The 144,179-nt window shown below is 40.0% G+C and overlaps 4 protein-coding genes across 28 annotated transcripts; 2 read left to right on the forward strand and 2 right to left on the reverse strand.

Annotated features, from left to right (window-relative positions):
* The first annotated feature begins 682 nt into the window (after window positions 1-682).
* Window positions 683-43,788, forward strand: LOC102050984 (neurabin-1-like). Of its 8 annotated transcripts, none has more exons than XM_055719138.1 (19): window positions 683-776; window positions 1,685-3,540; window positions 15,410-15,542; window positions 16,026-16,146; window positions 16,638-16,742; window positions 16,921-17,041; window positions 17,523-17,666; window positions 19,512-19,565; window positions 21,374-21,603; window positions 23,119-23,215; window positions 23,297-23,486; window positions 24,238-24,389; window positions 25,200-25,527; window positions 28,195-28,282; window positions 29,379-29,450; window positions 29,988-30,183; window positions 35,669-35,785; window positions 40,841-41,029; window positions 42,372-43,788. In XM_055719138.1, exons 2-19 carry the CDS (start codon window positions 1,939-1,941, stop codon window positions 42,537-42,539), a joined length of 4,107 nt encoding a protein of 1,368 aa, XP_055575113.1. In that variant the 5' UTR covers window positions 683-776; window positions 1,685-1,938; the 3' UTR covers window positions 42,540-43,788. The 8 variants fall into 8 exon arrangements, with proteins under 8 accessions (XP_055575113.1, XP_055575114.1, XP_055575112.1 ...); XM_055719139.1 differs by having other exon boundaries at window positions 28,198-28,282; XM_055719137.1 differs by lacking the exon at window positions 683-776 and adding an exon at window positions 823-959.
* A 702-nt stretch (window positions 43,789-44,490) lies between these two features.
* PDK1 (pyruvate dehydrogenase kinase 1) lies at window positions 44,491-59,341 on the reverse strand. Its single transcript, XM_055719147.1, has 11 exons — window positions 59,223-59,341; window positions 55,839-55,980; window positions 54,298-54,369; window positions 53,489-53,673; window positions 53,119-53,208; window positions 52,748-52,825; window positions 50,657-50,733; window positions 49,860-49,958; window positions 48,834-48,944; window positions 47,581-47,694; window positions 44,491-47,461 (listed from the first exon to the last, which is right to left on the reverse strand). Exons 1-11 carry the CDS (start codon window positions 59,338-59,340, stop codon window positions 47,321-47,323), a joined length of 1,227 nt encoding a protein of 408 aa, XP_055575122.1. The 5' UTR covers window position 59,341; the 3' UTR covers window positions 44,491-47,320.
* On the forward strand, window positions 58,825-90,538 carry LOC106631417 (translation initiation factor IF-2-like). Of its 13 annotated transcripts, none has more exons than XR_008733629.1 (6): window positions 59,518-59,640; window positions 62,672-62,773; window positions 63,770-63,927; window positions 65,922-65,978; window positions 67,137-67,346; window positions 73,557-74,168. XR_008733629.1 is itself a non-coding variant. In XM_055719149.1 (2 exons), exons 1-2 carry the CDS (start codon window positions 59,339-59,341, stop codon window positions 65,980-65,982), a joined length of 363 nt encoding a protein of 120 aa, XP_055575124.1. In that variant the 3' UTR covers window positions 65,983-66,060. The 13 variants fall into 13 exon arrangements, 1 of the variants encoding a protein (XP_055575124.1); XR_008733637.1 differs by lacking the exons at window positions 62,672-62,773; window positions 63,770-63,927; window positions 73,557-74,168 and adding exons at window positions 78,547-79,016; window positions 88,579-88,648; window positions 90,222-90,538 and having other exon boundaries at window positions 59,527-59,640; XR_008733636.1 differs by lacking the exons at window positions 62,672-62,773; window positions 63,770-63,927; window positions 73,557-74,168 and adding exons at window positions 78,547-78,748; window positions 78,867-79,016; window positions 88,579-89,619 and having other exon boundaries at window positions 59,527-59,640.
* ITGA6 (integrin subunit alpha 6) lies at window positions 65,163-112,527 on the reverse strand. 6 transcript variants are annotated; one of them, XM_055719146.1, is made up of 26 exons: window positions 110,577-110,805; window positions 90,545-90,672; window positions 90,078-90,157; window positions 88,010-88,265; window positions 86,351-86,482; window positions 85,021-85,137; window positions 83,813-84,023; window positions 83,158-83,351; window positions 82,932-83,020; window positions 82,079-82,206; window positions 80,241-80,336; window positions 79,664-79,725; window positions 78,217-78,374; window positions 77,006-77,161; window positions 76,167-76,282; window positions 75,064-75,253; window positions 74,896-74,979; window positions 74,619-74,698; window positions 74,392-74,469; window positions 74,183-74,285; window positions 72,903-73,076; window positions 71,586-71,684; window positions 71,123-71,233; window positions 70,941-71,039; window positions 70,478-70,603; window positions 65,163-67,241 (listed from the first exon to the last, which is right to left on the reverse strand). In XM_055719146.1, the coding sequence occupies exons 1-26, from the start codon at window positions 110,735-110,737 to the stop codon at window positions 67,083-67,085; spliced, it is 3,387 nt and encodes a 1,128-aa protein (XP_055575121.1). In that variant the 5' UTR covers window positions 110,738-110,805; the 3' UTR covers window positions 65,163-67,082. The 6 variants fall into 6 exon arrangements, with proteins under 6 accessions (XP_055575121.1, XP_055575118.1, XP_055575116.1 ...); XM_055719142.1 differs by lacking the exon at window positions 85,021-85,137 and adding an exon at window positions 68,882-69,011 and having other exon boundaries at window positions 67,103-67,241; window positions 110,577-110,804; XM_055719143.1 differs by lacking the exons at window positions 85,021-85,137; window positions 110,577-110,805 and adding an exon at window positions 112,509-112,527.
* Window positions 112,528-144,179: the final 31,652 nt, after the last annotated feature.

The raw sequence follows: 144,179 nt of genomic DNA on the forward strand, positions 1-144,179 counted from the left end.
GGATGTCTCAGAGAATGCGTAAATATCACCATTGATTTGAGTAATAAACCAGTGAAACAATTATTTTCAAAGAGTTAAGTATTTAGACTTCTGAATAATTGTTACACAACCTGGTAATAACAGTTGCCTAATAACTGGTAACTACCAGTGCTCTTTAGCGCTCTCCTAATTATTTTGTGTGGTTTTCACATACGCTCTGTGGGAATAGCTACACTGGAAGCCAGACGGTCACGCCAACCCTGCCTTGAACCGATCGATAGGCTGAAGCCAGCTCGTTATTTGGAGCGGCGAAGCAGACGCGCGCAGCCCTGCTTGTGGAGCCGCAGCTCCTGCTGCCCGAGGCTACCGACCGCGGGTGCGCGGTCAGCCGGCAGCGGCCCGGGCCGCGTGCCCGTGCTTGGGGTCGATGCCGGCCGGCGCCGGGGGCGTAGGAACGACGTGATTTTTCAAAGGAAGAGGAGGCGAAAGGCGCGCTCGGCGCTGATATGGCTCCCGCCTGTCAGAGCCTCGGCCGCGGCAGCCGCCGCTTTCCCTCCACGCGGGAGCCACGGCTGAGCCGGGGCTTTGAAAATGGCGCGCAGCTCCCCAACGCCGGCAGCTCGGTGCCCGCCGCCACCCCTCGGCGCCCAACATCCCCCGGCGGCGGGGCCGCTGAGCGGCGCCGCCCCGCCCCGCGCTGACGGCCGCCAGGGGGGCCCGGGCAGCCGCGGGCGGCCCCGCGCCCGCTCGCCTCCCCGACATGGTATCACCCGAAACCCGCATCCCGCCGCGGCGTGGTACGTCCCGGCGCGGGAGGCGCTTCCCCGGGGCCGGGCGCGCCCGCCGCCCCCCCCCCGGCCCCGCGCTTCCCTCACGCGGCGAGGGACAAGGGCGCGCCCGCCGCTCCCTCCCTTTGTGTGCGAGCGAGGGAGCGCGCGCGGGCGGGCCCGGCACACAGCGCGCGGAGGGCGCCGAGCGGTGTGAGAGCCCCGGGCGGGCGGCGGCGGGAGCGCCGGGGGCGGGGGGGGTGGAGGTGGAGTGAGGAGCGCGGGGCGGCGGCGGCGGGGCGGGAGTGGGAGGGAGAGGGAGGGAAGGAAGGAGGGCGGCTGGCGGCGGCGGGTAACGATGGCGTGGTGTGCGCGGCCGCTGGGCGGCCGGGAGCGCTGAGGGGAAGGAGCCGGCGGGACCCCCGCCCCCAGGTAGGCTGGCTCGGAAAGTTTGGGGCGAGGTGCCGGGGCGGCTCCGCTGCGCGCCCCTCGGGGCCCGCCGCGCAGGGGGCGCCGCCGCGGGGAAACCCCAACTTGCGGCCGAAACTTGCGGCTCCCCCCTTCCGGGCAGCGGGGCCGCGCCCGGGCGCCTCCGTCCCGCCGAGCCGCGGCGCGGTCCGGCCCGGGCCCAGCCTCCCGCGGGCGGCAGGAAGGGCCGGGCGCTGCCCCCTCCCCCGCCGCCCGGCCCGGCCCGGGACGGCCGTTGGCGGGAGGGAGGGAGGGAGGGAGGGAGGGAGCGGCGGGGGGGGGGCTGTCCGCCGCCGCCGCATCCCCGCTGCAGCCGCCAGGTCGGTGCCGGGCGGGAGCAGCCGGGTCCCGGCGGACACAATGGGCTGTATCCCGCGGGGCGGCGGCGGGCGGCGTCTCCCTCCCCGAGTTTCGGATTCGTGTCACAGCCGGCTAGGCCCCGAGTGAACGCGGGCTGTGTCTCTCCGCAGATGGCTTCCCGCACGCCGCGGGCCGCGCTGGGATAACGCCCGATGCGGCCGCTGTCGCGCCGTGATTCCCCCCGCTCCCCGCGCACTGCCCTGCGCTCCGTTCCGGCGCCAGCGCGGCGGCTGGCCGAGTGAGAGCCTGCGCCTGGGATCCTCGGCGGGATCTGCTCTGCCTGCTGCTGGAGGGTGGAGGCTTTGTGCCTCGCCGTCGTCCTTCCCATTCTTCTTCAGGAGTCGAGGGGGCTTTCTCTCCGACGATGATGAAAACCGAAGGCAAAGGGGAAAGGACTTTAAGAAGTGCTTCTCCACACCGAAATGCCTACAAATCCGATTTCCATGCCATCAAATGCTCTTTCGATGGCGTAAACAATCCTGAATACACTTCCAACAAAACGGGCTTGCATCAGAAGCTGAGCACCTCTTCCAATGGAGGGGGAAACGACCCCCACAGTCGAGGCAGAGCTGCCACTTATGGCAATAGAGTACACAAGATCAAAAATATGTTTCTGCAAATGGGAGGCTCTTCTTCCACAGCATCTTGTGAAAGCAGCCCACCTGCTGAGACCAAATTAATCAGCCGGACCACAGCAGCAGAGTACGGACCTTCTCCAGGTAGCCCATCTTTCCTCATTGTCCAGAAAAACAATCTTCTCAATACCAGCACCAGCCCCTGCAGCAGTCCTGCAGATTCATTGTCAGTGCCTTCTGCTGCCGACAAGGTCATCCGTAGCAGTGATGAGGCAGACTTGGACAAAGTTGCCCTGGCGGAAAAGTTTTCGGAGACCAGGAAGCTATTTGAGCGAAATATAAAACAACGCAGCTCAGTAGACAGATACTCCCCCAGCAAATGTGAAAGAAGTGACGATAAGAGGAGACGCAGTTCAGCTTCTGATTGCAGCAGTGTGGTGGACCACTGCAGTTTTAATACAGAAGCGAGTCTTCCAATTGCGCTGGAGAAGGTTGAAAATCAAGGTGAGGAGTTAAAGCAGCAACATCCCAACAGTGGTTCCAAATCCTCCTTCCTGAATGCAGGGCCCATTTCTAGAAGGCTGGAAAGCTTTCTGGGTGACAGTGATACTGAAGAATCCAAAGAAATGTCCAAAAATTATAGTCCTCTGAATCAGGACCCTTTGAGAGGCCACCACAGTTTGGGTTCATCTGCTGTTGCTGAAGGATGTCCAGAGAAGGCTGCATCCACCAAAGTGCCTATGATTCTCAGAGACGAGATGAGCGAGGTGCTTGGGAAAGACAGAAGCGAGCAACTGGTACTTGAGAGAAGCCTGTGGGGTATGGGCACAGCAGAGGCTCAGCAGAGATCAGACAGTGTTCTCTCCCAGGTTTCCCCCACAGAGAGGAGCTGTGCAGAGCTGGTTGCACAAGATGAAACCTCAGGGCATGAAAAAGGTTTGGAGAAAGTTCGTGTTGGTCAAAAGGATCAGCCACTCAGATGTCAAGTACAGGAAGAGAAGAGGAGCGACTACTCTTTGGAAGTGGTAGAAGAGTTTACGGAAGGCGGTGAGACCAGTTGGGAGGAAGAAGGAGATGGGATGTCTGTGGAAGATGGTCCAGTTACACGAGCTTATGATGTAGAGCAAGAAGGGGATACTGAAGAGGAGCAAGTGGTGGAAAAGCGAAGCGGGAACTTCAGTGCTTTTGGAATAGAGAATGTAGCTTTTGATGATGGCAAGGATACAGAGCCAGAAAACCAAGGGCCTGAAGGCAAAGAAATTTTGGAGGGAGAGGAGGATGAGGATGATGAATATATGTATGACAGTGAATATGAGGAGTTTCCTGGACTTTCTGAAGAGGAAGATCCTGAGCCAGACCGAAAAGTTAAGTTCTCAACAGCCCCTATCAAGGTAAGTACATTTGAATTTTCTTTATTTTGTTGTTTTGCTGTGAAAAATACCCAGGAAATATATTCCTGTGGTGTTTTTTTTCAAAGCTTTAAAAACCATTAAAGTGTATGTTTATGGCTTATTTTCAAAACTGAGTAGAGATAAAATTTCTCTCTTGTTCAGAACATTTATAAATTACAAGTGATTTCTGAACCACAGCAGCTTCATAAGATAGCATAGTGAAACACGTGAGATTTTATTTTACTTACTGGACATTTTCAGGAGCAATAAGCTTTTAGTAATAGATATAAACGCATGACCTTTAATACTTGCCTTCATTTCTTTAAAATTGAGGCATTGCATTAGGAAGGATTTTTTCAGTTTTACTTTTTGTACAAAAGTTTTAAAAAAACCCAAATGAAACAAAACTGCCAGTAACAAACCTTCAAATTCAACTCCAGATTTGTTTTCAGAATTGATTGAGAGAAAATACTAAATGACTGGTTGCTGTTGTTTGAGATTTTTTTTAATTCTGTCTAATGAATAACCATATACATGTTGTCAGGAGGGTTTTTATCTACTGGCTTGGTGAATGAGCTGTAGGAGCATTAACATGAGCGTTTTGGAGTTATGAAGTTGCAAAAGTAGAAGTTACAGGGCAGACTGGATAATGAGGAGTACTGTCAGTTACAGCACTAACAAACTAAAAAGGTTTAGGTGTCTGAATTTCCCTTGCCAAAGATACAAAGTCAGTCATTCCACAACTCGGACTGTGTTTCCTGTAGTCTCATTGCAGACTTAAGTGATTCTAGTCGCTCTTAAAGTTTGGGAGGAGAAGTGGGAGATGCAGACCAGGACGGAATGGGAAACTGTCCAGGATTTCTCAAGCATACTTCTGTTCTTTTACTATTACATGAATGAAAAACATAATCTTCAATAAAGAGTTTTTATACTTTGATCATACAGAGTCAGGACTCACTTTTACAGATCAGAGGGATGTAAAAAAAATATGTTGACTCCTGTGCTTCCTGCAGCAGAGAGCTGCAAGTTCCCAGTTTGCTAAATGCACACCAGTGCTGTACCCCAAAAATATTTTGGGTGTGGCAAAATACACGTTTTGTTGCATATGGGGGTTTTGTAGTCTCTCCTGACTTTATATGGCTTTCTTGTAGTTGATGCTGCTTTAGTGGTGTCCTGGAGCACTGAAAGCAAGAGTGCCACTGTTGGAAATTGCGTAATGAGCCTTGTGAGGCTGAGAGAGGGCCCGAGGGGCATCTGTCCATTTCCCCTTTCATTTGTGCACTGGGTATCTGAGGAAAGTGCCCTGTAGTGTCTCCTGTAAATGTGTGTTTGATTGAGTGATTGCTGGTTTCCTGCTGTAGGTAGGGTTTTACTGATCATTGCTGAAATCCTACTGAAGCAGTGGCCATAACAGACTTTTCCTGCCTTGTCTGTTACATCTATGCCAGACTTAGTTGAAATAATGAGTAGAAATCTGTGCCGCCTGCGATGGAAGCTCTTGCTAGACGAAACTCACGTTTTGGTAACTAGCACTGTTTAGTTACAGCTGCTTCTCTGAAAGCCATGGAAACCAACCTGTACCAGATTATCAATTACACAATCAAGAGATGGACCATTAGTAGCAACTGTTAGCGGTTTTCCATTAGAAATAACATAGCTCTTGCCATAATGCTTCACTTGGATTGGCAGAATAAACTGTACTTCACAGTAGTATGGTCAGTGAACTTTCTTTTTAAGCCCCTAAAATTAAAGCTTGTGATACTTCCCTTTCTTTATCCCTTTTCAGTGAAACTTAGGACTTATCTTTCCTATAATGGGTATAGGATCTCTTTCTGTATGTCATTTTCAATAGCTTTTCCCCCTCTGTTCCTCGTGCATAAGCAATGATTTCTTTCTGCTTGTTTGCCTTTTTGTTTCATATTTTCTATGGTACTTAGTGGGAATTAGTCCTGGTAGATGGGTTTCAGCTTTTGTGCTCTGTACAATAAAGAATTCAAACATTTTTTGCACTTCCCCAATATCTTTTTTTAGTAATGTACCTTTAATATCTCATTAACTTTTTAGAAAGTCTCACTTTCACCTCACAGGAGGAAATACCCCTTTTGATTTCATGTGTAGATTTTAGTACATCTTAAATTGGAAAAGAAAAATCCTTAGTGGCAGCAAAAGAATATTCTTGGTCCTTACCGCATTTTAGAGCGGTGCCATAGTAGTGAGAAATGTATCCTAGTAGCTTGTTTTTTCAGCTTTATTTAGACTAGTAAGTTGGGCTGAAATGTGAGTGCCATTCCAGGCATCCACAGCCACTAGAGGAGATCTGTGTTTCTCCTCCTCTTAGATGCTCCAGAGAGAGGCCAGGCTGACCTTGGCATTCTTGCTGTTTTCCTGCTGCACCTCTCTAGGGATTATGAAGAAACCATCTCTGTCTTTTGCAGCTGCTGTTTAGCGGGTGTCTGGTAAGACTGGAAGAACTCAAAACATTCGGAAGGTGTTCTCAGGGTTCTGCAGTGATGGAACTCTGACCATTGTACTTGATATACCCAAAAGGGAAGTTGGATATATGAGTAGGTGATGGATATAACGTACACATGGGCACCCTAAAAAGTGTATTTGCGCTGTAGCTGCAAGGAGAACTTCAAAGTTTCTAGTCAGCTGTAAAATTGCCAAGGCTTTTGAGTAAAAGGAGGCTGTGGAGCTTCCAGGGATGTATAAGGTAGCTGACACTGTTAGTACCCCATCTGACCTGTGCTAGAGATCTGTAATTAATGGCTGACATCTGTAGCAGGGTTTAGGAACATAATTTCATCTGATAATCTCAAGAAAGATGGAACATAATTATGCAGATACTCCATTATTTTTTGTTGCCCTGTGCCTGTGAAAATAAGCTTTGATGAGACTTTTTAAAATAAATATTTCAATTCTGTAGAATCTGGTGATAAATGATGTGTGGGAAGATTTCTTACTTGCTGTGGGTGACCTGACTCTGTAAGTCCTGCTGCTGCTAGATCTCTGCAGACCTTAAGGAACATTGTGTTTCAGTTGCTTGTTTTCCCTACAGTAGTGAAGAGTGGTACTGTAGAGTTATTAGCAGAACTTCGTAGACTGGGTTTGTGTTATGTTACATGAGCTATTTTTAGTCTCTTGTTGCCATATATGAAGCCTGTAAGGAATGTAAAGCACACTCAGCTGTCCAAGGTATTTGCAAGGGAACTGAATTAGTCTGTCTTGAAGTTTTCTCAATAAACTGTGTAAACAATCAATATTACAGACAGTACAGATAACATCAGGTAACTGTGCTGTCATCCCTTTATATTTCACTTTGCTTTTGTAACCTAAAGATTGAACTCGCTTTCAATTATGTGATTACCTTGAAAGGCTTTAATTAACATAAATGTAATGACTGAGTACTGTTTGACATCTGTGATTTTGAAACTTTCCATTGGGAAAACAAATGCCTGTTTCCAAATTGACTTCTTGAGATGCTTTTACCTCAGACTGTGTCAAACTTTGTCTTCAAAACCTTTAATAGCATTGTGACTAACTTCTGCAATGATTTATGATCCTTAGAAATTCTGCAGCTCAGGTAAACTGAAAAGATAGTGCAGCTATTTGCTCCTCTAAGTCTGTTTAATTAGTAGTTACCAAGTTTATGTTGCGTGGGAGTGTCTGTTCCCAGCTTTTTGTGAATAATACTTCTTTTAAGATGATTAAGTCAAGAACACAGGTAAAAAAAAAAAAAAAACAAAACAAACCCAAACCCAAACCTTCATAAAGGCTTTACTTTTATATTTGTCACAGTCAAGCAGAAGTTTTAACTTATTCTTAAATAAGGAAACTGAAAGCAGTTTCACGGCTTGTGTGTTGTCCTAACCAGCCAAGTATCAGCTGCTTCTGTCTTGCACAGCAGAATAGAGCTCTTTTATGTATAGCTGGGGCACTGTTCAGGCTGGCATACTCTTCAATCTTTTTAGTACAGAACTGCTTACTGTGGAAGTTAATGAAGCAGTAAATGAAGATATACTTGAATTGATCTCCTGTATAACAGCGTATCTGTAAATGCTGACCACTTCTAGGAGATGCACAATTTTTCTAGGTCAATGTGTAGTCTCCTGAACACTGTTTTAACAAAATGTTGCAGAGTAGTGCTTCAGCTTCATACATCTTCTCATTTTTGAACTGTAACTTGTAGACTTAGAATGTCAGACATGGAAAGAGATAGAAGATACACTAACTGATGGAAGATACCCAAACCCTGGAGTTTCTTCAGTAATTAAGGGAATTGATGACTGCATAAACGGACAATTGTTTTTCAGCCATTGGTCAAGCACTTCAGTAAAATACTGTTGTAGCATTAAGAAAGAAGTACATGACACGGATGCAGGTTGATCTGGGAAAACAAGAGATCTATGTGAGAGTAGATTTAAGCAGAATTGACTTGTATGTGAGAAGTCATCTGCCTTTGTTTTTCTTGACCCAAATAATGTAAGTGTATTTCCATCCTGCTTTGTTTGGTATCTTTTGCGATGGCAATTTATTTGTTTATAACGCATAGATTTTAATTGTTTTGAAGCTCTGTTTATCACTTGCATCAACATTAAAACATTCTTATCTCAAATTTTCCACGGTACTTTTACTGAGTTTTCACAAAAAGTAACCCTGTTGTGTTCTGTCCGCATCTGAGAGTATGGCATTTCCAGCTGGTTAATTTCACAGTATGAGATGTTACATTAACTGAAGGAAGAAGGTACATATTTTCACACATGCTTTGTTATTTGTGGTTGGTTGGGGTTTTTTTGAGGAAATGCAATCTTTAAACTCTTACTAAAATTTCTTTCAGTATTCAGAATATGAATATTTTCAGTAATTGATATTATTCAGACAATTCTCAAAACAATATTCAGACATGCCTTTCTGGTTTTTGTTATATTTTGATTCCGTGACCTTTGTTCCATCCAGAAAGAAGCACTTTCAGCTCTAGATTTTTTGGCTTTTTTTTATCGTACATCTTCTGTTGTGATTCTTAGGAAATATTTGGTATGTGAGTTTTACAATGGTAGATTGTTTTGGTGCTTCAAGAGTCTTTGGATGAGAGTCCAGTGCCAGGATATGGGGCTTTAGAGCAGAAAGCTAAACCAGATCAGAAAAAGCAAATAATTTCTTTTTATATCCTGGCTCACTGCTGGAGCAGCTTGACTCTTTACATTAAGATATTAACGTATTTCTTACGGAATTATTCCCTGGATGCAGTTATGTAACACAGTGGTTGCCCTGTTTGATGTACTTGATGATGCTGTCAAACTATAGATAAATAAGAGAACATGGAGGTTATGGATGTCAGGTGAGGTGACAGTGAGGATGACAGGCTATCACCTATCCATCCTCACTCCTTTTTCAGCCCCTCCAATTTCTAACTTCCTATCAGTTTCACCCAGATTTGACAGGAAGGGAGATAGATACTTTTCTAAAGGTATTTTCAGAATACTATTGGGCTTGGAAAAAAAATAGCACTTCTATCAGAGTTGCAGATTCATGCCCTTGTTAGTGGCAGGGCTGCAGCTTTAACTTAAGTTACTTCTTCTTTTTGACTTAATGTTAGCTGGTCTCTATGCATGTCCAAACTGTGCTGTATTGCTCTGAGAATAGCTATGGGGAACAGGAGGGAGGAAAGGGGCTGAATAGGAGGCACTTGAGGGTTTCATGGGAGATGTAGTCAGAACGAACACTGAGGAAGTGGCAAGGGTCAGCAAAGATAAGCAAGTTTGTAGGAGAGTTCATTAACTCAACAGTTAAACTGCTGAAAGATTCAGCATCTTTGTGATGATGATTCCTGTTATGAGCACTTGGGAATACTTAACCTAGGTTGATAAAGAATGAACAGGCAGTAGCTGAAACTTGTTTGTAGTTTACTTTTTGAGAAATGGAATAAATAAATTTTCCCTTTTCATAGAATTATAACATAGAAGGTGAACACTCAGAAGGACATCAGTAAAAAGGAGTGTGCATCTGTTCTACTTAGTTTGCAGTCTTGAGATCATGAAGGTGCAGTGTAGCAGAGGTTTTTTACAGGGTTCTTAGATCTTTATTGAGTAGTAAAGTATTATTCCAAAAGGCAACATGCAAATCCTTTAGGTTTATTTCTCAATCCCTTTTGCTCCATCACCCTCTGATGTGTCTTGATATAGTGAGATGATCCTCCTTTTCAGACCTGGGGTATTGATCATTGCTAGTGGCAGTATTACTGCAGGTTAGTTAATTGAGTTAGTCTGGTATGGCAAGGTTATTTTCTTGTTTCTTCTTACGGCCTTTAGAAAACAGCCAGGTGGGCTATTTTTGTGTTCGTTGTTACTCTTTTGAAGTTACTCATACCAGTTTGCTTGCTATTTAGATATGGTCAGGTCAAGATTTTTGTTTTGGTGAATACTAAAGAACTACGCCTATCTAATTCTTCTGGGTTGCCAGGCTTAAATTGGTGGTACCAAGACACTGTGAAGCTTATGTATGTTCATAATTGAATTTCTTTATATACAGTGTCTTTCAGGAGCCAAGATTTTTGCAGGTCCCCCTCTTAAGTGGTTTTGTGAGTAGTTTTTGCCTCTTCTATTTGGGATCCCTTTGTCAGTCAGAGAGCAGTGCCACTTCAGCTGAGAATGGTGGTGGAGTACAACCAGGTCACAGTGGAGCTCCAGTTCCATGGAGTGGATCAGCTGTCAACTTCTGCTCTGAAAGTTTGATATTTAATAAGATCAGTGTACCGAATCTGAATAGGTGCTTTTCTCTGTCTTCAGTATTTCTTTCACTGGTATTTAAAAGTAAAATACCTGATAGTGAAAGAGTGTTTCGTCTTCTGGAGCAGGTAGCTTAACCTGACTGAATCAGGTACCATGTTGTCTTGGCTTTCTAGCTAGCTCCAGTGCCTTTGCTGCTGCAGTGAAATACAGAACCAGAGAAAAAAATTATTGGTTTTATTGAGAATGAAGTAGAGAGTAGTGAGACTGGTAAAAGACCTGGTTGATGTGTGATGGAATTACCTGTATAAAGTTTTCTGTACTGTAGATACAAAGCAAGGTTGCACTGCCTTTGTGAACTGACTTGGTTGGGCGTTTTGATAAGCCATGCAAAGCTACAGGATGAAGTCCGTAAGTGTGCACAGCCTGCCTGTCCACCTGTTTGCTAACCAAAACGGCTCTATTGAGTGTAATGGCTTGTAATATTAACCTGTTTAACAGTTACTAACATTCTGTTATGGAATGTTAGTTATAAAGGATACTTTTCGAAGAAGACTGAAAGTGTAAGTGTTTAAAAAAAAAAAAAAACCCACCAAAACAACAACAAAACCCCCCTAAAACAACAACAACCAATGACGACGACAACAAAAAACCACACCAAAAAGCAAGGTATTTCTGTTCGCTGATTAGAGGATTTTATAACATGAATTGACTTAAATCAGGTATAGTCACTTTTCACTTAAAATATAATAAGTAGTGGTAATAAAATAGTAACCATGTAGATCTCGGAAACAGAGGGAAGAGTGAGTAATGGTAACAAGATACCTACTTTAACTGGAGAGTACTATGAAGTGTACATTATACTTCAGTCCTACTGTGTGAAATGATTATTCATGTTTGCTTAGGCATTTCACAATTTGCCAGGCATTGCAAAGGCGATCAATTTGAAAAGCAGAAACTTTTCACTACTAGATAATTTCCCCTGAGCTGTAACCTGTGTTCTGAATATTTGGCGTGTTCAAAGTAAGAATTGTTTCAGAAGAAACGTGAACCAGCTGGTATAGTCCTTGCTGGGTGTCAGTAACACTGCAGTCCCTCTCTCAAGCTGCAAGGTGTTACTTCAGCTGCCTGTGCGAAGGGTTGTGAGGCTTTCCAGCCAAAACTGTGGTATTACATGAGAATTTTAAAGGGATGTTGATATTGCTTCCGTTCCAATTAGTTGGGAGCCTTTCTGGGCAGTTATTGATTCCTTAATCTTACTGTTTAATGACTTCTGTAATGTTCTGCTCTCGATCAGAGACAAACAAATCTGTCTACTAGAAATGAGTATGGGAGTGGAGGTCTTTGTGTCTTATGACTGTAGCAGTTTTATGTAAACACGTGGTAAATTAGTTGTTACCCTCTAACAAAATTAACATTCTGCTAAAACTAGCATAGTTCTTAAGTAGACCTTTTTATGTACTGCTAAGAGTTTGGATTAAGCAAGGTCATTGGTTTTCTGTGATAATGCTGTGTTCTGTGATAGCACTAAGTTGATACAATGGAGATATTTAATTCTGTATGGTAACAGGAACTAAGCGGTGGGATCTTTTAGACAGTAGGCTTTGTTGGTTTTTTTGGAGTGCTGATTCTGATAATGTTGATATTAGCATCTTCATAGAAGGAGGCAAACTGACTTTTGCATTCAAAAAGTGATTAATTTTCATGGTGCAGAGAGTGCTGTGTTTTTCTGTCTCCAAATAAATACATTTGCTGTCCAAGGACTGAGAATATATTTGAAAATTAACAGTTTAATGAAAATAATCCTTAAAAATTCAGCACTCTCTTATAACTTTTTTTGGATTCAAGTTATTTTTATTCATTCTGAAGAAAAGAGATCTTGAGCATAAAAATAAATTAGTTTTTCATAGCTTGACAGGGTCCAGAAGTTATTAATGCTAGATTAACCACCTAGATACATAGCAAGCTGTGGTAAAAAGCTTGTAAAACTCACATGGTTTCCACAGCAGAATTAATCTTGTTTCTCCTATGTTGAGACAATTAATTTGTGTTTGCTAAAGCATATCTTTCGAAAATATCACTTGCACACTAATAATTTTATGACCTCTGGCTAGCAGTGGCCTCGAAATAGTAAGATTAGAATTTCTTTTGTCCCTAGTGTGATTCAATGACTAAACCCCAGCAGACACAGCACAGGGATGAACTGTTTAGCTTTCTCATCAATCTTCTAAACTGTGTAACTTGTAACTTACATTATTTATTATCCACATTTTAACTGTGTTTAATGTTACTTTTGCTACTTGGCAAGAACAACTTGCTGAGCAGTTCTGTGTTTTCTGTATTAGTAGCAACAATTTTACTGTTTCAGTCTCAAAAAATGAATAGCACGTTAGGATTCCTGTACACATTGTGTACATGTACACAATGAAAATTTCTGTCTTTTGCCCTTGACTCTTTGGCCGTATTTTTTTTAGTGTGCTCTTGCTTTTCTTTTTGTTATAGCAGTGTTTGGCTTCTGGTTATATATCAGTTTTGCTTTTCCTCTTTTCTTTGTAAATATGTGTTTTTCCTCAAAATTAGTTTTTTTTTTGGGGGGGGGGGGTGGGCGGAGGAGTGGTCTTACTATTTCAAAGTGGATCTGTCTTGTCTTAATTGTGAGGTTATGGTTTTTAGAATATTACCTGAATGTTCTCACACACTTGCCATCTGTCACTTTAAGAGAAAAGTATGTATTTATTCCCTTAGTGGATTAGTCAGAATTGATTTCAGGTAGGTTTTTCTTAAAAAGTTAGTGTGCACAAATATTAGCAGTCTTCATTTGCATAGATATGTTTATGCTGTTGTTTTATGAATAACAATTATAAACATCACTGGAATCTAAGCCACCACTAGTTTTAAATTCTGTGATCCACTCCCAGCAGATGATCAATTCCTGTGATCAGTTTTGTGTCAAAATGGGCAAATTCCACGAGACTCTCAAGTACAATGCTATTACTTCCAAGCTGGAAAACTATTGAATAATTTTTAGACATTCCAGAAGTATTATATTGCTGGCAGCCTAAGATTTGAAGTATATGTAACGATGGTATGATGGTGCAACTTTGCTTCCCCAAAATTTCCAGCACTTTATAAACGGTTGTATAAGGAACTGGTCATCCCTTTGCTGATGTAATTCTTCAGTAGATAGTGACTATTTGCATAATCTTCTGCTTGGTGAGTTAGACCACTGAGTTAAGAATCAGGAAAATACAGTTGTTGGTGTCTCCAAAATGAACTGCTACCATCTTCCACATTTTGTTCATTCAGCTGTTAGATAGTTAGTGATCTTTAACATTTTAGTTGTATTATTAACACTAGATCATATGCACACTTATAAATAAGCAAACTTCTTTTTTTTCATGCCAGTATTTTATTTGTTCTCCAGAACTCAAATAGTCTCATTAACAAGTTATCATTTGTCCGTTCGTGAACTTCCTTTTTATTATTACTATTAAATTATACTTATTATAACTTGACTATATTTTTAGAGAGATTGATTTTTTTGTTGGGATGGAAAGGAACCGAACTAGACTGGTCTTGTTCCAAAGGGAGAATAGTGCTTCATTAAATGCTTCGGCTTCATATCCTATTTACTGTTTTGGCCGGGTAGGGACGGAGATTAATTTGAAGAACTTGGCCACCTTTTTTCTGATATTGATAAAGTAAGGGTACTTGAGACCATTTGGTTAGCTTTTTTTGTCTATATTTTTCTGTAAAGTTTATGGAAGGCAGATACTGTAAGTGCAGCCCTTGTTGTCTTTGTGTCCATTTGTTGCCTACTGGTATCTGCATGATAGTCCAAAGGAGTTTATTTACCTTTATGCAAGACATAGGAAGAGAAAATTTTCAGAAAGGTTCTTTTATTGGGAGAAATATAAGACTTCTGAGAGTGGGTTTCTTCCTTCCCTTTCAGCCCAGTGGATCTAATCTTCTTTACTTACTAGACTGCTGTATGGCCATGCCATGTTTCTGGAGTAGTTGTTTTGCAAGATTTGGCAAAGAGTTTGTGAAACTGTTCTTCAGCTATAGCCTGGAGGTGAAGCAGTAAGCTCCCCATGGGAAATACTGAGTTATATTAATTGCTTTTTGGTAATCTGTGTCAATAACCATTTTCCTGTGTCTGAGGCTACTGCCATGCAGAGCTAACACCATATACTAGTGGATGTAAATTCACTGGGAAATTTTTTATTACATCTGGTTACAGTTCTGTCTTACTTAAATGATTGCAGTTACCTGTCTAGGATGTCTTAGTGGGAAAATGCAAAAGTTGCAAAAATTTAGTAGGCCAGTGTAAGTTAACTTTGTGTTCTTGATAAGGGAGACGGCTGCTGCAGCTGCAGTCCATAACTGTTTTCTCTCTTACAGCGATGTTGAGTAAAACACTCAGTGCCTGCAAAAACTAAAGCAGATAAACCTTGTTTTTCAGATAAATGGGGATGTGTGTGTATATTATTCTTTCTTTTTTTTTCTAACTTATGAATTTAAGTACCATTAATGAACATGATGATAAGGGAAATTACTGTTATATGTAGCACATTCTTTCTTTCTAGATTTCTGTCTTAATTCATGTTGTTTGTTTACCTTTTATTTTTAACAATTCAGAAAATCAGCTGGAGTGATTACTAAAAATAGTAATGTATGTAACAAGGCATTTCCTTTTCCTGGGAAACTGTCTGATTCCCTTGCAAAATCAGAAAACTACATCTGTTTGAAGCACTGGGATTGGCAGATGGTGTGGGGGGAGGGAAGAAGAGAGGAGGAAGGATTTGGGGGAATGTAGTCCTTAAAAAAAAAAAAAAAAAAAAAAAAAAAAAAGTCACTATATCAAAGAGATGATGAGTGATTTCCTTGACTGATTTTTTTAACTATTTGGTGCATTTACAACACAAAAAATCTTGAAGGAATTGTTTTGAAGCTTTTACAACAGTACTTCTGTGCAAGTTGGAAACTGTCTTACAGCAGCAGTATTTATTAAATTGATGGTTGTTCATAAACAGGATCTCTAAAAATACCACTTCAATTTCCGTACTGATTTTCTTTCAATTATATCGTGTTTGGAAGGGGGTGGGAAAGCACTAAAAAAAGTCTTCTGTTACCTTTCTTAGGTCTTCAGTACTTACTCAAATGAAGACTATGATAGACGTAATGAAGAAGTTGACCCTGTGGCAGCCTCAGCTGAGTATGAACTTGAGAAAAGGGTGGAAAAAATGGAAGTGTTTCCTGTGGAAATTGAAAAAGGTGCAAATCAAACCTTGAACATTTGCAAGAGATACTATGCAGAGAAAAGATAAAACAATTTTAAACTGTGATTTCCCTGAACTTAGGTCTTAAATTTTTGAATGTGTGTTCAGGCTTCCATTTGTGGCTAGTTCTGTTGAATTCAGTGAACGTTAACTGGATAGGACTCTACCAAGTGCAAATTGTCATACTTAATTGAAGTTAGGAAGACTGCAATACTGAGTGACAGTCTGCACGAAAATATATGCAATGCATGCATCATACTGACTCCTCCAGATAGCATGAAGCTTTGAATCTAATGGGCAGTCATAACTACAGAACAAAAAGGCTTTAAGTAGTATCTAGAGAACATGTTGTCATCTTTTTTTTTTAAAGTGAATTTTCCCATCTTTTGTGTGGAAGGACTTGGAATGCTTTGAAACTGCTCACTAAAGTGTTACGTCTTGTGTTATACAGCTAATGTTAGATTTTTGAATCCCTTAGGTGACAGTGGTCTGGGCATCAGTATTATTGGAATGGGAGTTGGTGCTGATCAGGGACTGGAAAAACTAGGTATTTTTGTAAAAACAATAACAGATGGTGGAGCTGCTCAGAGAGATGGACGGTGAGTTTTTCATTGAATTGAATTTGCTTTTCACAAATTTCTAACTGAGCCAAATTGTTTTCATTGAATATGCTAAATAAAAAGTACAAAAGCTGAATGCAGTGAATAAATATTACATTACTGCTTTATGTTAATTTTTCATGAAACAGGATTTTATTTAATATAGGACATTTTTTCAAAATAAGCATACAGCATATATGAGAAAAGCTTAGAATGTGCCCATGTGTAAAAGTGCCACAAAATCATGTTGACACCCCAGGACGCGAATCACTGCAAATAGTATGCAAAATACTAAGGCAAATACTGTGTAAATTTTATTTGGTGATCTGTGTAGTAACAGAGCAAGAGATTGTTTCTAAGCAATTATTTCTTGGGACTCGGAATTTCTCTTTATAAATTGTAGTGAGTTTTAAGTGATACTTCCTGTGTCAAAAATCTGTCAAGCCAAAGTGTCTGTTGACCAGATAGTTAAGCATTTATTTGTTTTGCAGAATTCAAGTAAATGATCAGATTGTTGAGGTTGATGGCATAAGTCTAGTGGGAGTTACTCAGTTCTTTGCAGCCACTGTATTAAAAAACACCAAAGGAACAGTGAGGTATGTATGTCCTCTACAAAATAATACTTTATTTTTGTCTTTTTTCATTAATGGAGAATACAAAACCATAATATGGAAGTTTCACAAAGATGTTGTTAAAGGCAACAGGATGGTAAACTTAATTTCTTAAGAATATCTTGAGCTTTTTGCTGCAGGGTAATTTCTTTTTCTTCTGTAGGTTTCTAATTGGGAGAGAGAAGCCAGGGACTCAGAGTGAAGTAGCCCGCCTCATTAGTGAGACTTTAGAGCAAGAGAGATGTCTGTATGAGCAGCACTATGGTCATGATGATACAGAGCAGGTAAAACGTCATACATACTTAAATATTTTTAAAATAATGTGATTACCATTACATGTAATAACTTCTGCAAATGGAATAAATGTGTTTTGAATCAAATGGAAGCAAAAAAAGGGTAAAAAGGGCAGCTTGCTAAAAAGAGAAAATGAAAACTTCATACACTACTGTACTCTTATCAAGGCATATGATTATCACTACTACTATACTTCCAATTTATCAATAATCCAAAAGACGTTTTAAAGTATCGGCTGTGCATGATTGTTTTGTATATGGCTTACTTGGCTCTCTTTTGTGTAACTTTGATGACAGTGTTTGCAAGTCATCTTTGAAACTTAGTGTAGGTATGAGAAACTAAAAAGGAGTAGTAAGTGGTGGACAAGTTTTGCAACAGTTTGGATTCCTTGATTATGTGCTTTTGTTATTACTGCTACCATAATGCAAAGTATGTGTGTTACAGAAAGTCATTATTTTCCCATCTTGTCAGGATGATGACTATGATGATGATGATGATACATATGAGTCGCATTTACATGGAAAATCTGTAGAAGTTTTTGATCTTCCTGAAAATGAAGATATTGGTTTACCATTGGATATGGATTCAGCACAATCTCTTCTTAAATTTAAAGAGGTATGATAGCAGTTTCTTAAATATTTTTTGTGGTGCACTAGGGAGCATCTGAACCTTATAAGATTGAAATATAATCTCCTTCATGTCCCCCTCACTGTGGTTTTGGGTTTGTTTTCCCAGCATCGCCAATAAATATATCTGGTAAATGTCCCTTGAATTGTAGGTCGTCTTTAATTTTCTGATCCCAGCCTCCCTGTGCATATTTATAATATCTGGCCCTTTGATTTAAATTAAATTAAAAAAAAAGCCCTTGATATTAGAACCCAACACCACCTCCCTCCTTGTGATGTCTGAACATTGCATTAAATAGATGTGATGCTTCTCTTCATTGTCTTTGGCCCATTGGACTTTGCATTTATTTGTTGCATAGTAGAATGGCTTTAGCTGGGAGGGGGAGCATGGGAGAACAGGTATGCCCATTCTGAATGGTCTTGAGTGTTGTGGTTAGATCTTCTTCAGGAAGACAAGAAAAACACATCTAATCTTCTACTCTGTTTCTTGCCCTGAGGTCTTCTGGAAAATGTCTGTGTATATAAAAGCACTTGATCTGTAGATAGGCAAGTTTTTGGCTTGGAGGTTTTTTTTCAGGTGGTCCCTTCTGGAGTTTGTTATGGTGTACTTCTTGGAAGTAATGAATTCGTAAACCCAATAGGCCGTTCCAGACTGTGAATCCCAAATTAATATAATTGGAAAATCTGGTTCCCTTTCCCCAAGGTTTTTTATGAAGTAATAGTTTGCGTTATACAGGTCTGTGGAATTTAGTCAGGGATTTAAGTGGTGCAGTCTTTGGCCTTTAGGGGTCTGGGCAGCTTTGGTAGATTTAAGTCCCTGTTAGTTTCACTCTGGAGGAGAGAAATACACTGCAAAGAAACTGTTTCATCAGATGCCATTTGTGCATACATCAGCTTATTTTTGTAAAGGATCAGTATTCTGTGGACCTCCTTAAGTTTGCTCTCTTGATAACACTGATGATGTCCTTGAGAAAGTTGAAATTTCAGGCTGTTGATCACTAGAGAACATTTATGGTTTCTCTAGGTTAGGAAGCATAGCAGCAGGCTACAGCATCTCGTAAGTGCTGTGTTTACTTGGGATACAATTAAATTCTCAGCTAGAATCATTACTATACTGTTACTAACATAATCTAAACAAAGGATAGTAATGAATTCATTTGTTTTAATGTGTTTGGTGCACTATGCCTTGCCAAAAAAAAAAAAATAATCCCCCTAGGGTTGCAGATGGAAAGTGAGATACAAGAAATAACTATAGTTGTCAAAAATTGTGCTTTTGCACTCATGTTCTGTTTTCTTAATATATGTTAACGATTATCTTTGCATTTGACTAGGATATAGCTTTTATGCATTTCTAATAATCCTCTGAAAATATATGGTGTAAACTACAAGGCTTAATTTTAAAACAAAGCCAGTACATTTATTTGTAAGTTCCAATAAGTAAAAATATTTAGCACTGTTAAATTTTTACTTGATTCTGTGTACCAGTTGTCATCGTAAGTGCATTGCTGTCTTTTCATGTTCGTGACATGTTGAAACATTTGTTTTAACCTACTCACTTTTCTGAATGCATAGACAACAATGGGGGATTTTTAACTATAGGTGGTTGTGTACTGATTTTTGTAACAAATAGAATACTGTGGAACTTCTGGGGGGGTTAATTTGAATTCAGCTTTTTTTTAAAAAAAAAGCTCATGATCAGTTCTTCTGTAATTGACAAATAAGTTGACTATGCTACTGTAAAAATGGTTTGAGGAAGAAGGGAATCGTGGACAAATAATTCAAACTACTGTTTCAAGTGACATTTTGTGTATGCTCATACAATTTTTTGTTGCAGCTGCAATTAAAGCATGCAGTAACAATAGCTGAAGTGAATCAACTGAAGGAGAAAGTAAGTTTTCAAAGAATCTTATAATTTGGTGATGTGGGGTTTGTTTGGGGTTTTTCGTTATTTTTTTTATTTCTAACTGAATTTTACCAAGAATAGGCAGAATGCAGAAGGCATCAATCTGATTTAGGCCTCAGGCTCTATGTACTCTGTGCTATGCTAGACAGGCATCTCTGAACTGAAGAGCTGTGCTCAAATTAAACAAACAAACAAAAAACCCCACCACAGAACAAATAAAGCCCCAACCCCAAAATCCCCCCTGTGCCATTATAAAATGAATGCTTCAATATTACTGCTTAGAGTAGAAGTGAATATAGCGGAGTATTGTATGAAACAAGCTCCTGAACAAATAAGAGAACGTTTTCAGCAGACAGAACTTGTCTTACTTGAATGTAGATTTAGCCCTTACAGACAGTGGTTAGTGGTTGACTTTCTGTTAGCAGAAAGTTATTTCTGTTACCTTGTTTCCCCTCTTTCTCTCCTCAAATTTCTGACCTGCTTTGGGGAGAGCATGATTTCCAGTTGGGGGTTTTGGTTTTTTGTCTTGTTTTTTTTTTTGTTGGCTTTTTTTTTTTAATTGTTCAACACTTCTATTTTCTCTGAGAAAGGATTTCTTGTTCTTTTTGCTGCTTTTTTCCACTGATGGAGATCTGTGCATGGCCTTTTTCTGGAAATATTTGTTGTAGGTGAGCAGCTTCTTCTATTCCATTGCCCTTCTGTGTTGCCTTGCTGAGAAATGCGTACCCTAGGCCATGTTGCAGCGGATTGCTGGAGGCAGGTAGCAAGTGGTGAGGAGATAGTGCTTCAGACTGCAGTAATCTTGAATAACAGTATCTGTTGGGGTTTATTCTTGCACTCTGCAAATGTTCAGAGCCTCAGGTGTAGAGAGGCAAGGCAGCCAACATGATCTTATGATAGCTTTGCTTTTGGTCTCTGACAGTGCCCCTCCTCCTTGCAGTATTCTTGAAATTTGGCCCAACTGGATTGCTAAAAAAAATGATGTTCAAAATGTTGGTGTCCCATCTTGGTGCCCCATTTACAATTCAAGAAATTCTTGGTCCTTTCAACGTCTCTGTTCCATCAGCAGATGATGTTAACTGGCTTCAAAAGCAGTGATTTCCTCAGTGTAAATGGTGTCCCCAAAGAAGGAGACGTGGACAAACTAAGTGGTATTCTGCCTTCTTGCTCCTCCAAGGCCTGGAGAACTTCATATGTTAACATTCCCTTTTATAATGTGGCTGCTGTCAAACTGAAGGGGCCCCATCCCTTTCTTCTGTTGAGGGAATGTTTGGCATTTTTTATACATTAGCCCCAGAAGAGCAAACCATAGGTACGTCATAATTTATTGGAAAGACCAGTGCCTTATAAAGTAGCAGGGGAAGATCAACTCATTAGCTTTATTCAAAAAGCTATTGGTAACATAGTGGTAGGACAGTGAGCTTGTCTTATACAGGTTAAGATTCTGTATCTCTGGTTGCTTTTGAAGGTAAACAAAATAGGTCCCTCCAGAGGTATTAAGATCTTGAACAAGTCAACATAAGCTAACAATAAAGGTCTTATTCATTTTATCTCTTTAAAAAGAAGTAGTACAAATGAGGAAGTAGTAAAAGACTCTTAGGTTTGAGTTCTAAACCTGCTTGGACTAGCAAGGGTTCAAAGAGTTGATAAGATTTCTTTAAAAGTTTGGTGTCTTGTTTTAATATTACTGATAAGTATTTAATTGTTATGAGCTATTCTTTACTTAAAACCCAGCTGTTTATACATGTTTATTTCATCTTTTATTTTAATTGCTTAAGTATTAATCTTTTCAGTTAAAAATCGTTGAAGCAGAAAAAAATGAATGGAAACTGAGTCGAGCCCAACTTCAGCAAAACTTAGATGAAAGCAAAGAGAAAATTAAAAAGTTAGAGATGTACTGGTTAGAGGCACAGAGTTTATGCAAAACAGTAAACGAGCGTCTTAAAGAAACTCAAGAACAATGTGATGCCCTTGAAAAGAAATACAACAAGGCCAAGAAATTGCTTAAAGATTACCAACAAAAGTAAGTACCCCAAAGTACCAGGTCTGTATTTCTTGCTTGTATGTTTTGTACATTATGGGGAAAACTGACAACAGTACCTAGGGTTAGGATTTGCTTAACACCCTTTTTTCGTTTGTCAGAGCTTAGGGAAGCAGTGGGCTATACATGCTGAATTCTTCCATACCGTAAGTGACCAGCTTCTGGAAAGGTTCTTCAAAAATTTTGCTGCTGCTTTTGTTTCTAAGCTTAGGAAAAATATCTAATATTTCAATAACAAATTTTAAAAATAACTCAGTTAAGAAACTGTAATGCATCTATACTTTCAGAATGTCTGCTTGCAGTTTGGCAATGTTGCTGTTTGTGAAAAACCCACTTAACAGGCTTAAATGTTCCAGATAGGGTAGGCATCAAAGGATATATAATGAGCCAGATACACTGAGTTAGGAGTTATATCTTTTAGGGGGAGTAAAAGGAATTCTGAGAAAAATTGGAGTTTGGGATATGTATCTAGCCCATCAAAATGTCAGCACAAAACCAGTATCTTCAATCTGTTAACAGGTTTGGGTTTTTGGTAGGGGTAATGCTGCTTATTAGATATACTTGTGTAAGCCTTGCACACTGGTGTCATGCGATTGTGTCTGTTTGTCCTGCCTTCTTTCTTCTTGGCTAAACAAGAGCTAATTGCTAAATACTTGTATAAGTGTCTTGATATTGCGAACCCAACGGTTACTTTTGATAGTTACTGTAAGTGTATACATTTCTTGTCCCCTATTTCTATTTATGCTACTTACTGTTAGACAGTTAGCGTGATTTTTTGCTTTGTAGTCCACATCCAGAAATATTACTATTCACAAGGCAATTTTGTGCTGTTTGGTGAGCTTTGTAAAGGTCTTGTTTTCCCTCTCCTCCCAAGCTTATCTGCATGGAAGTCCACTGCATGGAAGATGACTGCTAACACTAGTTTCCATTTCCTCACTGTTTAGCAAGTTCTCATTACTCCTTTGACTGTCCCTGAAGATTTTGCGTTTTGTGTAGATGTACACATTTCTGGTCCCGTATCTGACTTGCAGGAAAAGCAGCTTCTGTTTTTGTTTCCTCCTTGTAAGTGTTTCTTGTAAAACCCAACCATTGCAGTTTCTGTGGGATGAACCAAGCAGAAACTTGAAATGCAATTTACTTTCCTACAAAGTGTTTTACCGTAGCTTTTGGAAGGAGAATACTGTTCGTGCACGTATCTTTGTGGAAGAGAGTAAGATGTAATGACTGGTGTTGTGTGTATGTCTCATGCTTTTCAGCTCAGAGTAAAATATAGTATCATATGTATTTCTTTTTGAGGACCATAGAAGCATAAAAAATACATAGGTTGTTTTGTGATGTTACAAGATTAATGAATCAATTATACCTTACAGACTGATATTTTTTGATGTTTACTAACAGAATGCTTTTTAGTAAATGTAACTGTGCATATTTCTATTCTATGTGATTTTCTACATTTCTATATATTACTGTTTCATATATACAAATATATTTCACCAGAGAAATAGAATTCATGAAAAAAGAGGAGAATCATTCGAGGCTGCTTGAAGAGAGAGACCAGGAATATGCAGGACAGCTGAAAATACATCAGGAAAAAGTAAAGTAGTGTTATATTTTTGAAATAAACTCCTGCATTCTTGGAGAGTTGTATCTCAATTCTGAATTTTAATTCTTGCAGATTTCAGAGCTTGAAAGTAAATTAAAAGTATATGAGAGAATGCCATATATGTTTGGAGGTGGCAGTTTATTGGAAGATGGTTATCAAAGTCCAGGCCAATATAATGAACAGTCAAAGATAAGAGAAGAAAATGAGAAAGAAACTGAATCAACAGAAGAAAGACTAAATTCTTCAGATATGTTGATTTCTGGTAAGTAGGTTGTAGGATTTTTGATTTGCATTTAACAAAAATTAGGAGTAGTTATGTGTAGTGGCTTTTTCACTGTTAGAAGTAGTTAAGTGTTTGCTGTTTCCTGCTGACTGGGTAAATGTTTGACCTGAGCCAGTGTGGATTTTGTTGTTCAGGTCCCTGCATGTTTTCAGTATTGTAATAGTGTATTTCTGAAGTGCTGTAGGGAAGAAGTAGTAAATGGAGAGACATCCATCTTCACTGTTCCTCAGATTATTTAATAATGAAAACGATAATGTTAGTGGGACCAAAACACTGAGATACGTCAGACTTACACCAGAGCTTGCTATGATTTTTTTTATTTGTCTTGTGATTTTATGCCCAGATACAAAATATCAGATGGTGTTTCAGTTAAGAAGCATACTCTAAAAAGTTTTGGTAGATGTTTATGTACTTCGTAAAAAGTTTCTATCTTAAAGAACAAATACAGGAACAAATATAGGGCACAAATTCTTATCTATTTGAGAATAAAACTCAGTTTTCAAGCCATAATACAACTATATCCTGATGGATTATTTTTTTTTAATTGAATAAATCAGGTAGAAATTAGAAATTGCTGTCACAGTATGTTAAAATATTGTTGTATTATATAAACCTGTATTTTTCATATAGTAATGATTAACAGGTAGAATAATTCTGATTTAACTTCTGAATATTCTTCTAGACCTTGCATATCAAGCTTTTTTTGTTTAAAAGTACATACTTGTTGCAGATTTTGATGCTTTTGTTGGGGATACTCCCAGATTAGACACCAGTGCCCACAAAGCAAAAGCTCAGCTTGCTTTGAAAGTAAAACGCCAGCCACCTTCTCGATCGAAGCTGAAAGAATCTCTTGGAGCTGGACAACAGACTGCAAATCTACAGGTACTGATATTGGTAGATAATTACACATTCAGGAGCCTGAATGTATGTTCGGTTTTATCTGTGTTTGCAATTGCAATTGTTGTCCATGCTTCGTTCAGACTGTGCCAAAGCATCATATTTTTATGCTGTATCAAGTGAAAAAAAAGTGTTCGGGTTCATACCACATATGTGACCTCTGACATGTTCTTTGTGGCACAGTTTATCTGAAGTTAGCAAAATAGTATGCAAGCTTGTTGTATTCTACTTGCTGAAAGATTTTGATATGGTGACAGTGGTATGTTGTAAAATGTGCTTACCTATCTTAGAATTCCTTAATCTGAAACAAGTTACCATATTTCTTCAAAGACTAAACGCTTCTGAAATGCTTCATTATTCCATAAATAATCATTTAAGTCCACGAAAAGTATACCAGTATAATGTTCTAGCATATTTCTGGAAAACAGTTGAAGAATTGAGGTGTATGTAGTTTGGTATGTGGGAGAACCTGTCATAGAGGGAGAAGATTGAACTACTTCAGTCAGACTGAATTGCATTGAATTGGAATGGCTAAGATGTACCAGAAGATTTCTGACTTGGCTAGAGAAAGATGATTTGGGATGTGCAGAAAGATCTGTATAGGGGTGGATAAAGGAAAGCCTGTAAAATCAGCTTCATGTGATTTAGGTGGTGTCTACACGTGGTTAAGTTAAAATTTTCTAAACTGAGGAAGTTTGTGTGTAGCATAGCATATTCTTATATCCTGGTAAAAGATCAGATAGTAAATTATTTTATGTCATGTTTATCATAAAATAACTTTTGACTTTGTTGAAGGATGAGGATTCAGAAGATACTGTTCTCAACAGAGAACTTTCCACTGTGTACCTAACCAAGGCCTTAGAAACAAGTGAAAAATTAACTTTCCCACGCCTGGATGACATAGATCGAAAGAGTGAAAAGCCTGAACAAACAGAAAACACAGAAAGTCCTCTAGAGTCAAGTCCTTCTGCTTCCACACACTCTTCTCCAGTACACAAACCAAACAACGAAAATAGCACAACCACTACTCGTTCACCTCCTCCCGAAGAGATGGCTCCAAATTCTCCTCAAGGGTATCCCAAGAATGTTAAGCAAAAAGAAACAAAAGGGAAAGGGGCCAAGGGTAAGACTTAAGGGTGTATTACTATTTTAATCCTTCAGGGTTAAAGTATTAAGAGATTTTAGATATAAATGAATATTGAACAATAAACTTAGAGGGAAAATTAATTGACTACAAACTAGTTTCCTGTTCTAAAACCACTTGTTAACTCTTAAAAAAAGTATGCAAGTTCATTGTATTCTATTTTTACTTACTGAAAGATTTTGGTACAACAGTAGTATGTTCTAGAAATACTTACCTATCTTTTAATTCCTTCCTTTGCAACAAGCTAGTTCTCAAATTTCTACAAAATCTCAACATTTCTAAATTAATTTATAGTGCCAAGAATCTAAAAGGTGCCTGCAGAATAAATGCTGTTTCAATTAAGCAGTTGTGGGAAGGAATCGGTCCAAGTCAGTTTGGTAAAAGCTCAGACCTGTAAATCAGTCTGAATGGTTGCCTTGACACAAGCTAGAGGGGAGCTGAGTCATTGACTGTGGATAATCAGCAAAGGTCCTAACACATTTCTGTAAAACACTAGCCTCATATGTAGCAATGTATCGGAGAGTAAGTTTCACTGATTTCCTGATTCGCAGAATAATTCATTGTTGGCTTTGAGCTGCCAGAACTTATCCAGGTGTTCAAACAAGATACAGATTCTGAATGTTATGGGAATTACTGCATTATTTATTAGGCTTAGGGTATTTCTCACTAAGAAAAGGTTAAAGGTTTTATAATCAGCCTAGTCACTACTAATCATTATTTGCTAAAATATTTGGCTTTTTTTCTTACGAATAACAGAAAAGGGATCATATAAAATATTTCAAATGCTTTGTAATTCCTTTAGTCACCTAGCACAATATATAAAGGCAGATTATACTTGCTGTCTTTTCTGTACAGCCTGGACAAAACCTTTCTTTCAATACCCTGAAAACAGAAGCTGTTATATACTGTTCTGATTCTATTTGTTTGTTTTAAAAAAACTTATCAAAACAAGTACCTAATATACAAGTGATAATGCTTTCTTTTCTACAATTTTTTTGTGGTGGTTGAAGCATTGCGAACATTTTCTTAGAACTGGCAATCACTGAAAGAGCTAATTAATGCAGTACATCAAAAATGAGGATTAGTATTGAAAGCTTGCGCTTTGTATGCAGAATGACACTAAGTGCTACTTTCTGCTAGATTGTTGCTTTCTAACTGTATCGAAATGTCTACCTGTTATTCCACTGAAATAATCCTTTCTATTACCTTTCCATCCACTCGTATCAGTCTGTGATTTAACCTATTGTACTGTGTTTTAGGAATTACCTCTTTTCTTAAAATATTACCTCTGGAGAGAAAGGTGGAAACAAATGTCAATATTAATTCTTCTGGGTTTATGCTTAAGCTGACAGGAAAAATAACCTGTTTGGCTGGTAGTTATAATTTATTGGATGTTACATGTTTAGAAAGAGTGGTTAACTAATTAGATAACAGAGATAACCATTATATGTTTCAGGAAGGATTATTAGCTGATGTGGGTGGTGGGGAGTTGTCCTGAGTTTTGCATAGTAAACGTGATTTCTGGGTTTTACCATCCTTGAAGGCATCTGTGTACATAAGTTCATGTCAGGAGTTGTCTTGAAGGCAGAGCTTAAAACCTGCTTTGTCTCACAAAAATCAGGCTGCGTCTCTTTCATAGGCAGCTTAGCTGTGAAACACCCGATTTGCAATATGAAAAGTATTTCAATTATTAAAAAAAAAATCTAGTAGCCTGAGAATTTAAAAGGAATTACATTCAGGAGTTGCAGTAATCTGTCACAATCCATTAGGAAGAGGTAGTGTGATGCTTAAGTCTGTCACTTAATTTCACTTAACTGAGCAGTTTGCATTGAACATACTTCCTCCGGTGAAAAGTAGGATCCTAGCACATTGTAATCCTATTTTGAAAATACAACAGTCTTGGAGGAGCTTCAGAGTCGCAATTATTTCTTTAGAATAGTCACAGTTGATACACTGTTCCCAAGAAACTCAGCTTGTTAGGATCTGTCTGCTCTCCAGGTACTGGCTATCATGTTGGTTAGGTGCACTCTCTGGAGCTAGCAGCTTGCGTACGTAGCTTGTGTTCCACGTAGGTAGCCTGGACTAGCTACTGAACCAGAAAAAACGCAAAAGGAGCATCTTTCTTCAAGCATAATAAAGAACGATTAAATGCTGTATTTAACTGTTGCTTTAAAACTGAGTTTCATTCATGCATCTTATACTAGTTATCTAGTTAATGTATTTTGAAGTTGACACTTTGCAAAAGAAAGGTAGAAAGAGGTACTTTTTTCTAAAGCTGTCTTAAACTATCCTTTGGTTGTATTTCCCTAAAGCAAAATACTGTGGTAAGCTTTAGCTTTCTGTAGACAGTATAGAATTCCTGGTTATCAAAAGCAGTATATTTGAGCAGTCATAAGCAACTGTTGCTTATGTGTTGCCATTTCTCAATGGCACAGCACAGCCAGAATGATGGGAAGATGCCATAGAGAGTAACTTAAGCTGATATTACTGTAGTATTTTCAGCTGGTATCTGCATGTGTGAATGTGAATTTTAACACTGTTACTGAGGGTTTAGTATCTTATTTACTTACAAACGTCATCATAAGTACTTGAAACTTGCAAGTATTTTTAGAATAACATTTTTATTTTTCATCCCTCTGTGAAAAGCAGAAGAAAAGAAAAATGAAGACAGGACTGTAGAAACAAATGAAGGAACGTCATCAGGGAAGTCCAAAAGGAGATTTCCAGATTTTGGGTAAGCGTTTACTCGTGTTTATTTGGAAAGAAATAATTTTCAGTGTTACTTTTGGAGAATATAATGTTCTCTATAAACAAAAAAATGTTGAGGAAATCAGTAATGCTACTTCATAGCAACACTATGGGGCAGAGTCTTTTTCATCTTGCATTTGTAATGTTTTATTCATGTTTCTACCACATCTCGATTTTATTTTTCTGGGCTTTTTTTCCCCTCAAAGAATTTCTTGGGGTTCTTCATTTTTATCTGAACACACATTTTCTCTATGAATTACATTGCAAATCTGTAAGTAGTTTTATGCCAAAATATTGTTGGAGCCTAGGCTCTAATGTTATGTCCTGCTGTTGTTATAGTCTAAAATAGATACCTGTCTTGCCTTAATTTCTTCTACAGTAGAGGTGTCGTTACAGAAGGTTTGGCTATAGTAGCTGCTTACTGAACTGTTCCTTGTAGGCAGGCAGCAGTGACTAATGGATTTCTGAATTTCATTTAAAAGACGAGATTGCAAGCAGGGGTAAAAAAAAAAGTGCAAGCTGCATATTGTCTGGAAATGAAGTGTGGCACCTGAACTCTGGAGATTTCAGAGAAGAGTTGCTACATTTTGCAATAAGCCTTGCTCCTTTGGAGCTACGTGTAAAACTTGTTGAAGCAAGCCAACATCAAAGACTCAGATTGGTACTGCAACAAATAAATCATAATACGTAATGTAAAAATGATAACTTATTTCACACACAAAGAATGTAGGTAGTGACTTAGTTCAAGTCACTCTGCATTGCATATGGACAGCTATATAGTAGTAAAACTCTGTTCTTCCTCTTGGTTGTACACTATATGCTAAGTTTCTTTGGGCATTTTCTGTTTATTTTGATTACATGTGGTCTTTGAAAGCTACTTTCATAATTCTGTCATGGTTCTTTAATAAAATATGAATGACAGTACTTCTTTAATTGCATGCATAATCTGCAAAATCTTGCTCTAACAACATAAATGTGGCTTTTTGTAACTGTTAAAATCAATGTAAACACTAGCATGCTGAATAAAAAAAAAGTTGCACTGTGTAAACAAATGCTTTATGAAAACTGTGTTTTCATTTCAGTGGATTACGGAAATCTGGAGGCAAGGGCAAGAAACAAGAAAAAGAAAATCTAAGAGGTTCTCTGGATAGCAGGTAGTTGTTTTGTTTGTTTAATATGTACATGCTGCATTCCTAAAATTTTTAACAGGTTCTTTAAAACTATCATTACTATTTGACCTTAAAGTACATTCAAGTATAACAGTGGCAAAATTCTGTGATGTTTAATATAATGATGTGGAGATGAGCTTCTAATCTCATGAAATAAGAATAGAATAGTATAGAGGAAACAGTAAAGCAGGATTACGTTTTAAAGTGGCTCATAAAATTAACACATTGTACCCTATCTTAAATATAAAACCTGTATTTTGCTTAGGAATGTTGAGTAAATTAGCAAATTATTTGAAATTATTAAATTGTTCGGCGAAATACTGCAAAAGCTCTTAAATTTGAGTTATTCAATAACTCAGATTATTTTGCATGGATACTTAAAGGCAAGTATCAGTTTACATTTTAAATATTTTGCTGTGAAATGGGTAAAAATGAGTGGTGTGTGTTTTGAGTTTGTTGGTTTGCGGGGTGAGGTGGGTGGTTTTGCTGTTGTTTAAAAACAATTTAACCTACTTATTTCAGAGGTTCCCGAGAACTGTTGGATGACTCTGGCAACAATCTATCTGCATCAGATTCAGATTCCCCTGTTCCTACTTGTATGCCTTTCTCTTGGTTTGGAGACAGCCACAAAGAGCCTCAGATTTCTAGCAGCAGCCTGCATATTACTCAGAGCGGGCAGGACAGTGGTGAACATGGTCAAGAGAAGAACAGAAGCAAGGTAAAGATGATTAATTTGTGCTCTGAATATTCAAGCATTGCATCTTGATAAAGTAAAAACATCAGTACTTAGTATATGGAAGCTTGATCACTTAGTCCTTGACCACATTGCCTCTTACAAATGTTGCTGCAGAAGTTTGACGCTTCACAGCCCTCACAAGCAGAAACTGTGTGAGTGTTCCCGTTCCCTCCTGTTCAGTTGAAGTATCAGTGGAGGCTGTGCAGGCTAGAGTAGAATCTAAGGAACAATCACAGGGTATGTTTTTTCACGGGTTTATAATGCTGAAAGTAACGCCAGCCTTAGGACAGTAAAAAAAGTAAAAAGTAAAAACAGTAAAAGGCAGATCTGTTTCCCTGTCTAATACAGTCTCACACTTGGAGGAAGGAGTACATAAATAGAGGTCAGCTCCCCAGGCAGCTGGCCAACTAGTTCTTACCATACTGGTATGTAGGGGTTCAGTACCAGAGAGGTGGATGAAGATAGCATCCTGGTTTTCATTAATGAATTTAATATTGAAAGCCAAGAGACACATCTGTAGAACACACTCTCTTCTAGGAAACTGCTTCCGAGTAACTGATAATATTCTAATAATTTAAAGCCTTTTAACTAGATCTTAAGAGTAAGGCTACACAGTTCGGTCTATAACAATAAAATTACTATCTTTACAGTTCAAACTATTTGAAAGAAATGGCTATAAAAAGTACGAAGCTTAATGTGAGTGCTGTCTAAATATTTTGTTAAAATCTATTTCAATGTAAGACTGTTATTAACAATCTTATTAACTTACCTTAATTTTTTTATTTCCTTTGGATTTTGTCAGATTCAAAGTTGTAGCTATTTGAGTAACCTCTTAAGTTTGATTGTTCTTGAGTTTCATACTTCTTTTCACTTTAGTTGTCTAAAATACCCTTTCACTTTTACCTTTTCCTCTATGTTATTAGAAATGAGTTACGAATCAAGGAGAGAAACTCGCTGGGTAGTAGTCCATGAAGTCACTGTCATCTTGCATAGATTACAGAAAACAAGTTGGCTTTCCATGTTTCTAGATGCTGATTGCACTAAAATGCTGTTATAATATTTTTATTTTTTTTACAACTACCTTCTGTTTTCTTAGTGTCCCTGTGACAGGAATAAGCTGTTTGCATACATAGGTCATAAAAAATACAGAAAGTGGTTTTAGAACCATAAAATACCCTACTATTAACACAGGAATTTGAGTAGGAACTTTTTAATCTCTGAAGTAGAGCAACACTTCACAGAGTAATGTCCAGTATGTGTTAGTCTCATGTATTTACAGCTTCTGCACTGTTTACTTCTGTTGAAGCATGCAGTGCCCAAAAGATGTTTCTGTAAATAACCTGAGGATGTTGGAACTGCAAGATCCATGTTGAAGGGGATATGCATACACTTTGATACATTTTTTTTATTAAATAGGAGTGCATAGGCTGTAGCAAAACTATCTAGACGTGTTTTCTGTATAGATAAACATTCGGTGGTTTAGCTTTCAAAAGTCATTGGTTCAGAAGAACCCATTCATTCCTCCTTTCTGTCTCAAATAATTTTTCTGAGTGTAGTAGAAGTCCCACTGCTGCATTACTACTATAAGGACCCATAATATGCTGAAGCACCCCTTAATGTGCTTACATAGACACTTCTTTTGGCAATCAAAAAGGTATAGATCTTAGCAGATCAGGTGTTCTCTTCCTTTCCACATTGCCCTGAAATAATAGCTTTTTCTTCTCATTGTTGTATACTTTATTGAAGTTGATTATCACTTTAACCTTCCTGCTGGTTTCCTGCCTACTGTTTTTGTTTCCTTCTCATGCTCCAGTATGTAATTGCTGCTTGCTGTTCTTTTCCTTAGTGCCAGTTGCAAACCAGCAGCTGGAAGAATATACAAGTCTTCAGCTATATTTCTGCTTTGTGAAATGGTAGAAAGCTGACCCTGTTAAAGAACAGATTCTTATATATTAATTGATCCCAAAATCATGCTCAGCCTCTCTGAAGTCAGGCTGGTTTTACTTTGCAACTTTGGGGTCAGGGTCTTCTATAAAGATGTAACATGACAGTTTTTTGGTTTTATGTTAGTCGTATCCCATATGATCAGGTGAAAGCCCTTCTTGAAGAGCAAGTAAAAGTAGGAACCTTAAAAATCTTTGTCACATAAGAGTCTCTGTTGTACTGAGTCTTTCACATTGTGTATAATTTCTGTAGTTGTGTTTTTAATATGGATGGTGTAAGGATTGTAATTATATTTTAACTGTTTTCTGTTTATGCAGAATTTGCCTCTTAAAATTACTGACCTGGAAGGATTTTGTTTTCTTAAAACTGAAGTTAGTCTTAAACTTACAATTTGGCAAAGTAACGAATCAACTTGTTGTTGCTTGTGAAAACTAGAAACACAAGAAATCAAATCCTGTGATCCAAGTGTTTGCAGACTGTTTAGCCTTACGAGATTACCAAATTGCAGTTCTTAAATTAGTCCCTTTACATAATCTGCCCCTTAATTTAGTCCCATTCTCTGATACAATAGAAACACATACATGCTGTTCACAGTCATTATTTTTCCAGAGTGTTATTTAGCTTCTGTAAGTTTGTATGCACTGTTTTATTTTCGTTGCAAGGAACAACACTGGTGTAAACTCTTTATATCCTAGTACCTTAAGCTGTAGGAAGCATACCTATAAAACCATTTCTATCTAAATTCTGTGCTCTTTAAGAATCAAAAATCTTTGCAACTGGCTCTAAACCCTTAAAAGAAAATTACCTCTTTAAAACAAATGGGAGCAGGGGGAGGAGAAAACATTACAACTGGTGCTGAGATGCTTTACTTCTGGCTATGTGTTCTTCGTATTTTTTTTTAAAGTCTCATTAAATATTTTGCTGCAGTATCATCCTGTCTTTGTTTTTGGGTTTTTGGGGGTTTTGGCATTTTGTTTTGGTTTTTGACAGTTTTGTTTCTGAATTGTTCTCAATTGCTCTGCAAAGATAGGAAGAGTGAACCCAGGGGTGGCTAAAATAAGAGCTCCTAAATAAATTTTCAGTTTGAGTTGAAATGAATTTGAGAATAGGTTGATGGACAAAGTGTTCTGTTGTTTCTGGTAATACTTTTACATCTAAAAGACTGAAGAAGTCTGTAAAATATAATGTAATTAATAAAATAATCTACATGCTAAATAGAACACCATTTCCTGTCATATACAGTACCACACTCCATGGAAAGGTAGCAGGAAAACTCAAGTTGTGGTTTGGGGTTTTTTTGTTTGTTGGATTGTGGTGGTATTTGGTAGTTGGTTTTGTTCTTTTTCTTGGTGTGTTTTTCTTTTTTCTTATTTGTTTTTTTTAATACTGGAAATGTGTATCAGTAATTTAGGGTCAAAGGGGGAGTGCAAAGGTCAAGTATCTGCCCCCAAAACAAAACCAGAATAATCTAGAAAATTTAGAGTTCAGGTTAAACTGAAATCAGAACACAAATACAGAAGTGCTCAATGAAGACAACTGCAAAAACATAGTTCTCTTATAGGAGCATAAGTTACTGAAGAAAAATGTCTTTTAACATCAGCTAATTTAGGATCTTGGGTTATTCATGCATATAGGGGTATGGTATGGCATCCTTACAATGTATAGTTAGTTGATTAGACACTTAGAGAGAAACAGAGAAAATAAAGCTAAATAATTGCTTGCTCTTCTGTGGGCAGCAGAGTAATGCTGAGAAATTGTAGAAAGGCAAGATTAGAAGGCTTGGTTTTGGCAGAATTATTTTTTACTTGCTAAAGAAAAATAATGTAAAAGTCTGGATCAGAGTTGGAAATTCAGGTGATGAAACTAGAAAATATTCTGGGAAATGCATACATTAGTATTCTTTAGAAGGATTATCTTACAAACCTGCTGTGAAGTTTTCAGGTGTAGCATCTGGGGTTTTTTCATAGTCTTCAGCTTGAATCAGAGACTGCTCAGGTAACCTGCCTGAGTTGTACAAGTACTGGCTGCTGGATAAGTTTGAACCTAGATCCTGCTGCTTTTAGATGCTAAGGCAGGCATACAGATCCAAAAGCTTCCTTTAAACACAGACTATAATAACTGAATGTAAACAGTAAATACTATGAAGATTTTACTTTTTTTCAATATGATAGTTCTTACAGTAGTCATATATCTAACCTGAAATTTACTGTTACTTTGTCATAGTAATTTATTAAAAGAATCAATTTGCCAAAGTCTTTTAGAAGAATTTTCTGTTTTGAAAATAACATTCAGGCTGTCATACTGCATAATTACTGTATTTACAGTGTTAAACCATTTTTTCTGTAAAGACATCTGAGTAATTGTTTAACTTCTAAAATGGTCAGCTTTGTTACAGTGTTTTTATGCTATGGTACTTTAAAGAAGATTTTTGCATAGCTTGATACAATCCATTTATTATAAAAATTCTTTTAAAGATCTAAAATCTTAAAGATTTAAATCTAGGTGGTACTCATCATATCAAAGTAATTTTTAGATTACATGATTCTGTGCCTCAAATGCAGCCATCTCAAAATTGAGTCATAGAATAGTTTGGGTTGGAAGGGACCTTTTAAAGGCCATCTAGTCCAACCCCCCTGCAATGAGCAGGGACATCCTCAGCTAGATCAGGTTGCTCAGAGCCCCATCCAGCCTGACCTTGGATGTTTCCAGGGTTGGCGAATATACCACCCCTTTGGGCAACCTGTGCCAGTGTTTCACCACCTTCATCAAAGCTGTTAAAATGAACAGCAATATAATACAGTACCTTAAATCAGAATTTAGAGTTTTGGGAAAGTTTGTCCTTAAGCAAGCTCTGTATTCTCTGTTCATTAACTAATTTAAACTCTGATCTGCAAGCTGCCAAAAGCTCCTCACTGTTCCAGTTTTCAATGTATGTCAAGGAAGAGCCTATTTGTTTCACTGTCAACTACAGTGGTTCAATAGTGGGCAACTAAGAAGTCTAAACCTATTTCTCGTTTTCAGAAACTTTGTAAATTATGGGGTGCTTCTGTGCCATGGGAATCCTAATGACTATAAACAATTAGAATTGATTTTTATGTTGCTAGCAGAACAACACCTTCTCGAGCACATTGATAGGTTTGTGTAGGTTTCAGTTGAATACAAAGTCCATATGAATAATTCCACCAAATTAATCTTAAATTGCCTCTCCCCGAGTTTGGTATGCTTGCTGAAAAAGTAACTGCCTGTATTTCCTTGTGTACTTTAACACAGTTTCAGGTTATGGACCGATAGTCCACACAAGGTGCTTTCATTGGGGATATTGCTTTAAATTTGTTACTGTGTTGTTGAATTCAGAAGTTTAACAAAAACAAGTCAGATGCTTGATGTAGTGAGTATATGTGATCTAAAGATAACTGATAGTATATTTTTTTTTTTACCAAAAATCAAAATTACTAGAATGTCACCTTATGATCTGCTTTTCCAAGGAGTGAGTTAATAAAACGTTATTTCCACTTGTTTGCAGAGTAGAATTGTCATAGATGATACATACCATAGCAAGCCAAGTTGTGAACTTTCAGGTTTAGTGACAGAACCAAATCTGTCAGGTCGTTCACACACTTTAACCTTCTCTTCAAATGAGGTGAGTTTCAAAGTGTGTATATGTGTCTTGTTGATGTTGTTGTTCACACTACAGCATGTTTAATAGAAACAGATTTGTGTAATGTGAAACTAGATGGCTGTTTCCATATTTGAATGCTGAAGAACACTGTAAAGAATTGTAAGCTGTTACTGAACTAAGGACACAGACCAGTGTATCAGCCTTTGTGTTCTGATCCTAGTTATATTATTAAAATTGGAATTAACTCTGTCTGATCAAATTGCAGGTTTTAATTTTAAATGTGACACCTTTCTGTTCCACTAATTTTAAAGCAACTTCCTGGGTGAATGAAAACTGCAGCATTTCTGACCTTGCCTTCACATCTGTGCAGGTTTGGTTTACCGTAAAATTCCATCTAAATAAAAACAAACAAAAGAGGAAAAAAAAAAAGGCAGAATACGGTGGTTCTGATATATGGGTAGAAACTAGTTACCTGGAAGTCAGTGTTCATTCCCCTGGAGAACTAACTCCTTTGGCTACAGCTGAAACCTGAAGCCTACACTTCAGTAACATTCTGACATACAGTCTCATTTGATGTTTGACTGATGTGAGTCTTTGTAAATTATATATCCTGTATAGACTGGGAGTCGTCATTAAAAGCTGAACACAGTCATCTTCCAGATATGAGTTAGAGGACTTGCCAAACTGGTGGTTATAATGACTGAAGAAAAAAACTAAATGGTGTTTCATGAATGTGGGGGGGTTTGTTGTCAGCTATGTTAGACCAGGCTTCAGTGAAGTTTTTGTAGAAAGTCAGAACAGTCTTAAAAACAATGTTATAAATATGAAATCACTTAACATAAAAATCAGGGGCTACAAAAATCATATAACTAGTTCATAGGTTTTCACTAGTGGATTAATTTCTTGCAGATTTTTATCAGAGATGACAGTCATAGATTAATGAAAACCAGAGGAACTTCAGTTCATATCTATCATTGCATGTGCTCCCTGCATTTTTTTGAATGGAGTGGTTCATGAATGGAGTATGTGTTCCTAAAACTTTCAAGCACTATCAATTGTAAGATTAACAAAGCTAAAGAGCTTCTTGAATATTGTTCTTTGATCAGTGTTACAACTTTCAGTAAACTTCTGGTTCTAAAACTCAAACAGTTGTGCATGTATAAAGTGATGATTTAAGCCTCTTTTTGTTATAGATTATTCTGATTCTAGTGGTCTCTAGTTCATATGTTGCTTATGTGTATGACCAATTGTCATGGTTTAATCCCAGCCAGCAACTAAGTACCACGCAGCTGCTCGCTCACTCCCCCCAGCCCCCAGTGGGGCGGGGAGGAAAATCAGGGAAAAAGGTAAAACTTATGGGTTGACATAAGAACAATTTAATAATTGAAATAAAATAAAATACAGTAGTAGTAATAATAATTTTAATGAAAAGGAGAGCAGGGTAAAACCCAAAGGGGGTGGGGTAAAGGGGGGTGTGTGTGTGTGGGGGAACAACCACACCAAAAACAAGCGATGCATAATAGAGCTGCTCACCACCTGCTGACCGAAGCCCAGCCAGTCCAAGAGCCGGCCCTGGCCAACCCCTCCCAGTTTACTTGCTGAGCATGATGCTCCATGGTGCGGAATATCCCTTTGGCTAGTTCAGGTGAGCTGCCCTGGCTCTGCTCCCTCCCAGCTCCCTGTGCACCTGCTCGCTGGCAGAGCACGGGGAAATGAAAGTCCTTGACTTAGAGCAAGCACTACTTAGCAGCAACTAAAACATCAGTGTGTTACCAACATCATTCTCATACTAAATCCAAAACACAGCACTGCTCCAGCTACTAGGAAGAAGATTAACTATTCTAGCTGAAACCAGTTAAAAGGTTTTGTACCTTTTCAGTAATTATATTGATTACCAGGGTTTGTTCTGAGAATGATAAATAAGTTCTGAGTTGGTTTCTCTTTTGGAAAGCAGTATGTGTGAAGAAAAATAGGTAGTTCTGTTCTTGGGGGGGCTTTAATTAGTAGTACAATACATCATGGTTTAGGAAAAAATCAGTAACCGATCTTTTAGAACAATTTTGGATATTTCGAATCCTTAACTTAAGCCCTTCACAAGTAGAATTTATGCCTGGTGATTGTTGTTCAGATGGTTTCATAAATATCCAGTAGGAATCATGCTAGCCAGTATAACAACCCCTGCTTTCAGAGGAATGGGCTACTGCATGCTGCCCAACGAATCCTGGAATTGTTAGTAGACAGGAGATGGAAATACTTTGAAATCTACATGACAGCAGCACTGCAGAATCTGCCTCTGCTGTGCAGGTACTCACAGGCAGTTTGGAGAAGTGACTGCATGGTGAGAGTCAGGTTGTTTAGCACCCAGCTAGTTACAGCAAGCTAGCTGATAATTCCTCCTACCCTTCTAATGTTTTTAATCTCTTAAATGCTATAATGGCACTTGGGTTTGTATTTTTTATCTTTAGAGCTTTCAGTATTTCTGTACTTGCCTTCTGAATCATCTGCATTTTTGCGCAGCAGCACATGGTTTTCTTGTGCTTCCATACCTTATAGTTTTAGTTCTGCTTTCTGAATTTACAGCTGATCTAGTGTGTGTGTGGCGGCTGCTTTGGGGACTATAACTGTGATGTAAAAGTCTGGGACAGACCTTCTGCTTCTGGAAGGACAGTAAACAACTGGGGGGAAAAATGATGTAGAGGTGTTACTTAATGATTCATAAGCATTGCTCAAAAATCAGTGTTCTTCATCTTATTCCTCTCTACTTTTCACTTTCCTATTCATTTTCTGAAAAAATAGTCACAGATGTGCTTTTCTCTTTTGCAGTAGTGAAAAAATCAAATTATACAGGATTAAATATCTTCCTGTTTACTTTCACTTCTGTGAGATGATGTCTTAAGTGTTCTAACACAGATTCAGGTTTTGGTACAACTTGTTCTGTTTTAGGGTTGTGTCTTTACTGAATGAAGTAGGAGGAGTTTGTTAGCAACTGATGATGCTGAAAACCTAGATTGGAATTAGTAGCTCAGTCTGGAAGACTCCTCCATGGGACAGTCTGTTAGCTGCTCTAATCTGTGCTGCTTGGAGGAACTTGTGGAGAGAGCCCCTGAGATTCGGTTGGGGGACTGCATTCCCCTGGAGAAATGAATGAATCTGGGCTTCAGTTTGACAGGAGTACACTTTCTTCAAGTACTTACACTCTGAAATTACAGAAGCAAAGGTTTTTCATGGCTGGCACAGATTAAATAAAACTAGTGAGTGTGTTCCAACTGGAATAAAACATTTTACATGTTTCTCAGTGTGAAGGAGATACAGGTAGATAGAAATACACACACACCCTTAAAGGATAAAAGCAGATAATCTATTAAAAGTGGCAATATCTATGTTAGTATTTAGACTGAGATACAGGTCAAATTTGAAACGTATAGTGTTTCCCCTTTTTTGTGTATTTTTCATAAACACTTGCTAATATGAGACAAAATAAAAAGTTATATTTTTTGTATTACAGTTTTAGGTTGAGGAGTACTGTTGTCTAAAATGATTTCAAATAAACAAACATTTTGAATTTCCTTTAATAATTTATGCAGTGAATCTTCTTTCCTTAACAAAGCATCTCAAGCTTGATAGCTTGGATAGAAAACTCATTGTGCCCCAGTTGTCTTGATACAGATGCTGTATAGAACACTCCAAGCAAAACCACTTCTAGAGCCCTGTGCTGCTGTTTTATGAAAATTGCTGTTCTTTTGCATGTCAGGAAAGTGGATGTGTTCACACTTGATACATCTATATTAGCATTTTAATTTGGATTAGTAGTTTATTGTTGAAGTAAATCTCCCGATTGTCCCCACTTGCCTTACTTTATCTTGGAAATGAAATCAGATCTGCTCCAACAGTGTTCCTGGTGCATTCCAGCTGCTAGTGGCTGTTGAGTCTGTGTGACCAGACTAGAGCTATTTGGAAATGAAAATCCTTTGAAATGCTTCTAGTACCTCAGCACAAACTGTTCTGCTCTACAAACTTGTTCCTATGTATCTGCACTACCTCCTAATGTAACTACTGCCCTTTGTTTCACAGACCAGGTAAAGCAAAACTGTCTCTAATTACATGTAGTCCTCTGATATATTGGAAATTTAAAATTGTATTTGTTTCACCTTAGACATGTTCCATGTTGTGCTTTCAGATCCAGTTTACTGTATGGTCGGATCGTGTGGCAGGGCTTACTATCACTTGCAATTGCCAGAATTGTTTTGTTACATTCAAACAACTCTCCCAAATTTTCCATCAAGGGAGCTGGATTTTGTGAGATCACTGCAGTTGGGAGTTGTAGTTGTACACCTGGAACTTAACAGGGTCATGTCTCAAATCAATCACTAGAAGGATGCTTATTTCCACATTTTCCGTTTACAAATGGCATGTGTAAGGCTCCCTGGAAAATGTGGGTGTACTGTCTGCATAGTGGAAGCTGCCTAGTGGAGCAGTCTGCAAGTCTAATGCAGCCCGTACTCGATGATGAGCTAGTGAGAGATCATTTTGGGTAGTTAATAAAACTTCAGGTAGCTCTGACGTTCCTGATTCAAGTATTGCACTAGAGTTTCTTCTGTACAGACAGTGAGCTCTGTTTTATGTAGCTTTTCTTTTGTGATGAAGTAATAGAGTGCTTCAGGACAAACAGCAGTACCTTTTTCCCCTCAGAAGCCAAGTGAAATTGGAGCAGGGAACTTAAAAAGCTCTGTGAGCTGGCAAAGTGTATTTTCACTCAGTGAAAGGCTGCAAGCTTTTATGCTTCCTTAACCAACTAACTGAGGAATTCATTGTTAGGATACATCAAATTTAAGCCAGTGCTTTGCTATAGAATTTCTTAGAGAAAACCATTTATGTTCTCCGTTTCTGACTTTGTTTTGAATGTTGTAGTGTCTTTTTGTTTATAGGAAACTCCTAGGCAAAGTAACTATAAACTGTGATTTCAAGAACTTAAGTTCTTTTGGGGCTAGAGTATGTTTAAAAATGCATTTTGTTAATCAAACTCATTTGGCAACTGGAATTCAACATTACTTACAGTGACTTTTCTCAATTGGTTAGGCATTAGATGATGAACTTACAACAACAGGAAAGCAAAATCAATGGCACAGCAGACCTATTTCTGAATGGACCACCCAGCAAGTGTGCCACTGGTTAATGGGAATGAACATGGAGCAGTATATCGCAGAGTTCACAGCTATGAACGTAGATGGACAGCAGTTAATGCAGCTCGACAGTGAGAAGTTAAAGGTATGTGAATAGCCCAGGGTAATTTGTAACTGTATAAATGTCGCTGCTTATTCAGACATATTTTTAATGTACAAAGTCTATTTTCCTGTTTTCGTGGCTTTTTAAGGTATGGAGTTTTGCTTCTGAAACACTTGGAGACTGTACAGTTAGATGAGAATTTAGTAACTGATTGCACAATTAAAGACCAGTCATTTTTAATCAGAAAAATACCAAGTATTTCTTCCTTGTTTGCATCTTGAGGAAATGAAAGTAAACATAATTCCTCAAAGGATCTTGATATGTCTATCATCAATCTCAGCCTAAGGTCATATCAAAATAAGGTCTAGCCAATTCAGATGCATGGAACTGCAGGATCATGTTATAGAATCGGTTTCTTCCACATCCCCTCTTCGAATGGGAAGGCTAAAATCCTGTTTGACCTTCTAAATGTTTTGGGTTTTACTTCTGAGCCTTTTCTTGCCATTTGACCTCTGGAACCTCTATGGTATGGATCCTTTAGAGTTCTCGTAAACTTCTGAGTCTTTCTTTCTCAGATTATCAGACTGCATTTTGGACAGGCAAGGTGTGTGACCAAAGTGAGGCTCACTAGGCTATTCGGGCATAAGGCAAATTATTCTTAATGATCCATAGTAGGACCTGTGTGTTTTAGGGAGGGGAAAAAAAAGGTGTCTAACTTCAGTCTCAAAAATATACCTGCATTTTAGAACAGGCATGCAACACTGCATGTCCTGTATTTTTTTTAAAAATAAGTATTTCCTTGGACACAGAGGAAGTACCTGTTACTGGTCTGTCAAATGACTGCCTCTATTTGGAGAACTTTGGATGTTGATGCTGGAAGTTTCATTAATGCCTAAAGCCATTCGGAGTTCCATAGTTTACGCCTGTAACTTGGAATCGGGTACTGCCACCTGCTGATCAAAATCAAACTGTACTGTTTGCTTACTGAATACACTTTTTAATAATGCATTTAATAATTTAAAATCCTTCATGTTAAGAATTTAAGAGTAGTTACTGAACATAAAGTCCTCTTGTATAAAAAGAGCTAGAATAATATTTTGAGACTATTATTTATGCTGGTTTTTGGAAATTCTCAGGCGACTACGTGTTTGTAAAATGCAACAAGAAGCTGTTACAATCAAACAAGAGTAGTTCCTTGTTTCCTTACTTACCTTATTATCCAGATTATCATTTACAGTGCTCTTGAGGACTTGGGTCCTTATTTTTCAGATAAACAGGCTATTTTGCAGCAAAATTAATAACACGTTCTTAAGCTGTTCTGAACTGACAGTGCTGTTGATAAAATTAATGAATTGGTTTTCTCTCCCTGCCCCTCCCTCCCCAGGCTTTGGGAGTTTCCAGTCAAAATGACCGATCAACAATAAAGAAAAAAATCAAGGATATTAGAAAAACACAAGAAAAACTGGAAAAGCAGAAGGAAAAGGTTCAAAAGAAGGAGAGAGAAGTTCGCAAGACTGGCAGAGTGGTAGCCACTCTTGAATCAAGCTGCTAAAATGACCCTGTTTTATGTTAGTGCTTCATCTTGAGGAAGTTCATCAGACTTGTATATAACTGTACAATTGAGGGAGGAGGGAAAGTGCAACAGTTTAACATGGTAGGTGGTTTTTTTACTTTTTAATTATGGGCCCTCCCCATTACAACTCAATACAATGAAATTGTTTTCAGTATTTTAATTCCTAGTTGACTCTGCCTGTATTAAAATAGACAATAACTTAACTTCCTGTCTTAAGTAATATTTGTGCTTCTAAAACCTCATATGCCCTTTTCATTGAAATTGATGTTTGTGAAAAGTAGAATACGGTATTTAAAATTCATTCCAATATTAGTCAACTAGCATTTGGTAAGAGTTGCATCTGATAGAGGGACAATAGAAAAATCCTGCCAACAAATTCAGTCTGTGACAGTCTTTATCTGTTGCCACTAAAGATGTATAGTAAAAATTAAGTTTAAGAAAATGGTAATGTCAAATTAATTTAAAAAGAAAGCATGTATTTCAAATTTATGGATTATTTTGTTTAAATTCTTGTATTTCTGGGATTTTCATTCAAAGTTCACTGTTTTTGAACTCTGTGTTAATTGTTTTTGAATTCTATGTGTTGCAATTTACTGAGAAAGTAACAAGAAATATTAAGTAGTTTTCACAAACTACATATACTAGGCATAACAAGTTTTCTGTACACTACCCGTATGGTGTTGGGACAAGGTTTAAACCTATAAATAAGATCTTTTTTAACCTATTTTTCCTAAATAATACATAGTTTTATAGATTTATGCTATGAGTAAGATCAATTTGCAATACATGTATTTCTCTTTTCTACCTGCTACAAGATTTTTGCGGACCAAATTTATATATTTGCTAATTTTAAACTATACTGTTTTTCAAACTTAAAATTATGAGGGAAGAATTGCAGGAAAAATTAATCACTGAAGCACTGGGTTTCTGCATTGTATTTAAATGTTCAATTGTAATTGTAGACTACAGATTATTTCTCTTTAAAGGAGGATTTGATTCTCAGAATAGTTTAGAACATGAATTGGTGTTTTGTATATTTACATACTATTTTCTAGAGATACTACAACAGCACTTCCTTTAATTAGATTATTCCAGAAACATAGACTAGTTTAAATATCAATTCCACCATAGAATGGACTAGAACAAAACTTACATAATTGCTTTGTGGACCAAGTTCTCCTTTAAATCTATGGGCTGTTTTTCATTTTAATTAAATGAATGAACTTCACTGTTGGTGTTTCACAGTTATTACCTTTTTGTATAAATGTCTTATGAATTTCAGCAAAAGAACCGTGTGGAAATGCTTCTGCACATTGTGCATTTCCAAAATAAAGTTTGAAAATCTTGGTAATAATTACTTCTAAAGAGAGGTTCAATTTTCAGGTTTATGCATTAAGAAACAGTTCTTTGGTCACGATTTAACTTATTTACTTTGTTTCCAGTAGCTTTGAGTTTGTACTCCAAACTTACAGACTTTAGGGCAGCATTCCTCTCTGACTTAGAGAGGGTAATCAGAAGTGCGGAATAATCAGATGCTTAGGATCACAAAACAAAAACGACCCTTGGATTAATTCAGTCACGTAAGTTTATTTCTTAGTAAGTGCTTTCAGCTAGAACAGAGAGCATTGAGATAATCATGTATTACCTCTTTCCTTTAAACCTACTGAACTGAATGCTGCACTCTGTGATGGAGGAGTTTGTTTCTCAGGAAGGAGACTAGTGGAAATAATGGCTTTGCAGGTTTGCCTGTGTGCAGAGCTGTTGTAGTTAAACAGGGACCACAACAGGGATGATAAACTCACCTGGCACCTGAGCATAAGAACATTGATTATCACAGACAACAGCATTTAATATCTGTGAGATGCTAAATAAGAAGGCTGGGTCCGCAGAACTAGCTTAGTACTAAGCCACAAAAACACCCCACTGGAAGTTTTAATTTTTAAAACAGTTTTAATGAATAAATGTAGTGATTCTTTCAAAAAATTAAGTTAACACAAACCAAGATCAATTTTACAGTGCAAGACTGAGCTCATTTGTATACAAGACTATTAATCTCAGCGTTTGGATAGCTGAGTTAACATACTGATTTTCTACATTGATTCATTTCAACTTAAACCAGTGTGCTAGCAGTGACTTCAGTACAGTAATGAAAATATTAAACACAAAAATTATCTTCTGAGCTTCTATTTAAATCAAAAGTAATCAAAGATCAAACTTGTAAGTAGGGTTAAACATTGTAAACCAAAATATCATTTTGCACAAAAAACATTTGTGTTTTCACCACAAGCATTTGGAGTGGTGGGTGAGGAGATAGATACAAATACAGTTACACAGCAAGCTGTTCTAATAATCAGAATTCAGTCAGTAGCTAGCTGAGAATATGAAGGAGGTTTTATTTCAATAATACCATATGAAAGACTGCAATAGACTTTTCTAGAAAAGTTAGCTTTTTTCTTCAGAATAATCTCTTGTAGCTCTCAGACTTACTAAAATCGGTTCAATTAAGTTGTTAAAACATTTAAACTTTGTGTAAAAGCTAGGATGTTCAGCTTCAGAGCTGAGTTTTTAAAATCCCTTGCTGTAACTTTCAGCTTTAGTTTAGCAAAAGCACTAGCTGCAAGCATTCCCTCTAACTGTTGTACAGGCGCCGTTTTACAGGATGTGGAATTTCTCACATCCTCTTGGAGGGCTGAAGAAGAGAACAGCTGCAGCTTCTCCTCATGTGTAGCCATGCCCATTGAAACATACGCCAGTCACCACCTCGCATCCTTATAAAGAACTAAAATGGTGGCCGCTCAAAGTGCCCACAGGCTTGAGTGGAGCAGGTAACGGTACTGTTCTGGTGGTGACAGAAGTAGAATAATCCTCCCTCAGAGGGTCAGTTTAACTGTGTATATAGTCAATTCTGTAAATCACTCCTGTTAAAGTGACTGATGTTAGCTTGTACCAGGGTATAAAACCATTTTATTGTTTTGCAGACCTAGGCTAGGGAGGTAGCAGGTGGTAATCTTTCACATGGCTCAGTTACAACTAGAATAGCATGACTTCAATTTCTAACCTACCACCTGTTCCCTTCACTTGTATCTCACCTTCTGCTCTGAGCAGAACTCGTAAACTAGCAAAATTAAGGCTTATTCTTTCTGAGAGGGATTATGTGTGTCTGCTGCAAAATAAAGATCACAGGATTACATGCAATGAATTGACTAAGAGAAAAGGATTAGTTCTCAGTGTCTTTAACTGCATCACTCCTAAAATGTTCAGGAGTGACAGGGATCAAGGTGCAATGTAGATGTGTATTATTTGAACAAAGATGGCACAATAGGTATTAAAGGAAGTTGAATCTTTTATTTAAAGGACTTTGTACCTGAAATGCAATACTCATTCCCCTCTCTATCTTCCCCAGTGTGTTCTGACAGTTTGCCTCTGATAAACACATTCTGCTTGCCTTATTTATGCTATAGTGCAGGGGTCCTCAAACTTCTTAACCAGGGGGCCGGCGCGCGGATGCAGTGGCAGGCAGTCATCTGCGGCTGCTTGGTTTTCCCCCCAACCCCCGGCGGGGGGGGTGGGGGGTTCTGTAAATACTGGGGGCCGGACTGAGGACCCTGGGGGGCTGTATCCAGCCCGCAGGCCATAGTTTGAGGACCCCTGCTATACCGTGACTTGCAGTTACTACATAAACGAGGCACATCGCAAATACAAAGGTATTTTCAAAACCTGCTAATTCCACTTTTTTTAAAATACTCCTGAGAAGATAACTATTGTTTAAGTAATAGAAATGCCCCATTAAAGGCAAGCATTAAAAATCTGTTTATTAAAATAGTTTCCATTTACAGCTGCAATCTGACATACCCGAGTCTGAGATCTTACTAGGGCTAGACACTGATACTGCATTTTGGCATGGCATTACCTACAGAATTATAAGCAAATGCAAGACAGCGTATCTTTACTGTACATAAGCCAACACTATCTGCTAATTCACAATGATCACGGTAAGGTAAGTTTTTCACATGTATTAAATATTCACATTACAACCAAAGAAATATGACTGATACCACATACCTGAGATACATTATACCAGTGGTAGCAGCTAGAATTGGTTTTTTTAATCCCTACAGACTGAAGTGTGATTTCTACAGCTGCAAAAAACCTTGATGTAGACAAGATGTATAGGCAACCTCTGTAACTTTGCAACATTAGACTTCAGCATGCTTAAGATAAAAGAAAGTGTCATACAGGTGCAAAGGTATAGCAGTGAGGTCCTCAGTATTTCTTACGTGAGTTTTTTTGTTAATCTGTAATATTGTATAATGGAAATAATGCTCTGGTGAGCTTTTTCAATAGTTGTTTCATTAAAACAATTTTGTAATTATATGAATTAATACATTTCTCACTAGATGTGATACAGATTGCATTAATCCCTATAAAACCTGAAGTTACTGCTCCTTTGACTTACCTACTGAAAGTAGTCATAAATAGAAAGTGGAACAAATTGTGACCTTCTCACTTAAAATCTAAAAGTATGTACAGGTTTGGGGGTTTTCTTGGGTTTGGGTTTGTTTGAGGTTTTTTGTTTGTTTGGGGAGGCGGGGGTGGTGGTGGGTTTTTTTAATTCCAGAAAAGAGTAACTACATTACAAACCTTCTGTTACTCCACTTAAAATTACTTTCACATATCAAATGTAGCCCAGCATCTTGGTGTAAACCAGGTCTTTTAAATTCCTTTTACAGACACCTACTTGTGAACTGTTGAGGGAAAAACTATGTACTGCGAAAAGTGGTCATGTCCTTTGGCTCACTGCTTGGCACGCACCAATCATCTGCTTCATGGTTTGCTTTATAATGTTTCCAGGCTGCTTTGTTATATACAGGGAGTCTTTCAATTGATTCCGTTGATAAGGCCTGTTAGGTAGAGAAGACTGTAGCTGATGATTCTCTTTAATCAAAGTTAAAGAGAACAATGAGTTCCATTAGCAGATCAGAGCTGCTGCTAACTTTAAAATGGTAGTGTTACATCATACCTTTATGTAAATAACTGCATCTGTACCATAGCCTTCTAAGGAATACAGTTTCAGGTCTCCTTGGAAGTACTGTGCATACAGACGTGATATGGGTAAGCCATAACCAAATCCAGCCTAATCCAAGAGAAAAAGTGTATTTTCATTAATTGCATCAATCAGTGGTATTTTCTGTTTTAACCCAACAGGTAAATAGACAAACTAAGCATGATGTTTGACAGTAAGAGGAGTTCAAATATTAACTATTATGCCTCCCCCCCTCCCCGAACTAATATACACCCCAAAACCAGAAGAATGCATGGATAATTGTGATTATGAGAAAACTTTCATTCCTTTGTCAGACAGGGCTGCTAGATAACGCTTCTTGTATTATGGTAGCTTTTTTCAAGAAGAGATGACACCATTAGAGAAAACTGTACTGAATCTGTCGCCTCATGGAGCTGCTCATCTTAAGAACACGGAGTACTTAAGTCAGATACATTTCATCATCGATATATACAAAAAAGGTCCAAGCAGCAATGCCGGTGAATTCATAGCTTATACTAAAATTCTGTCAAGCCCTGTCTGTAGTAGCAGGACATAGCCCTGAAGCGTAAGTATAAATTTTTTATCTACTGAATTTCAGACAATCTTGAACATACAGAATACATCTCTGTAATGATCTAGTGTTGTTGCACAGTCATCTAGATGCACTTTAAAAACACATCTTAAATGATGCAGTGTGAGACAATAAATTCAAGAAAGCTGTTCAGAGCTTCTTACTGAGACCTAAAGCTTTTAATTATTTTGCATCTGTTAAGTTCACACAAGACCAAAGTAGATTCTTCATATGCCCTGTCACATCTAAGTACCTTCGTCCTTGCTGGGGGATGATACCACTGACTATACAGTATAAATGAAACTACGGACTTGATCCAAAATCATTGCTATAATTATTTTTCCCTTCATTCAGTGGCCACACAATTCACTCCTGTCCTTACTGCAGTAAATGCAGCATAGCTAAGTTTTCTGCTTGAGGTAACTGATCTTTGTATTTGGTAGAGAAAACCAGAATCCTGAGTAAGTTTAAATAATTTTCAGTATTTTAGGATTTTATGCAATTTTGCGGTTATTTTCAGAAAAATAATTAAGCTGTAACATTCAAATAGTGATACTCATTGCATCTATAAAATCAGTACTTCATAGCTTTAGCTAGATGGTTTCTTTTGTGACAATGTAATGTATTCAAGATGACAAGGTATAGAAGATTTGCATACCAAAGGTGTAGCTCGTGACGTCTCAACACGTGGACGTGGTGCTGTTGAATACATGTAGTTGAACAATCTGTCAATTTTTCTCATAGGAACACCTCCACCACGATCACTCATCTGGAACAAGAAGGAGCATGTAGCATTATGTCCCTGAATGCATTTTTATAAAACACAGCTTCTCTCAAACAATGATCCAGAGAAAGTTCAGGTAAAACATAATATAAAGTTTTCCCTGTTAAATTATGGGTTTTCTTAAGTTTTCATCTCAGCTACAGCAGTGACCAGAGAGAGGATGAATCCTTCCCTTTCATCCCTTATCCAAACCATTTAAATAAAATACTACCATAAGCAGCATTCATAATCTCATGGAAGCAAGAAAATTCTACTCAAATTATGCATTGTTCTTATCTTGTTCATAACTCAATTTTGTCTGATGTCAGTATATATACCTTTTAGCAAATGTCAGGTTCTGTCTGGTTTTATCTTTATTCCTGAAGAATACTGCCAGTTAAATACTACTTATTAAAATCTATTACTGAAGGAGTAACTCAGAAGAGTTCTTTTACTGCAGTTTAGGTATAGCTATGAAAAAGCCAGTGCTTTTCTGGTCTTTGAAAAGAAGAAATTACTCTGCCAACTGTACTTCAGGGAGGTTTGAATTGCATGGAATATACAGTGTTTATTTTGCTTTTTCCGGCTGTTTCACACTTGTATAGCTCTATCATTGTCACTTAGAAAATGCTGGTATCACAATGATGTAAAGATGCTACTTCATGTTTAGTTATGGCTGCTTATAAACTAGACATAGAATTCTACTGCAGAGCCTGCAGCGTGACTGCGCAAACCTGTTCGTGAATTTCCTGGTGACACAGTATGAGAAATTCCATAATGGTCCTGTTACTTACATACTACAGCATAACAGACAATCTATTGTTGGAATGAGACCACCAACTGAAGTTAGTAATATGCTACCTATAACAGAGGGAAAAAAACCTAATCAAAATAATTCAAAACGATAAAAAAAGTGGGTACCTTCACAGTTAAATCCTCATTTCCCAATGTGACGTGTACATGAATTGGAGGATAAATGCATCGATCAGCATTATGTTCCATGGTGGCTCTCATTGCATTCTGCAATTTTCAAGTACAACTTAAACCCTGTTCTTACCACTTTGTATATTACCTTAAAACATTCAACTTAGGAAAGTTGTTTTTAGCACATATTTCAGAATCAGGACATATATAGTTTTAGAACAGTTTTCTAAAACATTTCTGCTTTATTCAGTATAAGTATATTGTTTATTAGAGTACACAGACTTCAAACATTTAATTTTTTTAGAACAAATATCTGAATATTTTAATGTACAGTTTTATTTGTAGAATTCTTTATAATGCATAGTACATGCAACATGACACAAAGGTCAAGAGAAGTCTAGGACCGAACTGCTTGAGGAGAGTTCTATAGGACCTGTTACACAGTATACCAGATTTGAAGAAGTCCTAACGTATGTCTTATTCTCACTTGCTTTATTAATTAATGTCTTTACACTTTTTTTAAGACTTTCTAGCAGTCTACTCCAAAGGTGTTGGATGTATTCAGTGTCTAGGTAAAGGAGATACATCTTCTGAAGCTGTTCATTTTCTATGCAGTTAACTGTTTGTCTAAACAGTACAATTTAGGTACCTTCCTGCAATCAAATAGCAAGGGCTTTGCACTTGCAAATACACACTGCTATCTAGAATTGGTTCAAGAAGTCAAGCAAATACAAACAATTACAAACACTAAACAAAGATGTATAAAAGAATTGTGTAATGGTAAGTGCACAGACCTTGAAAAGTTCAAAAACCATGTGATAGAGGTGTGATGGCACATACACCACTTGCATGGGCTGTCCTGGTGATTTAGCTGGAGGAAAGACAGTCTAAATAAATAAAAGAGCAAACTCGGTATCTTTTATTCATTCCTGCAGTAGTTTAAAATGTTTATTTGCATTGTTGAGATGATTTACAAGAGAAGGAAAATTTGAACAGAAGTATTTTGAAAAGTTGTATGTTAGAAGTGATTCTCAAAATTTTCAAATGTGCTTGCTGCTTTAGAACTTAAAGCCCCCTGTGGCACCACTGATTAAGACATATAATAGTTGCTTTCTAATACCTATGAGGAAGTTATAATGAAGACAGTCAGGCTCTTCAGATGGTAAGAGAACAAGAAATAGTGAGTGTAAGATGAAATAACAGATTCAGACTGGATATAGAGAAAAACTTTCTCACCATGTCAGTTAAACATTGAAACAGGTTACCCAGAGATGTTACATAGTCACCATCCTTACAGGATTTGTAAGACCAAACTGGATAAAACTCTGAGCAACCTGATCTGACCTCGCAGCTGTCCCTGCTTTGAGCCAGTCAGGCTAGAAACCTCCTGAGGTTTGTCCCAACCTGAATTTCTTTTATCTATAATGCACAAAATAGTAACTACAGCACAGCCTATTCTTGGATCCACTTAGAAATCAGCTGCTTTCTAACAAGAAACTAACAAAAACTATATAGACAATTCTGTCTATAAAACTGGTACAGTTTTCAAACTTCTTTAAAGAACAAATTCTAGAAAATGTATCACAGGAACATGTTCATTATATCAAAAAATAAGGAAAGGTCACTTAGAAAATTCTGCTAGTTCTTAATATGGTTTAATAATTTCTCACCAAAATGTTAGTGACCAGTGCTTTATGAACATAAGTGTTGAAGACTGATGATGCCAAAAGATCTAGAACAAATTATGTACCCAGCAAAAATAAAAAGGAGGTGGGGGGTGGAAACTGCACTTTCAAAATATGTCAGGTTCCTGTCCTCAAGTTAACAGTCTCCCTCCACACCTCTACTCCATAATTCCATGCCTGAGGTTTAAATAATGGTCTCCATTCTCAGCTGCAGGCAAGGAATGTGTATTTGGCCTGGGTCAGGTTTAATTCACCTTCGCAATTCACTGAGCAAAAGGTCACTCCTCCTGTAAAAACTGCGCTATTTGTTCTGGCTTCTGGAACACATACACTATTAAGCGACCCTTCAGTACAGAGAATCAGTTAGCATGACCAACAGTTTCCTAACAAATGTTTTTAGTATCAGGCTCTAAAGATGGAGAGAGGTAAACCCTTTAACCTAGATACAGAATGACAGGTTTCATAGAATAGGGAGAAAAGATCTGGAATGTGTAGTCAAGTCAGACTTTCTTTGCTTTCAGCTACATAGGCCAAGTTACCATGGTTGTACTTTGGCTTTCGCAACTACCTGTAGAAACAATTTTGAGCACTTGTTTTTGTAGGTCTGTCCGAATTTGATGTTTAGTGTCTGGAAAAGTGCTCTAGTGAGCAGTGTCAGAAAGGCTTTTCAGCATTCAGCAGGACTATGAGGACAGTCACTGAGTTCACAGTAACACAGGTGTAAACTGTCGAATTTTCAAGCCAATGGGTTCAAATAATTTGTACCATGACTTGAGCATACTCTATCTAATTACAACTACAAGAACATGATAGCTGAATAAGCAAGAGAAATTGGAATGGAATGTTTAGTATAAATCTTGGTGACACAAGAAGGGCAGAGAGGGTGACATGCAACAGACTGTAGGGTGAAGACGTTCAAGAAGCCTTAGGGAGGAAAGGTGGCTGCTAAAATCTGTTACATCAAGAGCTGTAGTGTCAATAACTTTTCTACTGATTTCAGTTTTGTAATTAAAGGGAGGAACAGGGAAAGTCTTCTGCCAGATTTTAAAAAAACCCAATCACCACCCCGACACTATTTATGACAGTAGATATAGATAACATATAAACGACACAAAAGGTAAAAGGAGAACATTTCACCACCAGCTACTTTAGAAGAAGCCCTCACTACATTCAAGAGTGCCTCATCCCATATTCGCTTACCGTTCATCTCTTGAAGGATTAGTTCTGGAGAGCTCACATAATATAAATCACAGAGTCTCTTGGCACTTTCATAGCCATCTATAATAACAACACAGAAAGTTACATTTCCAACTCTACCTTTTTCTTTTTGTCAAAATGTAAAGGAGAAATAAAAAAAATGGAAAACATGCTGCACTGTCAGGGACTTTGTATTTTCTTAGAAAAACCAGGTTAATACGGAAAAGTGACAAAACTGTGTTACACTTTAAATGAAACTTCTGCTCCAGACAGGAAAGAACTAAACAGTGTATGAATATCAAAGTGTGTATCGGCTCTCAGTATAGACATCCATGTAAGTTTTCAGGATTCTTGTTCCTAGCTGCTGAATTTACCTCTAATAACTTCAACAACGCTGCAGCTAGGATCGATGCTTCCAATGTGTTTTGGATGAGCTGGATTAATTTTCCCACCAAAGAGTAAAGCTGCCAAAAAATAAAGTATTATTTAATACCCAATATATTTTTAGTTTGTCTTCAGTTTTCCTAAATAGAAATTTATAGGCAATCTATTAATTCCAATCTTCACTGGAAAGCCTACTATTAATAAATACTTTAATTATGTATTAATGAGTTTATAAAATAGCAAGACAAATAGTGTACTCCTGAGAAGCATATAAGTACATATTAAGCCCTTAAAAATGAAAGGAAAATATATTGACATAGTACAGGTATCATTTCCCCTCCTTTCAACAATGGCACTTACAGTGTTGATTAAGGAGCATTCTAATTGAAATGCGACTCATGTAGAAACGGTCTAAAAAATACTGCACATTCTGTGAGGTCACTGGATCGATGCCAAAGCTTTCCTTGTACTCTATTACTCCTTGAGCCATCGTAGGAATCACATCATTGTGTCGATTACGGATTTTTATCACAGTATCTGTAAAACTGAAATTAATACATTGTTTAATGTTTCACTTTTAAGTGAATTTAATACTCTGGCAAACAGTATTCACCTACAAAAATTAAGACCATTACATATAGCAATATAACAGGTCTGCCTACAGCATTAAGAAGACAGGTCAGTCTTTACAGTGTATTTCAAGTGACTAGCATTGAAACAGTATTCAACCATTACTGGTTATTTATAAAATTATTAATTTATGTATTATCTTGGTTACTGCCAAGGAAAAGAGAAAACTGTCAACCATTTTCATGGAGATCATCCCATGCCTGTCAAACGGCAGCAATGGTCAGCCAACAATGACTAAACTTACTCTACAGGTGAAAAGTTACATACATCAGTTCCAGCATTTTAAGTAAGGCATTTGTAAACATTTGATCAAGTCTAACGTATTCATAGCTTCTTCAGCGTAACAAAAAAAGCCCTGATCAGTATGATATGGCATAGAAGTACTTTGTTTCATGTTTTAATGTACCCTCCTTTTACAGACAGGGGGTAACATTACTGCAGTTCTTATGTAAAGATTGAAAATAGCTGAAATTTTTCTTAAGTTACCACTTTCTTGCCAGTCCTACATAATATTAACATATGTGACAGAAAATCCTTACCTATGAATAGCCCCTGAATCTTCCGAGCTTTTGTCTTTAAAGTCAAGGATCTCCTGAAGACTTTGGACATACCTTTAAATGAAAGAAACATGACATAGACCAATTCCAGTATGCCTACCTAGATCCCCTTTGCTTAGCAATTTATGCTTTTCCAAGATGGCTTGTTTCCAAATCATTGTATATGATATATACCATTGACCTATTCTCTGTGAATTTTGTTAGATCCTTTTGAATCTATTCATGATTTTTCTTCCAATATTTCCAGAGCACTGAATTCTACAATTTAATTAGAATGCATAAAAGATCTTCATTGTGTTTTAAACCCAGTAGGTGATCACTTATTTGCAGCCCCAGCAAGTTCCTGTTATTAGAAAATCTTCCCAGCTTGTTCATGATTTGAGTATTTCTGCCACTTCTTTCCTGAGATGTGTAGTTTCCAAGCTGAAGAATTCTATTTGGTTTCTCCTCACGTAGAAATTGTTCCAACCCTCTGATTATCCCTCTTGGTCTTTTCTGTTCAGGATGGAGTGACTAAAACTGCATGCATTTTAGAGGAATAATGGGCAAACACAGTGCCACAATTATTTTCCTCCCCACTTGTTACTTAGCTTGTAATGCTATTTGCCTTCTTGCCCATCAACTGACATATTCAGAAAAATATCCCCAGTAGCGTCAATTTTTTTTCCATTGTAAGCAAACAAGCATACAGGGAGAGGAGGTCCCTCTCTGTGCTCTACTTTCCATTTGTCCAAGTGGAATTCATTTCCCATTTGATCAATGTCATTTAGTACCATGAGAATTTAAGCGTTCTCATTTCATCAAGAGCCTTCATCTTCATTGATAGCTCCTTTTATATTCAGTCATCTAATCAATCCCACTTCTTCACTGGCAGATTTTCTGTTCTCTTAACTTTAAAAGCCTTTCTAAATAGCCATGTGCCTTTACCAGTTGCCAGGCAATCTCTGGTTTGCTTTTATTTTACAAAAGTTTATGCTTATGTGTTAAGTTCCTTATTTGAAAACAAATTTTACTTTTCAAAGGATGCCTTCTTTTAATTCTAATAGCCTCATATTATTTCTGTTTACATATTTTGGCTTTGGGAGCTTCCTATTGCTCTTTCTTCATATTTTCTATACCTTTACTCTCAGTCTGCAATAACCTGTCTTTTAGATGGCTTCTACTACCTTTTGCAAACATTTTGTGCGTTAGCCTGCCTCTGTTGGTTTCTTCAGCTAGCTTCTTCATTTTAGTAAGTCCCCCATTCAGCATTGTTCTGGTGGATTTTTGTTTGGTGGATTATCTGCAATACTTAATGATTTGTAATTCCCTTGTGGGTTCTCTACTTGCTTTTATAGGGTTTCTTCCAACTCTGTAAATTTAGTTTCTGATTTATGTCACATTGAAGTATTTACTTAGTCTAAATAAGTGATGTTCGTGTTACAAACACATGAAATTTTCTTTCTCTACAAAAGGATTTGTTCCTCCAACCTGTGTGTATGCAGAAGGCCACTCTTAAAGGCATGAAATGACACTGTTCTCACCAGCTCTGCACCAGCTGAACTGAAGGTGTTCTTAGGAGGTTGTCTGGAAGCAGACTTATTTCCTTCATTATGTTTGCCAATCTGACAGGCAACTCTTGTCGCAGAAACATAAATGAAGTCTTCTCACAAGCATTTTCAGATCCTAAGACCAAAATAAATTTATGACACCATCAGAATAAAGTCAGTACTTATGGTAGAGAACTACAAGAACTCTTACGTTGTTGCATAAGAGGTCTGCAGTTTGGTTTTTCAAGTTGACTAGGCCAGTCTGGTAAGCATGTTTCCTTCACGGTAGCAGCCCATTTATATTTCAAAATGTAAACACCTATTGAAACCTGCCAGCCCTATTGGAATAACAAGAATCTTCAATATATAAACTACTTACAGACCCATACTATTCAACTTTAAGTATTGTTTCTATCCATGTAAATTATTAATTTTATTTGCAGCAAACACTGACTCTAACTAGCACTGATCAAACAGTATGTCATTCTAAGCATGTCAGAGACACAAATGAAACCAATACAGGAAACTATTTATGAGGGGGATGCTTGAGAAAGTATCATGGTCCCATATACCTTGCTTTATCACTGATGTTCCTGAACTACCATATTGGTGTGAACTACCATATTGAACATAACTCATATTGGAATACATTCAGAAAATAAATTCTGTAATATTTATCTCACTTTCAGGTGCATCTGTTGTAGTTTAAATTCACTGTCTTACAAGAAAAGGAGACAGATGAATGAATTCACATGAACACTGAAAGATAAAATAGGACAACTACTCTGCTTAGTCATTATGGCAGTAGTTCTCCCATACATTTACCTTTTTAATTTTTTTACATTTTTAAAAGCTAGAAGCTAAGTTACTGCACCTGTTGATAACTGACCTGTCCTGTCATGTGTGGGTGGCAATTAAATGTGGTTATTAAGATCAAGACCTAAATTTTGTCCCACAACGCTTGTTTTACTAGGCAAGAAGGGAGAGTGCAGAGTGGGGAAGAGGCTAAGAAATCCTCTACCTAATTTTCAGCCAGACTTCTTTCTAGACTTCAAGAGTGTCATGCAAACAGCATCTGAACTTACTATCCTGCTCATCTGCTGCAGTGAAGTACATACCTCAGGCTAACTCCTAAAAATTAACTCTGGTGTTTCTGCTTAGTTCACTCCTTCCATTTGGCAGGAGGAGTTGTGGAAGATGGAAGAATGGGACATGAGAAAAGACGAAGCCGGGAGTATCTTAAACTAAAAACCTTGACCAAATTGAAATCGAGTAGCTTAGTTTAATGCATCCAGACTGAGATACATCATAAACTACACTGATGAGAATGTCAGTTAACTTAATAAAAAAGTTAATAGCTTAGAAGAAATTCCTCCCCAGTGACACTTATACGCATTGTCTACATATGACCTCTGCCCAGAAACCTTGCATTCTTCTCCCTAGTGAGACTGCATTTCAGGCATGACTGTTACTGGCCTTGCCCTTTTCTCAAGTAAAATTCCATGAACAAGTCTGGTTGAAGGCATTAGAATGTAAAGACAATCTTCAAATGCCTCATATACTCCACGAATGACATTCTACAAATTAGTTTTCTATCTGGAGGCCGTATCTTTGCAATCTTGGGTCAAATATGGAAGACAGCTTAGGGTAAGCAAGCCTTCAGTGAAATGGGCAAATGACTTTGTTTCCCTGTGCAACTGTGAATGGGTAAGATTCCTGCAGAAAATACTGTGCACTTTTAATCCAAGGTATGAGTGATGTATATGACCCAGACCTAAATTTGCTTATGGAATATTTTATTTGCTAAGTAGAAACCTGGATGAACTAGAAGTAGACTACTTTTTTTTTTTTTAAAGTCAGCATTACCAGATTTTATGATTTCCTATTCCGCTGCTCTCACTCTAGCAAAAGGAGCCAAAAAAATCCCCAATGAAAACACCATCAGATTATAGCAGCTACAGAATGTCCTACAAATACTGTCTTCGTCTTGCACTCTGCTCTTTTCTTGCCTTTGTCATTAGTTTTTACTGTTATTAAATCCTTCAGCAAAAGAGAGAAGAAAGTATTTTAAGCAAAAGTTTACAAGATTTTCTTTACCTTATGTTCAGGTACTAACAGCAAAAAAGTGGCCTAACTTTTGACATGAGGAAATACCGTGCCTTGAAAATAAACACTGATTTGAAGGTAAGCATTATTTTATATGTATTTTAGTGATAAAATACAGGTCAAAGTGAACTCTGAATTGCACGATTGTTTGCTTTAAAGTATGGGAGCAACAAAATATATGGTGGGGTTGCTGTACAAATCTGGAGTTTTAAATAGTGAATGTGTTTCATTGCAGTGTATGAAACATTGAAGAGATGGATGAAGTAACAGCGGAGAGTTAAGAGAAACTTGTCAGTGTAAGTCCTCCTACTTACACAAAGTCCAGGGTTCTAGAATTAGCCCTCAGATATGTTTTACTTAGAAAACCATAAAAAGCAATGCAACTAGTTAAATGTTTATCTACAACATTTACGTAAACATTTATGCACGTGAGAGTGCCTTGGGTACTGAAACAGAATGTGTTACACCATGGCTCCATCCCCAAGCTTTGAGAAGGTTTCTCGATGTGACTTACAAGACCGTTCTCTGCATAGTCTTTGCTTTGAAGCAGAACAATTCCTGTGATCCCTTTTGTTTCCGAGCAGCCAGCCAAACCTCGGAGCCTTACGGAGTGGTTTTAGTGCAGACTGTAAGACTGGGATACTATTACCGATTTACTCATTTTCGAGGCTGGATTCCCAGAGCTCCGGGGTGGCTCTTGGTGTCTGCGTCCCGCTCCTTCTCTCACACGTCTAAACCCGCAACGTTTGGGTATGGTGTTTGTGTAGGGCACAGACACCTGGCAGAGGAGGGGCAGCGACTGTGTCCCAGCGGCTGGGCACCAGCCGAGGTTGATCGTTCCTGGGGTTCGGTACAGCTTCAAGGGCTGCCTGCTACCAGCTTGCAAAAGGCGTTAACAAGTGTCACCTGTCTGAGTCACTCCTCTAACATTACCAATCGTCAGAACTGGCCCCACCTTCTCCCCGACACTGCAGGTTTTGCAAAATCCAAACTACTTTTGCCATCCCAGAAAACGGGAGTTTTCAGCTGAATTTCAACCTTGCCACAGTTCCAGCTCTCCGGGGAAGGAGCTAACTGGGCTCCTTACTCCCGGAAGGAAGCAGAGCCTTGTTCTGCCAAGGAGGACAGCGCCAAGAAGCGGTAAGCAACAGCAGGGGACCGCGGCGGTAACGGAGGGGGGGGGGGGGGGGCGGGGGCGCTGTGACCGCGGCGGAGCCGCCCCTGCTCCGCTCCTGCGGGCACCGGCGGGGGCACTGCCCGGCGGGGACTCACCGAAGTCCAGGAACTGCTTCATGGAGAGCGGCGAGGGAGAGAAGCGCGAGTAGAAGTCCACCTGCTGCGGGATGCTGCCCGGGGAGGCGCCGCGCAGCAGGGCGCGCAGCAGCCTCATGGCGCGGCTCTCGTCCCCGCTCGCCTCACCTCAGCGCGGCGCGGCCCGGCCCGGCCGCCATTTCCCGCCACGCCAGCGGTCGCGGCCCCAGCGCAGCCCGCGGCCTCCTCCGCCGCGCGGCCGGGGGGCGGGGCCCGACGGGGCGGGTGTCTCCTGCCGGCCCGGCCCCACGCAGCGGCGGGGCGGGGGAGAGGGCGGCGACGGCGGGCAGGGTTGCAGCGCTGCGGGCGGCCGCTCCGCTGTCCCGGGGCCTGGGCGCTGCCCTGGAAGAAGGCGGCGGAGGGGCCTAGCCTCGGACAGGTACGGTGGTGCTGCTGGCGGGGCCGGGGCGGGAAACCGTGAGGCGGGTGGAAACCGTGAGGGGGCCGGAGGTGGCGGCCGGTGGGTGTGAGGAGGTGGCGGCTGGGGCCGCGAGCGCCCTTGCGGCGGGTGCGATCCCGCAGCAAGGCCGACAGGTGCCCACGCGTGGGTGCCGGCGCTCCGCCGCGGGAGGGGTGCCCGGGAGGTTGCTCGTTCGGTGGGCAGCGCTCGGCAAGGGAGGGCGGGCGGCGCCCTGCTCAGCCGTGCCGCCGCTTCCCCTCGCCGGGGGCCGGGGCGGGGGCCGGGCCAGGCGGGCGAGGGGCGCTTTCATGGCTGCGGACACTCGGCTCCCGGCCTCGGTAGCCGGCGGGGCCAGAACCCCGTGAAAGCCGCCGGCGGCCGGCGTGAGGGCAGGCCCGGCTGAGGGCGGTAAGCCGTTACCGCACAGCCGTGCGCCTCGGGTCCGCTCGGGGCGGGGGGCGCTGTGCCGCCCTGCGCCGGGCTGCAGCGCGCCAGCGAGCGACACCGGGCCGGGGCCGGGGTGCAAGGTTTGTTTCAGTTGTCGGAAAAAAGAGAAAAAATACAGAGGAACAAATAGGGCTTCTCTCTTTGGAGATATACTCCCGACCATGAGTGGAATGCGTGGATTTGTTGGTTAAAAAGTACTTGGACTGTATGTCACACTAAATGACTTTACTAGTTGTTAGGATGCTAATGCAACATGTGAGGTACCAAACAGTGGTATTTAATAGTTTCTTGTCCTGCTCTGGTAGAACTATCCAGAACACTAACAAAAAAGGTAGTTAAGAGGGATTATAAGCATTTCTGGAAAAACTTACTGCAGTGTAGGTATTGGATCCTGTAATTCAAAATTGATACAATACAGTACAATAGTGGATCTGGCGCTATAGGATTTGTGTCTTTTATTGTGGATACCTGTATTTGCCACATACATTTATCTTCTGACACCAACTCTTAAATATTGCTTGGTTTCCTTTAAATGTGCCATGTACCCATGACTTGTCCGTGACCTGATAGTGGGGATGGATATCCAGTGGCCTCTGCTAGAGCAGGAATCGTTTTGCTGTTTGTCATACTAATCTGTTCAGTGCTTTGTTGGATTGCTTGGAGCCTCCTATTAGAGAGATGAAGATACTATAATGGTTTTGTTGTTGTTGTTTTATTGAAATACAGAAAACATTGATTCATTCTACCTCTAGAGGCAGTTTTCTGAGCAGTGACATAATATAAGGACCAATAATAGGTAAGAATGAAACTGTGTTTCAGGATTAGACTGCGTCATCTGGTTTGTAATCAGGCTGTACCTGCATCTTGTGTCAAAAAATTGTCCTGTTTTTTGGCTTGTTCTGTTCTGATCAGGGAATGGTGGCCAATGGGGTGAACTAACAGCTTATCTGGCTCTGCAAGTCTACAAATACAGTTTACAGACAATTTTTGCTTTATTGCTGCTTGTATGCCACTCCCAGAAGCACCAAGTAGTAGCTTACGCTGCTCAAGTTTGTAATAGTTTGGGACTCCTACTTAAGAACTGCTGTGCATAAAACCAGTTGTGAACCAGCACTAGTTTAAAGCACTGCCTACAAGCAGTAAGTTGGGTGTTTGTAAGTTGTTGCAATTTCTTACAATGGCTCGGGATTGGCTTCATATTTTATGCTTGTACATTACTGTCTCATTGCCTGATGTTTCAACTTACAGGCATGCCTTGAAAACTGGCCTACTGCCTAGTTATTTTTGGACAGCAGTCCTCAGCCAGATGTAGCAAAGGCTTTCAGAGGCTAGATAAGTCACAGCACTTTGTAAGCTAGAGCCCATTCTCAATAATGTAAATGGCGAGCACTTTTAGGGAAAGTCATGCAGGATGAGCAGTCACAGAAGCAACTGTGGATAAAGAATTGTGGATAATTATTTAAATGTTGTGTTCTGAGCAGAACAAACCCTCTTTGTTTACCTAAAGGCATTTTCGTGGTCTTGTTTAAACTACTGATCAGATACTGATCTACGTTAAAATATTGGAGAGTGTTTTGAATTCTCTTTCTCTCTTCCCTTCTCCCCTTCCTTTTTAAAACCTGTTTCTGTCATTGATGATCTTCTGGGGGCTTACTCTGATCTGATCCAGTGTGATGGTAGCTGGAATTCTGATGTGCCAATTTGTGTAAATTCTTACGCAAAGCAAAAAGGAGAACTGTATTATTTTTGTCACTTGGCATTTTTCTACTCATATTCCTGCTTATTGGTGTTCCTGAAATTATAACACACTGGATCCACAATTTAAACGGGACAAATCAGACTTTGAGATAATTGAAAACATAGCATTTAACCTAAGTTTTAACCTAAGCAATTACTACTTTTTTTTTCTTTTCCCCCCAATTTAAGATTTAACAAGATAATTGGAAGCATAGCATTCTTGCAGGGTGTTCCATAGAAAGACTTCTTGGTTTGTTAAGGTGATACATAATAACCCCTTACTGGAAGTCACCATTCTTGCTTGCTGCGGGTACTCATGCTTTTTTTCTTTTCCTCCCTTTCCTCCAAAATAGGTGCATCATAGATTAGGAAGAAAACCTAGGTTGCCAGGTACTGATATCTGTAGACTGTCTCTTCTTTTTTTTTAGTGGCTTATATGCTTTGCTATGATGCCTCCACAGTCATCTGGTCCATCTATCTGTGTCTCTTTTCAGCTTGTATACTTACTCAGCACAAAGGCTTTTCATTGTTCTTGGGTTTTTGTCAGCAAGTTCAGCTGCTTTTACTATGCTGGAAAATTCTCAGGGCTACATTGGTTTGATGTGGCTTTGGTCTCTTTTGCAGGAGTAGAAATAAAAAGGGCAACAAAGTTGGTAAAATGGAGGGGGTTCTGTAAGAGTTAATGAAATTGTAGTTATTTCAACATACAGATGGGTAATTAAACTTTGGAGTTTGTGTATTTTTGCCATGTACAACTTTGTGACTCAAGATCAGAAGGCAGTGGAAGACATTTAATGATTACCATGGATGGTTTTTTCTTCCATAGGAAAAATACACTTAGCTACTGAAGTTGAGCACCAACTTTTTGTGGGAACAGGAACAGCAGAGGATCACCATCATGCCACTTAACTGTTGGCCATTGTCGGAGGTGGGATGCTGATTCAGGTGGATCTGTGGTCTGGTCCAGGATGGCTGGTTTTAAGTTGTTCTTCCTCGCTAAGCTAGAATCAGTCACAGGCTGTCCTGTAAGCTGGTTGGCAATGATATGCTTCTTGGCTCTGTAATGTTAATTGTTGGTCCCCTCTGCTTCAAGAAAACAAGTAATATCCCACAAACATTTATTTTAATCAATTTAGCAGTTGTATTATTTCACATGCTTCTGGCAACATTATTTGACTCTTTTTGTCCTTTCCTTCCCTATCCTCTGAAGACACTGAGATAGATAAGAGGAAATGAAGGGCTGGCACTGTACATCAATGGCGAGCAGCAGGGGTATATATGTTGTTCTGCCATAGTTAGGTAAGCAGCAGCACAGACACCTCAGCTTGTTAAAAACTCAGTTCTCTGGTTTCTAGGCTCTTTGAGGCAGGTATGGCCCTGAAAAGGTGCTGCTTGCAAACAACCATTCTGCGGAGCTAAAAATTGAAGGACAAAAGGTGACTGTCTTCAAGTATGGAAAACACAAACTGCCAGTCCCCCACCCCCACCACAGTATCACACAGGCTGGGGATTAAGGCCAATTTCTGTGGTGGTATCTCAGAGTGAGGAGTTGCAGTGTTTTTCTCACAAGGATCACGGTTAAGACTCCAGCAAAGTTTACAAGGTTATAAAGGTGTATGGTATTACTTATGAATCCAGGGCCTGGGAAGACAAATGGAGATTTAAAGATGCCAGAGTGCTGGGATAAAAACCGAACCAACTGCTTACACAGCCAACACAGGGAAATACGCTGCCTGCATTCTTCTCGTCACACAGCGACATGCTGCCAGGCAGGCCACCCAAAGCATGTGCATGAGCCTCTGCTGGCTCAGAGCACTGGGTCCAGCTGCCTCCTGACACTCACCTACTCTGTGCTGGGAGAAGTCACTTCAGTTGTTTGTACCTAGGCAGCTTTCTGGTTCTGTGTGTGTTTATTTTGGTTAAGGCATGCTGCTGCAGTGACTGTGTTAGCATTGTAATGTGGCCGCTCTGAATGCGGACTGGCGTTTCAGTGCCACTATCATCTTCCGTGTTGATTCCTGACATATACATCAAGGCAACCTGCGCGGTCTCTTCTTCCTTCCACATATCACTTCTGCACAGGTTAGTGAAGCTATGCCGTGATGGTCCCTTATATTGAAAGTTTCTCTCCTAAGATCTCTCTCCGGTGCTGTGACAGTTAAACGTATATGCAGGTATTGCAGTTTACTAGCATTCCATTTATGTACGTTAGGTTATATAGTTTGTCTGTGTAGATTATATATATACACGCACTGCATATAGCAAATACGGTATGTTAATATGTATATGTACATATATAAAACATATACTGTTATGTATAGTACTGTACTACTGTGTATATAGTATATACAACATCTCATACTAACTAGGTGTGTATAGTAATATGAGCATATATAAAACCTAACATACTATATTGTACTATGCTTCTTCTGATCAGCTATTTTTCTCCCAGTCCCTACTTTGTCTTGTGGTGGGCAAATGTTTGTGGGTGTAGCTATGCAAGTTAGTGTAACTGTTTAATAAATGCAGGTTGAGTCCACATCTTTGACGTGCTCTGCAAGATCTAGCAGCATCTTCTGGTTCTAGCCCTACAAGCTGCTCAGCTGCAACAGCAAACACTGGTCTAAGCATGTGTCCAGTCAACCCTTACCTTCAGGCTTTGTTGTAGCAAAAGGTCTTCCCTTTCAGCAAAGGCAAGCAAAGCATCCTGTGAAGGTCAACATCTTAAAAATGGAGATAAGCCACAAGTTTTCACTGTTGGGTCGTCCCGCCCCCTGGAAATCTTTTTGCCTTTTGGTTTGGGTTTTTTTAATGGACTTGAAGCTGGACCCTGCAATAATGTAATTGACTGTCAGTATCAAACTTGCACCGCTAACTATAGATAGATATGTGAAGCCCTTGACTAATTATGGGGGCTGCATCCATCTTCCCTAGTTCCAGGCACACCTGTCTGGCAGGGGGGGCCTTTTAGAAGACTGCTTGCATTGAAGGGAGCCTGCAGTGTGAGTGAAGTGTGGAGGGAGAGGGTAGCTCTGCCCCACGGCAGGAGCTGACACTTGGTTTGCCAGAGCCTGCTCTGCCATACTCCGTGCCTGACTTACCAACACTGGAAACTGCAACAAGCAGCCAAGAGCCTGCTCAGTGAGGTGGCACATCAGCTCCTGCAGCTGCCTTACCTACCTTTGCATGGCAGAGGACACCAAGAGTTATGGCAGCATTGAGAATGAGACAATTTGTTAAAGCTTGCAACTTTCAGCTTACTCTTCTAGTGAACTTAGCTCAGTTAATTATGATAAATCACTATTACCAAACCAATGTTTAATTAAAAAAAGAATTTATTTCACACTTCTATACAAATATCCACAGGTAATTTCTAATCATGGAATGATGTAGCATTGCTAGCTGATATAAAAAAAAAAGATAAAAGTATACCAGTGACATGACTTATTTTTCAAGAACTTTCAGTTTAAAACTGTTAAGATGTTCATCTTCTTAGGCGAAGGCCAAAACCTGCTTTTAAATCCAAGGCTATTTGTCAAACTAGTCTTAGCCCCTGATTAGCCTGGCTTCTGAAGCTGCTGAACCTTTCAGCAAGTAAGACAGAATTCTAAAATCTCAAAAACTGAGTAACAGCTAAATACGTGTGTAAGTGTTCATAAAATCAGGGTCACAGCATACTAAGATTATTTAGCAGACAGATGAGTCATTAAATTAATGCACTTTCTATAATGATAACATTTTAGGTGACCACGCCTTCCAAGAAGGTATGTTCAAAGTTAGTAGTAAAAACAGTTGCCAACTGCCCTCGTAGCAGGTTTTTACCCTATGGGGGGGAAAAAGTACCAAGAGGTTTTTGCATAGTTCAAATTACTAGCAATTAATGTGCATACTTTTTGAGCAGAATTTTGTTTTACATGGAATAAACAATTGTGAACTAAGTCTTTGTTCTTAAATAGTACCAACACTTTAGAACATGGGTGAAAAAGTAAACTCTTTAAATAGTTTTATCAGATGTGTTTATCAGTAATGTAACTATTGTAACATAACATTATGGTTCTACTTTTATCAACATTCAGGTATTCAAGAGGATTCAGTAGTCTCAACATGGATCAACTCCGCTCCCCATCATTAAGGTAAGTTAGGCATTTAGAGCCTCCTTCAAGTGCTATGTAACAGTTGCAGTAGTCAATGCCTTTTGCCAAACAGTAAGTCCTTATGAACCTGGAGAGCTGTTTCCAGAGAACCTCTCACTTTCTTGCAGTGAGGTTAAAACTGTATAAAAATCCTACTTCTGTATGGTGTCCAAATCGTTAAATAGTCTGAAGTAATATACAAATTGTGTTACAAGACCTGATAATTTCTATTATATAAAGTTACAAGTACGAGGAATAAAAAGCCCACATACACATCACTGGAATAAATATTTACATTTTTAGAATGCATTGGCACCTTCAGTGACTTATTAAAATGCAGTGAAAGCCTCAGGTCTTATACTCTTAAGTTCAAAAACACAGTGGATTTGAAAGTTCAGTTAAGTCTTTGGCCTAACAGCTAGTCAAAGACAGTGATTTATAACAAAAATAAATACAAAAATGACTAAAATGTATATATACAAAAAGTACATCTAATATTCAAGCCTCTCTTAAAAAAAACACCTGTGTATATTTGCTGTGAACAAGAATCACACAGTCTGATCCTGGAAAAAAAAGTAATATTGAGCAACATGACCTATTGCACATGTAATTTAAGATGATGCTTCTCGTTAAGCCCTAACTACTGCAGCAGGCAAAGTTCATGACTAAAGTAGATTTGCAGGTCTTCAGATTTACTTGAACAAAGTGTTAAGTTAAGGCCACTGTGTGTTTATAATGGATTGAGGGAAGGATGGAGAACCTGTCTTGACCTTAGTCATGCATTCCTTGCATACCTGTGAAGAGGGTTAGGATCACTGAAAAGGTCTGCTGTAGTGGTTTTGCAGAAAAGACCCCATATCAACAGAGTATCTTATGAAGCGTGAGCTAGATTTGAAGGTGGAAAGAGGCAGTCTGGCAATTAAATAATGCAAATAAAGTCTGTTGAAGCAATTTTAACTGTGCAAACAAAAGCCGCAATACAAGTAGTAATATCTACAATCAAATGCTCAATGTCCATAGTGTTCATAGGTTTAACTCCATCGGTATTCCAGTAATGAAAACCTGGACGTTTATCTGAACTGTGTGGATGAAAAGAATTTTTCCCTAAGAATAACTTTCGTTTTCATTCCATTTTGTGAACCATTGTTTTGTCTCGAGGTCTTTGCATTTCCCATCTTTGAGCTGTCGCTCTTCTTTTCGAATTCTTACAGCATGATACCGGGGGACACTGTCTTCGTACCTAGAACGCTGGAAGAACCCGCACTGGGGCAAAGAAGAAAAAGAACAGTTTAGGTTCAGTTTGCTGCCAAAGTGCTGCTACAATTATGGGAGGCAGTAAATTCTTCCTTTGCACAGACAGATGTACAAGTAAGCAAACCGAAGACAAAAATAACATAGGCCAAAAACGTAGCCTGTGTAGCTGTAAAAATGTGAGTCAGCAGGTCTACATTAGTTGTTCCAGCAGCCAATAAAGACAAATGGCACAGTCTGACAATCTGGTGGTAATCTAATACCTTAAAAATATTCCCTCCACCAACTTTTCTAAATTTGTTTTACAAGTCTTTTAAGTCTTCTTACAAAGCTATTAATTCACATAATAAGAGAATTTAATGCTACACAGACAAGTAGGTACAGTTCAGAAAAGCTTGCTTCTCCTCAATCAGTCTTCCTGTATGGCAACGTGATTTAGCTAAGATTTCCAGGACCTTCAAGAAAAGTTACAGTAGGGCTTTGTTTTTCAAAGCACCAACTCCACTACTGTCACCTGAACTAACTACACATGCAGCGTTAGAACATGAGTCTTCCTTAGTTTGCTGTAGGATAAAAACCAGACCTAATTTGAAAGTTGTGTAATGTCCCATGACACAAGTCTCCCTACGTGAAATCTAGTACAGCTTATCTGTGCCCTGCAATTTTTTTATCGAAAGCTACTGTAAAAACTGATTTTAAATATTGAGGAATGGACTGACATTAATTTTAAAACAAAAATGGAGTTATGGCCACAGCGTTACAAAGAGGATGACTGGTAGACACTCCAGTTTACATGCTTATTATTGTGCCATCCAGCTGTCATTAGATACTGCTAGAAAAAAAAAAAAAAGAGGCTGAAATGGCAAGGTTTTGTTCATAGTATTTGGGGTGGTGGGATTTTTGTGTTTGGTTGGTCAGGGTTGGTTTTTTTAAATATAATTTTTAAAAAATTACATCAAGGCATAGACCAAATCTTTAGCCATCTCTTAGTTAAGATTTCATTAAACACTGTTTTGACATGTTTTAGTTAAGAATTCTTCCCCACTCCCTCGTCCCAAGCATCACTTATTAATAGAATGTACATGCATGTAGTAACTTGAATAAAGGTTGCTAGGAACATAAATCATCATGCATCTAGTAGCTTCAGCAGAGGAAAGTCTGTTCCTAGAAAAGTAATACCTTAGAATTGAAGGAAAACAGATGTTTCCACAGCAATTAAATTCTCATTATGAAAACCCCTTTCATTAGAAGCAACATGTACCTTTTAGCATGCACCGAAGGTTAGTAAAGCAAGTTTACCGTCCATGTAGTCTTAGCTTTAAATCTTAACTCTGCAGTGTTGATTACCATCTCTCAAGCTTAAAACCTTACTTGTACTATTAAAACATAAATCAAAAAAAAGACCAAAAACCATTGCAACAGATCAACATGTCTTCTAAAGAAATAGACAAGAAGCTTTTTAGACCAAGGTAAATGCGTCTGTGTTTGTTCTCGTGCACCAAAAGCTAAAAATCTATCGACAGAATGAGCAAGCAAGTATGATAGTTTGGAATCCAAATGTTAATAGAACATATGCAGTAAAAGCTGCTTCATTAGCCACCGCAACCATAGCATGTGCCACAGCTAAAAATTAAAAAAAAATCATCAATTACCAATTACAGCAGTAGATCAATACTATGCATCAGAAGTAAGCCTCTCTTTATCAGATGGCTGAGCATGGATCTCAGCCTTGTGATATGTGGCATCGTAATGATCTTTCTTATTTCTCTTGAAGAAACCACACTACAAGGAAGCAAGGTATTTAGTCAATTTTTCTGGACTGGAAGAAGTCAAACCTATTAAAACTGACTTAAGTCTGTGAACTGTCTTCCCATTATCCCTTCACAGGGAAAAAAAAAAAAATCACAAGAACTCAGCTGTTTCTAGATCTGAGAACTTCTTGGACTAACTCAATCTGTAAAATAATAGAGTAACCTGAGGTAAATGATACTATTTTAGAGGCGTTTTGATAAAATTTTAATAAATCTTTTAAAGAAAAGTTACTATAAAGTATGTACACAGGAATTAAAGCTGGCTGTGAAGAGCAAAAAGAAGTCTAAAAGGAATCCTGTTTGTGGAGTGGTGCACAGGATAGACAAAAACATAGGGTAGAACCAAAATTAGTACTGCTTTGACATGTACAACACACGCATTTGTCTTAAACCGATCATTTAACTGATGTTGAAGTACTGTATTTGTCCTTTGTAAGATGGCACAGTGTTTGTCATCAAAAGAAGCATTTTACACACATTTTACATGTGCGAAAAATGTATTTTCATGTGCAGTAAAACAGCAGCAGTTATATAACCTACGAGCCCACCTGAAGTATTAATTAATCAAGGAAGATCTGCAGCAGGGGCTGGGCATTTATTAGAAAATAAGTCTGAACTATCCTGTGAAAAGTCACCTGCAGCAAATAGTAGCTCCTCAGCAAAGCTAACTGCTGTCCTTTCGCCAGAAGAAAGTGCTAGATAGGATATTCTTCTTCACCTCTTCCTTCTTACTAACGTTCTGCTATCCCATAACAGCAAATACTAACTGCCTATGCCTGTAAAAACTAAGACTAAAAGGACTGCCCTGTTATACTTGGAACCATAATTAGTTGTAAAAATGCCAACAAAAGTAGTTAGAAAAATAGGTACTTGATTATTTTTTTTTTTCCCTTTTGGAAATTGCTAACCTTTTGTTATACACACATACTCCTTTAGGGTTTCTAAGATAGAAAGCCGATGCTACAGAAATTGACCAAGACACCTGGCTACATATTATTTCTGCACCTTCTGGTTATTTTACTTAATCTACTGTCAGCTTAATGGTATTCCTATTGTTATGAGAACAAAGCCCTGCTAACATTTGTAGATATTTCACGTGAAGTTTTACACCTAACTGCAGAAGCCCGTTAGCTGTACTCATCTGTATCAAATTAACTATGGTCTCCAAACACTTGTCCTGAGTTTTGCTCGGAGCTCAAGTACTTCCTTTTTAGGATGTGAAAACAGAAAAATTTCGTAACAAGTCTTCCCATATAACCATTTTCATTCCAAATGTTGCAAAACTGAGAAACAGATAAAGGTAACGTATGGCTTGGGCAAATTTGCTCTATTTTTAGTCCCAAATACAAACCAAAATAAATAATTGGCTTAATTAGTCTGCTGTCTTGTCAGTTGTAGACAAGGAAATAAAAAATAGCCAGACAAATAAAAGCTCACCTTCCATAGTAAGAACACCAACAGTGCAAGCATCAGTATTCCAGCAAAAATAGCCACCGAGATGATCCACCAAGGTACTCCTGTATAAAGTGCTACTGGTTTTGCAGGAAAGACAGTAACACGCACCTAAAGGAGAGAAGATACATGAGGATGGGAGGAGCACTTCAGAGGCATCCGTGTTTAATAGGAAGGACAATTTATACAATCTTAATCTCTTATCTAACAACATGTCTTCTCTCATCTACAGTATGTTTTTGAAGAAAAAGTTCCTACTGGTATCATTTCAATATGGCAGTGAATTTTCCCAACCCAATTGAAAGGTAAAAATAATAATTCAAAACTCAGCTAAACATTTAGCTACTGTTGTTTTAAAATGTTTTGGGTTCCCTTCCCCCCACCACCCTTTGAGATAAGCTGGAAACATCACACCCACAACATGGTTAGCATTAAACGTTCAACTTACCTGAGCAGCTTCATTTGTGAGTTTAACATTCTTAGCTGCAGCAGGAACACTAATCGAAGCCCTAACAACAACGTCCAGGTAGTTCATTTTGGAGTATTCCTGTTCCAAAATAAGATACGGACATTAGACACAGAACAGGAAAGAACTCCAACCTTCCAAAAATGGCGGGTAAGAGGACTTACTTCTAAGAAAGTACTGTTCCACAGCCTGGAACGCAGCACGATAGATGCCTTGCTGTCTAAACCCTTCAGGGGACATTTTATGTCCACACAGCGTGCATTCACATTGCAGTCCTGCAATTACAATTTTCTACATGTAAATAAAAGCACATCCTCACAAACCGTTTTTTAAAACACTGAGATTAAAAACTGGGTTATATGCGTCACATTTATGTGCAAGAACCAACATCTGTTCCTGCTGACAGCAATAGGAAAATTTTATGTAGGTAACGATACATAAATTCTTTCCTATTTCTCTCTTACCAGTAGATACTCTAAGCGGTCAAATTTTAGAAGTGTCGATACTTGAATTTAAGATGAAAACAAAGCAGAGAGATACCTTCTTGCACCCTGTCAAACTGAGAAAAGCCCTCTTACAAGTGCAGTGGGAGGTATCTGACGAGACTACTCAGTGTAATACGCTTACCAAGGTTTTGTATTTCCTTTCTGAGAATAAAGAAAATGTCTTGCCATCTGTAATCTGCCTCTCTGCAACCTCACGCTTCCTTCTTGAATTATGGGATTCCTAAAAAGAAGAAAAAAGTAAGAGTAAGAAGAGTTTTAGTAGTTTATCGTAAGTATCTCTTCATTCTTACCCCTTGCAAGCACAGATATCAGCAGTGTTTTCTTGTTCCGCGATCAGCACATGAGTGCCATCATTCTATATCCATACTTGTCTACATTCACTTCTAATGGTATATTCAGGACAATTACTAGAATTTGAGATTACCTAAAGAAAGGTCAACTGACTACGTTCTTTAATAGGTCAAGAAGGTTTTAGATTTATAAAGCTTTCAATGTTATTTCCACTGTTGTTCTATATAAAGGTTATTAATGTTACTGTGCTATAAGTAAGATTGTGCTGAGATATGTGCATGTTTTTTTAACATTTAATTACACTTGCTGAAAATTTTTCTAACTAATGCAGTGATCTAACAAGAATGGGTTTGTGTGCCTGCAGTTTTAATGGTGAAAATCATAATCTTAACATTATATGAAGGAAAAAAAAAAAGACAAGAAAGGCTTAGGGCAGGGGTCCTCAAACCTTTTAACCAGGGGGCCGGCGCGCGGACGCAGTGGCAGGCAGTCACCTGCGGCTGCTTGGTTTCCCCCCCAACCCCCGGCGGGGGGGGGTGGGGGGTTCTGTCAATACCGGGGGCCGGACTGAGGACCCTGGGGGGCCGTATCGGGCCCGTGGGCCGTACTTTGAGGACCCCTGGCTTAGGGTTTAGGAAAAAAAATTTGCTAGATAGGCACAATGAAGGGCTATGAAACTTGCTTCAGAAATTCCTTTTCTTGTATTTGTTATAAATAAGTAAATTTAAGTGCAAGCCCCTTCTCTTCAAAAAAGTACATGGAATTCACCCAGGCTGGGGAGATGTTTACTGTTGTTCATTGTCTTCTGTGTAAGAATTCGATCAGATTTCAATAATGCTGATGAAATTTGTTAAAGCAATCAGCAGCGTCATCCTGTAAGAGCATATGACAGCAGTGCCCACTGCAAAAAGAGTCACCATGATACAGCACCTCCATTTCAGCATATTACCTTCCTTAACTGTTACTAAGTCTCCTGATAAGTTTAACACTTGACACATTGCTCATGTATTGAGCTTATGAGCTGCTTAAGACAAAAAATCAAAAAAAACCCAAAACCCAACTGGAGGCAAGCTCTTCCACCCTGCTATCCCATGCTGCAGTGCCTTCATGTTGTACTAATTCATAAACAGAAGAGAGGGTAACGTACCGCAACACGCAAACTATTGATTTCCTTCTCGGGTTGACAGGAGACTTTTTCCAAGCCTTTGGAATCTATTTTCATCAAATAGAGCAGCCATTTGCCATTACTAATTTCTTTTGGCCACTGGATGTCCAGGGAAGCAGTACCAAATGTTTTCAGTGGTCTGCCCAAGTTAGTTACCTGTTAAAACAAACATTCTTTAAACTCTGAAATACTTTTTAAAGATAATCTCTTCTTGATTGAAACGGTTACTGACTTGGGCAAGTTTTAAGCCCACACTGGTAACAGGCAGATGAAAGACAGCTGACGGAGTATAAAGCAAAGCATATACTGGAACTAGCACACTTGGGTAGCAAGTAAGTAGAGTTTAAACATGCAAGTATTAAAATTGTCTAACGTGAACTTTCTAAGCTGTTGATTTTTAGAAATGTATCTTAATGTGAAACAACAACTCCAATTTAGAGTTAACAAATAATTCTGTTACAGAGGCAAATTGCAAGTTTATGAGGAACTCTGCACAGAAAGATAACCAGCTCTTGCTCTTCTAAAGCGCGGGAGTTATTTCCCAACCTATTTTTTTGCTTTCTTAGCATTACCATTTATGACAGCAAGTTCTAAAACAGATGTTCTATCTGCGTCTACTTTAATACACGCATGCAGGTAACAGAAGGAAGTGAAGGACTGAAAGAGATGGACATGAATCCTGACAAACTACAATGTACAAAGACAGCAGGGCTTGCGTGAGTGATGCAGAAAAAGCAACTCTCTTGCTGATAAACAGTTTTTGCAGAACCAAAACCGTCTCTCTCAGCCTTCTTGATTTATTTGTGAGGCGGAAGACCAAAAGAGTGCAACAGACCTACACATTCACAGTGGCTCCTGCAGTGTCATCTTGTACCTGCTCAGTCCTGCATGCAGTAAGCACGTACACTCCCTGCCTGTGTGCATCAGCTCACACCAGGACATGCCACAGACAGGCTTCTGGGTTGAAGTTTTGTTCCCTGCCTGCACGGGGGTTTGTGCTGCATGGCTGAGTGCACGAACTGCTCTGGAAAAATGCGTACAGCCAGCCTCAGGACACTTCCTCAACACAGGACTGGAAAACATCAAGGCCTAAAGAAGCTCTGTTCTGCAGTTAGACTACATATTCTGATCAGGAAGTCAGGATTTGGGGACAAGAAAAGCCAATTTCAAATCCAGCAACTTTTCCAAGTATTTGTATGCCTAAAGAGAGAAGCTGTTCATTTGATTAAAAGCAGCTGTTGACATTAATCTAGACTACTCACTCTGAATTCATACTCTATGAGGTTTCCAATATTATCTTCAGATTTCATAGCACTCTCACCAACGATGTCACCTCCAAAATATACCTGAGAAGGCTTAGCCACTCTTTTCCGTTGGGGGTGGGGAAGGAGAAAAATCAGATTTTAATGAAATCTGCAGTAAAACTGTCATCCCCAGCCCCCCCCCCGTTTGTTACGCTATCAACACTTACCCAGCAAGTGATAAAAGCAATTCAAGAACCACTTTAGCACTAGCTGTAATTGGAGTTGAATTAACTTGAGTGCTTGTTCTACAAGGAAAAGGAAACAATGCTGTTTATTTTACAAATTCAGCAGTTTCCACTTTACCGTGAAATTGCTTTTGCGAACCAAACATGGTAATTCAAAATGTGTACAACTGTATATAAAAACGTAGCGTGCACACACAAAGAAAACTTACGTTTCCAACTTCAAATTAATGTCCAAGTCTGTTGTATCAACATTAACTTTACTGGTACTTAAGATCAGATAAAAGGTTACCTGGACAAGAAAGAATATCCATGAAATATGTAAAAATTTTATAAAATATATTAATACATGCAATACTGTAAGAAATACACCATCAAGCTCTAGAGTTAAAAGGACATATCCAAATCAAATTTCCAGGTATGACACACAGAAACTTTGGACACATGCAATCAGGATTGTATAGCTTGAGTAAAACAGGCGCAACTTACATTGGAATTTCTTTTGAAAGGATTTCCAAGTTCACACTCTGCTTGAGAACCATTCTGGTTAGCACCACATGTTAGCTGTTTCTCCTGATTAAACAGAATACATTTAGAAGTAAAAATATGCTGAAAATATTTTAAAAATTGAACCTCTTTTCTCTTAAAAATACTTACAGGATAACCTCTCATCTCCCTGAATGCAGAATATGTCAGACTGTCTGGAAAAGTTGCAATTAGTTTAGCTTCATACGCATCTTCACCATCTTTTTGTGGATTCTTTGCATCAGATGGACTGTTTGTCACCGTTATTTCCAGGGCGATATCCTTCTGATCTTTCAGCACGAGCACTGGCATGCCGTTTTCACTGCAGAAATGGAGTATACAAGGTTGCGTGCATTAGGAAAACAAACACGTATGAAAGTTTGCTTCTCACTATGGTTTATCCAAATACAATTCCCTCTATGAGGGAAGAGCTACTGTAAGACCACAAACACATGAATGGTCATAGGGTTTTTTTCCCAGACCAGTATTTTGTCTCTGAAAGTGACCCGAAGTTGACAGGATGGAACAAACTGGTACACTCCTCGAGTAATCAAGAGTTCATAGTGTTTCTGAAAGGCCACTTGCATCTGACTTATGTTTAATAGCATGAATTTTCTCTGAATAAATCTACTGATCTACTTTTTCTTGTAAGGTATACGTGGTTTTGGCTTCCGAGTCAGGTTGTGGCACTCACTGCTAAAGGTGACCGTCAACAGTCAGTCACCTCACTTCCTTTTGTTTGTTTTACACCTCTTTTCTCATTTCACTAGCCATCCGGGGGGAGGGATGCAGCAGGGTGTTAGGTGTGCATTATGATGAATTGATTTCTCTGTTCCCTTCTCTGTAACTGCTTGTCTCAGGCTACCAGACTATAAGTATATCATGTTGTCATACAATCGAATTTCATCTCGAAAATAGTTAACAGTATTGCAGACAGACTACTTGCAAGGCTGGTTTAGAATCTTATTTTTCCAGCGGTTAGAAACCTTTTTTCTAACTTTTAGCCCACAGCTGCACAGTTGTGCCAACTTTGTATCCCTTTGACTCTTAGCCACCAAGCTCATCCCCATTCCCCCACCCTCCTCACCCTGACAGACCAGCACTACTACTACACAGGGCTGTGTTTGCCAGACTAACGGAACAAAGCTGCTCTACCTCCCAAAATCCTCTCCTAAAAGTTCTTTTAGGCACTTGTTCATAACTGGAATTTTAGCAATGCATTAATCAAGGCTTACATCGGTAAATAAGTAAACCTGTCTTCGTTTCCTTCTCTAGCGCAAAACCGGTACTGAAGTTTCAGATTGCTGTGACATTCATTGTCTTCTCCACATCCTTCTTTTAAGAACTCCACCTAAATAAAACCAAAGGACTTTTACTGCATGCCACATGATACTAGCTTAGAACAAGATTTCTGATGTGCACTGCATAAAGCATCTACAGGGAACCGGGAGATGCTTTCCTGGGTAGAGTAAGATTTTAACCTGACTCTACTTCTTGACTGTCAATAGAGTTTTCCTTTGTAAGACACAGCCCTTGAAGCTGGTAATTTAGAACTTTAAATGTGACTCAAGGGCAAAGTTAGATAATTCTAAGTGAGAGGTACACTTCTAATGAGGAAAAACATCCTTAAGGCTGATTCTTCAATGAGCATTGAGGAAATGAGATCTTTTACCTGAGATATTCCTTCTCTTTTACTTCACTGCTGCAGAGCTCTAACACTGTTACGCAGCATCCTAAGCATGGAAGAATTAGACTGTGCATTATTTTGTCATGTGGGGCAAGTGTTCACAGCAGGAGATGATGGCCAAAGTCCATTCCCTCCTAAACTTGTTGGGCAGAGGAAAAAAAAACTAGCAGCTATACCATCTTCACTTTTGTTGCAAAAGAAACAGGATCTAGTTCCTAAAATTTTGTAACAAGTTCCTAAACAAAATACAAAATCTAAGCCAGTAGTTACAAGTCCAGCGCCACCCCAGGTATTTCCTTCGGTCATAATTTAGCTTTCTACAGTCTTTAAAATTCAGTGATGTAACAACGTGCAGATTTATGGGAAAATGTGATATCAAAGGCTTACTTTTGTGGTCTTTGTTTCAGATTCATTTGAATTTAGAATTGGTATAAGATCCGGAAGGGCTCTCTCTTTTCGTGTGGAAGGTGAGCTAGACTCCAGGCCAGCAACTTTAACACTGACTGATACTGGAATAGGGCGTAGCTTATCTTTAATTTTTTCCTGTTAAAATATTTTAAATGACACAGTTAGTGTACAGTCCAGAGAAGAAAAACAGCACAAAGACTAGCTTTTGATACAGATTTTAGAACAAGCAATAAAGCAAAAAGTCTTTTTTGCTACATTTTGCAGTATTAAAACCATTCACTATATAGAAATGCAGCATTTTCTAGAAACATGCAAGAACACAAGGAGCCCAGCCCTACTGGTGTTTTGGGGTTTTTTTAAATGGCTTCCCAACCTCATGATTTCCGTCACCCTCAAGAATTCCTAGGAGCAACAGATAGTAACTCGGGCAAGTGAAATTCACACTACAACAATAAAATCACACACTGCAACAGGCTGCCCAGAGAAGTTGTGGATGCCCCATCCCTGAAAGTGTTCAAGGCCAGGCTGGATGGGGCTTTGAGCAACCTATCTCATGAAAGGTGTCCCTGCCCACAGCAGCGGCTGGAATGAGACGATCTTTAAGATCCCTTCCAACCCAAACAATTCTATGATCCTATTGCATAATTTCAAGCTCTTTAATTGGCTGTGGTCAAAAGCAAGCGTGGAGGCTGGCTCGCTCATCAGTGCAGAGCCACAGATAGAGAATTTGTTCAGCAGCTGCTGGAATGCCACTCTGAAGGGCCAGTGCAGCACATAGCAAGCTTTCTTGCCCTGCCCATTTATCCCCTCTGAAACCCATGGATTAAAATTCTTTTCCTAGCCAGTCACACTGTTAAATTCTGTAAGTTACTTCTGTTGGAAACGGCTCTCCATTTTTGGCATTTATTCCATCTCTGTTGTTCTAAATTAGTTCAGCTCTATTGACCTCCAGAGCATGCTGCAGTGGCTACAGCTTTTATTCACACTTTGTGAGAAAGGCAACAGGAAGCAGCATGTGTGCAGGGAGTAGTAAGGTGCTACTTAACTACAGCTGTTTTCTAGTTTTGAAGCTTTTATTTCATGTGACTTTTGAGTTACATACAAAGGTACCATGAGGCTGAAAAAAAAAAAGAGCATGGTTTTGGTTTAAGTATATCTAAATGGAATAAAAATAAAATACGCTGCCTTACCTGCAGTACAAGCTTGGTTGTCACACACTCTTTTGAGTTCTGCCCCCTTAGGGTTGTACTTGCAGTAAACTGATCGGAGAGGTGGTCCTTAAACCGTACCCTGGACGGCAGGCCTAACTGCCTCCTCTCGTTTTCTGCTTCAAATGTATAGTTGATCTCTATATGAAGAAATAAAGTAGGTCAGTATACAAAACAACCCTCACCTTATCAAAAAGAACTTTTAATCCCCCCCCCAGGTATTATCTTACAACGTTATTCTAGGACTGTTTCAGCCAGTGCTGGGCTTCACAAGCTGTTTTCATTATTTACAAAACCTTCTCCACCTGTCAGTTTTGTCCCTCTCCAGGTGAGGGTACCCTGTGCGTGTGTCTGAAGGGAACTTTGAGCCAAATGCTTTCACCCCAGGAGAACCCACCCCTGGAGCTGGAATGGCTGCTGCGGAGCCAGCAGAGGGCAGAGACACGGACCTCGGTACCCATGCCTGGTTTGTCCCAAAGGGCACCTACGCAGCCAGCAGGGTTTTGAGGTCAAGGTGCGCTGTTAATTTTAATACTGAAAGCAGAAGTGTGACTAGAGCTTTCTAGTTGTATGCCGAGGCATGTTTTGATAGATCTGAGCTCTGTGCCTCTTCTCATCATCTCTGTATTCAGTGCAATGTTGCAAGGATGGGAACAGCACCAAGCGTGCCAGGGCTCAGGAGCACGCAGACAGGCACAGCTGAGCTGCCTGCCAAGAGCTGGAAGCACTGGACCTGTTGAAGGACCAGGACCTTATTCAGGCACATCCTATGGATTTTAAAAGTAAGTGAGAACATCAAGACCGGAGGAGAAGGAGGTTTGGGCTTAAAATTCTTCTCATTTCATCTCAAAATCTTACAGTTTTCTAATGTGTAGTAACAGCAACATTGTAACTAGAAAAACAGGAGACATGAGAAACGAACACTTTACATTTGTAACTATATTTATGGCACAGTCTTCCAGGCTTCTGTTAATAAAAAGATTTTTTTTATTTCAGTTACTGATTTCTACAAAACCATTTTCATGAATACAGAATGCTGTTTTCTAGGGTAAGACTCTAGTAAGAAATAATGTTTACTAATGATACTTAAAATGGGCTTTTAGAACTGTTTTCTTCAGCTGCAGTAACCTAGAGAGGCAAAATGGTTTTGGTCTGTGTGGCAGCTGTTCGCTGGCAGTTGTATTACCTGTAAAACTTCAGCCTGTCCCCCACAGAGCTTCCTAACACACCAGAATGACTCTAAATATACATTACTCTAAATACAGATAGCGTGATAGCTGACTGACCTTAGTAGTGAGTCACAGTTTAAACTTGACAGCCACAGTCCCAGACAAGCCACTATAATTTCAGTTCTATTCTTCCATGAGGAAGAAAACAAAAAACAAACCATGTGATAAACAGATGAAAAATATTTCTCTTCAAAACTTACTTATTCTTGGATTCAAATCACTGGGGTTTGCAGTATATTGAAAACATGCTTTCACATCCATCCTGTAAAAATCGTCAAGAAATTAGTATCCACTTCAATACAGCATGGTCTGACAGACTGAAAAGTTTTAATAGTCCACCGTCTGATACTGTCAGTCTTACGACTGTGGTTTTCATGCTAGAACAGTAATTTGCTGCTTACTAAACTGAATTACAAAGCAAGAAAAAATGGTTGATAAGCTATAAGAAAAAAGTATTTTCTGGCATTTGCTCTTGCATCTACTCATGAGAAAGCTGTTCAAGTTAAGATACTTTTAAGTGTTAAAAGTACTAAAGTTTGTCACTTAAGTGGCAAAGTGACATTCATTTTCAAAAATGGACATTATGAACAGAATATATTCCACACCTTGTCTTTCGCACAGTAGTCATAGCAAATTGAGGAAGTCAGTATGATCACATGCAGATACATTTGCTTAACCTGCAAGACTGTCATATCCCTGTCACTTTAACATCATCACTAACTGAAATACACCGAGGATTCTGATATTGTTTTGTTGGTTTGGGTTTTTTTAATTTACCATATTTCACTAGGGTCCTCAGGGTTCTTTTTCTTTAGATCAATTCTGTCAGGCTGTACTGTAATGCTTCTTCTAATGCTTATCACAGGCCGAGATCTTCATTTGAGGAAAAAACGGGGAATGAAAAGAAGGGGTGAAAGAAGAAGGAAAAGTTTCTGTTAAGGTTAATGAAATAATTCATGTGAATCCCAGATGCCCTCCATGCCTGCGCTGATTTGCAGCAAAGACACCCCAAGAAACATAGTTTAGCTTTTATAATGGTTAGAAACAAAATTAAACTACTTATAGCTAAGCAAAGAAAGTCACAAAACACAATTGTATTAAATGCCTGACAGGGAAGCAGGGTATGTTAATGTCATGTTGCGGCTGTCATTTTATACACATTAAAAAAACAGAAAATTCAAAGTCATGGTTCCCACCACAATGGTAATTCGGCCCCTGTGAACAACTGTAGTACTAAAGTTCATTCAGATTAATGTTTGCAACAACTTTAATGTGGAGCCTGGGTTGCTGTGGGCAATGTTTTCATTTCCTGACTCCTCTGTAAGTAGGGCTGTATCCACAATGCAGCCCCACAGCTTCTCCCTTCTCTTCCCTCTTGGAAAGGACAAGAAACCACAGTTCACACCAACAAATGAATGAGCTGATCCCACCCTCATCAAAGCATCTAAGGCTTGTTTAAAGCGGCCAGTTAAGCCACCTCCTCCTTTTCTAGCAAATTTCTTTTAACTGGGCCCACCCACCCTTTTCACTGTTTGGCACCGTCACGCCACCATAAAGGTTTTTGTTCTCACCTCTGTAGAAGTTTTTGTACTGCCCTTATCAAGAAATTATTAAAGCTCCTTTTGAGTAAGCAGAACACTTAAACTAACCGACTTTCCTTCCACCTACTCTGTTCTCTTCCACAAGCAATGTGAGTTGTTTTTGTTGTTGGGTGTTGTCTCAGAGTTATCTAAGAACGGTTCAGTTATGTACACAGATAGAATACACCCTTGGAGATGGGATCATCAAAGAAATTGGAGGAAAGGTCGTTCTGCTTGAAAGGCAGTTGTTTGCATCCCCAGAGTTGAGATAAGCAGTTTGGAGTTTCTGCCTCTCCTCCTTTGGGACTGACAGCAACCACCGAAGACCTGAACTTGATGCAGCACTCACAGCTCTGAGGAGGAGACAGTCCTCTTCCTGCTCGTTACTAGTGATTCAGCTTAACAGTACATTAAACTGGAAACAAAGCAGAGGTCTGCAAAAGGCTGTGACCTCATCTCCAGTTAAGGCATGTGCTACAGAAATCCAAAAGGACCCTATCTGCAGGGCTTCCTCAGAACTGTTTCTTGGACCCCACTGCAACCTCAGCAAGACTGTATGCCTCACTGCTTTTGGATCCTCAGCTACAAAAAGAGGGGTTTGGTTTGGTTTTATTCTATTTTCAGTAGAGCAGAATTAGATTTATGTAACAGCAGGGGACAAAAAGCTCTAACAAATGTATCAGTTAACTTCTTCCTTAAGGCAAAAGAATTACTTATCACCCTTAATCCCATCCAAAGACATGGGCATCCAAGTACCCGACCACAGGACAAAGCTGGGGTACAGATGCACTGCACACATCAGCGCTCCACAGTGACTGTCCACATTCACCCCCTCACCCTGCACTGCCTGTAAGGCAGCTTCTCAATAAGAGGAGGGGGATAAAGTAACAAAGTAATTTATGGAACCTCCAACTTCTAGAAGGAAAAATACACCCAGGCCAAGCACCTTTTTGCTCCTTCTAAGCAGTTTGGTTTTAAAAACTAAAACTAAAACCAAAACTTTGGTGTAATTAGTTATAGTTCTGTATATAATACCTGAACACAGATACAGAATCTGAAAGGGAACCAACAGCAATATCAGGGTAGGAATTTTTATCCAGGTCCATGTTTCCAGCAATAGAGTAACCAAAGAATCTGGTGCCTGTTTTTTCACCATCGAGAATCTAAAGAGCAAACAGATTGAGGGAATTCAGACATTTAAAAGCTATAAAAATGAAGTAAGTGAACATCGTTGTCTTATTGCCAGAAAAAAAACCAAAAGAGAGACCTCTGTGTTCAGGTAAATGACACCGAAGTGCCAAGATGATTTGCTTTTCTTCCAAGAAGTTACTTTGCGATAGCAACGAGTACCAGAAACGACTGTTTTGCATAGAAATGTTGCCTAGCTTATCTTTACTCATAGTATTTGTGCAGTATAGGCACCTGAAACTGAAAAAGCATTCTAGAAAGTATTCTAGGAAGTGTAATCAAGTTCCATTCTCACCTTGCCAACTGAACACAGTGGTCCTCAAGAAAAAAAGAAAAAGGCATAAACATTTCTTATTAAAAAAGAAAGTGAAGTAGTAGTTGTGAAAAGAGAAAATAAAGAAGCTAATTATTTTCCAGTCCTCAAATGTCTTTCAAAAAAACAAACCTTACTTATCTACATGCCTTTTTCCTTCTCTACATATTACTGGTGCCAAAGGACTGCCCCAGAAAGAAAAATGTGTATTAAAATGAAGAATTCCTAATTTTTCTGGTCAACAGTGCAATCTTGGAAGGGTCCTGTGCCTTTTCTGCATACCCACCACCCCACTTCATAGTAATGGCAAGGGAGAAGATGGATAGCTCAGTCATTCCTTTAATTTTGTGAAAGACTGATGATATGTAGTAAAGGTTATTTTGTTACCTGTGCTGGTTTTGTATTTATTCCATTCTTGGATCCGTGATAAATGTACACTTTGCCAAAACCATCATACGGAGCACCCACTGCAATATCTGTTGAAAATAAGTTGCAATATTTCAAATCATTCTTAATCTCTCTGCAGCTTGCAATGAAAATAAGGGTAGGGTGTTCCAAGTCTGGCATTAGCAAAAAGTCACACACATTTTTATTGTAATAATTTTTCACTCACCGGGATATCCATCCTGATTAATGTCCCCAACATTTTCAACTGCAAGACCAAACATGGAGTCAGTGGTTCCATTTAAGCGGATAGGTTTCACTCCTTCCCATCTGCCTTGCTGGTTAATGTACACGTACACAGCGCCGCCAATATCTCCGCTTCTGTCAAAATACTGCGGAGCTCCGACAACAATGTCCTGCCATCTTAAAAGGGAAAAAACCCACAGTGCTTTTACAGAAGAATGGTGGAAAATAACTGCTCAGATTGTGGTCTCGAGGTCAGATAGCCAAGAAGCTGCTGGACAAAGACTAAAAAGTACATTAAACTGGTTAGGCAACAACAGCTCTGCTGATAGCACAAGGCGATTATCAGAGGTTGCCCTTTGAAACATGCAAGGATCTTCTAGGGCCGCCTTTGCGTATGAGATTTGTTTCCTCTTTCTTTGTTTACACTATTTGTTTAAATTTAAATAAAACTCTTTTCTATAATTAGAAACACAGACTATGTCCTGACTGGTTCTCTGCAATGCTCGTCATTCCCTCCAGCAAAACAAGGAAGATGGGATTTGGCATTCCTTGTATTGCTACTGTGGGAAACCAAAGCAGAAATAAACCAGATCGCCATCCTTCATTATAAAGGCAGCACGAGTTAACCAAGGCCATACCCATCATTGTTGAGATCCACAACAGCAACATCATAGCCAAAAGAAGAGGCCAGCCCTTCTCCTTCAAACATGTGCTCAAGGGAAAGTGCTCTCTGATTCTTCTCTTTTTTCAGTAAAACAACTGCTCCGCTGTGGTTGGCTCTTGGGGCACCAGACACAAAAGTCATCTCATCTTGGGAGACAATTCCTTTACCAGAGTCCAAAGAGAAACCTTTAACAGAGAAAGAAAGAAAAAAAAAATAAAAAAACCCAAACTAACAGCTTGTATTGTTAATAGGAAAAATAAATTCCCCTAACTATATTAAAGTGGTATATCGAATGGAAGCTTTGTCTAAAACTGACTGTGATATACTGGGAATTCTCCATTTCTGTTTGGACCGGTGGATGCACTTTTACAAGCTGACCCTCCTCCATACATTACATTTAAGTATTTCCCCCACAAAATCTGTTATTTCATTACTCACTCAGGTCTACTTTTCACAAAGACTACATACAAGACCATTTTTAAACACAGCAGTTTAGAAATGACTACATCTTACCACTTGAATATAGCTCGAGTATTTCACCTCTGACAAAATTATTGTAAAACTTCCTCAGTACAAGTTGGTATCACTCTATTGCAAACATGCAAAATGCACCGCGCACGCACAGTATTTTACATGGTGATGTAGACAGTATTTGAGAATCACCTTACACAGTAATGGTGAAATTGGCATTTTGATTTAATGCAGCCCTAAAGGACACGTTCAAATCAATTTAGTCTTATGCATTCTTTATGAAACCAACACATCTTAAAATAGATGAAAAACTGAGTTGAAAGAATATATTGCATATACCAACATATCCAATAAAGGTCAAAGTAGAAACTTACACACATTGCACGGAAGACAGACACTAGCCAGCAGACAGAAATCTCCCTTCTGAAACACTTCACCACTACTATGAAAATTCTCAATTACAGCAATTCACCATGAGGCGGTTTCAGAAAAATTCAGGGAGTCCCATCCGGGGGATGGATGAGAGGGTTTGCAGTAATGCATGGCAAATCAGCCGTGTTATTTTTCAAGCTCCTCTTCATCCAAACCCCTGTTTTTACATGCTTTTACTTGTGGTGTATTTGAGATGAGGGGGGATGGAGGGGAGAGGATCATGTCAAAGGTCTGGAGATTATGTCTGACCAGATGCTGCCACCTCCGGTGGTCACAAACCTAAGTAGCTATTCATCATTACATCCACCGGTCTGTCCACCTGTATGCCGGGAGGCAATGTTTTGTATACAAACTGATCTGGATGAGTATCAGATACAGCTGTCAAAAATAGAAGACCTGTAAACACGAGTGAAAGATTGAAGAGAAAAAAACAGCAGTTAAGCAAAGCAGCTATAACCATGTTTATTTACTGTCTAAACAGAGGGAACAGCGATGCCAGGGAACAGCAGGCATGCCTGGAAGTGGTTTTGATTGTGACAAATCAAGGGCAGCACTTACGTTCAGGAGATAAATGCATTTGTCATGAAACTGCAAAAAGTCAGTATTGCTGTGTTCGCAGGAAAAGACACCTCCGCAGCACTCCTCACCTTGCCAATTCTTACTTCACCAGAAGAGGCTATCAGCTTGTCTTTCTAACATAAGCTCTTAGGGGTTTTTTTGGGTTTGGTTTCTTGTGATGCTTTGGTTTTTGTTTTGGGTTTTTTACACCCAGTAAATACTATTTCCTCTAACAGATAGCTCTAAAGTTGGCTCTTTTCTTGACTTGCTTTTACCTTTTATATTAGCAATACCCTTCCCATCTGTTCAGCTTTCCACCACCCACACAGAAATACCAGTTTCAAGTTACCAGAACTGTATTTGTGCACGTGCCAAAAGCAGTGGATCAGTACACCACAGAAATCTGCATAGAACAGAAAGGTTCTTTACACTTTAGACTTGAGGCCTTTCCAAAAGTGCAGCGTAGCCTTTTCTCTGCACCAACGTGTCTCACTGTTGTACAGTAACATCCACCGGCCTAAGGACATGGCTTTGCTTTGGTGTGCACACAAAGTGCAGGAGAGTCGCCTCCTGCAACACACACACACACTTAAAATAAAAGCACTACTCATACTATGCTGTTTTAAAGGCCTGTAAAAAGGCCAGGAAGTTTTTAAAAAAACTAGTAGAATAAACAAACTGCACTCACCTACCAGGAGAGAGAAACTGCAGTCTTAGCAGTTACATCCAGAAACTCAAATTTTGATAAAACTTTCCAATACCACATGGTAGTACTTAACCATCAGAGCGATTAAAATCACCCCGAGAATCTCTAGGTCCTCATCACAGCTCTTAAACCTCTCATTACATTAGCAGCTCTTCTAGCTACCTCAGCAGACTATCATCCTGGCCCATAAACACAGAGGGAGATGGGAATTAACCAAAATGTTTAACACGTTACAGAGTCCACAAATGAAGGATTTTCTCCTCCCATTTCATACCATTGCACCAGGGCTGGGATCACAAACGTTTAGGAAGCCTAAAGAAATTTACCATATGTACTTAATCCTACCTAAGTAACTGTTAGCTGGAACAGGAACTAGATTCTTATCTTGGCGGCTCTCATCACCAACTTCGTAAGGCCCATCATCAAAGATACCCAGATCATAAAATGTCTGGTTCTTTTGCTCTGCACGAACCACCCCTGAAGAAATGAAATGATAAAATAAAAGCAAATGAATGGTAAGGGAGAAAAATAACAGATAAATGGTTCCAAACTAACATTTAACTACAATGAATGAGATAGTGACTGCTGTTTAAATGGGACAAACACAGAACAGTGCACTGGGTGAAAGGGTTTTCCAAAGGCGATGAATTTCTGTGTGCCAGAATCTCACACTGCTCTACAGAGAGGTCATGCAGTGATCTGAAAAACACGGGATACTAAGAAAATTCTCAACAAAAACATGGGACTGGCTTAGTCAGGAACCGCCCTCATCCCACAGTTTGTAAGTTCATAAAGCCTCTCTTAAAAGGAAGGTAAGTACATAGGAATACACACACACACACACACACAAATTACTGTTCAGCTATGACAAACACCAGTGATATATTTCAAAAACATTATTTAAGGGGAAAAGAGTTCTTGTTCAATAAAACATGTGCTTCCCTTTTATAACAGGTGTACTTAACATGTTGGCGAGCACAAACGTGTTTTCCCATGATACAAAAGAGTACTCTTATGATTGATACACTGTCATAGCACTTCTCTGCAATTGAAGTAAAGCAGCATCTGAACTCAATATGCTGTTTCAACCTGGTTAGATTTTGTTGACAGATACGTGCAAGATTAAGTTTCCAGTAAAGTACACCTTGTGCCAGAGCTTAAAGATTTTGCATGGTTCATATAGCAGGCACAGGTGTACAAGGGGGAAAAAAACCCATAATAATTTGAGATCAGATGTTCTAAAGGGGGAAGTACTTGCAGCTGTTGGTGTAACGAAGTGCAACAGGAAAAAAACACTTTAAGAAAAAGAGACAGAGCTGGCTGTTCAGATGCTTCTCAATATAAACTAACAGAGAAAATCTATGGGGGTTTTTCCCCTTAAATTTCAGAGTATCTCCTAGATGATACAGAGTGCTTAGCTCTTAGGCAGAGAGATGATCCATGAAATTTTACATGGATATCCATGGATTTAGATACAAATACATGTTGTATTGCTCTGTTACCTTCCTGCAATCCTCCAGTATTTAATTTGGGAAGAACTACTTTCCATAGACTTCAAAAGTGGAGAATACTGCAGGATAAACAAAGATCTCAGTGTAGCTATCTAATATTTGCTCAAATGCAGGAAAAAAGATGGGACAAATAACTTCAAATTTATTTAGTATTTTGTTCCAGTATGGAAGGCTCAAAACAAGCACTCAATCCCACCGTAAGATTAAGACTAGTAAGGGAAAATTTTGCTGTACATATGTGCAATGTTCCATTATCCATTCATAAGTACTCCCTCAAAAACAGTTAAAGGAACTTCAGTAAATACTTTTGGTATAGCAGCATAGCATTTTGTGAAAACAAAGTAAAAATCATTATATCCTATCATCCCCCCGCCTCAAAAAAAAAAAAAAAAACAAACCAAACAACACCCAAAAAAAACCCCATAGGATGCAACCCTTGTGAGCAACCTCAGAGGAAATGGGAAGGGTAGGCAGGAAGGAAGCCAGGTCGTACCTTTCCAATTGTAAGTGCCTGGGGCACCAAACACGATATAATGATAGTCTCTAGTAAAAGTAGCAGCAACACCTTGCTGACAGGAACCAAACTTCTCATGGCCTCTCAAACGGCCATCACAAAAACTCCACACTCCGTTATCCATATCATCCTTAATAGTAAGATCCTGGCTCAGCACATAGCACCTTCCAATGATATCCCGGGTTTCCTGCACTGTGTTTACATACTGCCTTTTCTCATAGCGATGTGCGCATGTCTGCAAGATAGAAGAAATAGTAAGTGATGCTTTCTGTATGTTTGTATGTGAGTCATCGAGGAAGGCTGGTCCATTAGCAATACTTCATGCTAGCTGCGCTGTAAGTCGCCTTGTAGACACATCTGTGCTGCAACGCAGAATGTCCACCGTTCCCTATGGGCAACATATGGGAAAAACTGGGCATCTATGGATACAAATCAGAGCAACTAGCTTCATGGTCACGGAAGGCCGCACGGTTAAATCCCTTCTTCTCTGTAGGAATTAGGCTTTTTAGCCCTAAAGCCTTCCCTGATACCTAATCCCTCTCTTTCAGGAAGTAAGGAGAGAACCACCCTATGTCTTGTAAAGGAAGAAGTGGCTGCATTTCCCCATGACTGTCAAGAGTTAAGTGACTTACACGCCTGTGCAGGACATGAGAAGCTGGTTCACCTACCATCTACCTGAGACTATTCAGAACTCACCCCTTCCAGAAGACTGCCACGAAGCAGAGGCTGAATGCTCTTCCAGTGAAGGGGAGGGAAGTTGTTCCTACTTCCTATGCTGAATGTTCCACTTAGGGGATAACTGTCGCTGGGACAGAGCAGCAGCGCCGAGAACAACCTGCTCCTTAACCTAGCAGCTGTTCAGCCTCTGTGTTAAATATTTGATTAGAATTCTGTTCCCTGGTGAAGAGTCTAAAAGGTTAAGTGGTGTAACCCCCAAAACACCAAACCATTGTAAAAAGAAATGGAGCAATCAAACCCCTTTGCCAGCAGTAGTTTTTGCAGAACCAGTTGTACTAGGAGTGTGAAGAGCACAAGCGAGCCAGGTTTCTCAGCTGGCATACTTTTCCTATGCTTCCTATCAAGGCTTAAATATTAAGCAAACATCCAGCTGCTCCACACTTCGAGCACTGCAGTACTGCCCGGCCGCACAGTGACCTTCAGGCTGCCCACACCTCATCTGCATAAGAACATTTACTACTTACCGCTTACAAATAAAAGTTTCTTCTCAGAAAAGACAAGACAGCATTAGTTGATGATTCAATGACCAGGCCTTTTTCTGCCTGCTCTTTCCCCCTTTGGGTTCTGAGGCAGACTGAAACAAGTTATTACTGCCTCTATATCCTTAAAAAATTCCAGAATCACACCCTGAAGTCACCTGCCTCCAGTTTTGGAAGTGAAAAGTAACCTGCAAGAATACAGTTAAATGGGGAAGCTTCACTGCACACCCATTTTATGATGCAGCTGGTATCCTGCAGCACCATGGGAGGTTTATTTAACTAAAAAAGAGCTTAAAAAGTAACATTCTCTGGTAACTGCTGAGAACTTTTTCTCTCTGTACTGTACAAAATAAAGAATACCTCGTAGCCTTACTGCAGTGCAATGGCCACATTAATTCATAGGAGCAACCTGGCCAAAGTCTCTTCTGAAAGCTGAAGTGATGCTGATCATCTTGAAAACCGGCTGATGATAACCTGCTACTTTTACAGCCTCATCATACTATTTTTCCCTATTTCTGTAGTCAGTTGTATTTAAAAGAAACAATGTGTGTTATCACCAAAAAAGTAAGCGGACAACCTGAAAATGAACTGTCCACCCTAGACTGTTACAAAGGCTATTAAAAAGGCTAATGCGTAGTTAGAAAAATAAGGTAATTTAAAGCTTTTACAATCTCAGGTGCCTTAATTTGCTAGGGAGACATTTAAGTCCTTACAATAAATCACAGGAGTAAACATCGGAAAGTTACCATTCAGAAAGCTGCATAGAAACACAAACCATTTACTGTAGACCCAAAATGTTTTTTTTTTTTAAGTTAGTCCTTTACACTTACCACCACATTTCCTCCTGGCCCCTGACTTTGGACAGTTACACCCATCCATTGGTCTTCTTTACTCTCCATCTTCGGGTCAGCTGCAGAGTATCATAATACAGCTTCAAATATTAACATCTAACTACTTTTTCTTTTTTTTTAAAGGCACTTCATACAGTACATGAGACAGTCTGCAGGTGGCAGCGTCTGTACAGTTTATCACTGACAACATCCATTTTATTAAACACTTCCAGCATGTTACTTCACGTCACATCAATTTATTAAAGAATAAGAACATCCAAATCCACCAAGATCTAACCATCTTACATTATCTTAGCAGTTAAGCTACAACTTACTCTGATGCAAAAATAATTACGTATAAATTCACAGAAGCAACTGCCTGATACACTGCCTCTGGAAAGGACTGTATCAAGTAAGAAAAATCAGACAACCACTTCAATCCCAAACAAAAGCACTGAAGAACTTACTCTCCTCATCAAATATGACACGTGTGCAGTGTGCATTCAGAGATGTGATGTCACAGCTGTACAACCCTCCTGTTCTGTTGGCTTGTTGGGATGGAAAGGCCTTTTCCCGAGGAGCTCCAACCAGCAATCTGCAGGGAAAGAGAAATAATTTCAAGGGATCTGTAGACAGAATATTAGAAAAGAAGAAGCCAAAAGAATCAGGAAGTGTTTTCACCATGTTGCTAGAGGTGTGACATGCAAACATTTGAAGATGGATGAAAAGCTACATCACAGCACTGTTCTTAAAAAAAAAAAGGGGGGGGGGGGGGGAAGGGCTGTAAAGCAGTAATAGGTTCTGCAATTATTGGCCCTGCAAACCAGTAAATGTATTGTTACTGGCTATTATTGTTGCAATGTTTCCTGAGAGACGTTGATAAAAATCAGAAGTGTCTGGCAGTTTTGCAAAAAACGTCTTCTATCAGGAAGTCATGTAGGGTATTTGTTACCTTACTAGAAATTTTTGGTAAGGGTGGGAGAAGTATTTTTACTAAAATGACCACAAACCCACTAACAGTGAACACAAGTGCTTTCAGGCTGTCTTCTGGTTTTATGCCAGTCCTGTGCCACTGTTCAGCTGAATTTATATGGGCACCTTAGTATCTCCAACCCACGAAGCAAAGCAAGATCCCTCCTGGACCAAGGAAGTGTGCACTGAACTATTCCCAGTTCTGTGCAAACGTGCAATACTTCACTCCTCTGGCCAGATACCTCACTTTGAAGCTGCAAATGTTTTTCTCCAACAAATCTCTGACCAACAACAGGCCTCTCCCACAAAGGACTTATTTCTCCTATAAAAAGGCCACTGTAACAATCCCTCCTTAGATATTGTTCTGGTAACCAAATGTGATGGTTCTTCTTTTAAAAACTGAATAAAAGCAAATTTTCTTCCTGTATCAACTGTCCCCCACCATGAGTATCATCAGAAAATAACCAGTAGACATATTTACTTGCAAAATAAGGGGTTTCAGCCAAAAAAACGTATCTTACGTTGTCTATGTTTCTTTGAAGTGTCACAGACACACACCAAGGCACAGCTGCCTCTCAAGCAGCTAACTGAAACTAGTTACAACCAGTATGTAAGTTCGTGGAAGAAACAAGAAACATGACACTCAGCTGATAAACGAGAGAACAGCGTGCGGATAGGTGCGACACAGAGGTGTGATGGGCGGATGCCGAACCAGACTCCATGTGTTTCCTGACCCTGGTACAAAAGAGCTGAGAGAAGAGATCCCTGAAGTTACAGTGTCAAGGAGGCAAAGCTGGGACTGTAGTTGGATCCACAAGGCTCAGAGGAACTCAGACCCTCCTTTAAGGCTTCCGCTGCAGAGTTTTGCTTGAGAAAAAAGCTCTTCTGCCTGCTTTGTTGTGACAGTTGGACAAAGCACACTGCAGTCCCTCAGAATGCTTTTCTTACTAAGAACGAGCCTCACCTTTACTCATGCCTAACAGTTAAGACTGTATCAGTTAAGATCAATACCTAATTTCTGTTATTAAGAAAATGCTTATTCACCACCACTAACGAGACACAAAACGAAACTGATATGAGAAAACACACTTTGTCCAGAACAGAGAATTACATCTGCATTGTGTAACAGCCACATTTTCACTACTTCTTCAGAAATAAATTCCCCCACAATACATAATTTGCCCTCACAAAGGTAACCTCCTCAACAGTAAAACCTTCAAGTAAAGATGAGGACACACAGTGTGGGTGGGTTTTGGTTTAAAGTGTTTCCTTCTTTTCTCCCAACATACATCTGGCATCTTTTTTCAAGAATTTGTTCAGAAACACGGTAGTCATCACAAGAGTTTGTAATCTAAACAACCACGCTTTTAGAAAGGCCGTTAATAACTTCATTTTCTAATTTTGGCAACAATGCATTTAACTGTAACAAAAAAAGTAATTCTTTTGCAAATTATCTGTTTCTGAGCTATACCTAACGTTTGCACAGATACAATTTCTTCTCAGTTCTGTTAGCCCCCCAAGGAAAGACAGATGAGATTATTAACATTAATAAATCAAGAATTTAAGAAAGTAGAGGCACTGATTTCCTAACAGAGAAAATTATATTATTTCTACTTTTTCATTCAAAGCGTGAGGAGTAAAACTGACGTACCGCATTTCACCTACAGAAATTTGATCAGAAACCTTTTGTTTCAACATTGTGAACACAACTGAAAGCTTCTGGAATTGAAATACTTAACTTGGTTTAATTCATCCATCTGCATACTACTTACAGCAGTGGTGCTAGACCAAGAAAATTATGACCCTGTTCTTTTCAATGGGACTATATCCTCTCTCCAGGTAAATGATACATTTTCCAACATACCACGATGTGACCATGATTTGATGACAATTTAGGCAGAGGGAGGACCTACTGAAGCATCAGAGAATAAACGGCGTAGCCAACAGAAGATCAAGTCAAAAGATGTGCCATCTGACATCAGATGCCCCAAACATTCAATGGCATCTCAGACAGTCCTGTTGAGATCAGCAGATGAAAAATGCAATTGTTCAGCCTTCTTAATAAAGAAGCATCAATTCAACACGACCTCAAAAAGAAACAGTCGAGCTTAGATTTTTCCCAGTGCTCATTTCCCCTGTCCAAATATTGCCCAAGTTATTTTCCACTGTAAACAAAAGTATTTCAAAGCAGACTTAAACCCTCCAGACTTCAAAGAACTTTTGTCAGGAATCCTGTCACTAGTCTTCAAGGCTCATCAAAGACAAAAATCTTGAATTCTGTTAGGTACATCACTGCAAATCCTCATTCACAACACAATTCAACAGTAGCACACATTACGAGCAGGTGCTTGCAAAGGATTAGATCAGTTCAGGCAGATGCTACAGTAAATCCTGAAATGTATTTTGAAGTAGCAGGCAAAGACCCATTAAAAAGTGTCAAAACTCCTTTGTACTTCTCTATTTATCTGCTCCAAAGACCACAGCACAGAAGACTAACCTATGCTTCCAGGTTCTGCAAGACCGGTTACTAAAGATGATAAGGATTATAAATGTTACGGGGATTATCAACATTATCAGGAAGGTAAGAAAAAGTCATATGCATCTAATCTTTGGCTGAATAAACCAAGCAAAACATAAAAATCCCTGTCAAGCACATTGTGACGTGGATCAACAGAGCTGCTGTTTGACCTTGCCTACTGTTCAAGAGGCATGCTTGAAAAATCAGAATTCTATTATAAAAGACAAATTACTTTATTTAAAAATAAAAAATGTGCAGACGACTAGGGAAGTGTGCCATGGACCATGCACCAGTGTGAATTTCAGCATGACTGCAGCAGTCCAAATGAATCGGCTTGTACACTGAACTGTGCTACGTGCGCAACAGACTCCTTCCAGACTGAGGACACATTCCAGTCATTACTGTATGGCTACTTACTTGGCTGGGTTTTAATAGAAGAATTTTAATCAAGTTTGAGCTCATTACGCCAAGAACGAGTTAGGTTTCTCTGCAGCTACACATGTTCCATTTTAGCTTTCTCAGTGGCAAGCAAAACCTTTCCAAAAGGAAAGAGGTAAGGGGGGAGGGGGGGAGGGGCGTGTGTGAGGAGATGCTTTCTTAGCTACTGCTGTCTCCTTATATTGGCAGGTGAAACACGCAGATTAAAACCAAAGAACTTCCTTATTTTGTTCATTAGAACTTCTCCCTGAAGGTGTACACAGGCTACAGTCACTATCAGTTCAGGTCTGAATGCCCAAAGTCAGGCTCCAGGATCTGTATTTAGATACCGAAGCAATTCCCCCATGTCAAAACTGCAGTCAGAGGTGAAAACCCCAGAGTCCCCAACATGCAGGCATTCACTGATTTTCCATCCCATGGCAGGTTTGCCTTATTACTATGCAGAAAACAAAAGCTCAGCCATACAGTATACTGAGCATAAACATGTCTGAGCATTAGTTCCTGTTGGAGCCTTAGCTTTTTGTGATTTGAGTTATGATAACTTAGTAGCTAACGTTTACCATATGAGCTAAAAGTCAGGCAAAAGAAAATACTACTACTATTCTTCATGTAAATTACAGAATCAGATGCTTCATACTACTCGAATCCTGATTTTCTGCATTCACCTTGCTTAAATATATACTATAAAAACCTAAGGTTTTCCCTGAGCCAATCAGACACCACAGGTGTTAAATTCACTTCTTTTAATAGCTCATTACATTTCTGTAGATAAGAAGAAGTGTCTATCAAGTGACAATGTCGGGGAAAAAATCAGAATTCTCTCATACCCTGGCACAAAATAACAATGCTCTTCAGCTCCAGTTACACCCCATAATTGAAACATGCACCTTCCAATTTAAACCAAAATTCTAATTTCAAACCAAATACATCAGTTTTGTTGCTCTGTTGGTTAGAATTAGATTAATTATTGCTTTCTCTTGATTACCTCTTGGAGAAATGCAATGACTGAAGCTCCATTGCCAATTATCAGCATCTGCAGGGACAGATTTACTCCCTTACAACCTCAGGTTCATGGCCAAACTTCAGATAATCCTACAGGATTAGAGCTCCGTATTGGCACGCAATGCCAGTTTAACTAACTGGCCTCACCGAATCGCAGTCCTGGCCCAGGTGGATGGTGCCTCATTGCACAGGTGCCGGTGACCCCACTGTACCTCCATGTGCAAGGTGCAGCCGCCACGTGTAACAGGGACAGGCACAAGCCCTCCCTCTCAAGAGAGGGACCAGCGCAACACCCATCCCTCCGTGCAAGCCTCGAGCACCTACACCGACCCTACCTCACTGCAATACTATGGTACACCTGAACGCAACGGCTGAGGCAAGAAAAACTCCATCTCATCAGTTACGCTGAGCACTACTCAAGCCTCAAAAAGGCATCAAGAGATCTTACTGACTTGATCCAGGTCTGGACCAGCCCTTTCAATAACTGTATGTAGAAAATATGGCTTATAAACCCACACATTCCCAAAAAGCGAAAGGAGGTGGGAACTCACTGCCCGCAGGCAGGCAGGCACCAGGACTCCCTTTGTCGGCTGCTACTGACTGGTGTTCAGCAACAACAGCTGGGTAAACGTCAAGTAGAATGGCTGTAACTTAATTTAATCAAAAGTAGCCCAAAGAGTTATTAAGATCCAAAGCAAAATACATCAGAAAAAGCTTTCTGTTTTAACAGAATATTAAGCAGTAAGGTGCAGATTTTAAAACCCTCCCTACTTTCGCTTGTAATTCTTGAGAAGTTTGGTAGGTGGCTGTGGCTCCTTCTCGGCTAATGGCAACAACAGTGAGAACTGGGAGTAGTTCCTGCTCACAGCTATCTGAACGCCCTCCAATATGGCTCATGAAACTACCCGGGTCGCTTCCAAAAGGGAAGCTGCAGTTAAAATGAGAAAACCTTATCATAAGAAATTCAGAAAACCTCCAAGCTCCTGGATGCATTCCCTCACTCCACACTGAAATTCTTTTCCTTCCTTATAGACTGGAACTGTTAAGGGCAACATACAATTTTCACAACATATTTTTTCTTCTCTGAAGTATCAGCAATTCATTAGTTCTGTTTTGGAATAAACACTCACTCAAAAGAAATCAAGTCAAAGGATGGAGAGTATCTTCAACTCTTTTTGAAAGCGAATCCTGTTCATCAAAGAGGGTTCCATTGAGTAAATTACATTTTTATTTAAACAAATACAAAAAATACCACAGCCTGCACTGAGCTCTGATACCCCGCTACCTCCCAAAGCTTTCTTCATTCCTCAAATTCTTTACTTTTCCACATATCTTCTACCCCAAACAAGGCACCATGTCTTTGCCATCCTTTCTTTAAAAGTAACAGCATCACATCACTAATGCCAGCTCTGAGCTTTAACAGATTGGCACAGAAATCACTGAAAGTGTTTCTGGGTAACAAACCACTAGCTGTTTCCACATACAGGCAGAATAAAATAGTGGTGTAAATAAATTCCAACTTTGCAAACTTCATTGAGCACAAATTTTCAATTCAGGGTTCCTGTTCTCAGGTAACAATGCTGCCACTGCAGGTTGTACGCTTCACTCTGTTTTCAGAAAGACCCCATACACACATGGGGAGCAAATCTGGAAAGTGATAAAGCTAAATGCTATGAAACTTCTTCTACCCCTGACCTGACAGATAGATAGACCCCTGTATCCTTTTCTCCTCACACTCCCAGTACTTGCTTGCAAAGATTTTCAATGGATTAACAAAATGAAGAAATGAGAGTAACTACCACTAACTCATATTTAGATCAAATTTTACTACCAAATCACCCGTCACTAATTGTCTATTAAATGTTTTAAACCTTCAGGCACAGACCCCTGATCTCAACGTGGACATCTAGAGCCCTCCGTTTGAGCTGTATTTTCAGTCCTCTGCACTGGTTTGGTCTCAACAGTTTTTAAACTTGACCAATGGGGAGGACAGGAACACCTTAATCCCCACAATATCTAAACATAACTGAAGGTGGTCAATGGGACAGACGCTCTGTTTGAATACTGCTGGCACCACCTCTGCTTCATGCCTGGATTTAGCTTCTCAAAAGAGAAGCAAGTCACAGGACAAGGAACACCACGGACTAATTAGCACAGAGAGATTGTTCCGTACACTTGGGCTGCTAATGGAAACAGGAGCTAAACCATGGGACTGGAATTCTCAAAAAAAAAAAAAAAAAAAAAAAACTCCCAGAAAAATACAGGCAGTAACTGTGTCAGCAGGGGACTTGTCTGTGACACTTTTTACAGAGATACCCATCACTGCCAGCCTGTTAACAGCTATTTTAAGGTGATTCTCCTTATCTGCTACTCCATAGTTACATTTTCCAACTACCAGTCCAAAGCCATGGCCAAGTACACCACTAATCTCTGTTGCCTGGAGGCTTGGCACTTGAAGGATTATGATTTTCATTTTATTTGTTCTGCCTTATTTAGGAAAGGGATTATGACAGAGGCTGGGAAAAGAAGTCAAAAGCAGCATAAGGATGAGGGGCAAGGTACTACAAAGCAAAACTGGAACTACAAAGATACCTGTTGTTCTGGAAAGGCCACTTATAACTGACTTTCTGAAAGTCACATGGAAAAATAAACCCTTTCCCCTAACAGTCCAGAGCCCAGCCTCCAAGGATTTCAAATAGGTTTTGCAGATCTCATCTTCATTAGCAGAAAGCACTTTTCTTACAAGAAGTGGTACAGTCTGCTCCAAAGTCATGTTTCAAAAATACAGTTTCCATTTCAGATGCCACTCTCTGGCTATAACCAGGAGATAACTCACATTTTTCATACTGTCAAATAGCAAGTGAAACCTGTATAATACAGTTTTAATTTCTCCCTTACACACTATACATTCCTTCAGATTTAAAAGAAGGAACCACATCCGTGCCAGAAACAGACTTCAGCATGAAGTGATACTGTAAAACATGTATTAGGCAGTTTTATAATTAATCTACAATAAACTTATGGAAGAAATAATGTCAAAGGGATTTCCACTCAGCTCTTCTAACACGGCAGTGCCTGTTACTACATGAAATCCTCTTATAACAACATGGGGTTTAACTAAAGGAACGACAAGCGCACCATTTCACGGAACAAACTGGAGAGCAGAGGCCCCAGCCCCTCTGGCCCACAGCTGCCATGCCTGCCTCAGGCTCGCTGCCACTGCGCGGGTCCCACCACACCAGCTGGGCACAGCCCTGCCACCGCCCAGCGGGCAGCAGCGGCGGTCGGGTGCCAGCCCAGGCAGGCAGGACAAGCGAGCAAGGGCAGCTGCAACAAAGCAGAGGTGACCCTGCAGTCCCTGGCTACCTGCAAAGAAAGAATAACTGCCCGTCCCTGCTGCCCCCATACCGCAATCTTGCTCTCACGCCACAGCCCGCACACACCATGGCCCTGGCCCACCACCGCTGCCCCAGCTCTGGCCACAGAACAGGCTGTGACGAAGTGGATGCTGGCACTGACCATACAGGTGAGTTAGCGCTGTGGTTCTGTGGACACGCTCACTCTGCAGGCTCAAGTAAGCAAGCACATGACAGAAATCAGGAATTCCTGCCTCCTGCACCTGGGCTGCTGGCCATTCATGCCACAGAAAACCTCTGAATTCAAATTTGAACTTCTTCACATTTGCAGGTCTCTGTACCCCCACTACACATGCCATCTCCATTGAAAGTTCATGGAAAACAAAAGGAGTATCACATCATCTACCAGCTGCATGTTACATGTTTTAGAAAACAAACATGGAAGTCATCAAAATATGGAAACAGTTGCTCAGACTTTTTTCCTTCTCCAAAAAAGCCATCTGAAAGCGCAGTGCTCCCAGTCAGTATTTGAAGGTACTACTTGTTAGAGGTAACAACCGTAACAGGCATATACTGTTCACCAACATACCAAACGCCATTTAAAAAACCCTACAGTTTTAATACAGTGCAAAACAAATATTTGGGTTGAAATGTCATTCCCGTTTCCTTCACTGAAAGAAGTGCATCTATTTCATTTATGACCATAATTAAACCATTAAAAGGCATGAAAGAAGTACAGTAAGAGGGACAGACATTCCACAGTGGAATCTATGAGCAATACAACATGCTACAGCAACTAATCCCACAGTCCCACAGTGCATCCCATTTATGAGACTCCTCCTGCTCCTTCTCTTCCAGATGCTTAACCGCCTTCTCCCTCTGAACTCAGGGGGAAAACAAGACAGGTACAAATCTCCTGCACTAGATACACAACCACAGAAATGGTAATACGTGACTTTGGCAGATTCGCCATCTGAGCAAAAGTAGTTCATCGCATTCAACTAAAACTTGCCAGCCAGAGCCCCAGTGAAAAGCGCGCTCCCACCACGCTCTGAGCTAAGCTGTGCCCTCACAGCTGCCAACACAAGCCCATGGCACCACAGAGACACAGCCTGCAGGAACAAGCTAAAGAACTCCACACGTGTAGGAAAGGCACGTAGCTTCCTGAAATGTAATCCCTAATAAACGTTTCCGAGAATGAGTACACAAATAGCCAGCAAACACACACTTCAACAGTCGACCAAGTCATTTGCATGCTAAAGCACCGTTCAAATTATTCTTTCAGTCTTAAAGCCATCACAGCCCTGGGTTAAATGCCTATAACAGGATCCACAGTTTGAGTAAGGCTTTTCTTCAAGCCATGAACTTAATGACAAAGGCAGATGTGTCACTGGGTACATGTACTGACACACAGTCCCACCGCTGCTTCAAATTAACTGAAAACACAGGCATTCAAACCACTTGGGAGAACATCACTCCGATAAGGTACTGTCTTAGGAGAATCAAGTCACACAAATGCCCATGCAATTGGGACACTTATGGAGTCTTTTTACATTCCATGAAGACATCAAAATAGTGATCAAATACATGAACAGAAATATATCATATATTCACAAGAAACTTTTCCACATTTGTGGAAGAAGTAGCAATTATATTTTACCATGAGCAGGAATGTACAAACTGAGAATTTCAACCAGCCTGCAAAACCTAAGAACAAGATTCTTCTGTTTGCAAAATAGCTTGAATTTGAGACTATGCCAAAAACCCCACTGCATTCTCTTCCACTATATACCACTCCCCCTCCACATGCACACATGCTTAATTTTTACATGCCTCCCCTCACACGTACTTTTTTTTTTTTTTTCCATTTTTCACCACTGCCTACATTCTCACTTGAGCAGAACCTGGAATTAATTGTTTTCAAGTAATTTTAACACCCTGTGTTCCTGTAGGCTGAGAGTTGTGCCAACGGTATTGCAGCTATTACTAGGACTGCATCTGATCTGAAAACAACAAAAGTATTCTTCTACTATAGGCAGGAACATAGCTTGGCTAGGAAGAGGGAAGAAACCTACTTCTTCAGCAATATTCTGGGGCCATACCACATAATTATCAAACATTCCTCTAGCAGAAAAATAAGTTGAATAGATGAAAAGTTTACAGGGGCTTGCATAATTATGCCGTATTTGTAAGTAGCAGCTACAGGAGTTGGCTATATAAGAAAAAATACCAAATTTATTTCAGCATATTTGGCCAAGAAAATACTGTGGGTTTCACTTAAGGTTTTTTTCACACTAAACAAACATAGATAATTAGACATGAGCTGTGATCTCTTTTCACACACTCCGCTAGACATTGCTAAGGTCTAAGACCCAGCAGGTTTAACCACTGTGCAGCTTCAGTAGCACCAATGACAAAGTGCAAGGGTAAGCAATCTTTGTAACTCTCTTGTAAGAGTGACGTGAAAAGAGCTATGAGAAAAGAGGACACAGAAAATTCAGCTACCCACAATGATAATGTGCCTGCTGCTATCAGCAACAGCTGGCTGCCACTTCTGAGCACTTCCAGGATAAACATGAATTTCCCTCAGACCTTTGACCCAGGCATGTGCTGCTGAGCAAACAACCTCAGGCATTACAGGGGTGAGTTGTTCCCAGCATATATGCAATCCTGTTTTGCTTTGTTTTTTAAAGATATATTTAATAGACCTGCTTTTGAGGACAGTAACAATGCCCACTGAAAACTGCAGATGCTAAGCACATTTAGCTCCATTTGGAAAACTGTCATCTTCACTAAATAGGAAACGACACTCAAGTCTCTGTAAGAAAGTCTGTTGTTCTGTGAACACTATCAACAGACAACAACAATGCTGATCATTCGTATTTGCTAATCCTTATTTCTTAAAAGATCTCCAAAGTCCTTGAAAGTAGAAAACAAATGCGAAGAATACAGTGGTAAAGTAACCTAGAAGCAACCTAGCTGCCAGTGAAATCCAGTGCAGGATCTGTACGTGTTACCCTGGAGGGCCTCCAGTACACTTTTATGCTGTAGACAGCATCTGGACAGGGAGCATCCCACGAACGCCTCTTGCTTTTATTCTTGATACTGCAGAACTTCTCCCTTCCAAACACAGCCAAAACACCTTCCCGCACATTAGTACAACTGCTTAAAGGAAATCAGTATTAGGAAATTACATATTTTTGGATACAAGGATGTAAGAGGAAATGAGAAAAACAGCCAATGCTCCAACAGGAGCCAAAAACAGTCAGTCCATACTAGCAAATACTCCAAAAATCACAATGCAAGAACGAGTACTTTTTGCTGCCGTTTTCATACAAAAGTCTAATCTCAGGTACTTCACGGCAGAACACATTTGGCCCGCTCTTTAAACTAAACCAACAAAACTGCAATTCTCTTTTCCAAAGCAACAGTTGTGGAATTCTCAAAATAGTCTTAGAAAATGCGATATTCGCGATACCTTAAAAGCAAAGGAAGTGCATTTTCCCAAGAATAAAATATATCTTATGCTAAGATTGCAAAATGAGCTTTATTAACCTATGGTTTGGTTCATTTACTTTTAATACACCAAATAATTCCCTTAAAAATGGAAGTGAGACTTTTTTTCCACATTCACATAGCTTTTCTAGGCTATATTCTTCTGCTATTACTTTCAAAGCAGCAACTTGCTTACATATATCACAATCAACAATATCCAATGCTAATAAATGAATTATTCAATTTTCCAGACCATCCTGTATAGTTCTCTCTTCAAATATTCTTATGCCTCTTATTGTACCTACCCTTGTTAAATACCACTGAGGTGTTAATTTTCCAGCTCAAGTTTCACAGTACAGACCACCATCTGCTCATTCAATAATATGGATTTTTGCGTACTTGTTTTTAAATAGCCATTTGCCCAACACCCTACCTCATTCTTGACCTTTCTGCAGAGTGTGTCCCCAAAACATGCCATTTTTACAGTTTGGCTAGAATGATTCATCCAGCCCCAGGCTACTTCTGAAACACTGAACAACAGCTGATTTTGAACAGCAGTTCTTCTGAAAATGGATGAGGTCTCTCCTATGAAAACTTACCAGATTGCATTCCTTACAAAACTGAGTTACTCTGGCACACGGAAAAGGTTTTGAGTAGTTTTAGCAGAGGAGAAAAGAATGGCCCCTGCCCATGCCCTGCCAGGCAACCCAATTGTGGAGAACCCAGACAGCAACAAATTAGATCAGTAAACCATTCCTCTCTGCTTGTTATCCTTTTAGACAAAAACATTGAGACATGAAGCCAACCTACCTGTCCTGCCTCTGCTTACGTTTTTCGTTGTTATTTACAAATTAACATTAGCAGCATTAGCAACATATACTACACAGAAAACTGCATTTATCTTAGCAAGCATCGTAATAGTGATTTTGTGCTTCTCTTCATTTCTATTTTACCGTTAAGTAAATAAGATAATTTGGATGAAAGAGCATACACAACTGCAGAATATTTATTAAAGGGCAGTCAATATAAAGAGACTTCTCAGAAACTTAAAAAAACAAAATGTTTAATTAAATAGAAACACTTAATTTGACAGTCACACCACAAAGATTTACATTTCTCTTGCACAGTTACAGATCAGATCCATCAAATAGTCCCGATGCAGACTGATGGGGTTAGCCAGTATTTCTGAAGAAGATAAAACACACACTACTATTTCCTGCCAGAGTACAAGCCACTTTTCTACTAGATTGTAACAAAACAAGGGATTAATTCTGACTCTGCACAGGTGAATGGTATTTTCAACAGCGGACAGTGCAGTACCTGAAGCTCCACACCTGGATGAAGATGTATCCATACCTGATGGTAGCATTGCCTTACAGTTTATTCTTTAAGTATATGCCAGCTTAAAGAGTCTTATTCACCATCAAAGTAGCCACGCACAAGAGTGAAACTCATACAGAAATTGTAGCATATCTTCCCTTAATAATTCCAATGCAGCTGTGCCTCTGTGCCCAATACTACAGGCACGTATCTGTCTGCACACACCTGTCTGAAAGCTCTTCACTGCTCTCAAGACCTCAGAAAATTTGGAAAACAAAAACAGAAACCGAAGGAAAACTATGTCCTCAATAAAAACGCTAAATTTTAAGATTCTAACTCATAAATAATGTTAACGATACAGTGGTCCCTTTAGTGTCCCTGTTGCAGAAGGACTGCTAGCACATCTGTTCAAAATCCTGCTGCTTTGGAAGAGAGCAGCACACAGAAAGCAGGCCTTATGTGGTGTATGAGATACTTGAACGGTTCACTCGACACCTCTGCACCTTGATCAATATTCAGTCTCCCTCACTTTCTACCCTTCTGTAGCTGATGGGGTCACATTTTAAGTCTAAAGAGCACTATAAATTTTCTTGTGCCAGTCAGTCCATAGTATCAGGACAGCAATGAGCTTCACACAGCTGTCTGCCAGCTGAAGCTTTCGGGATGCCAGCGACAGAGAGCCTCGATTCTTCGCTCAGCTTCAGCCCACACTGCTGAGAACCAGGGCAGAGCACACACACAGCAGACTCACCCCACCCCTCACTGCACGAAGGGAACTGCAGAAAACGCTTCTCCAGCTCCCTCCCACCTCAGGTTTTCGATGGCAAGTGTTTATGCTCTTCAAACACATTTTAGCCCATCCAACTTTGAACTACAGTTCTCAAATCCAACTACAGGTCAGACTAAGAGGGTGTAAGATGACTTCTACTTCCTCAATATTTAGAGCAAACACTGACTACAAGTCCTTTTCACAATGGAACACCTCGCAGTTTCATTGAAGGCTTTATGTCAGACATATACACGGACATGTCCACTTTGCCCATCTGCGTGTGTCTGCATCAGCTTAGTTCAAAAAGCAAGAGAATAGGTGCTGGTCTTTCCAGCTGTGAGCCCTCCACCCAACACTTTTCTGCCCAGCCTTCAGGCATCATTAAGCAGAGTTGTCAGGACCCACAGCCCGTGCTGAAGAACGCAACTTGTAAGAAGAATGCTCTTCCTTTGTCCTTAACTCATACTTTATGTAGTTCACTAGTTTTCATTCACTTCAGTAATGAGAAAAAAGCCTTTCTCCTCCTTCCTGAGATCAAGGTCCGTCCTTGCCTGCATTGTGTTATTTTGTTCCAGTTACACTGTTTTAACCTTGCTAGTTTTAGAGAATGCAAGATTAAGTTTTTGAACTATTTCCAAGATGTGTCTAATACTTTGAGCTCACTGGGCTTGCATATGCTGTGTTCATCAGGGTTGATTTACACCCTAATATTTAAGAACTACTGGTATAAATTCCATCCTTTTACAGGGATGAGTACAACAGACTTGGACTAGATGAATTCAAAGCAATTTTGGTTAATTGAGCCATCACTTATACTTTAATGTTCTTGGAATGGCTTGGTAGGTCCATGTTTTACACAGAGTAGCGGCTTACAGAATACCCTTCTCTTTCCAAATGCACAGCCTGAAGAGAGAAGAATTTATGCCTCCATGAATTTCCATTCATATCTATTGAGACATTTAAAAATAAGAAAGCATAAGCCAAAATGCTTCTCAACTTGTCATCACCTCTACCCTGGAAATGTAAATGCAAAGACATGGTACCTCTTACATTAGAAACTGATTTAGCGATGAGACTCGGCATAGGTAAAAACAAAAAGCTATGAAACCAAGGAGCTGTATCAAGTACAAGCATCTTCCAGTAAAAGCATAACAATTTTATGAGCTGTAATTGAAGCTGATAGCCTAGGCTGCTTCTCAAAGCTGGAGTCTGCACATAAGGCCATTTATCATCACTGCTGACAAAAGACATATGCTACACTCCTTACTCATCGAAAGCTCCCACTAGCATAGCAATTACTTTTCTTATGCTGGTGTTATTAACAAAATTAACACATCTACCACAGCATGATTTAAGATTCTTATGAACTTACAGGTGACCATAGAAAAAAAGTTATCTGAAAAGCATAAGACCTCTTGGAAAACAAGTTTCTCAAGAGGATGGAGGACTGGGACAAGAGGTTTGCGACTTACTGTGTGGGAAGGATAGCTTTACACTATGAACATCTGTCACACCAGTTGATGCTACAGTGAAGCTGAACCTGTGAACCCACACAGCCAACAGCACTGTACTGTAGCATATCTTTCCTGCCTTTTTACAGCCACCTGCACTAAACTGTCCTAGCAGATGCATGTTTTTGCTGTACAACCTGTGACTTCACTAGTGCTTTGCAGGGTGTGCTCTTTTTCTACACTGATGGAAGTGGTTACACTAGTGCAACTTCCTAGTCCATATCTGAGCTGATGATGAGCTCCATTTCATCCTTCTTGCCTTAGCAGAGTTCTGCAGGATGAAGCGCACAATTCTTTCCTGTTCCTTTGAGGAAAACAAAAAAAAAACCCCAAAACCATCCAAAGATAAAGATGTTGACTTTTTCCACCTGCAAGAATGGGAGTCAGTGACAATTAGGTGAGAGAGTTTCCAATCTTTTGTATACCTGACCTGTAAACCTGTCAGCTGTGTCTCTGCCGCAGATAACCCACAGCACAACTCAGACTTAGCATTGGGAAAAAGCTTGCCTTCTACAGTTTGACTCCACCTATAGCAATTCCATAATCTTCCCTCTCATGCAACGTGAATTTATCTTCTCACTTCTTTCACCCATAGTATTAGTATGATGGATCTACTTTTCAAAAATCTTAAACTACTCCTCCCTCCTCATTCCCAACTTCATTTGATCCTGACCTTTGCCACAGGACATCTATCTTGAACATAGACAAACTCCTCTACTATCACAAACTGAGAAAGCAATCAAGCATGCTAAGCAGGTTATCCAAGAATAGCTTGCATAAACAAAAACAGGCACTCAAGGGGCGGGGGGGTGGAAAGCTAAGTGCAATGAGACGGTAAGGACAGTCTTAAAAAAAAAAGAAAAGTAATAATAAATCCTTAGTTAGTGCTTTTGTCAATTAGACAAAAAGACCAGCATTATTATTAAATCCCGAAGATGTACATATGCACTTTATTCATTCAGTCTACCTGAACCTTGAATTACACTACACCACCCCTGCAAGCAGAAATTGTCATTTTCCACTGCAGACCAGCATAATCCAGCTCTTTTGTTGCTGGAGCAGTGTCTAAGAGCACAAGCCCTCAGTCGACACAGAAATACTGGCTAAATGCCACTGAGGATGCACTGCAGCAGCCCAGCAATGTCAGCAGACGAGCAATGTCAGCAGCCTGGCTGACCTAAGGCAACTCTGTGGCATATTGATACAACAGCTCACAGCAGAGATATGCAGTATCAGCAAAACCTGTCACAACTAAAAATTTCAGTAGATACTGCAATTTTTAGGACTTTACTGCTGCTAATGGTCAGCACAGTCCTGACGTAAAGCGCCCATCCACAGCTTTCAACCACACAGCTTTTCAGCTGATGAGAAGACCTTGAATGTTGATTACTACACTCTCATTCTTTTTTGCCTGAAATAGTAACAAGATGCCTATGTGAATTCAGCCCCATACTTCTGCTGAAAATAATATCAGAATTACTTGCAAGTAAAGTTATACACAAAGTCAGATATTCTTGGGGTTTGTATTCTAATTCAAGGTATTTGCTTAAATCATTGTGAATTACAAGCAAAAAGGACTGGAATGGACCTGCCGGACAACTTACATGGAGTATGTACACATATGTATCAGTTTTATATATATATTCTATATATATAAAATTACGCATATGTACAGTACTCACTATAGTGAGTAGCTAGTAATATTTATTATCATATTTATCATACCTAGTAGTTTTTATATATATATACACACATACACATAGTGTGCAAGTGTAGTCCCCATTTACAGATGCTAGATATGCTTGCATCCTCCATCATAGGATTACTTACACTTTAACCACACTCCTATAGCCGTGCTGTCCCTGAGTCTTGGGCCCCTCCAAGTTACAAACCTTCTTCCAGTCTGCAGACAAAACACACTGCTGTTGTGCCACCATTTCGTTGCAGAACTAGAAATCCGTTATTTTCATCATATCGACAGAATAAAAACAGAACAATCTTACAGAGTAACAAGCCCAGCTCTCTTAGAGCTCCGTTAGCCTCTTCTGCTACCTGATTCACTGTGCTTGACAATAAATCAGAACCGTACACAGAAATCCAGGCAGGCTGCCCTAGTACCTCCAAAGTTAATGCTCCCTCAATGCACATAAAGATTGCATTTGGCTTCTTTCACACCTGCATGCCATTAGCAGTCCACTTTCAGTCACTGTGAATTAATAAAGGTTTTTTCTTCTCTCCAACTGACAAACATTCCAACTTTTCTCACCTGAAGACATTCACAAAGAAAAATGAAATCCTGCTACTAGTCCACAGTACCACTTACAATTGAAGTTAAAGCAGCTGAACAGTCATCTACCCATACTATTGGGAATTAAGTAATTTCCTCATTAGCAAACATGGCATTAGTAGCTAACACTAACAAATGAAAAGACTGCCATTCAAAGCCAACATGCAATCTACAGTATCCTGTGACTAAGAAAAAAGGTGATCAAAAGCAAATACCATGTTTAACCAAAGGCTTCAGCTGTACCTTTATTTGTCACACTTCCTAGACATTCTCCACCTCTGTCTTTAACACTGAATCATCCAGTGTGAGGAAGGGGGAACCATTTCACTTAAGAACCACTTAAGTGAGGCAAGAGAAAAATTACACATCATTTATTTTGTTTTACCAAGTCTTGCTCCAAGCCACAGACTAAAAGAACCCTTGAATAGAATTTGCATATTTTGCTTTCCCTCTTTTGCTTCTTTTTCCAAGGATTGACTGATCTTGCATGTCTGTTACAATCCACTTCTAATTTTGTAAAATTAGAGAGGTGAGGGAATGCTCAGGTTGGCAGGGTTTTTTTTGAATGGGGGGTCCCTGCCAGATGAGAGGTGTGCTCGGGTTGGCAGGGTTTTTTTGAATGGGGGGGGCCCTGCCAGATGAGAACCCAAGTGTCACTTTTAATTAAGTTTCAATTATGAAATCGGGTTTGTGTATTTTTGGCAACTACTTAACAGTGTTCACACTCAAACTGTAACTGAGCTTTGAAGCTGGTATCCATTTGAGAAGAGGGAGTAAATTAAATACTTTATCTGACTAAGATAGCTGCACATAAAACAACTTTTGCGGTAGAGGTATGACACAGACAAAAACGCAGTGGGGAATGCAGAGGTATTGCACCCCTGAAAACAAACTACTAAAATTCCTGCTGTTACAGATAACGGGCAGCATACAGGCATTAGACATACTCATTTCTCAGGAGACCACAGTACAACATCCATTCCCACAACTTTTCACCTTCACCAAGTATCTGCACAGCAGACACCATTTTTTCCACCTATAAAGAGTCAAGCTATTCAGAAACTGCTTCTGTGGAACAGATTACACAAATCATTCAGTATTAGTTCAATGTTGTTCATCTAATAGACACATGCAGCCTAGCATGAGAGGCTTCACTTCAAGTTTCCCCACCCCAACTCCCATCTGTTTCATGGGACAGAACTTAGAGCAAGCTGAACCCATTTCCATCCCTATGAAAGATAGTTAACAGTTCAACGCGTTTCATGTCTCATTCTCTTATAGCCACACATTCCTCTCAGACGGAAAAATTATGCTCAAAGCGACTACAACATGCTTGCGTGATTTTTCATTCCATGAGTACTACCCAGGGCAGCACTCAAATTCTTTATGCTAAAACTCACGAATAGAGTTTAAAATGGCGAAGACATCTCGTACTCAGAAACGTATACATCACCATAAAATGCAGTCTGGTTTGGCCTCTGTTAGAGATACTTGCTGCTCATGAAAGCCTGGATTCAGAAAGCCACGTCAAGGCAGATAGCATCTGGCTCTGCTCTGTCCCCAGATTTGGATAGCCTGAGGAAGCACTTACTATACATACAATACAGAACTTTCATGCTAATAATCTCTGAAGCATTTCAGCCCAAAATTGCAGACCGGCTTGAATACTGTGACCGCTCTTGTGTTTCTACTGATTTCCCAGTAACTGGCTTTCTGTCTCTGCATATTCTGCCACACTCACCCAACCAGTGACAATACAACGGGAAGCTAACCAGCTTCAGGGGATGCTGTCTTAGCAAACTAAAACAAGACCGATGCAAGAGTAATCCTGTCAAGAATTAAGATAAAGAACTCCGAAAAGGAGCTCACAGGTTTGTATTTTGTTCTGCGGGATACCATGGGTCGTTTTGTCTACTCGATGGCAGGCGGAATGTGTGCATTTATGATTTATGCTCTTTACATGGTGCAGCTTCTATGAAATCACACAAAACGCAAGCGTGGGCAAAATGGGCCCACGGGACTTGTAAGTTTGCCAGCTAACTTTCTGAAGGATAACATTTCTTTCCAGCCTCCTTCTCCCATTAACTCTGGACGGATTACGGGCCTATCTTCCCTTGAATTAAAGCTGTTTGGGGAAGGAACGTTTATTTAATAGCAATACCTTACGTAAAACAGGCTCCATCTAGCACTGCTGGACAGGGTGGGGCGAAGCACGGCTCAGACACGGTCGCGAAGAGGCAAGGATCCTGACAGGAGCCCTGCTTTGCTTCCCAAGGGACGTTCCCAGCGTTCACCTACCTACACGCCACCAACATCGACTTGTTTTTCCCGATTTCCTCGCACCACCTCCCTCCCGCGCTGCCGGGCAGGTTCCGCCTCGAGCAGCGCAGCCCCGCGTTACCCGGGGCGGGGGGGCACGGGGAGAGCAACCCCCAGAGCCCGGGCACGCACCGGGGCTGCCCTGGGGCACCGGCGGAGCCCCCCCGCGCCCCCGGGGCACGGGCGCGGCGGCCGAGGCGGGAGGGTGCCCCACCGCGGCTGTCGCTCGCTGCCCCCCGCAGGCCACCGAGCAGGGCGCGGCAGCACCCCGCTCCCCCGCACGTCCTGCGGGCGGCCTGCGGCTCCGCAGCACCCCGCGGGCCGCGGCAGGTGCCGCCCCGTCCCTCCGAGGGCCCCCCGACCCCTCCCCGCGGGGCGGCTCGCCGCCCGGCCCCGCTCCCCGCCGCCAGGTGCGGGCCGGCGGCCCCAGCCCGCGTCCCGCGGCGGCGGAAGGGAGGAGAGTCCCCGCGGGCGGCTCGGGACGGCGCCAGGCGGGGCGCGGGAGCACTTACAGCCGTTTCTCCTGCGGCTGCAGCTGCCGGTGCATGGCCAGGGAGAAGCCGAAGAGGCTGCCCGCCTCCCCGCTCCAGCTGATCACGTTGTCCGTGTCCAGGTTGAAGGCGCCGGCCAGCCCGGGCAGGAGGGGCAGGTAGAGGAGCAGCGCGGCCGCCATCTGCTCTCGCCGGCCACGGGAACCCGCCGCCGCTCCCCGCGCTGAGGGCGCCCGTTGTGCCGCGCCGGCCCCGCGCGCCGTGACGGAGCCCGCCCCGCCCCGCCCTCCGCGGGCTGCCCGGCCCCCGAGCGGCGGCGCCCCGCCGAGGAGCCCCGGCGCCCACGCCGCGGGGGCGGCACAAAATGCCCCCGGGGCGCGGCCCCCTGTCCCCCGGGAAGGGCCGCCGAGGGCCCGCGGGGGAAAGCCCGCCTCGCGTGGCTTCGCGCTGCCCTCAGGCAAGGCCGGTAGGCGCAGCCGTGCGGGGGCGGGCCGCGGCCGCAGGTGAGGGCCGGGTCCAGCCCGCGGCACCGGGAGCGGGGGCACGGCCAGAGGAGCGGTGGGCACAGGGCACAGGTGCTTCGCGTACGCGTTCCCAAACACCGCATCCAGGAGAAAAAGGAAAAAAAGTGCGTGCGTGTCTCTGTTTTGCAGAGTCTTCAGACAGCACACAAGGACAGAGGCTCTGGTCTACATAAGTCTTCTCCAGCGCCTCCCTCCAGCATCTCCTGTCTCTGGACAGATCGGAGAATTTCTTACCCCTACCTTTTAATTGTTTGGAAACAATGTGTGGGTTTGGATCCCAGATCATTTTATCTCACGCATCCACCCGTAACTCCAAAAGAGTATTTGCAAGCATGCCTTAACACACACCATCCACCCCAGAGAGAGGTTTTGCTGTCTGTAACAGGGTCTTGGTTTAGTGCTCTGGTTTAGGGAAGCGGATGCGAGGTTTTTAAAACCACGTGAATGCCAAGTAGCATGGCGAGACTCTGTTCTTTCCTACCAATACCCAGGATATGAAGAGAGAAGCTTTGCTTCTCACACAGATTCCAGAGTAAGTGAGAAAAGAGCAATCCAGACAGCACTCAAATATGTTGATACTCGAAATAACTGCTGCTGGAACAATACTCTGCTCCCATGGAGTTAATCCAGGCTACTTTCTCCAGAGTAATTACTCTAGGATAGCTCCGTGTATAGACAAGTCTTTGGCTCAAGTCCAAAACACCCTTGATCAAAAGCAAGGGGAAAATGCACCAGAAACGTGCATCTAATGTGGAAACAAAACATTTTGTTAAATTAAACTCCCAGATATTTATCGCTAAGAGTCCTTTCCCTGCTTGCTCTTCATGCCCAACTCGTTCAAAGTTCCAGTGTTCAATCATTTCACAGTCACTGCCACAGCAGAAAACTGTACTGGCATAAACAGTTTCACTAAAGGACCCATAAGAGGGAGCAGTCCCAGACTAATTACAAGTAGGCTTACTACAATCCACATTTTACAGTAATTAGTAAAGATTTGAAAACAAGTCTTTTAAAACAGCTTCGAGGTCTGTACCAAACTCTTAGCAGTTTGCCCTTCAGGACCATTTAAATTTGCATGCTTATAATACTCCCATAATAACTATAGTTACTTTTTAAGTCATGCTTGTACTCAACAACTTGTGTAAGGAGTCACAGAAATACTTTCATCCAGAGCCATCAGAATGATACTGGTGCATTAGGTTCATGTGATTTCTCCCTCCCTCCAGCCAGCACTGCCTGGGCATGCTGTACCTGTTTGTTGTTATCCACAGAGGCTGCTGAAGGGAGAGTTTTCTCATCTCCAGATGCAGTAACAAGCATTCCAAGACATAGTTATATTAAAACCTGTCTCAAGTGACCACAGCAGGAACAACAAAAATAGACAGTATACAGGGTGGAGCAGAACTGCACACAAACAGCTTAGAGTTACCTTGGATGGTCTCTCATCATTTTGTACTATTTTCATTTGGTCTGGATGAGGAGAGGAAAAAAAAAAAAAAAAAAGGGTTTTTTTTTTTTAAAAAAGTCAGTTTCCTTCCTTTGCTCTTCCTCCAAAACAAACACACTGTGGGTTATCTATAACTAACACATACTTCAGGAATTCCTCTTTTGTACCATTCCCTGTATAAAAAGGGACCAAGATTAGGTACGATGACCAATTAAGCGTGAGCACTCTGCTATGCATAATAACGAGGCTATTCCAAGAAAGGCAATGGCCAGATGAAAGCTGTCTCTCTCTGCTATTGCAGAGTTTCAAGCTGTATGCTTATTAAAGGTGGGTTAACTCAGCCAAAGGGCTACAACGTGTTTGCCTCCTGTGTCTACATACTGAGCAAGCCTTACTACTGCCAGCAGTACTTTCCTCCTCCATACAACCATATAGTTAATTACACTGGGGGGGGGGGGGGGCCGCGGGGGGCAGGAATTTCTCGAGAACAGAAAACGTGGGATGGAAAAGCTAGAGCTTGGCAAGACATTTTAGGCTTTCTTTAGAAGGAAGGCAAGGCACAATGCTTTACATTTCTGAACTTTTATCATTTATATGAACAAAACATACTACGCAAAGAAATAACATGCAACTTGTGGATACTCAGCTGTGCAGCTTTAATGCAGCACATCAAATGGTCCTGAAAAGTTGGAAGTATGTAAACCTCCTTCCCATTTCATTTAAAAAAAAAAAGGGCTTGATTTTATATTTGATGTAATTCCAGATTGAAAAAATTATACAGGCCAAAAAGGTTTGGTTCACTGTGCAAATTCTAAAACTACAGAGCTCTTTCAGTTCAGAAACATAAGCTCGTTCTAAGTGTCAGTAGCCTGGATCAACCTTCTGGATGGTTTCTCCTAAACACAATACACATACCATTTTTAGAACTGCATGTCCTCCAAATTATTTACATTTATAGAACGGATGCATTTCAACAGCTACAATAAACAGTTGAATTTTTACACAGCCAGGCTATCAGACTATTTTTGCAGTATATCCTCTATGGCCGTTCTTATATCCTCTTATCTCTTTCTAGGGCTAGCAAACAGCAGCACAGGAGATAAAGGTGCTTACAGTGGTGAGGGAGACAAACTGGTCAACACCATGTAAGCAAAATGTTTTCCTCCAAACAGTCTAGAAACCAGAGCATTAAAATAGTTTTATTTACGTGCTTGGTATTTTGAATTATACAGAACTGACACTTATTTATATATTTTTATATATGTATTTATATAATTTATAACTGAATGAAGAATGCCTCAATCTCTCATGCTCTCTAGTATCTTTTCAGAAAGATTTCCAAGATGTAGCTTTTTTAGTTGATACTACATTTAAATCAGATTAACTACGGTTGCAGATTAAGATGTTGGTATGTTCTTGTAACTTTCTCATTCTGCCATTCTTTACTGGCTTGCCAAATAAAAATATTCTACCTCTGTAGACAAATTGTTTGGAATTTGACATGATACTCCATAAAGACAGGTTTAAAGTCTTTAAGTCTGAGTTTTTAACATTTAGTGTCATGGCTTTAACTTCATTTTTCTATACAATATACAAAGTAATAGAATTTTATTACAAAGCAATATACAAATAAAAACATGAGCTGAAAAAATGTTTCAGTCCAGACTCAGACTTTTCCATGAACACTGCAACCACTGTTATATAGCAGTTCTTTAGGTCTTTTACATTGGGAGAATATTTTTCCACCCAAGTTGTTGGGTACATTCCTTAAGTAGTTTCAGAATGACCAGGCTGAACTGTTTGGAGAGTAAACATCTTTGTAAACATACTTGGAGGCACTTTATGAGCGTAGCTAGGGAGAGATCAGACAAATGCTGGTGACAAATGGGAACCAAACACCCATAGTTTGGACTGCTGTGGAAAAAATTAAGGGCGTTCCTTCAAAATTACTGATAACTAAGACCTAAAACTGCAGTAATTTTGAATGTATGCCTGTATCTGATACACTAGTTGCATACACCACTATGTAAGGTTCCCCCGAGTAAGGGCAGCCTAAGCTTAAAACATCATTATAACACATCATAGGCCCCTTTGCAGCGCCGTTTTGTAGCTCTCAGCCAGACATATATGTCCCCAAATCTCTTACATCACCACAGGTGAAATCTGTAGCACTGACTGTTTCCTAGATTTATCTATACTATGCATGCCTCTTGATCTACAACGTGTCTTGCATGTGAAACTTTGCTTGTCCTGTACCACTGTTCATCAGGGCAGAGAAACAGCCTGACACCAGATGCAAACTTTTGGGCAGTTCTAGCCAAGTCTCCCTCAATATCTGTCTATATATGCATCTTCCAGACAATTTGGGACAAAGCAGCCAACCATTGCTCTTAGGCTAGAAGAAGAGATTAAAAAATGTAAGCAAGGTATTTCTTGGGTAGCTGCTGGCAGGGAGCAGGGGAGGAAGAGAGAAGGTTTACTAGCAAGATATTCGTAGGATCTCCCTGGAGATTCTCCCCAAGAACTCCGGAAGCAAGATGAACTGTCATGGTACACATTTTAACTCCACCAGGAGCTGAAAATAATCATTGCTCAGTACAAAACACCTTTGTTCTCGTAGCTCACACAGACCCTAACTAAAGCATCTTTGGCAATCACCCAAAGCACAGCTTCACACAACCTTGACAGCACTTACCTCCAAGGGCTGCACTGGGTACAGGACACACAGGACCCAGCCCTCAGACAGTCTGCAAAGCACAAGACCAGGAATTGCAGTCACTTAAGGAATCTGGTCTCTAGGTCACTATCTAGCTTATTGTAACAGCACAGCATAGCTAAGACCCCCAAACTGCCCCTGCAGCAAATTAGTGGAAGCAGCTGCTTGGTCATTGCCACACTCATTACACCTGCTCCCCACATCAGGTCCTGGAGCAGACCCAGCTGTGAGGGCAGCCAGCTGGCCATCTGGCTTCCAGGGCGGTGGTAAAGCCCAGTCTATTTGCACAGAGGTTTCCAGTGATTGACAAGAACCATGCAAAGAAATCTGCCTTTTTTTTTTTCTTTAAATAGATTTAAGTTTTTTGATAGTCATTGTCTATAACAATTTTACAGCTTTGGTATTAACAGCCCTCTCATTCGCATGTGCCAACCAAACTGTGTCTGCCACTGATTCAAAAGGACCCATGTTCAGGACATGTTTAAACATGGCTTTCAGACCACTGCAAACAAAACCAGTAGGGGCTGCTTCTCTGGTTAAGGTCTAAAGCTAGCAGCCTCCAAAAGATGCTTCCTCTACTTTCTTTGCTTTTTCTTTGTTAAGTCTTTTTGCTTTTAAAATAAAAAAAAATCTAACAAATTTATTCACCTGTCTCTTTAGATTAACATCCTGATTTCTGAAGAAAAAATTGGACAAGGTAGAACTGAGCACCACAATCATCATCTTTACTTCGTTTGGATCGTCATTTAAAAATATTTCTTTTCTGGACAATATATAGTTTTAATTCATTTTAGTCTTTGAAATCAATCCATAATGAACAAATCCAATCTTTTGTTATATTAAAACTCACTTGCTAATGTGTTCACTAACAATGATGAAAGTGTTAATTATGCAAGAGCTGATAAAAAAATATATATCCTAAATAAAGTCTGTAAAGGCCCAGTCCACTCAGGATTTGACCTGCTGTCTGAATGAAAATCAGGTTGTTCTCTTTCCCTGCTTTGCCTGGATGTGAATAGCAGTTACGGGAAGGCTGGAGGACACACTGTAGTTTTCACAAGCTCCATGCAAACCAATGCAACCTTTAGTTTCTGGAGCTTTCTAAGTTACTATACAGAAACAAAGGATTCTTCTACCTTCATGCCAATCTACCTGTACTGCTATTTTACATGCAGAAACTATCAGATACTTTCACTTTCTCATTTAGTCCAACAAATTAAGAAAAAAAAACCCAACAAATTAAGAAAATCTGTTATCCAAGGAAGAATTTTTAAAAATACCACTTCTTTATCCAACCACTAACCATTTACATCCTCCAAAGGAAAAATATACACAGTATTTTCCAATTAACTGCTTCTGTTTAATTATTAAACAACTACATTAAGCTTAACAGGAAGATTATTTTTTTTTATTACAGAAAAAGACTGCTCACACATGAGATAATCAGGAGCAATTTCATGTTTAAACAAGCACCACAGAAGTATTCATACAAAAAAAATTAGTTCCTCTGCAATTCCAGTTTTATTCAATGAAAAGATTCATTGCATGATGCTGCCATGACCAGGCAGGCTTAGTGAGTGAATAGCAAATCTAATCAGTTTGGCAAAGGGTTTATGGAAGCTGCTGTGTTGGCTTCGCTGACTTCAAGGGATTTGTTCTTTTGTTCATTTGTTGCAAACAACTAAAAACTGGGGCAAGGAAGGAAAGGTCATTCAGTAATTATGGAAGTGCACATTTTTATATGGTATTGGAAAGGTTTCAAATGCGGTTCTGAATTCTGTATTCATTGTGTATTTAGTTTTCTCATTATTTTTTCCCCATCTTTCTACACAACTAAATTTCAAATGCCCTTCCTATGAAAAGACAAAATTACTTGTGCCTTGTAGGCAATCAAGATTTAAGGCACCGAGTTTTAAGCAATTATTCCAATAACATTATAAATTGGTTAAAGATTTATGGCACAAACACATTTCCACATTTCTATACACTGTAACTACTCTAATGTTTATTTGCAGACCATCACTTGCTTGGTCATTCTCTCCAGATTAATTCTGTCAGGAGAAGTGTTTTTCCAAGAGTTCTAAAAATCAGGTTTTGAACTTTTGTATGTCATTCACGTTTAAACAAGCCCAGTCCTACTTTATGTGATAAGAGGAACTATTCTAAAATACACATTATAATAACTACAACAAATATATTTTCTTCAACTGCAGTTAACAGTCCCTGTGTGTGGGTGTGCTGGGAGTCCTCTGCCTTGCTTATTTATGCATGTGCCACACCAGCATTCTCCAAGAGAACAGCCCATATCCAAGCTCATTCCATACGTCTGGGAACACTGAGGAAGGTAAGATGATACAGTCAGAGAGGTGTGTTCTCTGTTTTCACTAGGGCTGCAACCTTTCCTATCATTTCTCGCATGGCGCACATACCACTTTCTTTACTTGTGCCGTGTGTGGGTTTTTAGTATGTACCAGGTAAATAGTATGTTTTCCAGCATACAAGCAACCAAACTTCTGTGAATTTCTGACCACATTCAGTGAAATGCATGCATCAGTTATTACTGAACTTTTTCTAAAGTCAATCACCATCTCCAAGGATCAAGGTCCACTTTCAAACAATTCAGCGACCTAACTGGCAGTTAGATCAAGGCATGATTATTTGCTTCTTGAGTGCAAATAAAGGTACACTGACTCATTTTACTGTGCATCTGTTCATAACACTAATCAAATAAAATGCAGTTATTCTACAGTAATGATGTGATTTCCCTGCAGAACATAAAGGTCTATCTCAAAGCATTTTCATTCTTCCCCTGTGAGGTATAGTAGTAGTATAACCTCCAAGTCAAAGAGATTGATAGTCTACTTAAGGGCAAGAGAATGCCCTAGTATCACAGAGGAAAACTACAGCAGAACCCACAGCCAGATCTGGTTTCTGGATTCTGTCTCCTCTTCCCCTTCCTTGTTATAAATGCCTCGTCGAAATCTGAAAATTCACAAGTTTGCTTCTGCAGTTACTGGCTGCTGAGCTGGGATACCAGAACATATGCACAGTTGGCCGACAGTCCCCATCCTTGGAGTAACATGCTGTATTAGTAACAAGTATGCTTCGCTGTAAGCAAGTGCTAATGTCCCTCATGATGCTTTCTGACACTGTCTCTGGGAATTTTTTGCAGTACAGCGTGGGTTGCAGCTGTACTTACCAGAGAATAAGTGTTCAGTGTCAAAAAATTCCTTCTGTTCCACTTCATTGCTTCATTTTCACATAATATTTAGACTCCAGGAATTTTCTATGTTCCACTCCAACCTTCAACATGTCAGTTCTCAAGCCCTTCACTGTCACCCCTGGAGCCAACCAACCACTGCTGGGAGAAGGAACTGATTTGTCTGTATTTGTGGAAATAAAACTACCAGATCCGGCAGGTGTGCAGCAGTTAGAAAAGAAATCTGATCAGATGAGTGTTCTGTAGACAATAAACAACAATCAACAGATGTTACAAGCACTTGCTGACCACCTGCACATGGCAGGGCAATCACCATGCAGTGGGATCAGGTCATAGCACAAGCCTGTGCCTGTCAGCAGTGACTGCAAGCCCTTCGATCCTGTGTTCCTGAGGCTGCACGCCAAGTTTATTTCAGCCTCAGGATACCAAAATGACAGCTGCATACAGAGGGAAGAATCAGGGTATCAATCTTACAGGGAAAGTCTGCATCACTCAGCAATCTGGTGTTAGAAAAAGAAGCTCTTACAGGAGATAGTCACTTTGCAGATAATGCGTAAGCATTAACCATACCCTGCATGCTATGCACAAGTATGGATAAAGCACAGGAATTAATACTTAAGTCAATTAAGAAGGCTTCCCTAGATGTGTAGGTAACAGACTAGCCCTATCTTGAAGCTAAAATATTGTGGCAAAACAGGAACACAAAAATACCCTATTGTAGATAAAAATATTTTATGTACATTTGAAGTAATAGTCCTATAGCATTATGTAGTCTTAATATCAAATTGCCACTTTGCTTAGCAGCAGTTTTACTACTTAGCAATAAATTTGTGGCACATGCTTAGTGTTGCTGGGTGCGTAGCCTTAGTCCCATTTTGTTTTCATCGTAATAGAAAACATATTTGTGATTTACTTCAATTTGAACAGCAGCCTTTTGCTAAAGTTTACAACAGGGAATACTGCATAGTTTCAGAGTATTCTTTCTGTTATTTTGTAATTCTTGCTGCATATATATAATCATAAAGTGATCTGCTACTTTGAACTACAGTGTCCTGCTCCCTGTCTGCATGTAGTCTGTTGCTATTTGAGGTACAAAGGAGAAAAGAAAGCAGCATGCTGCAGTCCACTGGGAAGAGTTATTTTATCACACACTTGATTTGTGAAGTACCTGGGTTCTTTCATCTTTTGTAGATAATGTCGCACAATGTATTGAAATGATGTGGGTACCTAAAAATAGTCCAACTGTAGCAATATATATGTATGTATCTTTACAGATGCCAGGGTGAGCCTGCATTCCAGTACCTCAAGCTAGGTCATGAAGGTATGGTTAATATCTATGCCCTACCACAAACCTCCCCTCTGTGAATCCCTCAAAAGCTTTTCCTTGCTTTGCTAACCAAAGGTGCATTTTTTAAGGGGCATGGGAACACACTGTCCGCTGAACACTGCTGGTGTGCCCCAGACAGGAGAAGCAGCAGCTCTGACAAAGCTGCTGCAGCTCTTACTGCATTTCCTGACATTTTTTCTTTATCCAACACTTCCTCATCCTTTCTGGAACATCTGAATAACCTTTATTTCTACAGAATATGTACATCTTGGCCTTGGATAGACCCACACTGCAATGCTGATAACAGGGTGCTTGCAAGATAAGTACTTTCAAACACTATAAAAGCCAAAAGTCCAAATGTTGCAACTCAGAGCGCTCCAGGGCTCCAAAACGTAACCAGACTGGGCCATGTCAGTGGCATTATGGAATAGCTGCTGGAGAGCTTTTGCAGTGTCATCATGATATCACAGTGATATAACAACATCGAGGTAATGGAGCAGAGACACCTGCAGACTGGAAGCATTATTTTGTCAGTTACAACTAGGAGTTGTATCAGCAGGACATAAAATGTAATGTGAACACATTCAACAGAAATAAACAACTAGTAAGACTCTGTTGTAGACCAAGTGCAACACTCCTTTGAAAAGGCATTTGATTTCTTCCTCATCATTGTTAATAGCAATAGAAGAAGAATTTTTTGCAATGACACTTTGTTGGGGGAGGCAAGGGGGAGAAAAGTAAAAAAAACCAAAACCAACAAATTTAGTCTAACAATAGCCTCCTGGACAAAATACTTTAAGACAACCACATCTGTCAATTTTTACTTTAAAGGGATCCTAAGTCAGGGAAAAATTAAAATAAAATAAGTATCAAGCCTCTTTATTATTCTAGCATCAAGAAACACAAGACTTCCCATTCTCAGTACAAGCAATGTTTTTCTCTGGTTATCATGAGGTTGATACCTAGCCAGATCTTTCTTTCTTTTTTCATTATTATTAGTAACTCAACAGCAGCTTTTACTATCTTGCAAAACAAGTTTCAACAAAGCTGCAGTATGACTTTTTTCTGTGATTAGTAAATCAAGGCTAGAACATATGCCCACACACATCCTACACAATCAATTCACAAGAGAAGGAAGATGTTAACAATCTCTGTTGCACCATTCTTTATTTTTATCCCAAAGATCAAGATCCATTGAGAAAGAGGGGGGCACGGCCTGTGAAGAAACTAAGATAAGGTTACTAGATTAACCCCAAAAAGAGACAGACTGCGTTACCTTTCCCACAAATGACCCTCTGCAGGGATTTTCCCAGCATGGAGGCATTCAGGAGGGAGCCACAGCCGGGTAGTTCTCATTAATAGCAACATAGCTTCAGTGGCAACACAGCTCCAGAGGTGCAACGTCACGAGGCACCGCAATGTTTTAGGAACTCACAGGTGGACTCTAGGCCCTCTCCAAATCTTGAAATCTGTGAAGTTCAAAGTTAGGGCTGTGCTTTATTGGAGGGACAGGGCAAGTGTTCTGTTTTCTTAATAGACCAAGACTGAGGAAAACTCTCAGTAGGCCCCTGGCAGAGTTTCAGCCACTGCCACTCCCTCCTTCCCCAGCAATCGTAATTATAAAATTATAATTTTGTAATTTTATGAAATAACAGACATACTGACTCAGAGGAAAGTTCATCTAGCTCAATAACCTGCCTAACAGCTGTCAGGAGTAGTCTCCTGCAAGAGTGTGTAATAGAGTGCTCTTTCTCTTTCCTGCTGGTACCCTGCAGATTACAGACTTTGTCCATGGGTTCATTCAAACCACTGTATTTATGACAGTTCCTAATTTATAGAATGTAATGTATAGTTATTATTGTATTATTGGCTTCTACTGCAACTGTGAAAGTAAGATATGTGATTAAGTTGTGCATAGTGTGAAAAGGGACTTTCTGTTTCAAACTCCCCTGCCAAACAACTTCACTGTCTGCCCACTGTATTATAAGTGAATGAACATTCCTTAGCCATCTTCTTCATGATTTTATAAACTTCTGGCATATCCCACTTCAATCATCTCTTTTCACACAGAAGACTCCTTGTCCAATGCATATCTCAAATAGAAATCATTACATGTTTCTAAACACTTTGGGCATTCTCTGTACTTTTGTCATTTCACTATATGCCTTTTCAGACAGAATTGCCAGCACATCACACCACATTCAAAATGCAGAAAAGATATGGACTTACAGCAGTAACATAATTTTACATTCTGTTTCATTGGGTGTTCCAGTCGGAATTCCTATTTTTCCTAATCCCCTTTTTTACTGCAACTAGGCACTGAGATGACAGCAAACTTACTACAGGAAAACAAAGATCCTGAATGGAACAAATTAATTCGGAGTCCATTTTTTAATTCAAGCATATTACTTTGTACAGTATAAACCTTAGTCGTGCTATTTTATTTCCAGTCATTTATACAGCAAAACCTTTTCTTTAAAGCCAGCTTTAGTTTTGACTCACAAATCATGGTTGCTGCCTCTATAAAACTATCTCCCCAATATTCACATCCCTTCTTAGTTCTTTAAACATGGCAAACAGCATACATCCCTCTGGCATATCTCCTCTGAAAAATATGTATTCCTCCCATTTTCTCCCTTTTCTTCAGCCAGCTCTTAATCTACAATAGGATCTTCTCTATTGCATACCAGTTTAGGTTCTCAAGGGCTCAAAGCAACTTGCAAAATCTAAGGAGGTTGTGACAACTGACTCATCTTTTTATCTACAGGCTCGTTGCCCGCTTGAAAGAATTCCAAGAGGCATGATGTCCCTTTGCAAACTCCATATTTTCCATCTATCTGCTAATACTGTTCTCATTGTAATTCCTATCATGTTCCTGGCTTAGAAGTCAGCTTATTTCTATAATTCTCCCAAGCACCCTATTTCAAACTGTTCTCAAATGTGCTCCCCTTTAGTCCTCTGGCATTATGATGGTAAACGACAGTTAAAACTCCATTTTGGGGGAGTTCAGCCATTTCATACCTGCATCCCTTCAATCTCAAGAACAGTAAATCCATATAAAACTCACAATTAAGAAAATACTGAATCAGCTCATGATGCACCAAACAAACAGGGTTAACATATACACAGAGAATCATTATTTCCATGCTCATAATTATGCATTATGTTCTGTTGGAACATGTGTAATTGCCAAACCAGAGCCTAAAAACAGCAGGCTGCTATCTGTTCCTTATCCCCAGTCTTCACAAGTTGTGACCTCAGGAACCAAAGAAGCATCATGAACCAGAAGTCATGTCTGCCCTTCAAAAGGTTACAGCTATCTCCTCCTTGCCTAACCCCCCAAATTACCAGCCAGATGTAAGCCTCCTCGTATAAATAATGCCAAATGCACATACTCTTTTGAAGCAGGCTGCCAGCAGCAACTGCCTCATTTTTACAATTCAACTGGCAGCATCAAAATCCTCTTAGAAAGCAGGAATCCATGACACACTCTCATTTCCTTGGGTCCCTGCTCATCTTCCAGCAATGACATCAGTAAAAGTAATTTTTCAAGCAACACCAATTTTCTGAATTCTCCATAGTTTTTCATAGCTTAGCTCTACTGTCTTTTCATTTCCTATTTCATGATGAGGACTTGCGATACCCCTGCGCGCTTTTTTTTCTTATCCGCATAACACCTCAGAAGAAAAGCACTTCTAAAATATTTTATGAAAAGACATGTGTCTCTTTCCTGTTAAAGAAGATGCATGACTACAGTAAGCCAACACCTAAATATTTGTGTGCCTTGTCTCCACATGCCTTCATTAGCAAGACATAACCTCAGGTGTTATTGGTATGAATGCACATTCATAGCTATAAAATTCTTGGCAGTTCCATATTATCATACTTACGAACTGCGTAGATGACTGCAGACTCCTGGTTGAGCAATAATCTTCCAATGGCTCAGGCTCTGTCACCACAACAGAAGGGGGCTCCCAGGACAGATTGTTAACCTCTACATAAGCAGATAGGGCTCTATGCTTTTTCTAAGACAAGGCAGGTATCTCCCTTGCACCAAAAAGAATGGCATTTAACCGCTGAGGTTTCACAATCTAGGCAACCTCCTTCTCCTACTAATCTACAACATCCAACACAACATTTAATCATAATCCATAACGTTCAGAAACTGCATCCAACAGAATGAATCTGTACTTTAAGCAGCAGTTCCATTTACTCACAACTTATTGCTTTTCCACACACTGCATATTTGACCCTTTTAAACTTTATAGTATTCAAAAGCACATCGTGCAGAACAGAAGCTCATTGTTCAAAGGTATAAAAAATTATTTTAAAATCTGTACCTCAGAAATGTTTTTAACTGTAGAAATAGTAAAGATTTTTTCCACAAACTACTAGCGGAAATAAAAGCAGTGAGGATGCTTATATGTTTCTTAGGAATAGGAATAACAAGAAAGATGAGGTAGGACAGAGGCAACAGAAAGTACTTTAAAAAGCAGGGTTTTTTGCACTGGTTGCTGCAAATAATTAATTTTCCTAAAAACTGCAGTTCTAGAACATCTAAAAAAATTAAGAATTTTTAAAGGGAAAATACAACCACCTTTTCTTCTAAAACCTGTTTCAAGAGTTGCATTTATCAAAATCAGAAAAGGCACATTAGGCACATCTAGAAAAATGAAACTAGCAGTGGCAGCAGCACCATGGTTATAGGTTTTTGTATCAGCAACTAAATTTCCTCCCGCTTCCCCCCACCCACCCCCTTTCCTTTTCCTCCTCTACAAAAAAAACCCTGGTGTGATTCTTCTTAGAAAACTTAATGTCTTTACTATTTTTTTCTACTCATTCATATTATTTAGATCGGATAATGAGGGAACAGTTGGGAAGAGAAATAATCAACTTAGTGATATTTAAGCTTTAATCGTGAATATGCTCATATACTAACTTTATTACATGAGTACTTCCAATAATTGTAAAGGAAGTAAATATTGGAATATAATTAGGCATGTGAATAAATACATGGAAAACAGAGGGCCTAGTCAGCTGCTAAATATAGGAATTTACTCACTTTCTTATTTAAAACAAGCATGTTTGAGAGCTCTGGAGATCTCATTTTGAACAAGGCCTGTGGATGCCTGACAATGCCTGTCTTCTGGACAACATAGTCCAAAATGTTCTTTCCAGAGGGACAGTTTGACATGCTGAGCGATGTGGACGCAATCTCAACTCCTGCCCAGAGCCCATCATCTCTTTTGCATAGAAGGAACACAGAACATACAGCTGCATCTCCCTCCCCTGCTCCTGCCCTTTCCCAAAACACAAGTATCCAGTGGGAAACCACACAAATCGGGTGCTCAGTGGACACCCCAGCCAGCACCACCACTCTGCTGTCACCTTTTGTGGTTCTTGATGTGTAACTGCCACTCAGCAGCTGCAGAGCACAGCCTGTGCCCAGGGTGATGAGCAGAAGACCAGAACTTAGGGCTTTAAAGCCTTTGCAGTTGGGACTTTGGTTTATGCCATTATCTTTCTGTTGCCCACCCACACAGATATAGTTATTTTCTTAACATCCGTTGTTACTCACTAGACACAAGTGAGGCTCAGTGACCTCCCCTGAACAGAGTAGTGCACTGGCCCTTTGGTATTTGAACTATACTGACCCCTTTTCAGAGCAGCAGAGTGCAGGAACCACAGATGCTTATCACCTAAGGATGAAAGAGGCCCTGGTTCTCCAGTGCCCAGTTGCACCTGCAGATACTTATGTCTCTGAAAGTGTAGTTTAAAATTATGTCATAATGACTGTCATTCCAAACAGGCATTACAGTGAAAACCCCTCAAATGTTAGTCTGTTAGTAACGGCACATTATAGAACAACTTCTTGATCAGAACACAATGCATCCTTCTGCCTCTCTAATTTGACCCTACTGACCTCCGTTGTCTGATTGATTTTGGATTTACAGGAGTAAAACATTTTTGCATTTTTGTCAACTGATGTCGTTAGAATAGTGTCTGCATGATTGTCCTTTGGTTTCCACAACTCCATCTGAAAGTCACATTAATGCATTTGAGGAGCTTTTAAAACTATCTATCTTGCACTTGGAATGCAAAGCTAAAAAGTAACACATTATACAAAAAACAACTGTGAAAAGTGATCATGGTTTGTTGTTTCTTTACTTTTCTGTCCTGAACATACAGAAATACTGTGAACACCAAATGCCACTGTAAAATAAGAACCTTTTCAGAAATTAGATCTCATCCTTCCCCTTAAGTCTAAAGAGTATTATTTCACCTGCAGCTAGAATGAGAGCTATAACAAATAAAACCTGTTTATAATTCTGCAAAAGGCAGAAATTAGAACAAAGTTTTCAAGTGCCATAAAATAGAATTACCAAGTGTAAAGTAGCACGCTATTTTGATTGCTGTGAATTGGGACTAAATATGATTTCAGCTTTCACATAACAGAAACAAGAAATCAGGTCCCTTGTTTCAACTGGAGAAGCATTCAGTTGTAGTGAAGGATTGCTCTGAGGTGATTTTTGAAGTGAGAATTTTCTAACTTGCCCTAAAGCCTTATCTTGAAAGCCCATTGCCTGTAATCAGCCTGCATGTGAGCAACTCCTTCAATTTGTTAAGTTTGTCTTCATCTCTATTTTTGCCTTTTAGGCTATATCTGTCCAAATGCACATCTCCCTGGTGTATTTTATAAGTTACTTGTGAAATAAAATATTGAAAGCTATATGAAGATTTCCCTCATGGGTTAGGAAGTCAAAACCTGATCCTTAGCCTGAAACTTTCCATTTCCTCAATTCAGCTTTGCAATGAAGGCATGATTTCTCCCCTGGAATCCATCCTCGAATCCATCATGAAACGCCAACTTGTTAACGTCATTGCTTAACAAATCCTAACAACTTCTTAAAAATACAAACATACTGAAATAATCAAAATGTTAACTCAAACTGATGTTAGCCTGTAGGGATCAGATCTATATGGGACCATCATTATTTAGCAGCAACAACAAAAATTAATTTCCTGTTAAGCTATGATAAAATTTTAGTCATACCGGATCAACTTCAGTCTGATACGTATTTCAACGACAAACTGTGGCAGACGTACCTACACAAATATGTCTTTCCTGCCCACTGCAGGATTGTGCTGGGATATCTAGGTTAAATCAAGAGCAGTTAATCTGTCCATGCAGCACTCACTAGCCCAAATACTGCGTAATACCCTCCCCCTCAGCAGGGGTGATGAGATGGAGACTAGAAGGGAACTAAAAAAGTTGTACCTGATGCCCAGCCCAGCGCCTTTGATGCAAATGCACCATAATGTGCATTAAACCCTGGGATATTTCAACTAGGAGATAAAGCAGGTACCAGCTTCTGGGTCACCTGCTTGATGATGCTGGTGGCACCATAGAAGCCACCCCTCACTGCTCCAGCCTTCTTCCAGCAAAGGAGGCTGCAACACACTAAGACAGATTTTTTTTTCCTCCCCCAAATAACATGCCCTATCATGAACCACAGAAACACAACTTACTGAAGAGGAACAAACCCCACTTTGTTTCCTAGCAAGCAGCAGCAGTCTCTTCTTTCTATTGTATCTGACATACCAAAGCTTTGCTTATGGCCATATTAAAATGCATAGACAGTTTTGCATCCACTGTTCTGTTCTTTCTGGGAGGGTATGTTTGTTTTGTATCTTGTCCTCCTTTCCTCCTCACTATTCTGATAACTCAGCTTTTTAGGTGGTAGTTGCAGATACCTGGCAAGTTTTACCATCTTTACGTATAGCATAAAACTGCTTTCATCTTTATTTAACCTTGGACAAGTCTACACAAAAGAATGAAACCAAAGACCCAATTTCAGGGTGACACATGTAGCTCAAGTCCTACAATATTTCTATTCTGTGAGGTTAGCTTTCAGGCACTTTTGTAAGCTTTGAATTTCATATGCAGAGCAGAAACAAATGAACTGTCATGATGCATCTAATTTCTAAGCCATATCATATAATCCATGAGAAGAATTAATAGAAAGAAAGATGTGTTTCAGTATTATTATGGGCTCACCCCCATCTGTTTCACAGAAATAGAGGCAGGTTTTGAATGAAAATGTGTGAAGAATGTGCACCACTCTTGTGATGGATATGGCATTTCAGTATCTAATTTTAAAAGAAACTAAGTAAATGAAATGTAGAGAAGAACAAACCTGAAGATAATTTCACCAAAGCACAATTTTAAAAGGAGAGCTCTACAGTTTACTTTGAAAAAAAATCCATTATGGTACAATTTTCAAGCTGCTTTCCCTATAATTTTCAGTTTGAATGAGAAGTTACTATGCTACATTATTGTTTGAGAACATCTATTCTGTGCTAGAAAAGTAAGGAAAAGTAAACCGAAATTATCTATTGAAGACTGTCACAGCCCTCAGATCTCAGCAATACATACCAGGAGATACCCACATGCTCCCAGACCCAAAATCCTTTTCATCATTTTCAGCAGAACACTTCAGGTTTGTTGTTTGGTTTTTTCTCTTCATCACTTATTCCTGAAATTCCCAAGGTTGAATGGGATGATTTTTTATCTGGCCTGCGCAATGGTATGGAGCACACAAAAAAATTTGGCTGGAAGCCTCTGGCAAAGATCATCTCTGACAAAGAAGTGGGGGACTATGCCATTCCTAAAAGAGTACACAGGGACTTTGTTACTGAATAGCTCAAGTAGCAGCATGAAAAGGCTTTTAAAAATTAGCCTTACGACATATGGAGAAATTCTGGAATATTTATTTTAATCTTATTCTGCATTTTAATCTTAGAAATGTAAGAGTGGCAGGCCCCAGCTTCCCTGGGGATAGCACAGGGACTTCTCAGGAAGTTTTACATATTTGCTGTGTCAAATTTTTTTTAAATTACACATCTTTTTTCTCCTCCAGAAGGTAATTTTAATGTACTGGAGTTAATTTCCGTTCTGTTTATTCTTAAACAATTAATATTTGAAACACCGAAAATTGCAAATCTAAGTTAAAACACACCAACAGCCCACCAGTCCATAAACAACAAGCATAGACTACCTCAGACCTTCTCAAGCACACCTGAAAAAGGAACACTTTCCAGGCTTGGCTAAGAAAACCTGTGAAATAAAATAAGCAGGATGAGTGAAGTTATGACACCCGTTGGCACTCAACGGAGAAGCGAGTGGGGAGATAACACGCAGCCACCCCTCCTCTCCGCGCTTCTTAGTCAGCATCCATTTACAGCCATCATGCCCTAATCGCAGGCAGTGGGAGGTTCCCGCACTGTCCTCTTACAGCAAACTGAGAAGGCAACAAGGTTTTCAGGTGTTTTCACCCCTCCTACTTACAGCCTCAACCAATCCATGCCCCAACTCGCATGAGAAACCTCTTCCCTGCAGCTGCTCTGCATCCTCCCACACAAGCACTGCTTCCCAGAGGGGACCACCAGCTCTTGCTTTTCCCCTCTCACTTTTGTGATTACTGGGGCATGGGTCTCCACTTCTTTTACTAATGTAATTGAAGGCTTCTTCCTTATCTGTCCTTCTCCGGGGTGGCAAACATGCTGGGGACTCTCCTGCAGCTGCTAAACACCCCTGGCCTCCGAGCGGGCTGGATCCAGGAGCCAGCGGCCCCCAGCATGAGGGCACTCCTCATGCAGCACCGAACTTCTCTCCGCACTTACCCCAGTGCCATCAGCACGTACCAACAGCATGTTGCTGGCCTTCCCCACGCTGTGCCTTTGGGTCAGGGTGCCCAACGCATGCATCTCCTCCCAAGGCAGAGCAATGCATGTGAGGAACAGAGCATCTGGTGCTCTGCCCTAGTCCCAGCAGGAGACATGAGGGAGCCACCTCCATGGCTGTTCCCCAGGTACCACCCCCCCACCCCCGAGCACTGGGAGACAGGAGGAGGGCAGTGGGACAGCAACTGGTGTAAAGGTCGACTTCACGGTCTACAAAGTCAGGGGGAGAGCAGGGGATAAGGGAAAAGGAGAGCAACACAGACAAGACCAAGCAGCCTTGAGGTCTGAAAAAGCCACTTCAGAGCCATTTCTCAATTCCCCCTCCCCACTGCTGGGGGTCCTGCTTGCCGTTAAGAGGTGACAGCAGTCTCTTCCGAACCGGGGAACTGCTCCTCTCTGAACCCTCCAGCTATGCCAGCTGTGGAGGAGGAACCTGCAGGAACCGGGTGCTTTGGCTGGGACCCCACAGCTGCCGCACCAGCAGCTGCGAAAGGCACACAAGCAACGCCTACTGGCCCCGGGCTGCCCTGGTGAACTGGACTGCACAGCACCGGCCAGCTATTAATAAATGCAGGAATGAAACCGAATGCCTCTGGTTTGACTACTTTCAAAGCCCAAACTCAGCCTCCGAATGGGTCTATTTCTGGCTGTCCATCCAACCCCTGATCCCTGTGCAGGAGTTTCCCCACCCAGGCACACAATTCCTGCTGACTTAGCACACTCAGTGTTACAGCCACTGCAAGACACGGGATTAGGCAGATCTGAGGAGTGAATTTTGTTGCTGTTCAAGCCATCGTGTAACACATGAAGGGAACCGCACTTGCACAGTAGTACCTTACCCATTAACACATCACAGGTTTTTGCCTCTGTCTGTCCTCCAGTCCTGCTCAATAAATGCAGCTTCATATTTGATACTTGCTGAACCCCCTTCTGCATTACAGGAGTCCCTGACCTTCTGACTTATAAAACACAAGGCAACAGACCTCCTCCCTGAGTCCGCACAGAGCACCTCTGCGGTCAGGAAGGGTTTGCATGGACATAGCAGTCTGGCTGCAAGCACATGCACATAATCACAAAGACCATCTTACGTATGCACTAAGCATGCAGCTAAGGCACAGGCCCTTGTCAAGCAACAGACAAATAACCAAACCCCTGAACATAATAAGAATTTAGGGGGAAAGGCTCTATTGTTTGTAAAACAGAAAAATAACATTCTGAAAACCAATGACATTTCCCTGTTTTCTGCAGCATAAGCAGAGTTTCAAGTCTCCTCATAAAACCCTGCAATAAATACTCTTTATTATTTTGCCACTTTATTAGTTATTTTGGGGACTGAATTACATGGAATATTCCACATATAATGTCTTGTTAGGAAATACAAATTTCATAAAGCTCCAGTGCAGTCCACTGCCACATGGAGGTAAACTCTAGGAAACCAAACACAATGGTATTCTGGGATGCAGAAGAATCATCATTCCATCTGATACAAGAGAAACTCTTAAAAAAGCTTTACATGGAGGAGAATCAGGCTTTGTAATTGGTTCACCCTTTAAAGGTTTGGAGCTGCCTTGTTTCCTTTCAAGTACCCAAAACCTCTATAGAGGGGAAGCAGTTGTTTCCTGCATGCCAAAACGCTTTGTCATTTACCAAAAAAACTGCCTGAAATAGTTGCTAACATTTGTTTTCCCCTCTTCTGCAAATAAAGATGTAGATATGTAAAAAAAGTTGGTTAGTCTTCTCCATCCTATCACTCACCTTTGACACTGATCCATCCAATTTCTGCAGGCAGTGCTCCCCTGGACAGCAGAAGGGCAAGGTCCTGAACTGCCAATTCACATTCCAACTGTGAAGTCACTTCCTCCTCCCCCCACTGCGTTTAGCAGGATATGCTTATGGGTCCTTCCAGGAGAGGTGAAGAGCCTCTTTAAGGAGTGTGTCAGGCCACAAGGACACAAATGCCACTGGCAGGAAACTTGTGATGCACAAACTATGCTGTGGGATCTCCAATATGGTATCAGGGGGGTGATGCAACTGGGGCATTCAAGAAACTGCTCAGAGGAGTGGGTCAGTTGATCTCTTCTCAGCAGTCAGTGATCTCCTGGAGCAGTGCATTAGCAGATATGATTGGTTTTTGTAGAGATCAAGAACATGATGGAAAATATCAGTACAAGTTTTTCTTAATCCCTAAGGGCACCTTCTGCACAGTCTATTGTCACAGAGGCAGGAGAGGCTACCTCTCCCTATGGCAGCCCCACACCTTACCACATCCTTGTTTTGTCCTCGCTACTGGTTTTCACTGTTGATACTAGGCACGCTCACCCATTTACACACCTCTGCTAGCACCATGTGGCAAAGCAGATAGAGCCCTTGGAGCTTCAGAGAAAACCCTGAAGAAAATGCAGCAGAAATGGAATAACTGGGCATCTACATATGTCATGATAGACCAGTGAAGCTTCCAGGCACTGCTCTTCCATAGACCTGAGATCTCACCTGAACTATTCTGCTTTTTATTCCTCTGCTCTTTCTCTATAGTCTCACTGTATGCAATGCTTATTCAGTTGCACGCATCCCTCATATTAAAATAAAATCATAGAGCAACGGCATTTGATCAGCAGTCAGCCACTTGGGCACGCAAGCATGCAAATTTCTTGGCAGAGTTTAGATTCTAGCATGCAGCCTTACTAGCACAGAAAGGAATTGTAATAATTCTATAAATTGAGATTTTCCAACAGCTACCGGGAACTGCTGGCTGTCATCTCGGGACAAGGACAAAGACAGCAGCACTTCTTGCGGTGGCCACATACTGCACCATTACGGAGGCTCGGGTGACTTCAGCACACTAATGCCGATAATGAGCTTGCAGCAGCGCAGATGATCACACATGGGTGAGCATTCAATTACTCACCCTGTGGTTAACACACAGTGAAAGCGAAGTATAGCCACACAGGCCTCCACGACTTTCATTTTATAATGCGCCATTAAACCTCCATCAAATAATGACAGCTTTGTCCCACGGCCTGGGGCTGAGCAGGGGGTGGCCCATCTCATTTTGCAGCGCCCACAGAAACCCAGCTCAGGCCCTTGCCCACTGATGCTGGGGCACCACTGCCTGCCCTGGGCAGGGCCTGAAGGGGCGACTTCAAGATGAAAATATCCCTGCTACATTCCCTGCTCCCGATATCCTCCCAGCCTTACAGAGGAGATGTAATGTAGCTCAGCAGCCTCAGAAATAAAGAAATGCCCCCCTGAAGTCCTGAAGTACATATTTTCAATTTTTTTTTTTTATGTCCTAGTTTGAGGGATTGACATTTTTATCACACAGATGTGAAACATTAAGTGTAGCTGGTGTGGGAAACTTTTTGCAATGGAACAAAACAATTTCTAGTACTCTTGCCACAACCCATGAAGCTACATTAAAAAAAAAAAAAAAACACTTCAGCGGTTAAATATACCATCAGCAACAGCTTCACCTCCTCGTGAAGACAGTTCCTTCGAAAAATAGTATTTTCACAGATCCTTATGTGTCTAAATAGGCAGATATGTTCTTTGGAGATTTTCCAAATAATATAATAGGGAAATAATTACCATTTAAAACAAGCTAAAGTTAAAATAAAAAATTAGATGCCCAAACACTCAGTTCACTTTGTAAAATTCACTTTTTATCTGTCTGCGTATTTAAACATCTGTATATACTGAAGATATACCATCTCTACAGTGTTACTGTACTATACCTGTGGGCTGTATTCTTAAATAAATTCTTACTGTAGGAAAATCATGAACCTGAAGACTGTGTCCTCACCAAAATTAAGATTACTACTAGAAGTTCAAATACTACTAACTAATAAATCAGATTATTATTTTTTAAAAAAACAGCACTGAAAATAATCTTTTCACTGCTTGAAGAGCAGATTCTTTGATTTCCTAGGATGAAGTTTTCTAAAAGCAAAATCATATTAAAACCAAACCAACAAAAAAAACCACCAGCAAAACGAACCAAACAAAAAACCCAACAAACAAAAAACCCCAGTCCACAGATATTTTTCCTAGGTCAACTCCTTTAGAGTTGGTGCAAGCCATGTCAGAAAAAGTATTTGGGTAGCCAGCAGAATGGGTGAAACTCCCAATTCACTTAACTTCTGGGCAACTTTTGCTCTCTAAACCCTGCACTAAATACAACGTGGAAACAGTTTCCATTTGTTAACCTCACACAGGCTGCCCTTGCTCTGCAGTAGAAATGAATGCAGGCACTACCCAGAACTGTGTTATTTGGAACCAAATTTTGCCCTCCAGGGCTGTTGCTATTTTTTGACCCACAAAAACACAGATGCCTACACAAACGCCTGTGTAACTATTTCAGCATAGTATGTGGAAAGGAGCAAAGTGGTAGATGACAAAACAAAATTAGCATTTCCAGCTTCCTGCCTCCGTCACTTCTGCAACCAAAGTAATTTAACGTAAAAGCTTTCAAGGTACCAAGTTTTTCATAAAGAGTTTACTGGCAGGCCTGCCCAGCTCAGTCCCGGGAGCTACAGGGGGACAAGTGCGGATGGAGATGTAACTTTCACTTCGACTCATTAGGGCCATCATCTATGCGGGAAAAGATTTTCCAGTAATGTACACACAATATGGTGGCACACAAAACCTGTTTTATTTTCCTGACACTTAAACCCCTTCCCAGATGACAGAACCTAAATTGACCCTTATGAAGCTGAGATGTAAGTGCTCACATGCAAGCCCATGTTATAACAAGAGCAAAGCCAGGACTATATTGGAGGAAGGATGTGTACCAGCTGACCTGGGCACATCCACGCAGAACCTGCCCACGAGTTTCTAAATTTTTAAACTTTGAAATACAGAAAAAAAATGAGCGCTGCAACATCAGTTACCATTGGAGAGTAAAATGGTGGCTATATCCAGTTTTAGAGATGAGTAATGTAGACCATAAACACAGCAACATTTCTAGAGAGCAACTATATTGAACTCCAGTTCTCTAACTGAATCTGGGCACCTTTTTTGAAGACAGAAAGGTGCCTGTCCCCCAGCCTGAAGCAGGATCTCAGTTTCCTTAGCAATGGAGACAGCTTTGTGGCTACCAACATTACTAAAAAAAAAAAAATATTATCTTCAGCTATATAGTTAAAATCTGAGCTCCTCAAGTTTTGCTGGACTTCTGATTGGAACCATCCCCACATCTACATGACATATGAAAAAACAAAAGCAGATATAAAAGGGACACAGAAGTCATATGCATGACAATCCAAGCTAGAATCAGCAGCTCCCCCCAACCCCAGTTTCAGCACGAAAAGGGGAAAAAAAAGAAGCATTTGCATAAATACATTTTGTATCTGCTGATGAATCTTTCACAGCTTTGCAGATACTTTTAAGTAATAATATTGTCACAATGGTTGTAGAACAAATTTGTGACTAAACAGATAAAAAAACCCTACATGCCTGTGAAGGACCCAGCAGCAACCATTTAGGGAATGGATTCCTTGGAACTGAGCATTCATAATCCAGTGCCTACTGTGCATTCACTCCCTTCAATGGCTATGGTAATTAGGTTGTCTCATGTTATTGTGACCTACAATCTATCTATGGGGACACTCCAGGGGAGCTCTGGGTCCTAAATCTACTAATTTCACATTTAGAAAGACCCAAGCATTACAACAATGCTGAATTGATATGCAGAACATTCAGATAATTTTAAACACTTGAATCATTGTCCTCAGATGTAAAAAGATCAGGGCTTCCTTCAAGCGCACATTGTGCAAATTCACTGGGTGTGTCACATTACACTGAAGGGATGTTTGCTGAAACGCAACTGGGCCATGGAAGTGGTAGTTGATTAAGTGGAAAAAAAGGAGCCTTGGGCACAATGACCTTTATAAACCATGTATAAAATTTAAGCTGAGATTCACAGCAAACTTCTTTGGTTTTGGTTGGTTTTTTTTCTCTATGCTGAGAGAAGATAAGGTAATAAACCAGAGCATACAGTAAGTTTCTTGCATAAGTTACAACCTTCTTATGAAATTTTGCTCAGTTATCTAGCTTCTGGCTTTAACAGTATATTATCACTTGATCCAATCCTAATAAACAGTCCAGATAAAGTTACAGTCTAGTAATACCATCGTGTTAAATAGCTCCTCAGTGCCTTAACATTTGCAGTCGTGGATGACTTAATAGCATACTCATACATTATAGCTGAATGGGCAATCACACGGAAACCTTGCAAACAAGCTGCCAGTTTAGGACAGAGCATCAACCTAGAGCAGACAACCTACAGTCTATTTCTGTATAAGAGATTTTTGGGATCTTCTTACAGTCTCATTTACTCAAATCTAACCGAAGTGCCATTTCTTAGAGACAAGCAAATGTTCCCTACGAATTTCTGGATGTTGGCAGAAGAGCTCCAGAAAGCCTTGCAGCAGCTGCTCTTTAGGACATTGCTAAGCCCACCTTCCCAGCCCTTCACCCGCAGCTTAAGCAAACGTGGCAGCCTGGGGACTAGAGAAGGGAGGCAGAAGTACACATCTCCCTTGTGCCCTGCCACAGAATGGGAAGAGGAGGGCAGATACCTAGGGAGAAAACGTCAAAGCGCCTCAGCAAGATTTGCCAGATCTTTCAGAGCCCTTACTAATGCAATAAATTCATTTCTGGGACGGTTAAAAAAACCCCTCAAATCACTGCCACAGTGAATGGTTAAAATTACATCCTGTAAGTTAGATTGAACACAAAACATGTACAGGTTTTCCACTAAGAAAAATGAATGTATTTATCTTTTTAATTGAATCTAGCCATATAAAATGATCTTGTTAAGTAGATTAGAAATCTTATGAACTGGGCCCCCATGTGGTTTGCCTTTAATATTTGTGCATCCAATCACTGTTTTTGAAAAGCAGGAATTACTCATTGCAACCCTAATGTTATATTTACTCAGGATTTAGGACTATCTTAAGATTAGACTTGACTTAATTGTACCGAAGTATCAGCAACCTTGGAGTCAGACTGCTGAAACTGATTATCATTTACGTACCCGATACCTACATTCTGCACATCTGTGAAGAAGAAAAAGAGACTGCTACTTCTTGCTACTGCTGGAATAAAATTAGAGGATATCTGGGAAGTCTGAAAAACAGTTTTATCCAGAGGCTCCAGTGAAATATTTATTTTTTAATGGAAAAATTTTAAACATGAAAACTGTTCTACTAAAAAATATATGAATTACAATTAACTGTAATAGCAAGAAGGCATTTCAGGAGTCCTTGTTACAGACTAGGAGCTCACATCAATTGCTGCACACAATATGCATTAGGAAGAGGTGAACAGTCAGTCACTCCTATCTTTTCCTTGCAAGGGATTCACTGACACTTCGACTAGATCTGCAGAAGCAGCTCTGCAGAGAGCAGCCAGACACTGCTCACAGCCAGGGCACAGAACAGCCCCTCTCTCACCACATGCCATCCTTCAGCTTCATCATCAGTTCCTTCACAACACCTGTGCTCCTCTCAGCTTTTGCAAGACAAGGAGGCAACTTCAAAAGACTAAAGGGAATGCGGTCAAAGGACCTTAAGATTCCTATTATGCTGTCACTGTTTCTGTATTTATGCCTTAAATGTCAACAGCAAATTACACCTATATGCTTTCTTTCTAAATCACTCATTATCAATTCTCTTTGTTTAACCATTAGCTAAGTAAGCATATATATGGACATCTGCTTATATTATTTCCAGCCTGCCTCTTCTTCACTCACATTACAATTCCTGGGGAGATTTTTCAAAAACTGTGATGGGAAAGCCTTCTTAAGCATCATGTTTAGGTCTTGCGGCAATACTAGCCTTGACCTTGTTCTACGTGAAAGGTACTGCAGAAGTTCAACACAGTGGCATGTGGTTCTACCTCTGGAAGCTTTGCAGGTAATATCATTTGTTTAATGAAGCTGAAGTGTTACCTTAACTTGTCAAAAGAGACTGAAGAACAAGGATAGCAGCTGCAAGGAAGGAAAAGACACAATTCCTAGGAAAACATTTGCTTTTATCAGTCAGTAAAACAGTACTGTAAGTCTGCGCTATATTTGTCACGGGGAAAACAAAAAAGAAAGAAGATAGTTATTAAGAGTCTGTTTGTGTTTCCTACATGTACAAAATGACCATTACTTGTAAAATCAGTGTTTTGCATAGATCAGAGCAGGAAATTAACAACAGTCACCATAGATTCAAATGCAAGACAATATACGCTTTCATAATATAGAATAAAACCTAATATACAATAAAAGCCTTAGACTCTAAAAAAAGGCCATCCATAAATAAATATAGCTATAAGCACTCTGGACTTCTCTATCAGAGGTGAATAATGAAGCAAGATAGCCATGATCAGACCTTACGTGTGACGACTGTAATACTATTACGCATCAGTTTAAATCACTTTCAAAAAACACCACACCCCAAGCTTCCAATTTAGACTGACTTTTTAATATATTTTTCTGAGGAACTGCATAGTGTACTTGCACTTAAGTTCTATAAGAGACATAAGCAGGGATTCTTGCATTTACTATGCAGAGTACCTTAATAAGACATATAATATATCCTTTTGTCCCCTAATACACAATGCTGAGGAACTTCTCAGTTTAATTACATAAATATGGCATTTTTCAAAAAATGTTTGCAATACAGATAAAAAAACGCAAATGTTTCTACTGTTATTTGGTTTTGAAAAATAAATAAATCTACTTTGAGGTGCTAATTTCTACCTTACACAGAACAGACAATGCCAAAGAGTCCAGAGACTCGATTACAAGGTGGCTGTTATCAAGAAAGAAGTATTCTAAAAATGCAGAGGCCTCAAACGGTTTGTTTTGATTTTGAAATAGACAATCTGTCTGAAATTCTAGCCAGACACTGAAGTGGAGCTGAAAACCTTTGCCTTTAGGATTTATCTTTTATGCAAAATAAATGTTTATTGTGGAATAGTTCTGTAAGGTATACATGAATCATTTTTAACCACAATATTTCCCAGATAAACAGAACTGCTGTGTTTATAATGAAAATTATTTCAGTTACGTAGATAGCTCAGTTCATAAAACATCTGACAGCATGGAAGAGGTATTTGACAAGCCCTAACTGGTATTTTTTCTCTAATCTTTCAGGTACTTTCTGCTTGTGAAAGGAAAAGCAATGAAAAGTATATGCAGAAAGAGAAAACTGCTTGGAAACAAAATCCTTTTCCCTAAAAGTTGGGTGCAGTTGCAGGGATCAATGAGGGAAATCAGGTAGAAACAGCCTGCTTACTCCTGTGATCAAACCGCTGCGTCGCTAAGACTGGGGCCCAGTGGTGCTTACTTGCATAGAAAATATGAACTAATCTCATCTTGTTTGACACAACAGAGGGTCAAATCACACAGGTGTTATTTCCAGGTGTTTCTCATATATTGCCATTACGTTATTATTCATTCACCCCATTCAATGGGGCTTTAGGAATTGGAGCCAATTGCTCCCATTCCCCTGAGCTCTTTTAGAAACCTACCCTGTATTTTCCTCTCTACGCACAAAGAACAGTATCACAGGTCTCTGAGAAAATAATACCTTGCAGAAGAAGCTGCCACCTGAGCTCTCTGGACTCAAAAGAAGCACAGTGCAGAAACCAGAAAGGAACTCAAATTTGAATGAGTCCCTACAGTCAGGAAATTTTTAAAATAAACTGGATTTTTAAGGAAAAGTTGGAAGGAAAAGTGGGTAGCTAACATGTCAAGACAAAGAATGGAATTGCTGCTAATGACCTTGACTGCCTTTTACTGCTTAGTAAGCTAATTATATTAAACAAAACCAGAGCAGAGGAAATTAGAAGGCATGTTGATGTTTCTATTCCTTCCAAATCAAAACGGTAGCCAGCATGATGTAGGAAAGCCCCTTCAAGTTACATACACTGAGAAAGCTATAGTATATAACATACAAGCAAAGCCAAACAAACATTCTAAGTATATTTTGGTTTTTAACAGCCAAAGGCTATCCCTACTGTGGCTGTGCCCTCACACATGCCACATGCTCTGTAAAGCCGAAACCCACCTTTCATATCAGACCCTAAAAGAATATTATAGCTAAAGGTGAAGTTGAAGTGAAGAACAGAAATTACCTCCTGAAGCTCAACATGTTTGATAATCTCAGAATGGGTAATAAAACTCTTCTGCGACACAATCTTTTGGATGAGCTTTCAAGAAGTTTTTTGGAAGAAGATATTTTCTGAATTTGTATCACAAAGCTACTGGTTAGTAGTCATGTTTTCTGGTAAAAAGCTATTTGCCAGTTAATATCCCAAAAACATGATTTCTGGAGCTTTACAAAAATTATGCAAACTGCTGAAGTAGTTCTGGGCTCACCAGTATGCATAAATTGGCAGCTGACACAGCTACTGCTAAACAGCCTCCCCCAGGGATAGCAGGGCTCCTGAAAAGCTGGGTAGTGTAACATGTATAGACAGCACATGCCTACCCATCCCTACTTGTATCCCATTCTTGTGGTGTGAGTGTGAAACCACTCTTCTAACAGAAAAAACACCCATGGTATTCTTTTGCTAAAGTCTGATGTAAAAGATAGAAAATAATCTAGACAAGTAATTAATTTTAAATTAGAAAAGATTTAAATTAGAAAAGTGTAACCCTTTGGGGATAGAGGAAAAGTGGCCTTTTCAGCACCAGCTTAGTGGCATGATCCCAACCCACTAATCCCATTTCTTTATGGTACCTCCAGAAAAAAAACCTATATCCTGATGGCATAGGTAGCCTGGAGACCCACAGCATACAGTATGCAGTGGCCTGACCAGAGTTCCTTACGCATTCAAGGCTATGCCTGCCTGCCACAGCTAATACAATCATGGCCAATAATTTAATTACACAAAGACCAGGGAATTCAGAGAGTAACAGCTCCCATTCTCACGCATAGCACTTATCTCAGGCAGAAAGTCAGCATCAAGGACTGTATGTGCACAAGGAAATTTATTGTTGCAAACCTGCGTATCTGAACATCACACTAACACAGCAGCACTCACTGCTGAACACACAAACTGTCAGGTACGTAAAGCACAACAGAATGGTCTCCATTTCTTAACACAAGTGGAAAAGCAGAGACCAGCATTTCAGCTGCTCTAAGTTCCTTTCAGCAGCAGGCCAGCCGGAATGCCATCCACACTTCCCATGGGTTTGCCACACCGTGAGATTCCCTCCTGCCACTCCCCAGGTCTTCTGGACCCTCTGGCTCCTCCACACACTCAAGTGAACTTGGTGCAGCCTAGCAACCAAGCTGTGCACATTTTTTTAAGTTACAAAAACCATGTCCAAGTTTGCCAAAACCAGTGACCTACATTTAAGAATAAGTAAAAAGATCTCAAAAAAAAAAAAAAGAAAAAAAAAGTGTGTGTCAAACTGTTTTGATTATTGTAGGAAATTTATTCTTTCTAATGAATATCACCCCTGCCAAGTGCTGCACTGAAAGCAGTACTACAGACAACAACAGTGATCTGCAAATGGAACAGGGAACACAGATGGGAACTCCTAATTTGCAGGTGTTTTGTTCTATGGTGCTAGTGAAACAGGCAGTTACTCCCCAAAATCACCTTCTGCTGAAATACTGCTGCACTAGCTGCTTTGTGAAATGCTGCTCTCCTCCCTTCCCCCACTCCCACAATCCTTTCTCAGCTCATGAGGGTTCTATTTGCAACGCCACACAAAAGGATTAGTTGTTTCAACTTTTCTGTTTTGCTATTTCCAAACAGCCTCAATCCTGTCTCTTTTGACTGACCTCGACAACATTTTACTCAAGACTCCCCCCCATGCCCCCCCCCTCCCCAAAAGTAACCAAGCAATTTTGCTTGACAGCAGTACGGAACCAAATCAGAACAGTGAAAATACACACTACTTTTAAATGCTGCTTGCGTAGCACTGCATCTCTGAACTGAACAAGCATTTTTTGCACTTTAACCTCTCCACACAGCAATACAGGGAATGTGCGTTAAGCCAGCTATGAAACAACAGGTTTTAATGCCATTACTCTTTCTCTAGATTTGCCACTGACATATTCTGCAATCTCGGACAAATCAGTTTGTACCTCAGCTTTCTTAACTGTAAAACAGGTATCAATGCATGCTAAAGAGTCTTAAAACACTTCAAAAGTTTCAAAATTGAGACTTTGAAAAGACTAAGTACCAACTTATTTTCACAGAATGCAGACTGCAGCACTATGGGGAAGAAGTATCTTGACTATGTAATCACATTTAGGACAGCAGCTTGTATATATGTGCTAGAGCAGTTTCAAAGCAAATGTCATTTTTATACTACATCTGCCACAACCACATTTAATAGAAAACCATCACAAGTTTTTTGGTGCCATGAGTCTTTGTAATAAAAGCATTTGGTTTTGTACTAGGCTATAATGGCTCCGCAAGAGCTGTCAGGGTTTATCACATCAAAAATCCATGCACCAAAGGAGTGGCTGCCCAAAGGTTTGGTACTTTAGACACATTAGAATCTATTTCATTAATAACACATATTTGTGCACTTGGGGTTTCTGACTTAGCTTGATCATATTGAAATATTGCCCATGCTTTCAGAAAAAGAGGCTTTTGTTGCGGCACTTCAAGGGCAGATGCACAAATACCACCACTAGTGTTCAGGAGCAGCCAGATGAGAGAGGCTCAGGTGCCAGGAGCCCCAGCAAGCCCCCAAGCCACTATGACATCCAGCACTGTAGGATTTACTCATAACACATCAGTATCTAGTTGAATGGTTTGTGTACCACCTGATTCAGTAGCAAGCGTAGAGCGTGAAATTATGCAGTGTCCCAAGCTCAGAAGAACTGCTGACTGAGGACAGTTGCTTCCCACTGTTAGGCTGTCTGAGATACCAGCAAAAGACATCAGAGAAGTGTTCACTGACCCATGCAGTTCCCAGGGATGAGGCCACATGCAGAGGTGTTTGCATCCCAGCTTAGTAACTGCTTTTTGTGAAAGTTTATCAGGTCAAGATCTTTCTCCATGAATTTCCAATATCTGATTTTAATTCTGCACAGCCCTAATTGAGTGGGAAGGGGGGGGGGGGAATATGTTTGCTCTTAAATGCCAAGAAACACAGGATCTAGAGTGACAAACAACTGTCTTGATGAATAATTAAACCATCCTTTACTTCCAGCAACTGAAAAAACTCTGACTTTTTCTATAATCGAAAGCCAACTTCTGTTTTACAAAAGCATTTAGACTCCACAATCTTTCAGTGGGAGGTTATACTGCAAATAGAAGAAAAAAATCAAAACAAAACAACCCACCCAACAGTTACAGAGAACAAGATTTCTGCCCTCTGGAACTAACAAGAATTAATAGATACAACACCATTACATGAGTTGTATGTAGAACTTTGATCCTATTAATTGTATCAATAGTAAAGACTGTCAACACACTGTTTCAAAATATTTCAAAGCAAATTAAGGTATCGGTAAACCCCATTCAAGTTGCCACTGTCACATATACTCGTACCTTGAAGTTTGAAATCCAGAAACAAGGAGCTCTACAAGAAAAGTTACTTGAATAAGGCGGCTAAGGGAAGGCTTCATAAGTAAAGGCAATGTCCTGAAATAGTTGAAGCGCAAATAGCATAAGGCCAAAAATGTCCTTTTTTTAAGTAGAGTACAAAACTGTTGAAGTCTGGCTAAAACAGCAGAAGACAGATGGATTTCTGGGGGAGCAGAGGAACAGAAAACACATTTCTATAGAACTGTTTCAAACTAAAAGTGTTGTACATTTTTCTACGCTGATTCTACAGGACTCTGGTATTGAACCCACAAAAAATTCATCCTGTCATGTTACAAAATTGTGTTTCTATCCTGTTGTATATATTGGCACATACCATTAGCAAGAATTCACAGTGACATCAAACCAAGACCAGAGCTTTGTTTCAAGGAAGATGCACTGCTGTGAGAAACAAGAGGTTCAGTTGTGGGGAGATCTTCCATGACATGCATGCCAAATTGTAGTACCAGAAGAGGAAGAGAAAAATAGTCAAGCACTGGTCTTTCCTTGGGGATATTCTCAAACAAGAGGCAACATCTTAATACCCTTGAAAGTCAAGCAAGATTCTTACCATTGATTTTAAGGAATCAGGACCTTGGTTTCTTATAACTAATAGTATCTTCTGTTAAAGAAAAAAAAAAAAAATACACCTGATCCTTATTCTGTGAAAAGCTGTTTTAATGCCACTCCAGCAGCATACACTTCATGCTCATTTAATTGCCACAATCCTGAAGTAGTGGCCAGCCAGAAAAGCCAGGCTCAGGAGAATGTGTTTTTCCCCAGAGGTACACATTTTGATGAAAATAAAATCTATGGCTCTCTTGCATTAGAAAATTTCAGGTATGCAGTTTTCAGAGCTAACTCTCATTTCTTTGTACATTAACAAGATTCTCCTTCTCAGCTAGCTGTGGGTTTTCCTTTCTCACAGTTATCAATGGGATGGCCTAAGGTTAACAGCCAGCCTTGGATCATCAGTACTGTATTAAAATGAAGGCATTTGTTGCAGAACGCAAATGAAATCCATAGCTGGCAAACATATGCCAGACAGACTGACTGAGAAGCCCGATCTGGGCATAATTTGGCACCACTGCTGCATGTATT

This window comes from Falco cherrug, chromosome 8 (genome assembly GCF_023634085.1).
Source record: "Falco cherrug isolate bFalChe1 chromosome 8, bFalChe1.pri, whole genome shotgun sequence".
Lineage (NCBI taxonomy): Eukaryota > Metazoa > Chordata > Aves > Falconiformes > Falconidae > Falco > Falco cherrug.

Coding starts and splice junctions, on each gene's coding strand:
- PDK1 (XM_055719147.1), bottom strand. CDS start 59,340: ATGAGGCTGCTGCGCGCCCTGCTGCGCGGCGCCTCCCCGGGCAGCATC. Junction 53,209..53,488: donor AATGCTCCTTAATCAACACT/GTAAGTGCCATT, acceptor ATTTTTTGGCAG/CTTTACTCTTTGGTGGGAAA. Junction 49,959..50,656: donor TGGTTTTTGAACTTTTCAAG/GTCTGTGCACTT, acceptor TGAAAATTGCAG/AATGCAATGAGAGCCACCAT.
- LOC102050984 (XM_055719138.1), top strand. CDS start 1,939: ATGATGAAAACCGAAGGCAAAGGGGAAAGGACTTTAAGAAGTGCTTCT. Junction 17,042..17,522: donor GTCATGATGATACAGAGCAG/GTAAAACGTCAT, acceptor CCATCTTGTCAG/GATGATGACTATGATGATGA. Junction 35,786..40,840: donor TAACCTTCTCTTCAAATGAG/GTGAGTTTCAAA, acceptor TCAATTGGTTAG/GCATTAGATGATGAACTTAC.
- ITGA6 (XM_055719146.1), bottom strand. CDS start 110,737: ATGGCGGCCGCGCTGCTCCTCTACCTGCCCCTCCTGCCCGGGCTGGCC. Junction 75,254..76,166: donor AGGTTTACTTATTTACCGAT/GTAAGCCTTGAT, acceptor CCATTTCTGCAG/TGAAAACGGCATGCCAGTGC. Junction 74,470..74,618: donor ATTAATTTGAAGTTGGAAAC/GTAAGTTTTCTT, acceptor TTTTCCTTGTAG/AACAAGCACTCAAGTTAATT.
- LOC106631417 (XM_055719149.1), top strand. CDS start 59,339: ATGGCGCGGCTCTCGTCCCCGCTCGCCTCACCTCAGCGCGGCGCGGCC. Junction 59,641..65,921: donor AGGGGCCTAGCCTCGGACAG/GTACGGTGGTGC, acceptor ATCAACATTCAG/GTATTCAAGAGGATTCAGTA.